Below are 144,179 nucleotides of genomic sequence, written 5' to 3' on the forward strand. Positions count from 1 at the left end.
GAGGAAAAATAAATAAAAATAAAAATAAAAGCATCAGAACCAACCGTCGCAAGTTCTCTAGCATGAATTGGCCGCCAAGAGCGAGCTGTTATAGGTTCCCCATACTCGCTGAATGTAAACCAACTATTATACTGGAAGGGGAAAATTAACAGGCATAAGCCAAAACAAATCTCAAATTTTCACCACTGATAAAGAGTGGACGCTAAATGATAATGAAACTGTATGGTCGTGGTTCTGGTCTTACTTGATCAATTGCAATGAGCACAGGAATATCTTTCACAAGTGATAACTCTTTTCTCAAACGAACTACCACCCCAACAGCAGCATGTGTGTAGGTTAGGCCTGTTTGAACCAGATCATATAATGTGGAGCCTTCAGGCATTGCCATGGAATCAACGCCTTTCATCCAACCAACACCAGCACCCTCTCCCAGTGGAATAGGATCAAAGATTTGGCAAGGTATTTGTTGTAAGCGAGATTCATTAAATTTCAAAAAATCCTGGAGACAGTTAAATCAATAAATTAAAACTTCAAGCAGCAATAGCTTACATTTAGTAGTTTCTGGGGTATCATTGTCTAAAACTTTTTTTCTTAAGTATTAAAAGTTTCGAGCATAAAAAGTAATCAACTCTTAAAATACTAATACATACAATGCTAAAATCTATTCTTTAAGGCACTTGTTCCTCTTTACAACTACTTTCACAATTTTCCTGTCAAAAACGGTGACAGAAAATTAAATAAGGTTGCCCATAACAAGAACAGATGTGTTTGTTTATACACACACATGTACACATGAACAGACATATATGTGTGCAGAGAGAGAGAGAGAGAGAAAGTTAAACATAGGACTGCAGCATTCTGACATTTCTGGACATCAATCACTAATCCAAGAATTTTCAGCTTTTGAGAAAATAAGAAAATATAGCATATTCTGAGGAGATGGGAATTTTTTTATTGGTAAAAGATTGGGGAATTTTCTGAAAAATAACTATTGCTTTCTGTAAGGAATTTATCACAATGTAAATTTAGATCAACGCACAGACAAAATAAAATAGAATGAGTATAAAATCTAGGTATGCTTCTTAAATGTGTTTTCTCATTTCAGCATGGAATAACTGATACGCTTGCAAGGGAAGACTGCAGACACTGTTGATATCTACTTCACAAAGAACTTAAAACGTCAGAATCACTATGCTTAGTTATGAGAATGGAAGCAGTGGGAAATTTAATTACACTTCATGTACCACTGATGAATCTTTTAATTTCACTTGAGCTGAGGAAAGTCCTGAAATTCATACCTGGAGGATCTTTGCAGCCTGAACAGGAGTATCCCAAAGACCAGTTTGTGGGTTTTTATAGAAGAATCCACCATGTGTCCACTCTTTACCTTTTGCGACATAAAAAACCAGCCAACCTTGCTCGCGAGCCCACTGAACAAGCATAGAAAGTGCAATACTTTTTCCACAGCTAACAGGACCATCTAAGACAATCTGCCCTTTAGGTTTTGGACCTAAACACATGGAAAGAATATCAACATTAACAGTTATAATTTACATAGACTGAAAATGTTGGAAACTTAACAGCTAATGCAAAGTCGTATAAGCTCGAATTCACAGATGATAACATATAAATCATTAGTTGGCACAACCAGATATTTGAAGAAGAGAGAATTTCAATGTATCTGCTGTACTTGAAATCTTTGACTCGTATATCCAAGAGTGGAAGAATAAAATGAAGTTGTCTTTCCAATAAGGATTTTTCTTATACAGATTGACAAATCTGTCCTGATACAAGTTCCAATGCATAACCACAAAGAGATATGTTATCCATGTTGTGTTGTATCATGGGGTGGTCCAGACCCATGAGATGGATCCAACCACTAGCGGTGAAGATGATGAGGAAGATATTTTCTCGCTTACTCTCAGTATGCATTAGCAAGTCATGAGAATCACTTTAACTTTTGGTAAGAGAATGTTCGAGGGAGGTTTCTTTTGCATCCATGAAGAGTGAAGCGTTTGCTTTTTTTTTTTACTCAAGAATGAGTTGAGAAAACAGAGATGCAAGAATTCTTGAGGTTCTTTTTTAATTATTGACGGATGTGATTTTTCCACCAGATTTTGCATTCTATCAACATTGTTGACTAAATAGTAGCCCCATGTATCAATGTATTCCGAATTTTTTTCTCTTTGGAAACTTGGAGTAGTTCTTGTTGTGGGCATTTTATTTTCTTGTGAGACATTAAAAGGGTAACCCTGTACTTTTTTCCTTTTCTATTGTAAAACCTCAACTCTTTATCAAGAACTTGATAAGACAATTATTGTACTACTTTTTTATTGTTGTGGAATATTCTCGACGTTGCCCCGTGGTTTTTTCCTTCTCCTATAAGGTTTCCACATAAATTGTAGTATTACTCATTTACTTGTTTCTTGGTTGGTATTTGCTTATTTACTTGTGTGGCTACATATCTCTCCATCATAAAGTTTGTTTTTCCAATTCTATAGCCTGACTTGATTGTGTTCTGTGCTACTTAAATAAGGAAAGGGCATTTCTTTCCCAAAATCCAGACCTAGGAATTTTTCCAAATGAGTTTTTAAGCATTAGATGCATTAAGGTCAAATTGTCCGCATTTCAAGCATATAACCAAAATGGATATAGCTCAATGCTCCCTAACACGAGCATTGATATTAATATATTATTCATAAATAATTATATAAAGAGTAAAAGAAAATACCAAGCTTGGCATCAAAAAAATAAAGGAAATACCAAGCTTACCTTTACCATCAGAAGACCGCAGTGGTGGATCAACAATGCGCCTAAAGTTATCACGAAGATCTAAGAAACTTTGTCGAACAAGCAACGCGCTCCGCATGCTTTCTTCAAACTCCTTTGTCATTCCTACTGGCAACCCCTCCGGCAAAAACGCATTTAGTTCTTCCATACTGCACCACAATCATCCATGGAAAATGGTCACAAACAAATAAACCGACAACCATAGGGAAATGAATACTAATATGAATAGTAGAATCATGAAGTATATAGCAAAGAGAAACCTGAACTTCATGTAAGTGCAAACATCCTTTCTAGTGAGCTCAGAGATGGATTTGGCAGTGGTGAAAAGAGGTCGATTGTTGGGACCGATGTCAAGAGACTTGTGTTTCTCATCCTCTACGAGACGGCGAGCGCGAGCACCTTCGTCTAATAGATCAGAGTCAAATTCGTCGCCTGCGCCTGCGGAGGCCGAAATGTCGTCGGTCTTGGACGAAGTATTTTTTGATTTCGACTTGTTTGCCTTTGACGAGGAGGAAGATTTAGAGGCCTTCGAAGAATATTGATAAGAGGAGAGAATCGTGGTTGTAGGGATAATTACATTCTGAACGTTCACAGAGTTTCGTGTCCGAGCAACAGTGGTCGTGGCGGCTCTAAGGATGGATTGCAGCATTTCTGAGTTGCGAGGGAGAGGGAGAGTGTCGCTGTGACAGGGACAGTGTTGTGAGTCGAAAAGGTTTTCAGGGGGCTTGAAAGAGAGTTCACATCATCTGCATCTAGGATGTAGAAAAACTTCTACATCTGCCAATAATATTACACCATGTCACATAATGTAACGGAGCCCAATTGTGAGCATCGGGAAAATGGCTCACTTGGGTTGGGAATGGAGTCACCACCCATCAATTGTGGAAATGGAGGTGATGGGACCTTCGAGATTTACATCAAAAAGCATTTTTGTTCATTAGTGACTCCAAAGCCCAAGGCACTGGCTATCCAATCCGAGTAAGACTCGGATAGGAGAGGGATGGGGTTAGGCACCATTCTCCCGGGTCCAATAGGTGGAACCCACATGGTGTCCCAAACAATCATAACAACAATAGAGCATATATTCAAACCATAAAATAAAACTAATTAATATCAAACAAAGAACAAAGATCATAAAAAATATTCTTTATTTTATTTTTATTTTTTCTTATTTAGTATTATTTTATTTATATTTTTTGTTTGTGACTTTTTAATATTTCTTTAATTAATTGAATTTTTATTCCTTTTATTGCTATTTTTTCTTTTTTATTAATCTTTTTATTTTTATCATCTTTTTATTCTCTTCCCTTTATTTTTATCAATCATATTATTTTCTTTACTTTTCTGATGAAATACTAATGGTTTATTTATTCACTAATTGTTCATTTCTTTTTTTTTTTTTGTTCTCTTCCTCTTTATTTCATACCATCTTTGCTATTATTATTATCTATTTACTTTGTCTATTCATATTGGTTTTTTTATTTGTTCCTAATTTATTTTGTTCTCTGTAACGGGCTTGTCTTACACTTCATTCCAACATGATCTAACGACAAATGAATTACCCTCCGTTACATTATAACTCCCTTATATAATTTTCCCTTTTTCTATTTTTTCTATTTTTTTTACTACATTATTCTTATCCAGGTAACGAGTTCCAGTGACCCGGAGTCTTCCACGGATGATCAGAGTCCATTATCTCCAAACAATTTAGTGCTTCCCCTTTTAATCTTAAGAAATCAATCGCGGTGACTACTTGATTCAAACGCAGACAAAACAGGTGACATTAAAAAGAAGACAAGAAGAACTAATCTCAGCAGATATACAAGCAACGAAACAGAGCAAATCAGATACTAATACCAGTCTTGTTCACGTCTAATGCAGCATTTAACATATGAACAAGGTAGCTGATAGGAGAATAACAATATGCAAGGGATTCGAAACCTTCAAATCTTCCTATTCGAGCTGACTTTGAACTTCAAATGAAAATAAAAATAAATGAAATGGACAGTACATTAGCAGCAGCATCGGCGATATTATTCCAGGAAACAACAATCGTCATCAAGCAAGGAAAGTAACAACCATTCATCATCCGAGTTGGAGTCGAACGTTTCACATGAGTTCATTCGACAGTGAACTGATTACCATCTCCCAGAACTTTTCCCACCCCCAAATCTTGATTTATCGAATGCAAAACGGGAAAACAAACCCAGAAATAGGATAAGATAAAGAAGTAATCACAATACTTACTCGGCTGGGATTTTGGCCTGAAACTTAACTCTGCAATAGGGAGCTTGAGCTGACTTCCATCTCGTATAGCAGTGGTTCTCAAAGGATACAAATGGGAGATTGGCGAGAGAAGGAGATCTTTCCAATGTGAATGTCACCTGAAATCTAAATGGAAATGCGATGGATGTGGCTATGGTGATGACCAGAGAACAGTGATGGAAAGCGATCCGAAAATGGACGCCGAAAGGGGAAGGAGAAGAAAGGAGGGGAAGAGGAAGTAGAGGAAAGAGAAGGAAGAAGGATAAGAAGAAAAAGAAGAAGAAGAAGAAGAAGAAGAAAAAGAGGAAGAAGATGAAGAGAGAGTGGGAGAAAGGGCGGTGGAGGGAGGAAGGATCGCCGCCGCTGCTCTGGTTCGATGTTCGAACGGGAGAGGAGAGTGAATAGTTGATCTCCCTAAACGAGAAGTTTAGGTTAATTTTATATTAGAGGGGCAGTTTTGTAAATTCAGTGAAATTAAGGGTTATTTTGGTAATTTTAAAAAATAGGCAAACCGGGTCTAAAAGGGGTCAGGCCAGGTGATTCAATGGTGAGGATTTTTGGGTCAAATATCATACGGTTGAGGTGGCCCTAATCGTGGTTTTGTGTTTGCATGTCCACAAATTTGGCCGAAATGGAACTTTTTTATGGATGGGTAAACGAGGGTATTTTTTACTGAAATTTGGAATTTTGAAGGGTGAGGTTTTTAGAAATTTTGAATTGTTTGGTGGGGTCGGATTTCGTCAAATAGGCCCAAATCGGATAGTTCTAAAAAGGGACTATTTTGACTAATCTGGAGCCTCGAATGGAATCTATGTGTGATGGAGGGATAAATAAAGGTTTTTTGAGCTGAAATTTTACAGGTAGGAATTTGGAGGTGTCTGGGATCTGATGGTGATGTCTAATTAGCCTTAGAGGGTCAAGATCGTAAGAATTTTAGGTCAATGGGATGTTTCAGAACGGAGTCTTGGTTTAATGGAAGGGCAAATAGGGGAATTTAGGGTTGAAACTTCATGGACAGGTGTTTCGGGATGTCCTTTATTTGATGGTTGTGTCTAATTCAATGGTTAAGGTGTAAGTGGGGGTCAATCAATACCATTGAATAGGTATCAGGTAGGTTTAACGATAAAGTTGAGGACTTTGGGGCTGAAAGTTGGGATTTTTTTGGTTTTTGGGTGTTTCAGAAGGATCATAAGGGTTTGATTAAGTATTTGAGGTGAATTGGAGGTTTAGGCGATGAACCAAGCAAATATCGAGTATTAACACCAGTCGAACTAATTGTTAACATGTGTTTCTAACGATGTTTTGTTCAAATTTAAACACCCGTCGAGGTTCAAATTCCTATTATGTTTGTATTCGACCTTCTTCACTCCCTTTTTTCTCTCACTCTCTCCCTGCCTCCTCCACTCTCCCATATTCCATTGTCCACCAACAACGGATGCATCGTCCATACACGTTGTCTCCTATATCTGGCAACATAGATAGAATCATTGTCGTTGGAGGGCTTGCAGTTGGTGTTGGGCTTGGTGAGTTTTATCGATGAGAATGGAATGGCCAATGGTACGTCGGAGTGGATGAGACAATTCCACTAGAGTTGATGGTAGAGCTACTAGTGGTGGAGACTCCGCCACTAGAGCCAAGTTACCTAACAGAGTTGGCAATACCCTTATGGCGAGCTTCTCAGCCTTTAAACAGGCTTTTCAGTGAATTATTGTTGAAAGAAAAGTAAGCATAGCCAATGACTAATGGGTGCCACTGAGCTAAGCAATAGGAAAGATATTATGTTGCAGAAAAACCCAAGAAAACAAACTCGAATGGTACTCAAAAAGAAAGTAAAACAGAGATAAAGAGAAACAAGCACAAAAAATACACATAGATTTACATGGTTCAACTTATAGCCTATGTCCATGGGCGAAGGAGGAACAGAAATCCACTATGAAGTTAGTAATGGAGAAGAAATATAGAGTTATGCCCTCATTGAAAACCCTAAGCCCCAAATACACTCAATGTCTCTCTCGTCTCTCACGAGACTAAGACTCAATATACAAGAGAGAAAACCCCATAAAATACATAACTCTCCATATTTGGTTGGGACCTATAAGGTGAATATAAATCGGGTCCACATTGCCTACACATCCACCAAAAAACACTATGAAAATTTGCCTTCAGGTTTTTTTCAAAATAATTCGGAGCGGATTCATGAAGTAAGTCGCCACAAAGAATTCAAGACACAAACATAACATATTAAAAATAAATTATCAAACAAAATGACATAGAATAAGAGATTCAGAAGAAGAAAACGAATTTCATCCATTGTAAAGCAAGGAACCCATATTTAAATTTCAGCGTAAAAGGAAAGAGACATGCTACCATGAAGGAGGTGGAGTTGGATTCATTTAGTTCAGTGAAGTTGCAAAGTTTGAATTCTCTTTTCTTGTGGAAAATGTAGACGTTGTGGTGGCATTCATATTTGAAAATTGTCACTAGAAGGGTCGAAGGTTAAACATTTTAGCTTCAACTACAACTAAAAAATTTAATAAATGGCCCTAACTTAACTTACCTTGGCTCTCTATTCACTAATGAGTATATGTGTGCATTGTTAGTTGAATATTTACCAATTTCATCTCCTGCGTGAACTGTTGGTTTCCTCCACTTTGCAATTTCATCTACAACAATGGTCTTGGCATGGGAGGATTAGAAGACTAGTGTGAACAAAAAAAAAGAAGTATGGGCATGGAGAAAGCCTCCATGGGTTGTTTTTGGTTTCTCAGTTTTGGAATCAGAGATATAGATAGATGGGAGGGGCTCGGTGAGTTTGTCTGCACTGTGTTTGTCTCCGTTTAGGAAGAAGGTCCATTGGATTTTGGATTTGAGTGCGTGTAGGTGTACATGTTTTCATTGCAATAAGCTTTCACCATAGAGGAGGAATTATATTCTTTTACAGAATTTTTTTATTAAAAATAAAAGAGAAAGGAAGAAGAACAAAGAAAGGGAAATGAAGAACTGAGGATGTAAAAGTAATGGTTGAAACTTGAGAAGAGAAAATTATTATTCTATAAACATTAGGCGGTTGTTAATGATTGATTAATCAAAGTCCAGATTCACGAGCAAGAATCAAAACTGGCCCGATTATAAATCCACATAATGATAGAGCCATACTTGACATAATCTGTTCAGTTCGACTAATCGGATAGACTGATCCATTGATAACTCATAAGTCCATAACATGAAATAAAACCCCTTCACCCCAAAACCCGCAATGGAAGGATTAGATCCCAAGTTTTAACTCCAACTAGGTAGAGATCTTATCAAAAAGCCATGTTCCTTCTTATTGTGTAGGCTATGGATGCAACTCAGGTTGGCCTGAGTTTAAATTTTACATTGTTTTGAGCTTAGTTTATTATTATTGTTGTTGTTTTGATTGAGCAAAACAATGGGTAGTCTATCCCATACTCATAACCCCTAACCTTGGTGAGGCGGTAGTTGGATTTGATCATAAAATATCCTCTATTTAGCTAATGACTATACCACTAACTCATCCATCACTTGATAATAATTATGTATATTAAATACAAACTGTTTAGTGACATATGCCTAAACTCTGGCCCCACCCAACCCAAGCCACAACTATAGCCTTAATATAGGTGCTAAGCCCAAATCAAATTAACTCTTGATCACCCCTAGACTAAAGATTAGAATAGAATGGGGTGCAAGTGAGGTCCACTAGATTATGCAAGTCCAAGTTCACACCTTTATTTTTAGAGGAACACCAAATGATTATTCAATTCTCAAATTATTGGATCATACACATGTGACTTCCATGTTGTAATAGGGATAGATTTTGTAGCAAAAGAAACTCATGTAGAGTTTAGGCTTGCTAGTCTTTTATGTGTAAAGTTTATGTGTCAATCTATTGAATGGCTTCACCAAGGTTAGTGGCACTGGATTATGACTTCATGTGCGCATGATCGGGGCTCGTGTGTGTGTCCTTTTTGATCCATGGAAGGTACCACTTATGTGTCAAAGGGGGACTATGCCAACGTTGATATTAGGCAACCATTAAGTATTGTGAACACACCCGTGTGCTTGGAGAACGAGGTAACTTGATTAGCTTAGACATGGGGTTGGCAAGGTAAAGAGACATGCTTAGGCCAAATCCACATGCAAAGCCTCTCATTCATTTGCATTGTGCAATGTCCATGTATTGTTCCCATGAGTGATTGCGCACTCATGAGGAACCCTAGTATCCATACTAATTGATGAGGGGTAATTTGGCCCTCCAATGACATCGTGACACATGGTTCTACAAAACCGTCAGGCGATAATTCAATGCCATGTAAGCGGGCTTCGGAAGCACTTCAGACACCTCGCACCTATTGCAACCTCCTTGGCCCCACCTCAGTAGGATGACCTGATGACAAACCAGAAGATGTCAAGTCAGAGTAAGAGGCAACTTGTCTCCGCCGACCTAGTAAAGATTCAGCTACCAGCTTGCATGGCGTGATGGGCAATATCCTCCTCAAACAAGTTATTGTCTCTAATTTCCCGGGATCATGATGCCATGTCGACGGAGCTAATTGCTGCCCCACCCATTTCGGATGCAACTGGATAAGCACTACCTGCTTACGCGGAGTCTGTATTTGGGCGTGAAACCACTTTTGAACCAGACAAACCATAGATCTTGGACGCACTTCGTGGAGCTCATGACTGTAAGGCTATATAAAGGCATCCCCTTCCTCAGAAAAAAGGTACTCGCAATTTAGTTCTCAGAATCTACTAGCTCTCTTTCTTTCTATGCTATACACCTAGTTCGTTGACTTAAGCATTGGAGTGCCCACCCCAGGCATAGCAACCCAAACACTTTGATAACTTATCTCTTGCAGATCGACCAGGCAACCTACTCAATCTGGCATCCAAGCTGTTCACCAACAAGGAGCATCAGATCGCACATCATTACTAACGATTAACCATGGCTGCATAGTAAGGGATGTTGATATTAAGAGTGCAAAGGGTAAGCACCCAAGGAGGTCAACCACATCACCTCAAAGAGAATGCTAAACTTTTAGAAGTTTGTCAATAATAAACATCACTTTTTCGAAAAATCATACTTGCAAAATTTATGATAAATGCCACTCAATATAGCTCACTAAGCATAGATAAATTAAGACAACATCTAATTATTACAATGTGGAAGGGGGAAGTCGTGGTTCATTGAAGTATTTGGGAGCCCACAATTTAGGATTGCAACTTAGGAAGACCCAATCTAAGTCATCCCAACCTAATTGGTGCTTTAAGATGGAGTGGGCATGAAAACTCAACACTAACCTAAATTTGGGGTTAAGACTTGGGTTAAAGTCTCAATCAACATTGAACCCAATTGACTCAACTTAGGCCCATGTGACATCGTATGATATATACCCATGTAAATGTGTAGATTGTGTATTTGTGATATGTACATATACAAATTAAACATATTTATATCATCATATATACTCTATAATCATGCACAAATATGTACAAATACACATGTCATGCATTTCATTTATAAAACATGTTTTTCTAATCAAATATATACATGTATATATGCGTGTGTGCACATGTGTATGCATTTGTTAATGGTAGTTGTATATATTTTCAATTAAATTTACTTCTAAGCAAAGACACAAAGCCAAAATAAAAGGCGAATCTACATAAAATATTAAAAAATATATATCTTAAACCCAACAAAAACCACTCCAGCCCAAGCATAACCCATGTTGTGTTAGATCAAACTCAAGTCTGGCTTGAGTTGGTAAATTTGGACTTGATCTTGAGTTGGGCCAGACCTGAACTTAAGGTTTTAAGTCATAGTTTTGGGCTTTGATTGATCCTTATCTAAACAAAACCTGCCCACATTGCACTCCTACCCACGACAATTCTACCCACATAACATAACATCATGGCTACACATGGGGAACATCTCATCTTCTTACATGTCATTATGCAAGGGAGATGTTCCTAATGCAAGGAATTAGTGCTTTGTGGGTAGTGTGGGTCGGGTTCTTGTGGATAGGAGATCCAGAGTCCTTTGAAAAGGTACCTTAGTCGAATTTGAAAAATGATATAGTCAAATCCGATCTCATTAATTATGAAAATTTATGATTCACTTGAATTAAGACCAATTAGATTGATGTCATGAAATTAGGTCTTAAGTTGTCAATAATTTTTAACCCAACCTTCATCCCAAAGAAATAAAAAATTTGATCCCTCTTCCAAGTGGATAAATTATGTATACATAGAGGAAGAAAATTGACCAAATTATACAGAACATAAAAGTTATGTTTCTTTTTTTTTTAAATTCATTCACTTGCCAAATTAACATTTATTTGCAAAAGAACACTAATAAATATACTTACCTAAATAACACATTTCCAAGTGATACTGCATAAATGCATTTACCCAAATAATTAAGAGCCCAATTGGCACGTCTTTTTTGTGTAGTCTTTCAATTGTTTACAAGCCGCGAAGACCGATTTTTTGTCTATTTCCATTTGGAACGCGGAAGTTCTAGCTGCCAAAAGATGAAATGTTGAAAAGATGCGAGAAGCCCATTTTGGGCTGATTTCGAGAAACTCCAAATTAATGAAGCTTCTCGTGTCTTTTGCATTTTAATCTCACATGGAAAGATGTGGAAAGGCGTGCAAAAAGATGTGCATCTGCCAAACGTGCTTCGGGCTGCTCAGATCTTCGTGCAAAAGCTCATTGCATCTTTTGCATGTTAGAGTTACCACAAGATCTTCCCAAAAAGACACACCAAACAGGCCCTAACTTATCGCCAAGCTTACAGAGCTTTCAAATAAGAAGAGGAATTAGATGATTTTCCTTGAAATAATAGGTCGAAGGCCACCAACTTGATCTCAAACCATCCCAACTATAATTATCACAAGATGCTTTTGGTTTCAATCCTCACGCTAGCCTTAGATTAGAAAATTAAAATGTGTCTTAGATCTAATCATATAAATATTGATATCATAGTTAGCTCTTAAGCTCAGTTTGGAAAGAATATAAATACAAATATGTACAATGCAAATACATAGAAAATAATACAAAATAAAAAGTTTTGTACTCTACAAATTTGTATTTGTACTCCTTCCAAACTGAGCCTTAGATTTTCATAATTTAAACAGAGATATTATGACTGGTAGGAGGGGGTGTAAACTACTAAACTCACATGGTTAGACTTTTCAGCGGCAGCCAACGAAACTCAACAACCATGTCCATGTGGTGCAGGATCAAGCTTTGTGCATACTGCACAAACTGCTGAGGGAAGTTAACTTACCACAACACAGGTAGGTTGCAGGTTTGTCAGTTCTTCTCGTTCTCAGTGTCAAGTTATTACACGTCGATCACATTCACATTCACAACAAATATAAATATATACAGTACAAATACATATAAAATAATATAAAATACAAGGATTTACACTCATATTTGTATTTGTAATCCATCCAAACTGAGCCTTAGATTTTCATAATTTAAATAGAGATATTATGACCAGTAGGAGGGGTGTAAACTATAACATAGTTAGACTTTTCAGCGGCAACCAATGGAACTCAACAACCAAGTCCATGTGGTGCAGGATCAAGCTTTGTACATACTGCACAAACTGCTGAGGGAAGTTAACTTACCACAATACAAGTAGGTTATAGGTTCGTCAGTTCTTCTTGTCCCCGATGTCAAGTTATTACAAGTCCATCACATTCACATTCACAGGGTATTCGGAAGGACGTTTGCATCCTGTATCCTGCCGTTAATTTCATTTTTTAGGGAAAATTTATGATGGGTACTATGTACTTTAGGACGAGTGCTAATTTAGTACCTGAACTTTGAAACGTGACAATTCAATACTTGAACTTTTGAAACTTGACAATCTAATACCTATCATTAATCAACCGTTAAGTGGCATGTGAAAAGACATAACTGCCCTTTAAGTGCCATCTAATTTTCTTTATCAACAATCGTTGATTGATCTTCAATTCATCCATCTAAAGTTTGCTATGAAACAAATAAAATAAATAGTAAGAGAAAAAAATAAAACAAGTTTATTTTTCTTTTACTTGGGTCCTGACATGACTCACATGAGCAAATTGAGAGGCAAGTTAAGGGATTCAAACTCGGAAATGAAGGTTCAAACGATAGAAAGAGAGCTGAGAATCTAAGATATATCAAGAGCCATGATGAAGATTTGAGACTTCAAAAACTCAGATAGAATATGAGCCTTGGCTTTCAGCTTTGAATGCAGGCAATAGGCTACTAGAAATCGAAGCTAAGTTCTTGATTTCACTCTTGGAGGCGTATGTTTGAACTAGCATAAGTGCTAGTGACCTCGTTGCACTCTCCGTCTCCGTCGACACCATTGTTGGTGGAAAATTTACAATGCTAGATTAGTGAAGCTGAAACATGAGAGAGAATATGTTAACCAAGACCTAGGTATTGACTGGTTTGAACATACTCCAAAACCAAAATATGTTAAAAATCAACCAAAACCATTGATTCAATCAGTCTAACCAAAAAAATCGATGAATCAATTCCAACCTGAATTTTCTAAGTGCAATTATAAACTTCCAAGAACATTGCACATAACTAAAGTTTAAACTATCAGCAATTAGCTAGCAATCGATCAAAACCAGATAAAGCAACAATTGTTGGTGGAAATAAGGAACCATTTGATCTTTGGTTTTGTGTGGAAGTGGAGATAATTGGGGAGTTCCGAATGCAATTTAGATACTGACGTTCATTTCTTCTTCGACGATGATTACCTTCTTCGTCTCAGGTGGTGTTAGAAGATGCATCGACAGTGATCGTTTTCTTCTCTTTTGATGGGCTTCAAACAGTAATGGTGTGGACTTGTTGGGATTGCAGGACAAGGATGAAGATGAGGGCTTGATGGGAGTTGTTTAGAGGAGGATTAATGGCGGGAGAGTGGGCATTTTAGGAGTTCAAAAACTAGGTCAGTTCTGCTTCATCAGCTTTTCAAGTTGGTTTCATCTCATGTCCTCTCGTTCATTCACTTTTTGCTTCATTCACTCATCTGTGGAAGTGGGTTCACCTGTGAACTGTGATAATAATGGTGAGGGAGTGGAGATTAGAATAGGCTCCGGTGACCTGTTCAACCGTCGACTTAGAGTTGAAGCCGCTAGGGTCCAATGAACCAAGGAGGCATTTTACTGTGTTGAGCATTTCACTATAGCATTGCTATAATAAATTGAGGAAGAGTATATAATAGGAAAACACTTGAGATGGATTGGCCTTGTAAAAGGAAAGGGTTTGCAACCAAGGTAAGCGTGTCGGGAGGAGGTTAAAAAATTAGTGTATCAGGAGACTAAAATAGCAGAGGAGTTTGGAGGACTGTCAATCATTTTACGCAAAAAGGGTTTTCTTGAGGAAGAAGATGATGAACATTGTGTTTTATTTCCAAGGGTAATTTTTACATTTTCAAAAGTTTTTAATCGCATATCACGTGATATACATAACTAATGGTCCATTAACGATAGGTACTAAATTGTATTTCGACATGGATCCAACCACCGGTGGTGAAGGTGATGAGGAATAAATTTTTTCACTTACTCTCAGTAGGCATTAGTAACTCATGAGAGACTTTAACTTTTGGTGAGAGAAAGTTCAAGGGAAGTTTCTCTTGCATATGTGAAAAGTGAATGCGTTTGCCCTTTTTTTTACTCAAGAATGAGTTGAGAAAACAGAGAAGCAAGAATTCTTGAGGTTCTTTTTTAATGATTGACGGATGTCATTTTTCCACCATATTTTGCATTAATAGTAGCCCCATGTTTCAATGTATTCCGAATTTTTTCTCTTTGGAAACTTGGAGTAGTTCTTGTTATGGGCATTTTATTTTCTTGTGAGGCATTAAAATGGTAACTTTGTACTTATTTCATGTTCTATTGTAAAACCTCAACTTTTTATCAAGAACTTGATAAAACAATTATTGTACTAATTTTTTAATTGTTGTGAAATATTCTCGACGTTGCCCCATGGTTTTTTCCTTCTCCTATAAGGTTTCCACATAAATTGTAGTATTACTCATTTACTTGTTTCTTGGTTGGCATTTGCTTATTTACTTGTGTGGCTACATATCTCTCCATCATAAAGTTTGGTTTTCCAATTCTATAGTCCGACTTGATTGTGTTTTGTGCTACTTAAATAAGGAAAGGGCATTTTTTCCCAAAAATCTAGACCTAGGAATTTTTCCAAATGAGGTTTTAAGCTTTAGATGCATTAAGGTGAAATTGTCCGCATCAAAATTCAAGCAGATAACCAAAATTGATATAGGTCACTGCTCCCCAAGGACCCCAATGCGAGTTTTGATATTTATTATTAATAAATAATTATATAAAGAGTAAAAGAAAATACCAAGCTTGGCATAAAAAAATAAAGAAAATACCAAGCTTACCTTTACCATCAGAGTAAAAGAAAATATGAAGCTCTAAGAAACTTTGTTGAACAAGCAATGCACTCTGCATGCTTTCTTCAAACTCCATTGTCATTCCTACTAGCAACCCCTCTAACAAAAACACATTCTTCCACACTGTGCCACAGTCGTTTGTATGGAAAACTACACGAATTTGTGATGAGCTTTGGATACGCGCAAACTCACAATGGGCCTGCACGGATTTGCGATGAGTTTAAAGCCATCACAGAACAACGACAAGTGCAGAATCCACATAGGCTGGGAACAAATAATAAGACATGTGCGTTATTAAATAATGCGTGTGATGGGACACCTCGTGGGCCTAATAAGGCCGTGCAAGTTAAATAGTGATGTCACCCATGCCACGTCGTTTTAAAAAGGTAATGAGAGGAAGTAGCACACTTGTATTATGAGAATCCTCAAACAAAAGGAAAGTTCATTCCTGAGATATTTCATAAGACACATGGTGAAACCCTAGCACTGTTTCCTAACAACTGACACTGAATCCAAGTTCCGCTATCCTAGTGGGAATCAAACGCTTTTGGCCCCTTCCTTTCAGGACCTCAAGATCTCTCTTATAAATAGGGGCCATCTCATAATGAAATCATTATTCTATCACCTCATTTGCCTTAGCCTTTAACCTACCTCATGCACTCAGTCATCCTTTGTCCTTTAATAAGACCCCTATATGTAGCCTAACCACCACACTCACATTAGAAGCTTTGGTTGTTCCTTGATCACAGAGGATGGCCGCATGTAGGATCAACCTTTTTCCCATTCTTGAAGAACACAACAACAACCAAGAAGATGTTAACCTGGAGATCAGTTTGGTATGGAGTTGACCGAGCAGATTGACATTGAAATACTCTCAAGCAAGGTCTACGAGTTCGAGACCCATTTCGACTACCTAAAGCATATGCAATAGGAGATGAGAGCCACTTTGCAACTCCTCCTCCAGCAATCGGCCAAGACCGAATAGTCCCCTTTCACCCTAGCTGCTCCTCCTACATCCATCCCCACCAGTCACCAATCTGCCAATCAAAACTCTATTGTGCTTGAACAACTCGCCAAGAGCAACCCTACACCTACATAGACTATTGACCCACCGTTGAACAGCCTTGGGTTACTTCTTAGACCAACCCAATGACAAAGGCACCACTCAGTTGTGATGAAATGAAAGAACACATTCAACGGATGATCGCGGAGTCTGAATTAGGCCCAAGCTTCCCTCACCTTACAAAAGCCATACTCTGACTGAATCCTTTACAAACCATACCCCACCGACTACGTCCCTCCCCAATAGTGGCCATAGTATGATGAGCAGAAGGGAAACCCGCAAGAGCATGTAAACAAGTCCGATGATGTTTTGAGGTCTTTGCACTTGACGGGGATTTGAAAGTCAAGGAGTTCTCCAAATCTTTGACCAGACTGGCTTATACCTAGTTCGTCAACATAACCGCGAGTAGCATTGACTTGTGGGCAGAACTGGTGAAGAGGCTCCTATCAAAGTGGTTTACTCTAGAGCGGAGACTAATGATGGTAGACCTACGCAACACAAAGCAGCGGGTAAGGGAAGATCTCTTGGCTTATGTGATGAGATTTTAGAAGTTGATCCACTCAATTTTCAACGAGCATGTCACTGAGAAGAGCTTCATCGAACAATGTGTGCAAGGCATTTAACCCGCCTACATGATAGGCATAAAAAAGATAGAAATTGAGACTTTTAACCAGATGTGGAAGTGTGTGGAGAGGACGACGCACACTGTTAAAAGCACTTTGCCCTAGTCCACATTAGCCTCAGGATAGTATGGGAAGAACGTGGCCTTTGTTGTTGATAGAAAGCCTCACAACACTGGAGGGCCTAGGCAAGGGCCCTATTATCACAATATTGTCCAAGGCAGGAAAAATAATGCATTGATCCCTCCTCCTTTTGCCTGCACCAAAGAGGAGGTGATCATGATCATGAACAAGCTCGTGGAAGATCGTGTCATCAATGTATCACCACCGCCGGTGGGGATTGACCCAAAGAAGGAGAGGCACTGAGGAAGGTGGTGTAATTTTCACCAATCGCTGCACCACGACCTCATGAATGTTTTTCACTAAGGTGACTGCTTGTATAAAAAGTAAAACAATGATTTCGTGAAGAGGAAGCCAGCGCAAGTAGAGACAAACCCCCTCCCCTCAAACACCCAAGGAGGAAGCATCAACCTTGTTGGAGCACGGGGCCAAGACCTCCCAGATATATTGATCCAAAGATTTGAACAGAGCCCGAAACTCTAGTAGTTTTTTAGTAAAGGAGGAGCCAATGTCTCAACAAGGGGACTCACCATCAGGGCACTAACAGAGATGTTCAGAAGGTCATTCACACCCTACCAGTCTGATAGGATGAACGTGGAGTTCACTCAAGATGACATGGTGGCCACTGACCCCCACCACAATCGACCTTTATAGATAACGACAAAGATAGGGGCTTGGAGATGAGGCGATCCATGGTTGATCCAGGCAGCTCCGTGAATATCTATCCACACCTTGAAATTGATGAGCATCCAGAATGAGACAGTCAAAGGGTTACCCATGGAAGTCACAGACTTCAATGGTAATGCATCCATTATGGAAGGATCCATTGAGCTACCGGTTGCAATAGGGCCATTCACCATCACCCAAGAATTCTAGGTGATCTCACGGAAGATTGTATACCATGCCTTGCTAGGACGTCTGTTGATACACGGGTTGGCCTTAGTCCCTTCGACATACCACCAATGCATTAAGGCAAAACATAGGGGATGTGTGGTGAAGATCTTGACGAGTTGTGTCCCTTTTGATAAATCAGAGACTCATCTGCATGCATCTTTTATTGAAATAAAGTTTGCCATATACTCATCACTTGAACTGTACATATAGTACTCATATACCTCCATCATTGTACACTTGCACTCTAAATGGAAATGGTTTTTGCACTCCCCAATATATATATATACCTGAATGCGCTCATTGCGAGTAACATTTCAACCAGAACTATTTCACCACATCATCTTTACAAACAGACATCATGATGATCTCATTGCAGAAGGACAACAAACCATCCAAACAAAGGTTACCAGAATCGAAGGTACGATACACACAATTAATAATGGAGCCAAAAGATAGTAAAATTTACCTAAAATAACATGGATAGAAGGAGGAGACCTAGAGTACTATGGCCACAGAAGAACTATTAGAAGAAATAAACATGGCCACATAAGGAGCAGAGAAAAGGCCACTATACATTTTAGCCAACTAGGGTCCGAGGAGAAACAAAAGTTACTTGACCTACTGAAAGGTAAAAGAAACCTTTTCGTAAATGTTAGGCTTTTGTTAGAAGTAAGACTGATATGTGTTTTCTTTCACAGATTTCCAAGATGTCTTCGCTTGGTCGTACGACTAGATGTCGGGCTTGGACTTGGCCCTTGTCAAACATACTTTATGCATTGATCCAAATTTCAAACCAGTGAAACAACCATAGAGGATCTTCAATCCAAAATATCTTTGAATATCAAGGAAGAGGTTGAATGACTTCTAAAAGTAAGATTCATTAAGCCCATCGCACACCCACAGTGGTTAGCTAACGTGGTTCTAGTTAAAAAGAAGAATGGACAACTCAAGTTAGTATTCAAACTCTAAGAACACAATTAGCTTATGGTTATTAGAACAAAATTAACATACTAACTTCACCTACCCCTACCTTAGGTGTTGTGTTGATTTTAGAGATATGAACAAAGCCTTCCCCAAAGATGAGTTCCCTCTATCAAACATGGATATCTTGATAGGTTCAACGGTGGGAAACAACTATTTTCCTTCTTAGACGCCTACAATGGGTACAATTAAATTTTCATGGATCCTATAGGGAATTTCTATTACAAGATGATGCCTTTTGGCTTGAAAAATGCCGGAGCTACGTATCAGAGAGTGATGACGAGCATTTTCCATGACATGAAGCATAAGGAGATAGAGTGCTATGTAGGTGACATAGTGGTCAAGACAAAGAAGAGGAAAGATCATTTTGAGGTGCTTAGGAAAGTATCTGATAGATGCAGAACATTCAACCTAATACTCAACCCTCTGAAATGTGTATTCGAAGTATAGTCCGATAAGTTCCTTGGTTACAGAGTAGATCACATTGGGATTCATCTAGATGAGGTTATGGTGAAATCAGTCCTAGACCTTCCACCTCCCAATAGTGAGTCTCAACTAAAGACCTTCCTAAGAAAAGTCTCCTACTTTAGAAGGTTTATCCCCGGCCTACCACATGTAGCGATGCCACTATTGAAATTGACCAAGAAGTCTACAGAGTATAAGTGGTTAACAAAGCACTAGGATGCCTTCAACCAGTTGAAAAAAGACTCTAGCCAAATCCCCAACAATGTCACCACCTAAGAGTGGCTGAGAGTTCAAGGTGTACATTGCATCAAACTTTTGTAGGATGCTTGTTAGCCCAGGACAATGATGAGGGTGTCGAGTGTCCGATTTATTACGCTAGCTGAACCCTAAAGCCAACTGAGAAGAATTATTCCCACATGGAGCAATAGTGTTTGCGACACAGAAGCTCAAACATTATATCCTAGTCCAAAAGATGAAGTTGATCGCAAGAAGCGATCCAATCAAGTACTTCATAGACAAACCTCTTCTCTTAGGAAGATTAGTCAAGTGGATGATGCATTCGAATGATTATACAATCGAGTACACCCAGCCAAAAGCCATTAAGTGTCAGGCAGTTGTAGATCTCTTAGCTGCCTTTACCACCAATGACAGTTTCCCTGTATCTAAAGAGGTATTCGGAGATCGCAGTAGTTAAGATGAGGAGTGGACCTTAACCTTCGACGGAAGAAACACTAGCACCTTAGCCAGAGAAAGAGTCACATTGACTTTGCATACTGGTGATACCTTGGCCTATTCCTTCAAACTGTAGTTCCCTTGTTCACATAACATAGCTGAGTATGAAGCTTTAGTACTATGACTGATGGTGGTAGTAAGGGACTCTGGAGCCAAAAAGGTTAAAGTAGTAGGAGATTCGAAATTGATGACCGGGCAAATGGACAACAACACCATAGTTAAGGAACTGACGGTCTTTCCATATAGGACCTTGATCCAAAGATTAACCAGGGACTTGGAAGTAACCTACAAACACCAGAACAGAGCCAAAAATAGGTATGCCAATGCAATAGACACTTTGGGATAAAAAATTCGGCCGAGTGAAAATCCAATCAACATTACCATCAAGATGCATTGTGAACCATCAACTGAGAGATTGGGACACTAGGTAGAGAAGAAGGATGACAAAATGACAGAGGATTGGAGATACAATGTCATACAGAAGTTGAATAACCCAACGAAGGCGATGCAAGATGGCAAGACACTAACTAGGTTCCAACTGGTGAACGGGGAGTTATTCCATAGATTGGCGGGTGCAGTTAGAACAAGATGCTTAGGGCCTAAAGATGTAGAAGTAGTCTTGAACAAAACTCACAAAACCTATTGTGGAGACATAACCATCACATTTATATAGGAGGTTGCAAATGTTGGGGTACTACTAGCTGGAGATGAAAACAGATGTAGCCAAGGTACAAAATGACAGCGAGAAGTGTATCGCGGAAGCAAACAGAAATGAATGTATTACAGTTGGTGAGGGAGACTGGAGAGCCATGTACATAGATTATATTGAGAACAACACCACACCTACTGACCCAGTTATGAAGAGAAAACTCTTAGCCAAAGCCAAAAGATTCTACCTTCATGATGGAGTGCTCTATAGAAAATCTTACACAGGAAAACCTCTACGATGCCTAACCGGGGAGGAAATTGAAGAAGCCCTAGATGCAGTCCACAATCCTGAACCAACACCACACCAGGGACAGATAGCCTTGTATAACCATATCTTGCACTTAGGCTTCTATTGGCCTACCATGCTAGAAGACACCCAAAAGCATGTGCGAAGGTGCCATAAATGCCAAATACATAACGAAATGATACATTGACCAGCCAACATACCTTCATTACACCATGGCCTTTCCACACCTGGTGGTAGATCTATTTGGAAAAATACACCCACCTTCCCGGGAATATTGTTTCATCCTAGTGGCCATAGACTACTTCACCAAATGGCCAGAGGCCAGACCCTTAAGAAGAATTTGTGTGAAGAACATTGCATACTTCCTTAAGCAGCATATAGTCCACCTGCTCAGGGTCCTAATGAGAATTTTGACAGATAATGGATTATCCATAAAGAATTAGGAAGTGCGGGACCTGTTGGGACAGTATGGGGCAAGACTAGGCACACAACCTATTACCTACAAGGGAATGGGCAAACAAAAGCAACCAAAAAAACCTTGTTAAAAATGTCGAGTAAGATGGTAGTAGAAAACAAAAAAGATTGGTTAGAAAAGTTATCTAAAACACTTTGGGCTTATCGCACAATAGTTAGGAAGAGCACATAGGCAACTGCCTACTCATTAGTATATGGCTAGGAAGTTGTTCTACTAGTAGAGATACAAACAGTGTCTACCCTACTAGCCTACGTAATGGGAAAGAAGTTTCGAACAGAGGATATAGATCATCTGCTCAGTGACAAACTAGAATGCATAGAGGAAGAAAGAGAGAAGCCCTTGTAGAAACAGATCATGGCTTCTAACTTCAATAAGTTGGTAAGCCCAGAAAATTTAAAGAATGTGACAAGGTTCTTAAAACAACACTCCATGTCAAGCAAGTTAAATCCATTGGGAAATTTGCACCTAACTGGTTCGAACCATATAGAATCCAAGAAACTCACCCAACAAGATACTATGTACTCAAGACAGTAGACACAAATGAACAAGATGAGATTGTAGACCCAAAAATAAACCAACAACCATAGGAAAATGAATACTAATATGAATAGGAGAATCAGGAATTACATACATAGCAAAGAGAAACCTAAACTTCATGTAAGTGCAAACATCCTTTCTGGTGAGCTCAAAGATAGATTTGGTAGTGGTGAAAAGAGGTCGATTGTTGGGACCGATGTCAAGAGACTTGTCTTTCTCGTCTTGTGCGAGCCGACGAGCATGAACACCTTCGCCTAATAGATTGGAGTCAAAGTCGTCACATGAACCTAAAGAAGCCGAAATGTCATCGGTCTTGGGTGAAGGTTCAAGGAGTTTTGTGTTCGAGCCATAGTGGTTGTGGTAGCTCTAACGATGGATTGCATCATTTCTTTGAGTTCCGAGGGAGAGTGTCGTTGTGACACACGGGGACAGTGTTGTGAGCCGGAAAGGTTTTCGAGGGGCTTGAAAGAAGACAAATGGGCAAGTGTCTAGTATTTTGGTGCGTTAAGAGTGGCATTTTAGTCAATATGAACATGAATGGGTGTTGTCAATGGTTCGGGTCAGCCAGTTCCAGCCCCAAACCAATTGTTTAATTGGAAGAAAACATACGAAAAAGTACGGGGAGACCCAATGTAGATTTCCGAATTCCACTATGGACCTATAAACATTCAAAATGTTAAAAACCCCCACTTAATACACCAATGCTCGCCTGTGAATTGGCATCAATTCTGAGCTGGCATCTCCCAACTGTACTTTGGGCTTAGAAACTCTAACCCTAGTCTGAACCGTCATTCTCCCTAAAACATAAGGCCGAGAACCTTCTCGAATAATAATTGGGATAATCAAGTTTGATCCGATGGTGATACATAATAGTTTTTTATGTAAATAATAATTCAAATTTGACTTTTGATAATATAACCTTAATAAAAAATTAAAGTAAATTAGCAAATTATTTATATATTAATAAATTATGTTTTTTTAACTAAATTTATATATTATCTACCAAAGTTATCCTTATTAGACATAAAAATATAATAAATATTAAAAAAATTGAAAACTTTTATATATTACTAAATCAGTTCGAGTTTGAGTCACCATTTGGAATAAGCAAGAATCAAAATTGGCCCGATTATTAAATTACACTCATTATTATTAAATCAGTTCGAATTATATAGGGGCTCACCAGTAACTATATGGAACTATATTTCTCGTACCCTTTTTCACTTTATTTGGTTCAAATGGGTATAATATTGGTATCCTTGAATTTCACGTATTCTCAAGTTCTGTTGTTTATCGACTAAATTCATCGGTCTATCTATCACAAAAAGATTCCCCAGTCTAATGTATTTTTGGATCAGAATATGAACTAGAAAGAAGTTTGAGACTTTGAATGGCTTCTTTTCTTCTCGTATTCTACCTTCTAAATTACACTTTATGGATTTCTTTTGGTACCTTATTCAATACTAGATTATTTGCTTTATTTTTGGGTTATGCTCAGAATTTAAACAAAGATTTGTACGAGTTACATTTTTATTTTGTTTATATCTTACCCTTTTCTGGCTTAAGTTTGTAGGAAAACCTGCTACTCTTGAATTTCCACCATGTTTTGACCTGATTTGGTTAAAATTTCCATTGGAGAAGTGAAAGATATTTTTACATGCATTTTCATATTATTACTAGCACATTTTGATATTCCTTGTACGTATAATGTAACAAAATCACAGTTTTGGTCTTGATTCACTAGAGGCTGAACTTTCCTTTCCCTATATCCTGGGCTTATTAGGAGTTACATTCCATTTCCTTTTATAAAGAATTTTTTGCTTCACTTCTTTGAGTTTTTATAGTTTTCTTTAGCTTTCATGATAGAAATACCAATTGAGCCTGCTATTTGGGGTTTTGGGATGTGTGCAGGAACCCTAGAAATGATTATGGGAGTAGAGGTTCAGCTTTTTGTCACAATCCAAGGAGAAAATGATGAATTGTAGCATAAGTTTTTGGTCTCATAGTTGTTCCTGGGTGTTTTGTTAAAGGACAAAAACAACAAAGGTTTATACAATTTGAAATTGAGGTTCTTTGTATCAAAGAAACTTTCTTTTCTTTTCTTTTCTTTTAGCAGCATTTGTATCAATTAAGGATCTTTGTATCAAGGGAACATGGAAAGTCCCAATTATCTCAATAATGATTTCAGCTAGTTACGAGAAAAGAAGAGAGGAAGTTCAGGAAGAACTACGCTTAAGTCCAATCCCAAATGGTTCTAAAGAAATGGCTAGAGTCCCATTTCACATGTCATTATCTCAAAGAGGATTGCTAGGCCAAGAGAACCCTCAAAAAGGGTCTCCATATGTTTCAACAGCTCTTCCTAGTAGAGTAGGGATCCTGAAATTTGGTTCAACTAGTCTTTTGGCTTCTCCATCAACTAAATTCTTGCAAATTGCTGAGGAAAGAGATGAAGTTTCATGTTCAGTTCCTTCTTCTACTAGCCAAGGTTCCCAAAATCGTTTTAATCTAGCCTTTGTTTAGAAAATTGATTGGGAATCTCTGAGGAAAATCTCTGCAAAGAGTGGATTAGAAGTCCAATGAACTTGGCCCTTCTTATTTGGATCACTTGTTTTGCTGTTTATGATGCTATCCTCTTCCTTGTCATGACTGGAATGTTGAACAATGTCTTACTAAGGAAGTCCCAAAGAGATGTCTGGTTTGAAATCAATAATTAAATCCTCAATGCCCTCTTTATACGTATGTGCCTTTACCAACATCCTAAGCGGTTCCACCACTTTGTGCTTCTTTTTTTTTCAGATGACGACCAGAGGATATCTCTAGACTCAAAGATTTACTGCAAAAATGGAACTTATAAACCCCACGAATGGACCCATATGATGGTTGTTGTTGTTCTACTCTATGTGAATTATTTTGCTCACTATGCCCTTTGCAGCCTTAACTTAGGGTATAGGAGATCTGAGTGACCTGCTATAGGAGTTGGTCTTTGCCTTTCTATTGCAATTACAACACCTACAACTGCTGGACTCTACTATTCTTAGCCCCCTTGGAAAGGAATACAAATCTAAAATGGATGAGGAAGCACATGTTCAGATTATCACCAGACCCTAAGAAACAAGTAATTAGAGAAGGGATTCTCATTTGCATCAAGAAGTGAGGAAAGAGTTGCTGAGAATAACCCTCAGTGGACAAGTGGGTTGTTTGATTTCTGGGATGACATCTCTCTAGCATATCTCTCATTTTTCTGTAGTTTTTGTGTCTTTGGGTGGAACGTGGAGAGACTTGGGTTTGGAAATATGCATATTCACATTGTGACTTTTCTTTTATTTTTTATGGCTCATTTTTTGTATTTTCAACCTAGTTGCAATCAATATTGACGATGAGGTTGTTAGGGAGGCATGACACATGGCCTGACGCTAGTCCCGTCCACCTACCACCAGTGCATAAAGGCCAAGCACAAGGGTCGCATCACTAGGAATTGAGCCACCTGTGTCCCATTCGATTGGTCGGAAGCACACATGTAGAATGCCAAAGTGGTAACCATGCGATTGTTGAACCCAGTGAATGAGCCTCTGACAATCTAAGAACCAATTCATGTGCATGCGAGTGACAGACGAAAGTGGAAAGAGTTACTACACCATCGTGGAAGAATCTAAAGAAGTTGATACCCCAGCTACAAAGAAAGTTGTCCCATAGTACTATTGTGTTAAAGGACCAACAGTGAAACCACTATGCAAAGATGCCACAATGTTTTCATCGTAAGCAGAACCTGAACGTACACAACAAAACACAATAGCACGGACCATTGTAAGGAAACAATGGAGTACTATGATGAAATGCACATGCCTCCTAAGCGCATGCAAGATTCGAATGGCACCGTGGAAGAACACTTGAATAAGTTAACATGGCCGCCGAAGGAATGGAAAGGAAGTCAATGTATGTATCGACTAAGTTAGACACCGAAGAGAAGGCAAAGCTATTAGACCTCTTAAAAGGTAGTAAAATCCGTTCTAATCACAAAACTAGGAGACTTGTCAAACGTGATTGAATAGTTTCTTCCCTCATTAATAGAATTTTAGGGTATCTTTGCCTGGTTATACGACCAAATGCCCAGATTAGACTTAGCACTGGGCAAGCATTCGCTCTACATTAACCCCAAATTCAAGCCCATGAAACAACAGTAGTGTGTCTTCAAACCAGAAATAACTTTGAAGATCAAAGAGGAAGTTGAACGACTCCTGAAACTAGGCTTCATAAATCCAATTGCTCACCCACAATGGTTAGCCAATGTTGTCCCAGTTAAGAAGAAAAATGGCTAGTTAAGGTTGGTATCCAAATCCTAACACACTATCTCATGACCATTAGTAAGGGACTAGTCCACAACTTCCTTCCGCTCTTACCCTGGGTGTTGTGTAAGACTTCAGGGAGCTAAACAAGCCTTTCCCTAAGGATGAATTCCCACTGCCGAACATGGAAATCTTCATTGATGTTATGACCGAAAACCAATTATTCTCTTTCCAGGATGCGTATAATGGCAACAATCAGATCTACATGGACCCCATAAACGCGCCTCATGCAACATTTTGATTGCCAATAGGGAACTTCTACTATAAGATGATGCCCTTCGGCTTGAAGAATGTTGGGGCCACATAATAAAGAGCAATGACAAGTGTATTCCATGATATGATGCAGAAAGAAATTAATAGAGTGCTATGTGGATGACATCATAGTAAAGGCCAAGACGAGAGATCATTCGTAGGTATTAAGAAAAGTATTTATGCAATGTCGAGCCTCCAACCTAAAGCTTAATCCACTTAAGTTTGCATTTGGAGTGCAATTAGGAAAATTTTGGGGGCATCAAGTTGACCACACTGAATTCATCCAAATGTGAGTAAAGTGAAGGCAGTCTTGGACTTGCCACTCTGGAGCTCTGGGTCACAGTTGAAAACATTGTTGAGAAAGGTCTCCTACCTTAGGAGATTCATCCCCAGTCTAGCACAAGTGGCAATGCCCTCCTTATTCTATGATTGTTGTAATCCTCATTACAAGTGTTAGGAGGGTGCGGCAACCCTAGGATAATAGTTCTAATACTACTGTTACCATAAGTGACAACCATAGTAGTCGTGTGGCAGTGTTTGTAGTGTTCTAAACCCTTTGTTGAGTAGTTTCAAGAGGGTTCTTGGTGGTTGTTTAAGTAACAATCATGGGGATTAGTTACTAGTAGTAATGTGAAAAGAATTTATTTATTTTTTCTAAAAGAATGGTTGAATGTGTCTGAATGGTAGTTTAATCAAGCTTTTTTTATTTGAATAGTAGTTTACATCAACTTTTTGATTGTGATTAGTTGACAAATTGTTACAAATGATGTGGAGATTGTTGTAGTGTTGACTGGATAGTAGTATTTGTTTGGTGGCTGATAATTCAGAATTAGAAGTAGTATTGGGGGACATAGTGGTAGCAATTGGAGATGGCGGTAGTGATCAGAAATCTGGTGTGATGATCCCCTTAGACTATCTAGGTGTGCAGATGACATTAATTAAACTTAATGGAGAAAATTATGTGTTGTGGGCCAAGTTGATGGAAGTTTTTCTCAAGGCAAAGAGGAGGTGAAACATGTGAAGGAAGATAAACCACCAACTGAATCTCCAGGGTTTGATGATTGGGAACAAGAAGATGCCAAAATCATGACATGGTTATGGAACAGTATGGAACCCAAGATAAATGTCAACTTTATGTTATTGGATACAACTAAGGACATATGAGAACATGATAAGAAACTTTATTTTGGACAAAATAATACAACGAGAGTATATCAACTCTATCAGGAGTATTTCAATCCACAACAAGGGAATCAAACCCTAGAAGAGTATTTTACTTGTATGAGAATCCTAACAAATGAACTCAATGTCTATAATCCCCTAACTCCAAATGTTAAAATTCAGCAACAATAAAGGGAGCAACTAGATTTAACTAGGTTCTTAGAGGGGCTGAAGTCAGAGTATTAACCAGTTAGAGCACAAATAATGGGATGTTTTGCTCTTACTACACTTAAGGAAGTAATTGCTCGGCTTCGCATGATTCCATTGGGACCCATAGAGAGTACCACTATGTTTGATAGATCAGTAGTTGTTGTAGCGAGAGGATGTAGACGTGGTAATAGAAGGGGAGAACATGCATTTCGAGGAGGTCGTGGTGGTGGAAGTGGTGGTTGTCATGATTCAAGGGGAGGTCATGGTAAGGGGAGAGGCAACACTTTTAGGAAGTGTACACATTGTGACAAAAAAGGACATTCGGTTAATTTCTGTTATGATCTACATGATCCACCTTCTATATGTGCTAATCATGTAGCTATCAATGGGGGTGATGTGAGTGATAACCAATACATAGATCAAACACCTTCCACATCTACATCTGCTTTCGGGAAGGAGATGATGAGTGTAGCACGAGATAAGTATGAGAGGTTCCTTCAGACTACTTTACAACATACCACTGCCACTCTTGCACACTAGATTATTGGTTTTGGTGCCTCTGATCAAATGACAAGGACTCTAGGTGTGTTTTCTTCCCTCTCCAAAGCTTATACATAACAAATTGTTACCCTCGCCAATGGTTCTTCTTTCCCCATTTGTGGTGTTGGTAATGTTAACACTGCATCTATTTCTTTATCATTAGTTCTATATATGCCTAAATGTCCGTTCAATCTCATGTCGGCTAGTAAATTAACTAAAACCCTTAATTGCTTTATTACAATTTTCCCTTGCTCTTGTGTTTTTCAAGATCTCAAGATGGGGAAGAAGATTGGTGAAGGGCATGAGGCTGATGGATTGTATTATCTTGACAGTGGTGGATCGTCAGTTGCACTACAAACTTCCTCAACTCCTCTCTAATGGCATTTTCGGCTAGGACATCCATCTCTCAAGGCACTCAAACTACTAGTTCCTTCTTTGTCATTTGTCTTCTTTGCATTGTGAGTCATGTCAGTATGGGAAACACCATTGGGTTTCCTTCAGTCCTAGTGTTGATAGTCATATGTTGAGTCATTTTTCTTTAGTCCATCCAGATGTTTGGGGTCCGATTAAAATTGAGTCCTATAATGGTTACAAGTATTTTGTCATTTTTATTGTTAATTGTTCAACGATAATATAGATTTATTTAATGAAAAAAAGTGAATTATTTTCTATTTTTAAAAAATTTCATGCTGAAATATGTACGCAATTTGGTGTTCCAATAAAAGTTTATCAATCAGATAATGGTCAAGAATACTTTCTTACTTCCTTTCAACAATATTTAGAATAACATGGCGTCATTCATCAAACTTTGTGTGCACTACCCCTCAACAAAATGGGGTGATTGAACGAAAGAACTATTATCTCCTTGAGACTGTCCAGTCTATTATTCATCATATGAACGTTCCTAAATGTTTTTGGAGTGACATTGAGCTTACTGCTTTTTTCCTTATGATGAAGAACTGTTGTCTCCTTGAGACTACCCAGTCCATTATTCATCTAATGAACGTTCCTAAAGGTTTTTGGAGTGACATTGAGCTTATTGCTTTTTTCCTTATTAACCAGATGCCCTCCTTCATCCTTTACAGTCGGTCTCCCTTCTCTATTTTGTTCCCCACCTTGTCTCCCTTTCCGTTAACTCCCTGGGTCTTTAGGTGTGTGTGCTTTGTTCACAATTTGAGTCATGGTTTAGATAAGCTAGATGCACGCTCTACTAATTGTATCTTTCCTAGCTATTCTCAGACATAGAAAGGGTATAAGTGTTACAATCCTATCACTCAGAAATATTTTGTTTGTCTTGATGTTACCTTTTTTGAGTCTATGCCGTTCTTTTCGGGGCCTGAAGTATCATCCTCTTCACCATTAGTTCCTTTTCCTCTTCCAATTGGTGACCACGTTGTGGTTGTTCCTATTATGATTAAACCGTCACCTCCTCCAATGTAAATTCCTACTGAATGATCACTGATCTAACACATGTATATTCTTCGATAGATACTGGAACCTCCTTTGGCTTCTACCTTGTCTATAGATCCTATTGTTGCTCCTGTCCTAGAACCTTCTAAACTTGATTTTTCCATTGCTTTACAAAAAGGTAAATGTAGTTGTACCCTACATTCCATTTCCAATTATGTTTCTATCTCTCACCTTTCCAATTCACATCAAAAGTTTGTTTCTCTATTTTCCTCTATATCTATACCCAAGGATGTCCAAACGGCCCTTATTTCACTCAGGTGGCATCAAGAAATGGAGGAGAAACTCTCTACTTTTCAACATACTCACATGTGGGAGCTCATTACTCTTCCTCCTGGTAAGCATGTTGTAGGTTGTAAATGAGTGTATACTGTTAAATACTTACCAAATGGTAGTATGGAGCGGTTAAAGGCCCGACTAGTTGCTAAAGGCTATTCTCACTTGTATGAGGTGGACTATATGGAGACTTTCTCCCCTGTGGCAAAAATTGGTTCAGTTCATGTCTTAATTTCCTTGGTAGTTATGTATAATTGACCTCTATTTCAGCTTGACATTTAAAATGCCTTCCTCCATTGTAACCTTGTGGAGGAGGTATATATGGAGCAACCATTAGGGTTTGTTGCTTAGGGGGAGGATGGTAAGGTGTGTAGACTGAAAATGCAATTTATGGGCTAAAATAATCCCATCGTGCTTGGTTTGGAAAGTTTAGTGAAGTGGTGAAAATTTTTAAAATGAACCAATGTCAGGTTGATCACTCAGTGTTCAACTATGATTCTAAAGCCATAAAGATTTTATTAGCAGTTTATGTGGATGATATAGTCATAACTGGTAGTGGCATATTAGGGATTGATAGATTAAATGCCTTTCTACAAGACCATTTGCAAACAAAAGATCTTGGGAAGTTAAAGTATTTATTGGTTTTAGAAGTTGTCTGGTCAAAACAAGATGAAAACTTATGCTAAAGAAAATATGTCATTGATCTGTTGGATGAAATGGGACTGTTAGGTGTGAAACCAACTAAAACACCCCTAGAATTGAATGCTAAGTTGAGCAGTGATGCAGGTGAAATCTTTAATGACACTGAAAGATATAGACAGTTAGTGGGGAGGTTGAACTACCTGACCATCACAAGATTAGACATCTCCTTTGTTGTTAGTGTGTTGAGCTAATTTATGCAGAATCCCTGGGTACCTCTCTGGGATACTATCTTTAGAATTGTAAGGTACTTGAAGGGATCTTTAGGCCCCAGGTTATTGTAGAAACTAGGAGGAAGACTTGATATAGTTGGGCATACAAATGTAGATTGGCTAGACTCAGTGTCTAATAGGAGATCTACTACAGGTTATTACACATTTGTAGGAGGAAATCTAGTGACTTGGAAGAGACCATAGGATCAACAAAGGATCGCTCCTAATCGTCCCCCAAGTCATGTATAGTAGGCACGCCCAACCGTTTGTCTCCACTGGACTTGTTCATGGACCAGGTCGGGCCAAGATTGTATATGTATCAATAGAATACACTTAGGCATGAGCCTGAGCTCGGCCCGACTATTGGGCCTAAGTCTTGAGCCTGAGCCAAACCCTCATATAAAGCCCGAAGCTCGAGCCCAGCTAGAAATTTGAAAACATAAGTTTTTTTCTTTTTTATTCAATAAAAAAATGTTTTATTTATATTAAAAAGCTTCAAAACTCAAAAATAATAAACATCTCACTATTACTTGGAAAAAAAGAACAAAGAGAAGATATTATGTATACATTTTTATTATTTAATATATAGTATCAAGTCGGGCTCGGGCTTAGGTTGAGTTTTTTTATAAAGCCCAAGCCCAAGCCCAACCTGAAAAAAGTTGGGCCTGGTGCTTTAGGCCCAAGACCGAGCTCACATACCTAAAATTATGACCAAGCCCAACTTAATATCGAGCCACCCAGCCCATGAACAGGTCTAGTCCCCACCAACAGGATCTGCATCAAAGCCCATGGGGGGCTGCTCTCTGTAACAGGGGGCCCTAGTGATCACATTAACTCTGATGGACATGTCACCACCATAAGGAGCATTATCCCCCAAATGATCATCTGTACCAACAATTAGAATACCTACTCATTGGCTTCCTCCCATGGCAATTTCTCCTCCCTAATCACTAGACGAAGAGATTTCAAATCCTCTAATAACCGCCTGATAATAGGTGTCACAAGCACATTGGCCGAGACGACAACAAACACTCCCTACAACAAGAAATAAAAGTATCACGAACACAGAAAAAGCAATAGCATAAGAAAATAAAACCCACTCAATGGAACTATACACATCTCCTCATTCATAAAACCCTCACTTGGTGCTCCCACAACATTAGGCTCAAGATGACTTCCTCTTACCCTTACCTATTTCAAAACAAACGACTGCGAATGCACATTTAGCCCAAGACAAAAACAAAAGAAGAAGAAGAAGAAGAAGAAGAAATCAAAGTTCAAATAACAAAACCAAGTCAATTATTAGTACACTTACCAATGAAGATGACTTGGTCCCCTTCCCATGGACACGAGGGACTATTTTCTTGATACGACCACCAATGATCGGAATAACTACATTAGAAATAAGGGGCAGAGAATCCCCTGTTGATTGCCCAGATACAACTTCAGCTTTGGGTGGAACGTCACCCCTGCGAGGTGCATCGATTGGAACTTAGTTTGGAACACACTCAGTGTTGGCCTCACAAACAGGGCCCTACACCCCAAGACGAGAGCCCACCACTGGAACACCCGTATCCAACGCCTCTAACGGAAAAGCAGGATGGCTTTGCCTAACTGAATGTGGCTTCTTGACAACAAGAGGTTGGTTACTCTACCTTTCATTGAGTATTGGTCACTTACCCTTAGAATCCGGGCCAGGGTGACACCGCCCTTCGACAATAGTCTAGGCTATCGATACGCCCTTAGAAGGAACTTCTCCACCCTACCCAGCTACATGAATTGGCGGAGGGGCCATCACATGTCATGAGCGGGGCTTTGTCACCATAAACATTTGCAATCCATGAAAAAGCATGCACAAGTAGCCTAGGTGAACAGAACTACACACATCCACACGCCTGAAGCCAGCCAAAGCAAAGCGAGTAACACCGAGAAACGCTAGCCCATGGTGGTTCTGCCAAAAGACATCTTCTCCATACGACCACAAAAACTATGAGCCCATGCTATCATAGCTAAACTAGTGAAGGAGACGATTAGGCTGATACGCTGTCACTTGTGCCTCCCCGACACGATCCAGATAAGTAACCACACCATGCCACAAAATTAAACGAGCAGCCCAAACGACAAGGTTATTAGCATCCACTGCACACTGCTGATCGCCACCCTTAAAAACACTAACTCCGATGTAGAAAGGCATGGCATGGCGGATAGGATGAGTACAAACCAGAAACAAAATTCTCCAGAGAAGCAAACTTCAGCTCTATCTCACCAACACCAAACTGCTTCGCTCTGTTTGCATTGAGCCACCACTTCCCATGACAAACATCTAGTGACACATCCTCATAACCCACCTTCCAATGTAGCTTTACTAATAGATAGCTGTGGTAGTCACCAGAGAGTGATGCTTAACTAGAAGCGCTTGCAAATGAACATCAACAGAAAAGGGGAAAACACATTCAATGAGCAATGCTTGCAACTAAGGTCCATGATCTGATGAATAGTATCATCCATCTGGTCGTATAAATATCCAAGAAACATAGAATTCAATGGAAGCTAATGACCACCAGTTGCCTGAACCGCAAGAGGAACCAGGACAGTACAAAGGCATTGTCATGGTTCCTAAGAAACAAAAATCACGACGTGACAGAGAATAAATACCATGATGTGACACTGGGTATCCACCTTTTTGACCATGACATCTGTTGATTCCTTTCTCTCAAACCAGAAACCAATCCAGGCTTTGAGGGGCCACTTCACCCGAGAAGTCGTCTCATCTACCTGTGCCTTGAAAATGTCAAACTCTTCTCCCAACTCCGCATATAGATCCAACAACATGTTGGGAATAGACTCAACGTATTGAAGATGGTGGGCTGAAATGGCACCGCCCAACTGTAATGCAAGTAGAGCAGCCACATCCTCAACAATGACACTGAACTCACCAAACACACCCACAAACGTATGTGTCCGACAACATCAATGAGACGGGAGTGGCCACATATAATCTATCCTTTCCCTACCTGGAAGGTCTAGGAAATAGTCAACAAAGCTCAATAACCCAACGTTGTGGATCAACCAACAATACATGGGGTTTTCTAGGATGAGAAGAGCCCATGCTATGAAACTTACAAAGAACTTAGAACCATCAATCCTCAATTTAGAACACTTGAAGGAAATGGTGCGCTTCAAATGACCATACAAACATGTAATCTCATTTCCTTCCACCACGTTGAACTCGCCATCCTTCCCCCTGGACACTGGCATGGAAGGTTAGAAACCCTTCCCACGATCAACAATCTTTTTGGACTTGTATTCAGAGAGTAGTTCCACATGCAATGTCCACATCCCTTACAAAATCAACGAAGGGACAGTCAGATTACACAACCTTCTTTCCCTTGCAGGGAGCCATTAACATCAAACACGGGCAAACCACGAAAGAAAGAAAATAAACAAGAAAATCAAAACTAAGCAGAACCACTTCAGTAGAAAAGCAAATGCAAAGACGAAGGTTGAAGAGAATGGTACCCATTATAGCAATTCCATTTGCACTGACAACTCAAATGGTGTCATATGGAGGTAAAACAAATGATTAACAGCCACTTGCCAACGTAGAGCCAAAATACCGACCGTTACATATTTACATTACTGTCCTTGAAAAAGGCAGGACGCCCATACATCAAATTTAAAACTACTGCCACAACACATAACAACCAATTTGAATGAAGAGCACGAAGCCCAACACACCCATTGAAACATGCGACCCACTAGCAATGAATACGAGCTGACGGTTATACATCCAACAGAACCGAAGAGGACGTTATCACCCACTACACACATAACCATGATAGGACAGTACCACCCACACGAATGAAAAAAGAGCTCTTCGTAAAAAATATTGCACAAGTATGCCACAAGGGAAGAGAAGCCATCCTTTAAAATTTTTGAGGAATCATCAATCAAGCATGGAAAATTCTTCATCTATTGAAATGGCCGGGGTGGTAGGCCAAAATACGCCACCAAGTCAGCCATGATCATCCTATCTGGAATTGCCGAGGGAAGAGTCACTTGATAGTTTGAAACCTAAATCATCTCCTCTGTCGGGTTAAATTTGACATTTTCTTCCTATGTACTGAAATCAAAGCAAATAAAATTCTTCATAGATTGACAGGTTTTAATTATTTTATTGTACTTGATGAATGGCAATATGGAGGACTTTGGTTAGTGTGGAATTCAGGATACTCCCTCCAAACGCCAACAAAATTGAAACAATGTAAATGTTTACTTTGTTCTTGATTAGAAGATATTAAAAACAAAGCATACCATATAAGAATTACTTCCATAAATGTGGTTGAAGCTTGGGAGACGCATGGCTTTGAATTATAGAGACTTTCCTATTCTAATTGAAGGAGACTCATCATCTCATGCCTTAAGAAGAAGCCGTACTACCTATGGAGGATGAGGACAATTTTAGAAAATTGCAAGAAGATCAACAAATATCTAAGGTGCAGATTGAATTACCATCACGTTTTCAAGGATGCCAATCAAGCAGCAGACCATACGATCAAGGAAGCTCTTTCTAATCCTAATGAAATTATCTCTCTTTGTAATGCTAATATTCCTAGGTGTTTAAATTCTATTTGCTGGGATGATTTGAGGGGTCGGGTTACCCCGTTGTGTAGCTCCTCCTATTTTTACCATAAAATAAAAAATAAAAGTAGATTCCGATCTCAAATATTAGGGTCCATTTGGTTCATCAGATTTAAAATCCCTTAATGTAAACCGTCCGAACCGTTTGACCCGAATGGTCAAACCACTAACTCAGAAACCAGTAGGTAGAATAGTTCCATTTCCGGATCAGTTTTTAAAACCTTGATTGGAATAGCCCATTCTGATTGCGATTTCGGACCCCACGGGGCCTTAGTTTTTTAATCCCAATTCCATGATTCGTTTTTAGCATTTCTCAGGGCGCGCTTCCCGAAGCCTATCAGGCATGGAGGACCATGCAGTGAACTCTTCAGATCTGCCGGATCATCTCTTACCATTGGGGAAATAGGGTGGGTTATGTAGGGAATCCCCTACTTGACCCGAGTAATTAGTCACCGTGTGGGTCGATAGGAGGTTATACCAGTCTTTCCAGAAATAAAAGTTAACTACTGAGATCTGCAGATGCGAATGGTGAGACCTGAGAACGTGATACGTACAAGTACAAAAGAGAAATACTTCGTTAAACTGAAAATGCCAAAGCCAAACCGGGGGTTTAACAATCATTTCTTGATTATTTTCTGATTCACGCAATAAGGAGAAAGAGCAGGTGGGGGAAGGTTCTATCCCTCCTTGAAATGTAATGTATTCTTTGTGCTGCTGGATTCTCATTTGGATCGGATCCCTCTGACTTCTCGTCTTCATCCTTCTCCCGACCCTGTTCGCTGACAAATTACAGTGATCCAATATGTATATGGCATACGGGTGGCCTCAGGTCATCCCTCTTCAACCAGGGGCCTGCCCGGTTTCCGAGCAGATCGTCTATCTCAAAGTCATCAATCGCTTGTTGCTCGTTGTTGCTCCCTCCCACATAGAACTCTGGAGCTCTTCCCAGGTTTGATTTCTTTTGGTTCTTATTTAAGATTTCAAATTCTGTTGTTCTTCGATCTCTCTTGGTATTGTTGCAGTTTTTCCTTTTGTATTGTATTTTCTAACATTGCCCTAGTTCCGGATCAGAATAAGGTGAGGTTAGGGAAGTACACGAGAGATTCGAATTCACTGCTAAGAGAGGGGGAGAATTTGCAGGCTGTCTGGAGTCCGGACGCCAAAATGGTTGCCGTTCTTGTAAGTTTTTTATGGGTTTATCGTGAATTTTAGTTCCCCCACCCTTCTGAGGAGTGGATTATTCAATTAATTGAATGGCGTTTGTTTCTTATTAATTATACTTTTACCTTAGCAATTTTTTTGGAAAATGCCTGATTTATGTTAATTGTACTACGTTATACTCCTTTTATCAGTGGAAGTTTTATGCATTTGTGAATGTCAAAGACCATACTTTAGGGTTTAATTGCGAAGCGTATTTGGTGATGATCTTACATGGTACAGAAAAGAAGATAATTTGCAGACTTACACGGAGGATAATTGGTCCTCCTGCACCTGGTTTAGTAATATGTTTAAAAACTGATTGTTGTTCTACTTGTATTTTTGGCTTCTATGTGCTTGTATTTCCTTATTATAAGTTCATTGTGACTGGGAAAAATAATCAGACGTATGTGACAAAAATACTTATGTGTGTCAGTACCCACTGCTGATTTGAGAGGTAATCACATGGAAACTTGCAAAATTCTGGAAGGAGTTTTGCATTGTAGACGTGGCGTAGTTTTTGAATCAGGAAAATGAAATTGTCTGACACAACAGATTTTCATAAAATGGAACTTTCTTGTTAAGTAGATATTAACCAAGATAGTCATTATATTGTTGAAGAACATGAAAAGATTCAAGTAAGGTGTGCAAGAATTGCAAGTGTTTGTTTCCTTTTCCTACTCCATCTTTTATCTCTAGTATGCAATTTATGCGCTTCTTCTTGGATAACTCTATATTATTCTTAAGATTGTAACTTTTATTTATTTATTTTTTTGATCCTCTTCATTTCCTGCAGACATCTTCATTCTTTCTTCACATTTTTAAGATCCAGATTACAGAGAAGAGATTACAAATTGGAGGGAAGCATTCATCTGCACTATTTCTTGCAACTATTTCTTTACTTCTCAGTGAGCAGGTGCCTTTTTCAGATATGAACTTGACAATGTAAGTGCTGCTTCCAAACCATTTGAGGCGTGCTTTTATAGTTGTATGTTTTAATAGTGATCTTAATAGTTATCTTGATCACTTTTTTAGGAGCAATATTGTATGTGACAACAAGCATCTACTTGTTGGACTCTCAAATGGATCTTTACATCTTATATCCTGGAAGGGGGAGGTATGCATAATGTGACTGAGAATGGAATACTTCAAACCATGATGCATATACTCAATAGAGAACCACATCTTTGTATTGTATTTTTATCATGCAACTCTTTTTAGTACAAGTGAGGCTATTGAGTGATGTTATTAATATTTTTGTTTTGATTTATGCAATTAGTTTTCTACTTTAATTACTTTTTGTCATACAGTTCTGTGAGGCACTTGAACTACGCTCACATCCACATGGCAGCAATGAAGTCACTGTAGCACAGCATTCCTTGGACAATGGGTCTTCTTCAGAAGCTTTGAGAGTTGTGACGCCCAATGATAATTCTTTCCACAGTTATTCTGTTATCCATCTGGAGCTCTCGTTACCCTTGCTGGTTGTGTTATATTCTGATGGAAAACTTGCACTGTGCTCTATAAGCAAGAAAGGTTTAAAGCATACTGAGTTTATCAAGGCTGAAAGATGGCTGGATTGTAGTGATGCTGTTTGTGCTTCTGTAGCTTCAGACCAACAAATCATTGCAATTGGTACCACTAGAGGTGTTGTTCAGTTATATGATCTGGCTGAATCTGTATCACTTCTTCGCACTGTATCTTTGTATGATTGGGGGTAAGTCTTACACGTCATTATTAAGCCAGTAAGATTCAGTATTTTGTGAAGATTCTCTTTTGCTATTTTTGTGGCAATCTATGTTCAGCTGTTATTAACTTTCCTTTTGTCTTTGAGCCACATACTCATACCCCCCCCAAAACTTGGTGAAGGCGGGATTTGATCCTAAGTCTTCGCTACAACCAGCCAAAGACCTTACCAATTGAGCCAGTTGGTGGTACCTTCAAGTATTGTATTATATTGATCTGAACAAAACAGGTACATAAGACCCTTTGCACACTAGACTGCATTTAGTAAGAGTGTAAATGCTGAACCGAAGCAAATTTGCACTCTGCTTTAGTTTCACAGGCATTTGGTATGGATATGTTTTGTTATTAGCAATGTTATTAGGACTGTTTCTGGGCTGTTAGTGGGCCTGTTTTATATGTTTTCTCTGTTAAGTTGTAATCAGGGTTATTCTTGTAATATCCCCTTTTATTTGAATACCCTAATATGTAAGTCAAGTGGAGTGCCGCCCCCAACACTTTTTTGGCAATCCTTTCTCTCTTTTCTGCTCTCTTTTTTTAGATCAATAACACAGTTCATTAATTATCACAGTGGGAATTACGAAGAGGAAGACAAACTTTCTTATCTTCCACCTTCAGCTTGAGCCCCAAGAAATGAAAAAGAGAGAAAGAGAAAAGGAAAAGGGAAAAAGGAAAAAGGAAAAAGGAAAAAGGAAAAAGGAAAGAAGAGATTTAAATTACAGCTGTGCCCAGAACATTGACTCCCTGTCCACCCCTTGCTAACCCATCAGCAAAAGAATTAGCTGATGTTTTTACCCAACTGATTTTAACTTCCATTTCCCGAGCCAGCCATCTGACTTTCCTCCTCATATTGTTCTATCTCCATAAGCCACTATCGTCTTTATTCAGCCACCCTACCACCACCTCCGAGTCCCCTTCAATTATGAGTTTTCTGAGATTCATCTCCCTAGCTTTCTGGACTCCTTCCATAACTGCATGGATCTCAACTCTGAGAGAGTCACCCACTCCAATTGGGCCTGAGAACATGGCAGAAACAACCCCATTCTCATCCCTGAAAACACCCCCAATCCCTGATTGTCCAGGGTTCCCTTTGCTACTTCCATCAAAGTTTAGTTTTATGAAACCCACAGGTGGGGGAGTCCAAGACACACTCATTACTGCTTTAGTTTGGGTACAACTAGCAATCTCACCCCACTTCCTCAGCATGTCATCCACTGTCTTTTCTGCTCTCTTCTTCTCCTTTCTTTCTTCTTTTCCTTTCCAGATGGTATCAGAGCAGGTCTGATTGCAAGAGGAGCTCGAGTATATCTTATTTTCTCTCTTTTCTCTTTCTCAGGTTTCTCTGGAAAGACTGTGACTACTCAACTATGAGAAGGACCTGATTGGGTAAGGGTTTTTGTGTTTTTTCCCTTTTCTGGTCGTGGGACCAATAAGGTAATTGTTTGGGCGTTTTACTCGTCTCCTGTGATTGATTGCTGAGTGTTTAGAGAGGTGTCATTGTGCTCTGAGATCCAACCAGCTGTGGTGTAAGCCTTGTTTTTAGATCTCTAGTGACTAGACCTGTTGTTGTTTATTGTACTGGTTTGTTTGTGGTGGAAGTGCCTTCCTTTTCTTGCAAGGTTCAAGATTGTTACAGTCTGTTTTTTCTGTGAAGTTTGGCTGTAAGGTTCTTCTTCAATGTTTGTTTTTTATTTTTTTTTTGGCTTGGTAGTGTTGGGAGGGGTCCTACACTCTATTAATTTCTTATGAAGGTGCTCAGTGTAGAGTGCTTGATTTCTTGAAGAGGACTGTTAATCTCTAAAAAGAAAAAAGAAAAAAGAAAAAAAAAACAGACCTGGTCATTCTCTTGTTGGCACTGTTAGTTGTTTGTTGAAAGTATTGTGGGATCGTTGCTTGCTGCACTTGAACAATGTTGACTGATGATTCAGCCATGCTTGAAGTTTTTGGAGGTCAGAATATGGTTAGCCCAAAGGCTGAAAACTGGGGCTTCCTTATTGCCATTACAGTCCTTGATGGACTGAACTATTTGGAGTGGTCCAAAAGTGTCAAGCTGTATGTTGGGTCTAGAGGAAAGCTTGAATATTTGTTTGGTGATATTCCTCAACCCAAAGAGGCTGGTGCAGCCCATGATAAGTGGGTTCAAGAGAATTATCTAATCATGTTTTGGCTTGTTGCATCTATTCATCCAAGTCTGAGAAATAACTTTATGTGGGCTGAAACCGTGAAGGAGATGTGGGACCAGGCTAAGGCAACTTTCTTTGAGCAGAGGCACTATGCTTGTATTTATCAACTACAGGTTGAGTCCTCCAATTGTAAATAGTGGGAGAAAAGTCTGTCAGGTTACTACTCAGCTCTAACCTCCATGTAGAGGGAACTTGATCATTATCAATGTATTGATTGGAAGAATGAATCAGATGCAAAAGAGTACAAAGGAATAATATTCAAAATTTCTCTCTGGCATCTGGTTTGCTGCCGTCGCTTCCCACCAATCGCACTCTTAACCACTACACCAGTATTCATTTTATGATAATAAATGGAATGCATTAAATTTTACTCACTTTAACGTTCACAATTAATTCAAATAAATAATATATATTATATTCAACAACTCCAACTACAAATTAAAAGGAATAATATTCAAAATTAGTATTTTATAAACTAATAGAACAAATAATTGATACACCCACTATAGTTTATGTGTCCAACAGAGGATCAAGATTGCTCTATGGTTTAGTCATTAGCCTACAGGTATGATAACTGCACATTGCACTACCATTTCCTTTAAAATCAAATTTTTGAGATCATAAGTTTTCTGACTTGATTGATGGTACTAACCAGAGTTGAAAACTTTTATTCTGCATGTGCCAAATGTCCAGACATTCTGCATGTGCTTGTGCTCATGAACATCTGACTCAACATTCAGTTCTAGGTTCCCCTCTCCTAAATTTAACTAGCAAATCTAGAATCAATTTTCCATGTGAAGAATGATTTCTATTTAGTGAGCTCTAATCCATCCGTGTGATAGATGTGATGGTAATCCAAACCATCATCAGATCTACAACAATTTTCTAGATGGTGGGCCGACAAGTTAAAAATCTGATCAACCATGGCTTTTTTTGGTAATCATCCAAAGAATTTTGGCTCATCACTAGTGGAAGATATTGGTCACCTCTTAACAGGTTGGGCAGGTTGGTTTGGGTTTTACCCATTTAGTATCTAATTGAATAGGTCAATAATGGGTTGGTGGGTTAGACAGATGGATTGAAGCTCAGATAAAACCTACCCAAATCTGCCTAAACACCATTACTGGTGATAGACTGCTAAATGTGTTTACTTAGATAAAGGGGAGTTTTAATTAACTCAACCAAAATGTTGACCATCCTCAAGATGATGCTTCTATAGAACATTTGTGGGTTGAAAAGCATATAGGGGAGACTTGCATATGTTTGAAGATTTATATCCAACCCTGCAGGGCAGCTATTCATTCTCTAGTAGTACCAAATTGGTAGTACCAGTTTTTAGAAAACCGGTAACTGAAGCTGGTCAGTTAACCAGTTGATTGGTTTGGTTAACCACCGGTTCAGTTCATCGGTTTTTGGGTTTTTTATTTGTACTATGTATTATAAATAAATGTATAAATATATAATAAAAACTAGAAAAAATATAATATAATATTATAAATAATAAATTATATATTATAAATATATTTATATATATAATGCATAAATATTCAATTATAATATATACATAATATAAACAAGGTGCCAACCAGCTGGTTGGTAAGGCCTCCTGCTGGTCTTATCGGAGACTTGGGATCGAATCCCGCCTGCACCTGGGTTGGGGGATGGGCTACCCCCGCTGTGTAGCCCTTCAAAAGGAAATAATTTTTTTTTTTTTTTTATATTGGTTAACCGGTTGGTTCGGTTAGCTGCCAGTTTTTTATATTGGTTAACTGAAACTGAACTGGTACCTTTGGTTTTTCAGAAATACTGAACTGAAACCAAACCGATCGGTTTGGTTAACTGGAACTTTCAATTTGGTCTCATCGGTTTGGTTCAGTTTTTTGGTTTTTCATGATCACCCCTATTATTCTCTAATTCGTCCATAGATTCTGTTGTAGTTTACAATTATATCTTCATAAACCTGTTCATTGAGGATAATCTCCTGGAGGCTAGACAAAGAAACAAAGAATAATTCAAATAATTTAAATTAGAGAATCAAATTGAATTGAAAGATACTAGAGCAATGTAGATGTAGGTCCTTGTGGGTGACTGCTTGTTACCTTTCTTTTGTAAAGCCTTTTCCTTTCTTAATAAAATTTTATTATAAAAAAGGACTGCCTACTCTGATACTCATTGATGTAGGATTGATTCAAAGCTGGGCTGGTGACTAATTTGATGGAAGCTGAAAAGTAAATGATGATGATAAGGGGTTAGGTCCATGGTTTGAGGTTGAGGGGCCAGGGTGTAGGTCTAGCGAAGGGGATGAGGGGTTTGTCTAGGGTTATGACTGTATGATGTTATCGAGAAGCTAGTTTAGTGCTGAAAATTGAAGCAAATTAAGATGATACTTACCTGGTATCAAATTTAGTTATTTAGTTGATAGGTAATGGTTCCTTATCACTTTTTCTCAGGTCTTTGATGGCTCTGGGTGGCTGAGTTCAACATCTTAAAGGGGAAGATGGGAGAAGAGAGATAAAGAAGAGAAACCTAGGAATCACTTCTAAGGTTCCTAGAATCGCTCTAGGGCCTTGGGCATTTCTAACCACAAGTCATACGAGCAGAAAAGTATGCTCTGAAGTTCATTGGCCACATTTTTGAAACTTTATACATATACAGAGATGTCTAGCTGTCTAGCATCAGCCAAACTCATTTCTCAAGTCTCAACTAGGAAAACTCAAAATTACAGATATGCCACTCATAAACCAGCTTAAAGAAAACTAAATAACTCTTAAAGTACTTAACAAATAACTAAAAATTTGAACATGAATAAACTATTATTAGACTGATCAAACTAACATGCTTGGTCCACATACAACGGTGAAAATGATGAAAATACCCCTATGACCACAATCAGCCAAATTCCTTAGAATGATCATCTTGCCAAAAGCACTTGTGGTTGGGTCTTTTCCCTTCTAGGTAATGTCCTTAAAGGCTTTATAATCTTCCTCAAATGTTGTATCAAACTAATCTATTGGTCCAGGGTTGGGTATTTTCTTTTCTTCTTTTTACATGTCTTGTATTTCCTTCTTTCGATTGATCCTTAATTGAATTTCTCTGTTATCAGTAGAAAAGTTAATTGTATGCTGGTTGGAGCTTAGTATTGACCTTGGTATGTAACATGATATGGTGAATCCATCGGGGTCGTCGCTCATGTGCTCAAGAGGCCAGTTTTGGGGCTAGTGGGGATAGTTACTTGCTACTAGAATGACAATGATTGGATAGCAATGATAATATAGGTAACAGGAAATCATTTGATGAAATAAACTTTGATGTAGTTCTAAATAGAGTGGACTGGAGGCATCATAATTCTTGTTGCCAACTCCAAACAATGAGAAGGCTCCTTGGTAGGTTTTTTGATTTACTGGTGTGTTGTCTGCTGCTGCTTTTAATTTCTGTGTTATTGCATTCTTGCATTTGTAGAAATCAGATATATTGTTCTCAATTATTAATTTTCTTAATTGTTTTAAATACATGTGACTCAGTATTGCAGAATAATATGAAGAAATTCGGCCACGTGTTTACCATGGAGTTATATTTATTTATTTTATACCATAAATGCCTTTCATTACAAATTATTATACACTGACGTTAAAATTTCATCATGCATGTTTCTATGACATGCTGATGACCCGTGCAGATATTCTATGGAAGATACTGGTTCTGTCAGTTGTATAGCATGGACACCTGACAATTCTGCTTTCGCAGTTGGATGGAAATTGAGAGGACTTACCGTTTGGTCAGTTTCTGGTTGTCGTTTGATGTCTACAATACGCCAAATTGGTATAAGTTCTGTCTCTTCTCCAATGGTGAAGCCGCACCAGGATCTTAAATATGAACCATTGATGGGAGGCACCTCACTTATGCAGTGGGATGAATATGGATATAGACTTTATGTAATTGAGGAAGGATCTTCAGAGAGAATTCTTTCATTTTCTTTTGGGAAATGTTGCCTTAATAGAGGAGTTTCAGGGACAACATATGTTCGCCAAGTGATTTATAGTGATGACAGATTGCTTATTGTGCAGTCTGAAGATACTGATGAACTTAAGCTTCTACATCTTAATCTACCAGTTATGTGTTTAAGTTACATGCCTGTTCTTACTTTTCATTTTTGTACGTTTATGTAGATATTCCTAATATAATTGTTCTTTTTTCTCAGGTATCTTATATCTCCCAAAACTGGCCACTTTTGCATGTTGTGGCCAGTAAGGATGGAATGTACCTGGCAGTTGCTGGTGTTCATGGGTTGATCTTATATGACTTACGCTACAAGAAGTGGCGTTTGTTTGGAGATGTTTCCCAAGAACAGAAAATCCAGTGCAAAGGATTGTTATGGTTGGGGAAAATTGTTGTTGTTTGCAACTACATTGATTCTTCCAATTTGTAAGAACTTTATTCTTCATGCTATTTTTTTTGTTCACCTCTTGCTTCGAAGTGCTTAGGGTTGAACTTTATTCTTCGTGCTATTCTTCCAAGTGCTTATTGATTGTAAAATGTTATGTTTATGCTGAACATATTCCCAATTTATTTGTTATTTTTTTCCACATTGCATTCTTGATCTTCTAGATCCAAGTTCCTGGAAGAATTTTGCACATGTGATGTTTGTATGGGTCTATAGAACATTCCTTAAGTCCAAGGAAATGTGCATTTTCTCACTTAAGAAGTACAGTTCTGAGTAAATCGCGAGATAATTATTTAGATCCTAAATATGTTTAGATGGATAGGTGTTAGATAAGAAAGACAAATTTGAAATAAACCCGTTGGGGGAGGGGAACCTAGGGTTCCACTAGGTGGGAAATAGAAAGGATGATAGATTGAAGAAAGGAGGGGACATTGCTTGGTGCAATGGTAAAATCTTGTGCTGGCTAAAAACAGAGATGAAACAGTGATGGAACTCCAACAAAAGAGAAGAAATAGAAAAGTGAAGGGGAGAGAGAGAGAGAGAGAGATTTTGAGTTTTGTAATCTTTCCAACAATATTGTAATTAGGAATTTATTTATCTAATTGCTTGGTTAGCAAAGTTGGTTAAAAAAGTAGAATTTTACAAGTTCTTTGGAGTTCTATAGGAATTAAAGTTAAAATTTGAGTGCCAATATGGTATTTATAGACTTTCCTGAATTCTAGGTGTAGTAGGATTTGCTTATTTACTGTTATAGGTCTAAGTAAGGGTCCATAAGAGGAGTTATGGTACTTTTTTCCATCGGTAAATAACAGTTGTACTAAAGGCTATTATTGTAATTTCATTGATAGTATTGACCAATAATTTTAGTACTTTAATATAATTATTGATGATTATATTAAACTATTAAAGTACTTTTTTTTCGATAAATGAGTAAGATTTTATTAAACCAGCAAATAAGAGTTACATGCAGCCCAAGGAAAGGCACGAGGTGCAACCTTTCCTTTAAAACTAGTTACTGAATTATAAGTTCAAAAGAAATTACACAGAATCCCAAAATAAAGTAGCCTGAGAAACGCCCCTGTTTTGCAAGTGAATCAGCCATTGAGTTTGCTGATCTGCTACCCACTGAACTCTGATTGTCATATTCCTTGTTGGCCATTTAACCCTTTTGAGAAGATCTCTAAATCCCCAGATCACAGAGTCCGGATCCTCCAATTAACCCACTATCACTTAGGAGTCCCCTTCAATAATCAGATGCTCTATTCCTAGCTGGTTTGTGATCTGGATTCCTTGCACAACAGCAAGTAATTCGGCCCTTTTAGAGTCTCCCACACTCACAGGACCTGAATACAAAGATATAATGCTACTGTCTTTATTTCTCAGCACTCCTCCTATACCAGGGTTACCTCGGCTACTCCCATCAAAGTTCAGCTTATTAAACACCTCCCTAGGTGGCATCCATTAAACCACATATCTGTCATTTCTGGTAGAAGTATTAGCCACTGCTAACCAGCTTCTCCTTAGTCATCGAAAGAGTATGCATCAAAGAGATTTAGAGTTTTCAGCCACTGAATTGCCCTTGTCAAAATACATTCTTTAACTTCTGCAAATCTCCTTTCCTTTTCACAAAAAATTCTGGTGTTCCTTTTTTCCCAAATAGTCCACAACAAAATTCTGGTGTTCCTTTTTTCCCTCTCTTTGTATGCCATACAAAGGTAGATGGACTAAACGACAAGCTAGTATCAAATGATAGGTTCCACCTACACTCAAACAACATAAAAATCCAATTCCATAAAGCTGCAGTAAAGGAGCAAGAGATTAGTAAGTGGTGACAGCCCTCATTCTGAGTTTTACATAGAACACACCAATTAGGGGACCTGGTTCAAGCAAGGTAGCTGCCTCCATATAATTTGGTTGATCAACCTCAGAACTACCAAAACAGGCCAGTTTTTATTGAAGTGAACTGGTTGATCAAATATTTCAGCCTGTCAAGAACAGACCAGTTTTCACCTTTTTTGTGAAAACACCAAATATCATATTCACCAGATCAGTCTTGTTTCAGAACATTGGTTTAATCTGTATATCAAACTTTGGATATATTATAATGCCATAAATATAACAACTTCTGCATGAATCATTTCCCCCATCAATTGGCCAATCCTCCCAAATTCTAGTATTTTCATATTCCCTTTAGGCTATACCTACTGTTATGGGCCCGGGAATAGGATCGCGTCACGGGTCGGTCCACGGGGAAAAGCTCCTGTTTTCCCTTGTTCCTCCCCTTCCTAGCTGAACCTATCTTGGCGTCCTAGAGGGTGATTTGTCCAAGAGATCACCTAACTCTCCTTTTACTCTCTTTCTTGACTGGAAATTTGATATCTTCATTCAATAATGGGGTCTCCTTAAATAGGAGATTACAAGAGTCCTAATCAAAGGGAGTCTCCTTGCTGAATAGGGAGACTTCCAGTTCTATCTTGCTAAGGATAAGATTAGCTAATCCTAATCTGATAAGCTATTAACAAGATAAGATAAGAGCAATAGAATAAGATAAGAACAATTAGATAAGAACAAGCAAGATGATCTAATCTAATCTAGATAAGGCTGCTGTTGCCGAACTGGGTAGGATTGAATCACTGTTGCTGCTGGTGGTGGGTCAGGTGCCTGTTGCTGCCGGTGGCGACGGTATGTCTTCCCGAGGAATGCGTTCATAACACCTACATACATCATGGAGTTCAACAATCTGAAGACATCTCTCTGGAGTATAATTTTTAGAGAAAAATACATTAAAAATAAGTTAACAATCTGAAAGGTGGGCTTTTCATCATGGAGTTCAACAATCTCACCAACTAAAGTTCAAAGGCACTAGCAATATTTTTTGACTTATCAAAGCTTATCAAAGATCAGATCCTAAATTAATGTATTTTGGTAGATTTGAACAACAAAATCACAAGTTCCAAGAGTGTTACCTTATAGGGTATGCTTTGACAATTCCTGCAGTTAGCATAAATCTACAAAAAGAGATGTTAAAAAAAAGTTTAGGTTTACAGACCAATGTGAAATTTGGTAGATTTCAACAAGAAAATCATAAGGTATAGGGGTGTTGCCTCGCCATTAGCAGTTTTCTTCCCATTGCCAATTCCTAAGATCCATGCACCACAAAAAATATACAAAAGAATGTGCACGGGTAACACAATGTGTTATAGTCTATTAATCAAAACTTTTGTGCATCAGAAACAAAATACAAAAAAGAGGTGCAGAAATAATCTTTACAGCTCAAAACACTTTGTAAAAACTAAGGCCCTGTTTGGATAGACTTTAAAGTACTTTCAAACTTTTGAAAGTACAGAAGTACGATATAGTGTTTGTATTGTATACTTTGTGCTTCTGCTTTTATACTTTTTAAAAGTACAAATACCCCAAAAGCACGAAGTCGGATTTTTATACTTCATGCTTTTGGCAAAATAGTACTTCCGCTTTTGTGTGAATGGGTGGTTACGTGTGACCACCTTCTGATACAACTCTCGGCCCTACCTCCGTTCGCCGCTATTAGAGTTACACTGTCATCGCCGGTCTCAGCCACCAAACCACCGGAAACTGTCACCGGAAGTATGGACAAACGTGCTTTAACCAAACAAGAAATAGTTCTTTTGTTCCGGAAAGCATACTTTACAAAATGTTTTACCCAAACGTTTTTCAAAGCAAAAACCCCAAAGTAAAAACATTTTTTGTACTTTATACTTTGGTACTGCTAAAAGTACAAAAGTAGAAGTCTACCCAAACAGCACCAATAGCCAAGATCCAAATTTAAAAATAAACAAAAATACTAGTCATCTATGTTCAACCATCAAAAGTCTTCAAAGCTGCTATAGGACGGGCTCTTGTTAATGCCTACAGTCATGTGAATCCACTCCTTCCTAAGTTCTAAAAGTAGAAGTCTACCCAAACAGCACCAATAGCCAAGATCCAAATTTAAAAATAAACAATAATACTAGTCATCTATGTTCAACCATCAAAAGTCTTCAAAGCTGCTATAGGATGGGCTCTTGTTAATGCCTACAGTCATGTGAATCCACTCCTTCCTAAGTCCTTTCGGTACTTCATAAAATGTCATAGCTTGTTTTTCATCCTTAGAAAGGATGCTATATGCTTTTAGTATTAAATCATTTGGCAGCCTACTAAGGCACAAAGTAGCATCCTTAAACAAATCTTCTCTGTTGCCAAAGACTCTAAAACCATGTTTGACAACCCTTTTTAACTTCCCAAGATTAGTAGCCACTTCCTCAATCTTGTCTGCAACCATCTCCAAAGCCTTTCACTTCCCTATGCACTTAGGGACATTGGTTGATTTTTCCTACAAAGAACGGTCTCCTATAATGTCAATATCATCAATGTTATCCTCTGTGTTGTCCAGTATCTCAACTGTTATAAGTAGTTGAATTTGACTATTGTCTAAGAATCTCTCTTGTAGTTTCTGCACCGGTTTTTGTCACTTGGTCATTTCCACAGAACCAATTGATCATAGTTTGTTATTGACTTCCTTCGAAATTGTTGGGCTTCTGGGTGACCCTAATGATCAAAACACATTTAGTACACAATTTCCAAAGTTTCAAGTTATGCAATATAAATCATAAGTAAGCAAAATTACACTCACCTCTATGTAGGTTGCCCATACTTTTGGCTCTGCTTCCACTATCTTTCTTTGGTCATTCCATGAGAAGCCACTTTGGTTCAGAAGAGCTTTGAGCACAACACATTTTTTCTTAATAGTTTTTAGTCACTTTCTAATATTATATTTTTTGCAATCTATTCCAAACCTAGAGATAATAGCTCCACTTGCAGCTGTATAAGCGACACCTTTATAGCTTTTGTCAACTTTATTTCCAAAGTTGACTTGCTCATCCAAAACACCAATTAGGTGATTGTCCATTTCTACAGTCCAAGTCACGTTGGTTTTATTGATTTTAGCATCACTCCCATTGCCTTGTCCTTCCATTCCTGTAAAATACTATTAATTATGTAACAAGCAAAAATTTATCATCTATGCAATAAATTCAGGCATCTGTATTAAATCTTACAAAGGAATTTAAATAAAAAAGTAATTTTACTTAAACTAATAATAGAAACACCTAATGTTTTCATATGTGCATATATGAAGCTGTCCATTATAAAGTAATACAAAAATTACTTCCAAAAACATATACGATGAACAACTAATTCATCTACGTCTATTGCGGGACCGAGCCAAGTGATGGTCATTCCACATCATATTTGCAATGGATTCACGTAGAAGAACTCCATCTCTACAATCTACATACTTGCACGCTGAGAAGGCATAGAGCTTTGTGGTGCTTCTTGTTCATCATCACACTCATCATCATCATCATCTACTCCTTGTTTAGATACTATGATGGGAAAACGTTTCTTGAGCACTCCGAAAATCTTTTCAATTATATTTCTTATAGAAAAATGACAAAAATTGAGGAGTTGCTTTACATTTTTTGGTGTGTCCTCCATTCTTTCAAATGATATCAAGTGCTCCTATATGGTATGAGAAAGTCTGTTTTTAGTGGGAAACCCACAAAGGCTAGGTAGTATTTACCTAATTACAAAAGCATGAAATTAATATAATTGTAACCTAGCAAAATTAAATGTATATTTGCATTTTTTGTGATTTTTATTGTACCTTCTGGCACATAAAGTCTATGTTCTCTTGGGAGGGCAAAACTCAACACCCTAGAATTTGATGCTGCACCTTTCCATCCTGGCAAGACATATGTAAATCTTAGATTGAACGAGCATGCAACTAAGATGTTTTGGATAGGGTATGACTTATGACCTCTAAACCTAGTAACCTCTGTATTTGGAACTTTTACAGGGAGATGTGAGCCATCAATTGCTCCTACACAGTCCTGCTAGTTACAAGTTTCACCACTTTAGGTATTATTATTTCGTTATGAATTATAAGATTAAATAAAAAGTATTAATGAGGAAGTAGTGAATACCTTGAAATAAGGCTAGAGATCGGACCTGTATCTAATTTCTGGAGGTACCTCTATTCCAGTTGGCTGTACTAAGTATCTATCCTCTAAAATTAAGATTGCATCTAAGACTCTATTGAATTGTTGACTTACTGTCTCACCTAATCGGTCAAAATGAAAGCTCATTGTGCGATTCTTGACATTGTGTGCAACTATATGGAGAAGCTTGGAAACACTGTATCACTTACTCTACCGGTCTCTCAAAGTATTTTGCATAACCATGCAAATGCCTCCTTCCCCATTCTTAATTGATTATAACAATCAATCTCTCTTTTCTTATAAAGTTGATCAAACAAATCAACCCTTTGTACATCTCATTAGTAGAGGGCTTTCTGTCTATATGATTTTGGTATTCTTCTAAGATTGGTAGCACAACATATATTGAAGAAATTGCAACACCAACAATAGATGCTAGTATGAGATGCCTTTCCCTTTCCATCTGCGTTGGAAAATTATGAAGTATAAGAAAAATTTATAGTAGATAGAGAAGAAAAGAGGATGCTAAGATTAAGCTTATTTCTTTCTTCTAGTTGTATTCAACCTTCATTATTCTCTAATCTAATAAATTAAATGACTGAAAAGTTTACCAAATTTTGTTAATTTAATTTCCTACAAAATTCAGTGGAAAGCCTATCAATTCTCAAAAACAAAAAAGAAGGATCTTGGTGAAACTTGTATATAACATGCATTCTGTACACATCAACCACCTAGTTATTATATAAAAATACTAAATAAATAAATTTTCCCAACAAAATTAATGGAAAACAAAAAATTATAATTATAAAAACTGAAACGAATAATTTAAGATTTAATTTTTCCAAAAAAATTAACAAAACTGAAAATTAAATATTATTTATTTTATCTACCTTAAATGATTTATTTGTTTTATTTTACAATTATGTGTAAAATAAAAACATCATATGTTAAAAATGAAAACATATTTATTATTTAAAAATAGTTGTTATTTAAATAAATACTAAATTAATAAATATTCCCAAAATTAATAAAAATTGAAAGAGTGATAATTATTGTATAATGTTTGAATGTTCTAGTGTTCCGATATTGTTTATTGTAATATTTCTCTTCATATAGCCTATTGAATTATGCATTTCTCATGTGTTTATATCTTATTCATAGATAATTCAGCTTTTGGTTTAGTATGATTAATGTATTTATGTGGTTTGTACGCATTTCACTAGTGTATCCAAGCGTTTCTATATCTTTCATTCGTATCCATGCGTTTCCAAAGCGTATCTGTATCCGTATCCGAGTTATCTGATATGATACCTGATACTGATACTTTGATAATTGGTTTTGTCATACATGTTAATCACCTAAGCGGCCCAGTTGTGAATCCAACAGTAGTATCTTGATGACATCCATCATCTTCCATCCAAAAGAGATGACACACAAATATAATTTTTGAATGAAAGTTGAGTATTAAGATTTGAACAGTGTCAAAATTTCATTTAATGTAGCTATATGAATTAACTAGCAAGGTGTCCTTGAAAAAAAAAGAACTAGCAAGGTGTCTATAGTCACAAACAACAGTAGGTAAACAAAGTGAACACAAAGGCAGTAATCCTAGCCTCCTAGAATTGTTTTACATATGGTTATTGGTAACAAGTTCACAATAAAGATGACTGTTGGTGAAAAGAGCAAGCCAGCAACCAAAACAAGTCATCTTGTCACCAGAAAATTTGCTACTCAATGAAGGAATGGCATACATGATGTTTATAAGCCAAGGTATGAGTTTGGACTAAAAGTTTAGCAGCAAGATGTATGTGGAATAAAAAATGGACTAAAAGAAAACCAGTACGCATTTCAGAATGCAATCAAATCACTTCAGAAGAATAAAAAACGGAAACTTAGCTGCATAAAAGAGGCCAAAACACATCCACAATGTGCTCAATCCTAAACCCCCTTTGTCATGGTCCATTAAAAAATATCATTATTGAAAGAAAGATTGAATACCCATTGTAGAAATCTGATGATAGACAAAATGGAAATAAGAAAATTACTGAGAAATCCCCACCCACAGAATACCCATCAATTGAACTCAGGAGCCTACCATCAAACTCAAACACTCTTCACTCTGCAATGGGAACACAGTCAAAAACTCCAAGCCACTAAAAGGCTCTGGTTTTGATGATCGGTGACGAAAAGACTGTTTTACCCTTTGGAGGCAAACATAAGAAAAGGTTTTTATTTTCAAAATTATAATTTTACCCGTCCACCATTCATCTTCACCACCACTACTTGAGCGACCACTGCAACCAACAGTATCAGAGATCTACTACCAGCGATGGACAGGAAACACACCAGAGAACTCTCTCTCTAAAACAGATTTTTTACACACTCATCAAAGAAATTGGAGTGTCATTTAAAAGCAGAGTTGCAGCAGTTATCTCCTCTCTCAAAAATTAGGTACCAGCAGAAATACATAAGGTATTTCTATCACAGAAATGCACCGCATCAAGAACCCCACTGTTTTCTCTCCTTTGGTATTATTTGGAACAAGAAAAAAAGCCAGAGGATGCCTACACCTAAGTAGAGAGGCAAGAAGACAACTGCTTGCGTAAAACTAGGGTGGAATTAAAAAAAAAAGGCATGAAGTTTCCCAAAGATAATTTCAGAATGTGGACTATGGCTCCCCCATCATTCTTTGGAATATCAATTTCTTCTATAGAAGCACTTATACAACAGCCATACCTTCTTTTCTTTGTAGTGTGATTTGGATTGGGTGGAGAGGAAGGGTCTGATAACCCAACAAGCAAGGCTGCCAGTTGCTCTCTGCTATTTTGCACCATCAACAGAGCCAGATTTAATAGAGGATTCATTTAAATAATTAGTTCAATATTTAGAGAAACTAGTTGAGTAACAGTCGGTAGCTTGTTTTTTTGAATTAACATTGGAGCATGCTTTGTCAAAGCAATGGGGTGAAATTTTTGTTGGTACATAATATTTTTATGGTAGAGCCATTACCAATTTGTAGAAAATTATCAAAACCAGCTCTATTCCTTATTAGCTTCTTCGTATTTCAAAAACAACCATTAAATAAAAATCCATAACTGAAATCACTGCTTCTCCTCCTTTTCCCTGTTCCACTGCTTAATCCATGCCCTCTGCTCATCACATTCTTCTCTTACTGGACTCTTGTTCTGCCTTAGGTTTCCATATCACCTACTTCCCCCATCACTATCATACCCCCTTAATTCTAGCAACTAGATCTTCAATTTTCGTTTTGAAAAACAAAGGGGCCATTTGGCAAGTCTTTTTAGAAAGATCTTCCAGCAGCCCAGGTGGCCAAAAGACATACTGAGCTTTTGGGCTCTTGTCTTTAAAGATAAAGACCGTTTGGCAAGCGTCTCAGTCTATCAGGCTTTTAAATATGTGTTTAGAGGCTATCCATCAGACCATCACGCAAAAGACCAGAAAGCATCATTTGAAGCTTCCTGAAATTTGGAGTGTTTGGTCTTTTTGGGTCTTTCCACACATGCGTTTTCTCATCTTTCCAGCTTTTGATTACCATATGGAAAAAGACTGATTTTTGGTCTTTTGAGCTTGCTGAAGCCCAGAAGACACACGGAAAGACTTGCCAAACATCGCCTTTAAACCAGCCCTTCAATTTGGAATTCTATACACTAGAATATTATTCCATCATGGAAACAGAAGAATCGGCATCGTATCTGTACAAGAAAGTCTTTGCTGTGACATTGCAGGCATTACAGGCGAGATTCTAATGGGGGAGGCACTAGGGTTTGATTTACAGAGAACTAAACAACCCCAAACAAAAACCTGAGAGCACTTAATGAGATGAGAAAGTGACAAAACCTTAGTGCAAGTGAAGACGAAGGCCACCGGGATGTCACAGGTAAATGGAAGCATGGGGGATGTTTCATTGATAATTAGGATTTGTCGCTCTAGTTGCTGCCTGTGGTTTGGGTTGAAAATGGCACTAGTAATTCAAGCTGAGAGCATCTTATTCCTTGGGAACAGTTACAGACCTGTAGGTCTTACCAGGAAAATGATTATAGATTCAGTGCTTGTGTTGACCACACTTGCGACCGTAGAAGGGTCTGTTTGATCTCAAAGGGGTTGGATTGGATTTGACCAATAAAGGGTAAAATCGGAATTATGAAATAAATTAACCATCATGTGACATCACATGTAAATGGCATATGATGGATAGTTATCAGAAGGGTACCCCGTGTTCAGTGACTTTGTCAAGCAGGGGATTTCAGTCTTTTCAGAAACCAGAAGGTATGTTCTAGTATTTAATTTAGATATTTTGTGGGGGGTATATTGTCTTTTTACTTATTTTATATGTTTTCCCTATATATAATGATGAAATGAGGCTGCTACCCTAACTATTCTATTGGTTCCAGCTCCTTTTTCTCTTGTCTCTTCTTTTCTTTTCTCCCAAAATTCTTACACAGAAAACATGGTATCAGAGCCCAAGATCTGATCATATGAATAGGCTCTTTCATTCCTTTTCAGTTTTATCTTCTTCCAGACTGATAACAGATAGAGGAAGGTTAAGAAAGGAGGTTGAGTAAGATACAGAAGATACAACACCTTTACTGGCTAGTGGAGAAGAGATGGAGGAAGGAGGCTCTGTGGAGACAACAAGGTGGAGGCCAAAGATTTCTTGTTCGAGGAAATGAGGATTAAGGGATGACCAAGTCTGAAAGCAATGTTTTAAAATGCAGCGGTGTGATGTTAGGCATTCCACTACCTAGAGGTGTGAAGCATAGTTCAGAACATGAGAGGCGTAAGCCTCCTTAAGAGGAGGGGGAGAGGAGGAAGGAGGGGGAGGAGGAATAAGAGAAAGGAGGGTCTCATTCTTTTCTTTCTTTTCTTCTCTTTCTTTTTCTTTCCATTCCCTTTCTTTTCATTTCCATAACTTTCTTTTTTCTTTCATTTTCTGTCTTTTTATATGAGGTGTGAGGTGCATGAGGTGTACGCCTCTAGCACGCCTCATGAAAAAGACGTATAAGGTGTATGTGGTGCAGTACGGAAACAAATCATGTTCAGAGAAGCTTCAAAGAAAAGAACTAAATCCAAAATAAATAGGAAGAATAACTCTTCACCGAATACTTAAGAGAAAATCAACATAAACTACCCTAGCTTTTCCCTAACTACTCTTTATATAGATTTTTTTACACCCTTATGCCTCCTACAAAGAAGGTTTCCTAATCTAATAAAACACTCCTTATTATAATCCTACTAAATATCTTCAAAAAAGAAAGTCTTGATTGAATATAAATTTGGAAATCTCCCTATAATGCTAACTTGGTAAATACGAACTAAGATAGAAATCCTGTGGTGGCGCTAACTTGGTAAAAACGAACTAAGATAGAAATTCCGCGATGATGCTATCTCGGTAAATATTTACTAAGTGGGTCGGTGTCGTCACCTTTGCTTCTTGCATGTCTTGTAGTGGTCCCCACTTGCATAGAACTTATTAGCTTCTTTCTGTACTGCATCATCCTCCCCCTATACGTACTAAGATGGGTTTTCGAAAACCAACTTTGTAAACGTTTACTTGGTGCAAATCCCGTACTGTATTAGTATTGCCTCTTGCGCCTGAGGCATATGCCTCATAGGTGTCAATGCCTTTGGCATATGTTTCAGGGCGTTTTGATGGTCAAATTTATTAATCCAAATGTATGATAAATTAGATTACATGATATTTTCATAATTCATAAGCATTTTTGTATATAATGAGGAGTCTATTTATATGTAGAAAATCCATCTTATTGTAATGTGCCTATTCTCTACTTGTGCTTTTGAATTTTTTTTTTTTTTATATATTTCTAGATATTTATTTTCTTTCAAATTGAATTGTACAATTCATGCTAGTTGAATCCCAATTCAATTTGTCCAGACCCCAAAGCTTTGGTTACGGTTCTGTCAATATACTGTTTCTCTGTGTTTCATTTCTCTAGTGCATAATCCTTCATAAAAGTAATATTGATTGAGGTCTTGCAGGTACGAGTTGCTCTTTTATCCAAGATATCATCTTGATCAGAGTTCTTTGCTTTGCCGGAAACCATTGCTTGGGAAGCCAATTGTCATGGACGTATTTCAAGATTATATACTTGTCACATATCGTCCATTTGATGTTCATATTTTCCATGTGAATATCATTGGTGAATTGTCTCCTTCTAACACTCCAACTTTGCAGGTAGGGGACTTACTCCTAGTTAACTTTCTTTATGTTCTTGTTTCTCTGGGAGTTGCAGTACTCTAGCTTGAACATCAGCCATGCATACATTTGTAAGTAATAAAATGACGAACAGCTTTCTACAGTACGAGAACTTTCGATAATGACTGCAAAGAGCCATCCTGCAGCAATGCGTTTCATTCCAGAACAGCCTTCAAGTGAGTTTGTCTCAAGAAACCATCTTTCATCTTCATCAGATCGCTTTGTCAGACAGCCTGCTAGGTGCGCTTAGCTGTGTTTATATATCCAAATGGTAAGTTACTCAAATAGCATTATCAGAAGCTAAATTGTATCATATTTGTCAGATGCTTAATACTGAGAACAAATGGGGAACTTTCACTACTTGATTTGGATGATGGGCGTGAACGAGAGCTCACGGATTCAGTTGAATTGTTTTGGGTTACTTGTGGTCAGACTGAGGAGAAAGCAAATCTTATTGAGGATGTTTCTTGGTTAGATTATGGCCACCGAGGAATGCAGGTAATGGAATGTATGAATCTATAGCATTTATAGTCTATTAACATTTTTCTATAATCTGTGCATTCTTCACCTCTACTATTATATCTCCTTTACTTGTCTGATACAGATTATGCTTGGAAGCTAATCATTGCAGGTTTGGTATCCATCTCCTGGTGTTGACTCCTTTAAGCAGGAGGATTTTTTGCAGGTATGAGTGTTTCCATGCTTATATCACTTTATAGTTTAGATATTGTCTTGATCTTAGTTGTACTATATTATCTGAGAGTGTTAGTCTTTTATCTTTAGAATAGAACCTCTTTAGAATATTTTCTCTATATGAATTGATAAATTATTAAAGATGTTTGTTGTCTTAAAGAACCATTCAACCTAAAAGCTTAAGCTGTTAACTGAGGTCCTTGAATAGGTTTTATTCTCTAACATGCCCACAAAAGCCCATTGGGCTTGAAGCATGGACAGCCCAGGCCCACCCAAACCTTGTACTGAAACTTAATTAATTATAATGGGGGCGACAGGAATTGAACACTAGACCACTTGATCAAACTGGCTCTGATACCATCTTAAAGAACTATTCAACCTAAAAGCTTAAGCTGTCAAGTGAAGTCCTTGAATAGGTTTTATTCTCTAACATGTTGAACATAAAATTGGGCAGAGAAGATAATTGTTACCCTTTTCTGAATCTTTTAGATGGGCACTCCACAGAACTGTTTGGGTTAAGTTGAGTAGCTATTCAATCCCATTTTCATGTTTTAGTGCAGCATGGATTGATGCCTATTTATTCATAATATTTTTAACTGCTACGTGTGTGTGATCTCATTTTCTCAAAAAAAAAAAAAACATTAATTTTTGCATTGAGTTGATGAAGATGTGGATAAATGCATCATCCCCTACCCTGTCACATGTGCTTTCTCAACTGATGTGGACAAGTGAAACTGTCCCAAACTGCTTTTGAAAATTAATCCCTACATTTTGTTTTGTTTTGTTTTTTTTTTTTCTGTTTTTCTCTTCCATTTTTTTAATCTAAAGCTGATATTTTGAAGAGTGGTTATTTCAGTCGTGTTATTCATTAAGGTGGCTGAATGATTTTGACTCCTTGTTATTGCCATAGTTGGATCCTGAGCTGGAATTTGATCGTGAGGTTTACCCTCTGGGGCTTCTTCCATATGCTGGTGTTGTAGTTGGTATTTCCCAGAGAATGTCATTTTCATCATGCACAGAGTTTCCTTGTTTTGAGCCTACTCCTCAAGCACAAACAATATTACACTGTTTATTGCGTCACCTTCTTCAGGTAATTGATGCGCAGTTTCCTATCAGCCATCAGCAACTTTTGAGTTTTGAGCTTCAATTTTGTGTAAACTATGCTCTGTTCAACTAGTGCAACGTTTGGAGGCATTTATTAGTAGTTTTTTTGGGTAAATTATTAGTAGATTTGGTTTTTTGTTATTCTGCCTCTCATCGGTACCCATGAATTGCAAAGATCTTTCTTTTATCAAGTCAGTGCTTTAGAAAAACATTGTTCTTGATAGGGTGAAATAAGAGAACAAGATTGATAGTTGGATTCATCTCTTGTTGGTCCAGCAAAGGGCCATTTGTTAATGAAATTGTAAAACCTTATGTTGACAAGCATGAGAACATGGGTTTGAGTCAGAGAGCAGCCAACTTGTACAAAGAAAATGCGAAAGTGTATGTCCATATCCACTCGACCCTGCTGGGACCAACATTTGGGTAATGGCCTTTATCCCTTGTTGGGTTAACAAGGATCTCTTGGTCTCTAGTTAGTAAATGTCATCCAAGATTGGTGACACTGTTACTGGTGAAATGTTTTTTGTATTAAAAAATTCTGTAATGAAGTTTGTCTGATGAGATCACATTTCACAACTAGCTCCTTCTAGCAAAGTTTCTCAGGAGCTGGATGTATGAGTGCCTGAAATATTTGTTAAGAAATATTAAAAATATGTCCCCCTTACCAGATTTCCTTGCACCCCTATGCTTTGGAAAGTTTTCTTCTTTTGTGATTTACATGGTAAAGTGTATGAAAATATCTATTTCTATTTTAGGATCCTGTATTCTGTCTATTTGTGACATTGTAATTCTGCTTCTGTTTTATTGTTCACTAGAGGGATAAAATTGAGGAAGCTCTAAGGTTGGCACGCTTATCTGCAGAAAAGCCTCATTTTTCACATTGTCTGGAGTGGCTCCTTTTTACTGTATTTGATGCTGAAATATCCAGGTACTACACGTTCAAAAACTTTGAATGCTGAAAACCCCTTATCGACAAAAAGAAAAGGAAAATAGAAAAGAAAAGCATAAATAGAATTCTGATAAAGTTATTAGGATTACGATGTAAGAAAGCTGTTATTACTAGTTACCTGATATATTTTTTTTTGATAATTGTTACTAGTTATCTGATATTCATATCAACTAAAAGAAAAACTCATGGTCTTATATAACTTCTGTCTGTAAGTGGTATTATTGCAATTACTTGGAACTTATTGAAGAACTGAAAGAAAATAACAGTAATATTTGTCCTTTTATCAAAATCTCAAGTAATATTAGTCCTTTTGTCAAAATCAACAAGAGGAAGGTCATCAAGTTTTGGGACAAAGTTGAGGATTGGAAAGAAATCCTGGAAGTAGTTATTGGGGAGGATTCAAACAAAGGAAAAGGCCTGTCTTTTTCCATTTGCTGAAATGAAAGTCTTACCAGAATTCATAGTTTTCGACGTGCCAAGGCAAAGCTAGGCGACCATGGGGCGCCCAGGTTCCTAGGTGCCTAGGCCTCGCCTAGGTGATGGAATAAAAAAATAGGAAGCCTACATGTTTGTACCTCTTGTGAGCTAGTTACTTGGTTTTATACATTAACCTACAATCCTCTAAACTAAATTTTGTGCGTATGATTCTTGCAGTTGTGCTTAAAGTATGCAACACAGAATATTAAAAAGAGAAATTTGGACTTCGAAGAAGAACTGAAGAGGGCGTAGCCCTGTGTTTGAATAAGAAAAGAAAAAGAACTTGAGGAGAAAACAGGGAGGTGGAGCCCCTGTTTTAGACCAAAAAAAGAAAAAGAACAAGGGGCTCCACTACTGTTTCAGACCAAGGAAAACCGTAGAAACACTAAAACAAAAGAAGAAAATGAAAAGAAGGGGGCAGAGCTCCTGTTGCAGACTACCAATGAAGAGGAAAAAAATTATGAAACAACTCAGAGAATTGAAGAAGAAAAGGGGTGGAACCCCTGTTCCAGATTTTCGAGGAGGATAAAAAGGTGCAGGTTAATGAATAAGACCAAAAGGGTGAAAAGATTGAAGGAAATTGAAGAAGAAAAGAAGGGGGCAGAGCCCCTGTTTTATTTCAAAAAAATCATGCAAAAAAAATGTAGGGAAAAGACAGAAAAAAAAGAAGAGGAAAAAACCAACAGAAAAGAAGAAAAAACAGGCTGAAAACAAAGAAGGTAAGAAGAAGAATAAGTGGTCCAAAGCAGACTGAAAATTGAGAAGTTGTTTAGATTTTCTGGCATATTCATTTGGCATACCTGGCATATTTGAAGTTGTTTAGATTTCCTTTCTGGTTATGCAGCATTGCAGCAACAGGACTGTGTGTGAAACAAACCTGACTGGACAGCTTTCCCTCTTCTATTCAGTTCTGCCATGAAAATAAAACCCTAAGAAGACAAAAGGTTTGCTAATATTTTTCTAATAGAAAGATTGATAATGTGCAATAGGTTCTATTTGCCGCAAAAAAAAGTAAAAAACAATGTAAAAAATATTAAATGATCAATGTATTAATGTTTCTTGCACCTAGGCGCCCACCTAGTCACCTAGTCTCCTAGGCGTGTGCTTAATACAAAATCTACATGGCGCTTGGGTGAGGCAGAGTTTGAAAACTGCCTAGTGGCCTAGGCGTCGCCTTGACAACTATGCTAGAATTGGGAGAGGTTTATACTGAATTACTTACTATCATAACAGAGCAGGGCAGGATAACAGTAGAAAACTGGTCACCTTGTAATGAATAAGAATGCTCAGAAGTAAACTAGATCATTGAAGTCCTTGGGCTGCCATTTTTTTTTTGAAACAAAGGTAACTTTTATTGAAGACAGAATAAGAAGAAGTACATGAGAGGATGTACTGAAGCCTAGAGCGGCTTGGCAGAATTACAAAGGCAAACAGTTCTCATTAAACAAGAAATCTCTAAAAACCCTTGATTTTGTTAGAGTCAGTTCTTCTTCTTTTCTAATAGAATGTCTCATAGTCCATCAAATATTCCCCTTTTCCCCGTGGATTGCACCTCCAATTCCTGCTTGACCTGTGGAGCCTTGGGCACTACCATCAAAGTTTAGAGTCAGTTCTTTTCTAATAGAATGTCTCATAGTCATAGTTCACACATCTTTTTTTTTTTTGATAAGAAACAGTAACTTTCATTAAAGATAAAAAGGAGAATACAGATATCACCACCCAAAGGGTGGGTGGAGAATCAGAATAAGTCTTACAAACAAGCCCAAAACAGTCTCCTTAAAGAAAAAATGTACATAGGAGATGTACACAGAAATACAACTCAGAAAGTAGGGAGGGAACTATCACTAAATAAGACATCCCTGTGAACACCAGCTTTTGCTAGGCCATCCGCTTCTGTGTTTAGCTCCCTGGGGATCCACCCCAGCTATGCATTTAGGTTGAGAAGGATATCCCTTGCTTCAGTCAAAAAATGTGCTAACGCCCATGGCCCACTGCCATGATCAGCTAGCCACCTAATAGTATTTGCTGAATCTCCTTTTATGGTGATGTTCTGAAAACCCAGATCTCTTGCTATCCTGATTCCAGTTAGAGCTTCCATTTGAAGAGGCTATCCCTATTGGTCCACTGAAAGCCCAAATAACTGTACCATTCATTCTTCTAAAAATTCCACCGATTCCTGCTGCACCTGGGTTTCCAAATGTGCTTCCATCAAAGTACAAGGTTATCTCCCCTTCCGTCACAGAAGAGTGTGGGGTAGGGAGGATTAAGGATTGATGTTTTGAGAACAGAAATTCTGCAGCATTTCTTTGAAGGCCAGAAAAAGGAACCCCTTTAAAGTACTCTGAGCTGGCGGTCCAAACGGAGATTCTATGGGAGATGATAGACAAAAGCTCCTCGAAGTTCCTTTCTCTATTGTTGAAGATTCGGTTGTCTCTTTCTTCCCAAATGCTCCATAGGATGGCATGTACTATGGAAATTTAAAGGATCCTTCCTTTTTTGCTTAAACTTCTTGCTGCCCATTGTCTGAAACAGTCTATCATATTTTCAGGGAAAGCCCAACTAAAATTAAAAAGGTTGAGGAAGAAACTCCAGAATTTTCTGGTTTCCTCACAGTAGATCAGAATGTGATTGGTTGATTCCCCGGCTTTTAAACACAAACAGCAAGCATGAGGGGAAGTTCAGGACCTTCCTTGGTTCTTTTTTTGGAGAAGATCCATAGTGTTGATCTTCTTCAGACTGGCTTACCATGCAAAAAAGCCAACTCTGGAGGGGATGTGTGTGCACCAAATTGTCTTAAATGGGAAAAGTTCAGATACCTGATTTTCCTTGATTAGAGCCCTGAAGAAAGATTTGGTTGAGAACTTACCTGCTGGGTGTAGGGTCCAGACTCGAGTGTCAGGGGTGTTTTGGGAAAGGTACACTGCTTTGAGAGTGTAAAGGAATTTAGATATTTCCTCAAGCTCATTTTCTCTCAGAGGTCTTCTAAAGTCTAGGCTCCAGTTGAACTGGGAGAGATGAGAGGATAGGACAAGGGAGATGGGAGCTTCTTTGTTTCGGGTAAGGCTATAGAGACGAGGAAAAGATTCAGCCAAAGTAGAGTCATCCCACCAGACATCTGTCCAGAATTTTATTTTATCCCCATTTCCCACTTTGTACCTGATAAAGGAAATGAAATTTTGGTAGGTTGAGAGTATACCTTTCCAAGGGTTTATGTCCTTGATCCGATTCAAGTGCAGCCTGCAATCCCAACCGTTTGCATGTTTCCCGTACTTGCTGCTGATGATCTCAGTCCAAAGGGCGTCCGGTTCCTGAGGGAATCTCCACAACCATTTACTTAGAAGAGTTGTGTTTCTTTCTCTCAAATGACCTATTCCCAAACCACCTTCCTCCTTAGAGTTGCACACCTGGGAGCAATTCACAAGATGGGATCCCTATTCCCCACTTCCCTCCCACAAAAAATTTCTTTGAAGTCTTTCCGGCTGATTGACAAATTTGGTTGGCATTCGAAAGGAGAGATAGTATGTGGGTAAATTTGCCAAAGAGGCTTTGATTAGGGTGGGTCTCCCGCCTTTGGATTGGTAGTCTCTTTCCACGTGGCCAGTTTTTTTTTTTCACATTTTTCTATTACAGGATCCCAAAAGCTTTGTGTCTTCACGTTTCCTCCAAGAGGCATTCCAATATAATAGAAAGGGAGGCATCCCTCCATCCACTGAATCCATCTTCTTCCAAACCCCATTAGCCTTAGAGTTTCTAATAGACATTCCCAATCCACTTTGTCGTATGCTTTTTCCAAGTCTAGTTTCACAATCACCCATGGCTTGCCATTCATTTTCCTCTCTTCCACACATTCGTTTGCTATCAGAATGCTATTTACAATATGTCGTCCTTTTACAAATGCAAATTGATTAGGCGAGATGATCTCACCTAGAACTTTCTTCAATCTCCTAGCCAGCACTTTTGCTAGAATTTTATAAACACTTCCCACTAAACTGATCGGTCTGAAATCTTTCACTTCAGAAGTGCCTTGCTTTTTTGTGATCAGACATATGAAGTTGGAATTTTTTCCCTTATTTACTATAGCCGAGTGGTAAAAATCTTTAAACACCTCTAGCAGATCTTGTTTTATGGTATTCTAGCAAATCTGATAGAAGAAAAGAGGGAATCCGTCTGGCCCTGGTGCCCTGTCTCCGTCCATATTAAAGACTGCTTCCTTCACTTCTTATTCTTGAAATTCCCTTTCTAACCAGATTTTACTTCTCTAAAATTTTTGAGCCTTCCTAAGAGCTTTGACGAGAGTTTCTACTTTCAGTCTTTGTATATAGGTCTTTGAAAAAACTTACAAAAGCTTCAGGGATTTCTTCGGGATCCTCTATCTCTCTTTGCTCGATTTTTATTTTTGAGATGTGGTTCTTTTCCTCCTTCCAGAAGGATATGCATGAAAGAATCTGGAGTTTTTATCTCCTTCTTTTAGCCATTTGATCCTTGATCTTTGTCTCCAATACACTTCTTCGTGCCTTACTGCCTTTTCCCATTCTTGCCTTAAAGTGGTTCTCCTTCGTCTTCCACTCTCCTTTAACTGGCCAGTTTGCTCCTTTTGGTCCAGGTCTTCTTATTCTGATAACAAGAGAGATTTCTCTTCCTTTAGCGCTTTGAATTCCTCTTTCCCCCACCTTTTTAGATTCCTTTTCACATACTTCAGCTTTTCCAGAAATCTGTAACTTGGCCAGCCTTCCACTTTGCATTCCTCCCACTAGGTTTCTACCTTCTTGGAAAAATCTTTGTGCTCAATCCAGAATTTTTCCAATCTGAAAGGGGTTTTTCCTCGAAGCTTCAGATTTGTGGTGAGAGCAATTGGCCAATAGTTAGAGATGCATCGGGGCCTGATCTCTTGACAGGTCAAAGGGTATAGATCTTCCCGTTCTAGGGAGATTAAAAATCTGTCTAGTCTGCACCTTAAATCATTCTCCTGCATGTTGGACCATGTGAACATACCATTTCTTAGGGGGAGGTCATGTAGCCTGTGTCTAGAAATAAAATGAGATAAGTCCCTCATACTTCTGTTTACTCTTTTCCCATTTGAGTGCTCATAACTGAATCTAGTGACGTTGAAATCCCCACCCACAACCAGGGGATGTCTGCCTATTCATGAAGGGAATCTAACTCCTCCCAAAACTGGTTCCTCTTTGAGAGGGTGTTTGAACCATAAACCGCATTTAGGATCCGAGTAAAATCTTCTTCCTTGTTATTGAACATGACTGAAATTGTGAAATCACCTTTGTCTATTTCTACTCCGGATACTCCGTCTTCTCTTCACATTATGATAATCTCTCTTGCGGTGCCTGTGCTCGGGAGGGCTGCCCAATTTCTACCTCTTGTTCCCCAAATTGATTTTACCAATCTCCTATCCACGGATTCTTTTTTTGTTTCTTGCAAAAGGATTATGTCGGGATTCTCTCTTCTCAACATGTCTTTCACTATGCTTCTCTTTACATCACCACCCAACCCCCTTACGTTCCAGCTCAATATCTTCATTTGTTAACTCTAGCTGGCTTTCCCTTACTTAATCTTCTACTCTCTTCCCCTTTGCTATCTGCATTCTGGCCCCTTATCCCCCATTGCAAACGCTTTAATTCCCTATTGGTTCCCTTTCTTTTTCCTTTCTTTATACCGATTACTTCCTTGGACTCACCATCTTCCTTTGTGTTCTTTCTTTCCAAGCTCAGAATCCCACTGGTTCCTCTACAGTGAATTCCTAGTTTCCCTGCCATCTCTATGACTTTAGATATTTTTTGTTTCTCCTTTTCTTGGCTTGTTGTAGCTTTGGCCCCTGCTATAACCAGCGAAGTTTCCTTTGGACCCGAACTATGATCATGAAATGTGGGATTGCCCAATGGTTGGGATTGCTGGTCACCTGAACCTGGATCACAAGTAGACAAATGGCTACAGTGAGATGAAGGAAAGCTACAATGAAGAAAAGAACAAGAAGAATCGAGGTTTGGATAAGAACAAGGAAAGCTAGGGTTTGAATAAGAGCGAGGTCTGGATGAGGTTGTGTTCAAAGAGATCGATGAGTTTCTTCCTTGTTCGTCCTTAGGGCTTCTGTAAGTAGGTAACTGAATCCTGTATTCTGGATTGACTAAGCAGACTTCTTCCAACAAGTCGACGCACCCCCACTCCTTTCCCCCGTTTAGGAGAGCTTTGGCTCTGGATAGCGCCACTTCTTGCGGATCAACCTCTGTCTCTGTCTTGTAGGTGCTCAAAGCTTCATCTAAGTCCAACTCTTCTACTTCTTTCGACCAGCTTGATGATGGGTACTCGACTGTTAGTGACCGTAGCACATCTTTCTAGCGAGATTTTGTGCTTGGGGGGGGGGTTCAGGGAAGTCCCATCCAGTGTATGTGAGAGTCGAAGAAAGGCTATGCGTGTGAGTATCTTGGCGCGTGCGAAGTACTTGAGATGGTTGTGCTCGGCTTGATGCGCGATTATGATTCTTAGCCAGATCAATATTATGCTGATGTGGCTCATCTGAACCCGAAAGAGAATCCACTTTCTCTGATCTAAGCCTCCAAGCCGAGACTCCTTTTGAAATTTGAGCAGGCTTCCTATTTCTGCTCTTTAAATTAAACTTTCCTGCTTCCTCTCTCTTTCTATTTCTGGGTAGAGTAAAAGCCTGCCTATTCCTGACTCCGCCCATCCCTTAAGGTCCCGCCACAGGTTTAACTTCCTTTGCACGTAACCGGCCTGCCCCATCTCTTGGTTGGTCGGTGGCCTTAGAACTCACACAAGTTTGCGTACCGTTGCTCTGAGATGACTCAACGAGTTTGGTATTTGACTCGGTTGTCTTCTCCACTACAACCAAAGCAAAAAACCAGACGTTCTTTTCGAGGATTGGAGTGTATTCCTCAGTTTTTCACCTTCAGACGAGCCTCCCTCAAATCAGTCAAGTTTTTTGTTTTTGGATCAACTTCTTCTAGTCCTCCGCACATACTTCCTATCAGCTCGAAGTCTTCCTCCTTCCACAAGTGAAACGGGAGTGCATGAATGGTGATCCATCCATCAAATAGTAAATCTGTGGGTACTGCATTTACAGTTGGCCACCAACGGTTTAGCTTCACCCAACTTCCGTACATGTAGAGACTCCCCATTCTAGCCCAAGCCAAAGCTAGATCTTTAGAAGGAGTGAACCCCACAGCTTTCTTGTTGGAGAATGGGTAAAGACGGATGAGGGTTGGAGAGTGAAAGTTTGCTGAGAGGCCAAGTTCGATTTTGTTCTAGCCTAGTTAGTCAGTTCTGGTTCACACAAATGCATTTTCCCAAGAACCAAAAGGTCTTTCTTGGGTGGCAATAGAGATATGGGCCGAACCTCCAGCCTTCACAACTCTGCTCCGCCCAATCGTCAGTGACAAGAAAGCAGCTGGGGTTTCAGAGGCTGAAGGTCCAAGCTTAGGGATGAAAGAGTCTAGCACCTCGCAAAAAACTTCCAACCTGACTCCTTTTCTTCTTCCGGGATGCAGATTAACCTTTGTTTTTTGTCGAGTTCCCAAATGCTTAAACGGATGAATCTATCCCACTGATTTTCACTTTGTTGAATTAATAACACCTTCCCCCTATGAGCATGTTTACACTCTTTAACAATCCCGTTTGCATGGAGATTACCTCTTGGAGAAAATCTCTCGCCCACGCCGTCTCCTCTGCTTTCAGGGATATTCTCGTCCAACCTCCCTTACCTCTCTCTGTAATCATTAAAGAAATCATCTTGTTTGAAAGGTTTTGTGTTGAGTTCGGTTGATTTTGAACCAATTGCTATTGACTTTCTCATTGTTGTAGTATTTAGGACTTGCCGCAGGTTTCCGGAGTTGACAGTCTCTGACGATCACATCTTCCCCAACTAGAAGGGAGCTTTTAGTTACCAATTGAGAGGTGTGCAGGATTTCTGGAAGGTTGCTCTGGAGATCATTTAAGGAGAGACCTTTGAAAACTTCAGAATCAATTGCCCAAAGGTTGCAGAGAAAAGTGATGTAGGAAGTTAGATCTTCAGCATTTCTAGCTTTATTTTCAAAAATCCTATTGTTCCTTTCTCCCCAAATGCCCCACAAGGACTGCATGGGTCACTGTATTCCAGTATAACCATCCTCTTTTTCCTAGACCTCTGCCTTGTCATTGCCACAAGATGTCTACCACTTTCTCCGGGAACACCCAACTGTAAACAACAGTTTAGGAAGAAACACCAAACCTTCCTTGTGACAGGGCAATGGAGAAGGATGTGATCAGTTGTCTTTCCATCGCTGAGGCAAAGAGGACAAACATGGGGGGAGATACATAATCTGCCTTTAAACTTTTTCTTAATCAAATCACAGGTGTTTATTCTCTTTAAACAGGCTTTCCACACAAAGAAGGAGACTCTAAGGGGGACATGTGATCTCCAAACTTTCTTAACCAGAACGGGAGAACCCTGATCTTATGACACTAGAGCCTTGAAAAAGGAGTTAGGGGTGAACTTGCCGGTAGGATTAAGTTTCCAAATTCTCTGGTGAGGGGTAGCAAGTGAGATGCATGCCTCATTAAGAGAGTTTAGCAAACTAGCTATATTAGCAATTTCTATTTCTCTTAAAATTCTTTTGAGGTTTAGATTCCAAGTGGTTCCCGAAGATGCGGGGTTAAGGCTATAGGCTACCATGGCTTCTTTGGATTGGGACAGGTTAAAGATTCTAGGATAAGAGTTAGTAAGGGTATCCTCTACCCACCACAAATCAGTCCAAAGTTTGATTCTATTTCAGTTTCTCACCCGATATCTAACAGAATAAAAAAAGAGGTCATAGATAGAAGAAATACCTTTTCAAGGATTAGAAGCTTTGACCCGGTTCAAGTGGACCTTGCTATCCCAACTGTTTGCATGTCTCCTGTACTTGCTCTTGATGATTTTTGTCCACAATGCTTCCATCTCCAAGCGATACCTCCACAACCATTTTCCAAGAAGGGCCAAGTTCCTTTCTTTGATATGACCTAGCCCCAAACAACTGGCTTCCTTTGGCTTGCAAACCTGATTGCAACAAACTAAATGACACTTCTTTTCACCAGCCCCTTCCCATAGAAAATCCTGCTATAGCTTTTCAATCTTGCTTTTTTACTTTGCTTGGGACTCGGAAAACTGACAAGAAATAGATTGGCAGGTTGGCAAGGGATGCCTTAATTAGTGTGAGTCTTCCTCCTTTTGAAAGGTAGCTTTTCTGCCATGTGGCCAATCTTTTCTCACATTTTTCCACTACTGGGTCCCAAAAGCTTTACTTCTTGGTTTCCCACCAAGAGGCATTCCCAAATAGGCAATGAGAAGCCTCTCCTACTTACACCCTAACAGCTCCTTAAACCTATCCAAGAGAGAGTCCACTAACATTTAGGTCCACAATACTACTTTTAGTGAAATCGGTTCTAAGTGTAGTCACCATCTCAAAAATATTTAGCACTCTTTTTAGGTTGGAAATATTCTCTCAATCCATCTCTAAGAAAAAGATGATGTCATCTACAAACATCAAGTGATAAAGGCCGAAAGGTAGAAATCTGCAAACACCTCCACCACATCAGACTTGATTGTGTCCCAACATAGTTGGTAGAAAAGAATAGAGAACCATTCCGGTCCCGGAGCTCTATCACCATCCATCTTAAATACTGCTTCCTTAATCTCTTTTTCTTCAAAGATTCTTTCTAGCCACAACCTTTTGTCTTTAGACAGCTTTGGCCCTCCCAACTATTCCGAGGAGTTCTACTAGTACCATCCTTTGAGTCCTTTGAAATATTGCACAATGACTTCTGAAATTTCTCCCTTGTCCTCTAACTCTCTCTGCCCCACCCTCAACTTTGAGATATAATTCTTCCTTCTTCTCCTTGAAGCACAACTATGAAGGAACTTTGAGTTATTGTCTCTCTCCTTCAGCCATCTCACTCGAGACCTTTGTCTCCAATAGGTTTCTTCCCTTCTTATAAGTTTCTCCCATTCCTTTCTAATAGTTTCTCTTCGGCTTTCACCCTCTGCATCCCAATTCCACATTTGCTCTCTCTGGTCCAAATTATCAAGCTCTTGAATTAGCTTATTCTTCCACAAAACTTTTGAACTCCTCTTTACCCCAAGCTTTTAGCTTTCTCTTCAAGTATCTTAACTTCTGCTGAAAGCGGAAACTTGCCCAACCATCCACTCTACATTCCTCCTTCCAAGAAGCTACTCTTTTCTGAAAGTCCTTATGGGTAGTCCATACCTTCTCCAACCTGATATGTGCCTTTCCTTTTCTAAAGATTTCATTCTGGAGCACCACCGGCCAGTGATTGGAGATCCAGAGAGGCTTAATTGACTGCAAGAATTTGAGTAAGTGTTCCTCCCAGTCATTGGTCATGAGGAATCTATCCAATCTGCTGCTTACTGTGCATTCCCTCATGTTTGACCATGTAAAAGAACCATTGCTGGGGGGGGATCTCTATGATTGTGCCTAGCAATGAAATCAGAGAAGTCCTTCATACTTCTTGTCACTCTCCTACTATTTGAGCTCTCACTGTGAAATCTTGTGACATTGAAGTCACCACCAACAAACCAAGATAGGTCATCGAACTCATGCAAGGAGTCCAATTCCTCCCATAACCTTCATCTCTGAGATGGAGAATTTGTCCCATACATTCGTGTCAGAATCCAATTGAACCCATCAGAAGTGTTTGTGAAAAGGATTGAAATGGTGAACTCTCCTTTGTCCACTTCTATTCTAGTCAATGTTGTCAAAATCTTACGATTAATGATACGATTCACGATTTGAATCATGAGTCCCAAGGTTTTCGATTTGAATCTTATGTCAGTTCTTTTCTGCAAAAATCTTATGATTTTTGTTTAAATGCTACAATTTGATTCACCATGATTCAAATAAATTCAATTAAGAATTAGTTCGCTACTTTGTTTTGTTTTGTTTTTTCTTTTTTTTTTATGTTTAGTTTTGCCATGGGAGACTTTTTTTAAAGCCCTTACTAGAAAATGACTTATTTACATTATTCAAGACTAGAAATTGATTTCAATTTCTATCATATGTAAGTTAAGTGGTAAATTCTATTGTTTGAAGTGCATATATGGTAGATATAGATTAAAACTAGGGTAAAACCACTTTCCTATATATATTTAGCCTTTTAATGTATCTATATTTAATTTTCTGACAAGTTTGAATAAAATAGAAATAATCATACAATTTACAATACGATTACGATTTTCAAAACATTGATTCCAGTAACCATCTCTTCTTTCCACATAATAAGAATTCCTCCTGCTGTTCCCATCGCTGGGAGATCTACCCATTTCTTCCTTTGATTCCCCAAATTGCTTTAATCGGATTTCTGTTGATTACTTCTTTCTTTGTTTCTTGTAAAATTACTATGTCTTGGTCTTCTCTCCTTAGAGTATCTTTAACCAACCTTCGAGGTAGAAAGAAAAATCTGATCGCTAGCATTGAGGTAGGGGACCGAGTGATAAATAGGGAGGAGATTGTCAAGACATTTTTGGGTCATTTTAAATCTATCTTTGCTACCTTAGGGATGGGCTGCAAATAAGTCAGATCAGATCTGATTTGAATCCGAATTTGATCTGATAAGAGCCGGATTTGGATGCCTCCTTTGATCCTAACAAATTGGATCAGATCGGAGAAGTTGATCTGCTTAGTTAACGGATTGAATTTGGATATACCCTGACCTGATCTGCTACGACCGATCCAATATACTAGTTATGAATTATTATATATTATATATGTATATTCTATATATTTTATATATTAGTTATATATTATATATTATAAAATATTATTATAATATATAATTAATATAATATATTATATTATATAAATAATGTAATATATTATATAAATAATATAGTATATTATGTAAATAATATGATATATTATATAAATAATATAGTATATTATGTAAATAATATGATATATTATATAAATAATATAATTTATTATTTATATTATATCATATTTTTTTATTACAATTCTAATCGAATCAGATTCGAATTCGATATTTGATAAGATATTATTATATCCTTTTTTTTTATACTCTTAAAAAAAAGATATTCGAATTCGAATTCAGTTCATACTCTTGAAAATTTGATGGATTCTTATCGGATTTGGATCAGTCAAATTTCATATTGGATTGGATTGGATATACCCTTTACCGAACCCAATCCCATCTGTGTGGAGGAGATGAGGAGATCGGGTCATAAAGGTTATGTTTGTAAACTAGATCTTGAAAAGGCTTACAACCTAGTGGATTGGGGGTTTCTATTACTCGTGCTAAGGAAGTGTGGGTTTGGGGATAGATGGTGCAAATGGATGAATGGTTGCCTTTCCTCTTGCCATTACTCCATCCTAGTCAATGGGGTAGTTAACGGTTTCTTCCCAGCTAGTAGGGGTTTGAGACAAGGTGACCCCATGTCACCTTTCCTATTCACTTTAGTTGCTCATGCTTTTAGTAGACTTCTCTCAAAAGCGGATAGGGCCGGATCCTTAAGAGAGTGGAGAATAGGTAGAGATTGAGTTTTAGTAATCCATCTTCAATTTGCAGACAACATTAATAATCTTTTGTGAAGGTTATGGTCTTATGGAGGTAAGAAATCTGAAGGATTTGATAATTCACTTTGAGAAGGCCTCAAATTTGAAGATAAATTTTGAGAAAAGCTGTGTTGTTGGAATAAATTTGATTAGAGAGGAAATGGACTCTATAGCAGCCTCGTTAGAATGCACATGGTCTCAGTGGCCTCTATCCTACCGAGGACTTCCCTTAGGCGCAAATTTAAGGGAAAGTAGGTTCTAGAACCTGGTGGTGGAAAGGTTCAAAAAAAAAGTTGACAGCTTGGAGGAGAAACTATATTTCCCTAGGGGGTAGAGTTACTTCGATTAAAGCAACTTTAGCCAACTTGCCTTTATACTTCCTGTCGGTCTTTAGAATTCCTAAAAGGGAGGCAAAGAGGTTGGAAAAACTGATGAGGGACTTCTTATGGAAACCTGGGGAAGAGGAAAAAGATCACTTGATTAGGTGGGAGGTGGTGAGTAGAAGCAAAAATGAAGGAGGCCTAGGCTTAGGGAATGTGGTGAGTAAGAATGAAGCTCTTTTAGGTAAGTGGCTTTGGAGGTGGCCCTTGGAGAGGGATAGGTTGTGGCATGAAGTAATGAAGAGTATCCATGGCTGTTCTGAATTAGGTTGGGATGCAGGGGTATCCCGAAGGGCTTTGCTCGCAATACCTTGGAAGGCTATTTATGGCATTCTCCCAAAGTTCCTCAGATTTGTAAGGTATGATACTTGTTCTGGAACTCCATTCTGTTTTGGGAAGATATTTGGGTGAGCACTCAACCCCTAAAAGACCGCTTTCCTTCTCTCTATTCCATCTCCCTCTTTAAAAAGAAACCAATTTCATGGTTTCTTTCCCCCCGCTTCGCCCTTTGGATTTAAACTGGAAATTTGGGTTAAGGGATGAAGAACTTCTTTGTGTTTTAGAGCTCTTGTTGCTTCTAGACTCAGTGTGCCTGGACCCCCCTAACCCGGATAAAAGGGTTTGGTCTCTAACCCCGGTTGACTCCTTCACTTGTGCTTCTTTCTTTAAAGCCCTCTGCTCCAGCCCCTCCTCTCAGGTTTTCCCTATTAAAGAGGTCTGGTCAAGGCCAATTCCTCCTAAAATAGCAGTGTTTTGTTGGGAAGCCTACTTGGGTAAGATCAATACGGTGGAAAACTTGCAAAAGAATAAACCTTACTTGTGTTTGTCCCCAAATTGGTGTTTCTTGTGTAAAGTGAAGGGTGAGGGCTGTAACCATTTTCTGATATCGTGCTCTTTAGCTACCAATATTTGGAACTGGGTTGTTTCACTATTTGGGTGCAGGTGGAACTTGCCCTCCGAAGTAAAGCTCCTGTTCATTCCAGCTACCTTTGGGAGATTGACAAAAAGAGGGAGGCTAATGTGGAAATGTATTAGAGCCGCTACCTTGTGGACTTTATGGGAGGAGAGAAATGCTAGAATATTTCAAGAAAAGGAAAGAAGTCTTGCTGAAATCAAGGAATGCATAATGACAAGGACAGTCTCGTGGTTGAAATCTTCACACTTGTTAGCAGATTACTCCTTTGATGACTTGAGGAGAAACTGGGCAGCAGTGGCTTCTACAGTCTTGACAAAGAACAAATCACAAGCTGAATGGGAATCCCCACTGGATGGAGTGGTAAAACTGAATTTTGATGGTAGCTGCCAAGGTAACCCAGGGCCATCTGGAATAGGAGGGATTCTGAGAGACAAAGATGACAACATGTTGTCTTTATTTTCAGGACCAGTGGGTGTTGGTGGTTCTGTAAGGGCAGAGATACTAGCAGCGGTACAAGGTATACAGATGGTCAGTCAACTTGGAGTGAATAATTTGATAGTAGAAGGGGATTCCAAGGTAGTAGTGGGCTGGTTGACAAGTCCAGAGATAGCTTGTTGGGGCTACAGGGATCTGTTAAAGAAAGTTAAATGGCCGACAAGGAATATGTCAGTCTGGTTTCAGTGGGTCAGCAGATCAGCAAATGCAATGGCTGATTCTTTGGCCAAGCAAGGGGTGTCAAGGGGAGATCTGTTTTGGGCCACTTTGTAACTGTTCTTCAGGCTTGTGTTTGTTTAGTGTTTATGACTCAGTCCTAGGGGGAGGTAACACCTCATGCCTCTTCCTAGGCTGAATGTACTGCTATTTTTTGAATTAATAAAACTACTCTCATTTATCAAAAAAAAAAAAAAAAACCCAATCCCATCTGTTTGCAGCCCTACCTTAGGGGAGAGGAACATTGATCTGGAGAATTTGAATTGGGACACAATTTCTATTCCCCAAGCTGCCTTGTTAGAGAGACATTTTAGTGTAGAAGTTCATGATGTTGTTTTCTCAATAGAGAGAGTTAAAGCTCCAGGCCCTGAGGTTTTTGTAAAATTTCATTTTGAAGGGGAAATTTCACTAGGGGCAAATGCCACGTTCCTAGCCCTAGTGCCTAAAAAGAAAGAGGCTAAAACCATCCTGCCTTTTGTAATCTCTCAGAATCAAGTAACTTTTGTTGAAGGGAGACAAATAGTAGACCGTATTTTTGTGGCCATTGAGTGTGTGGTAGAGAAAAAGAAGTGCAGAGAGGAAGGTCTAATCTGTAAATTAGATTTGAAAAGGCCTACGACATGGTGGGTTGGTCCTTCTTACTTGGTTTGTTGAAAAAGATAGGGTTGGGAGAAAGATGGAGGAATTGGATATATGGGTGTATCAGTTCAGTTCACTTTTCGATTCTAATAAACGGTGTTTCTAGAGATTTCTTCCCTACTAAGAGAGGCTTGAGGCAAGGTGGATCCATCTTCCCTTTTCTTTTCACATTTATTGCTGAATTGCTTAGCAAACTGATCATTAGAGCTGAATCAAATTGCTCGATTAGAGGTTGGAGGATTGGAGGGGATGAGATCATTGCAACTCATTTCAGTTTGTAGATGATATAATCATTTTCTTAGAGGAGTGTGATGAAACTAGTATGAGGAATCTAATGGATGTTGTCGAGGAATTACAGAAGGAATCAAGTTTGAAAATGAATTGGGGGAAAAGTTCTGTGGTGGGAGTCAATATCGGAGGGGGATGCCATTTGGGTAGTGGTAGAGATTCTTGGATGTGAAGTCCAAGGTTAGCCCTTAGAGTATCTTAGTGCCTTTTGGGGTAATCTAAGAACATGCTTCTAGAAACCTGTTCTGGAATGATTTGTTAAAAGTTAGCTATGTGGAAGATGGACTACATCTCTTTGGGGGGGGGTAGAATAACTCTGATCAAATCCACCTTAGCTAACTTGCTTATTTACTTGCTCTCTAATTTTAGGATTCTAATGAAAGTGACCAGGCAATTACAAAAATATTATGAGAGACTTTTTGTGGGAACCAGGCGATGAGTAAAGAGAACACTTGGTAAAATGGGAACAATGCAAGCCTAAGGTTTAGGGGAGCTTGGGCATTGGGAATCAAGAGAAACACAACTCTACTAGGAAAGTGGCTTTGGACATCTCCCTTAGAGGGTGACAAGCTATAACACATGATCATTGAAAGCATTCATGGTGTGGTGGAAAATGGTTGGGTTGCAAAATGGCGATTCAGACTTCATTGAGCTCCCTGTAGAAAGCAATTTGAGGCTATTTTGGGAAGGTCTTTGGATTGATGAGCTGCCTCTTAAGCTACAATTCCTTGTATTTTATTCTCTATCCAATTACAAAATGGAACTTGTTTCCAAATTTGGTGTAACCACTGCTTTAGGGTTAAATTGGGATTTTGGTTTCAGGAGGGGCTTGAGGAATACTGAATGCAATTCCCTAATTCTTTTGCTATCAAAGTTAGAAAATGCATTTTTTGGGCCCAAATTGTTTTGATGCAAGAGTTTGGTCTCCTTCTAAGGGCCTTTTCTCTTGTGCCTCCTTCAACCTATTGGTTCATTTAGATTCATGTGGGGTAAACATTCCGGTTTAATAGATTTGGTGTAAACCTATCCCTCCTTATGTTGTGAAGCCATGGTAGGAGCTTCATGCGTTGGGCTTTCCTTTTTTTTACATTTTTAATATCTAATAAAAAGATTTTTTTTTGCAACAAATAATCCAATAAATGAACTTCTAACATGATATTTGAAATTATAGTTAAAATAATATATAAAAATCCACCCTTTTTTTTGTTTCAACATTACAAGTTGGTATTGTCAGAGCCAAGTCTTGAAGTAGAGGGAATATAAGTCCACCTTGTATTTGATTAAAAATAAAAAAATCCTAGTTTAGAACTGCATAAGTTCAAGTTTCAAGTTTCAATTGATATTTGTTTTAAACACATACTTGCAATTTATGTCAGGTTAATTCCCTACTTAGTATACTTGCAATAGTTGTCAATTCAATGTATTTCAAAAGTGGATATGGATTTGAAGGGTCTGACACATATGTGGAACCGATGCCCATGTCCTAATCTGTCTGACATGGTTGCTATGGGAAAATTGAATTCCACTAAATTGGTCCCAATCCTAGTTGGATGGTCTTTTATATTCCCTTTGCTTCAAGACTTGGCTCTGACAATACCGAATTGTAATGTTGCAACAAATAAAAGAGATAAGAAATATTCATTTTATAGTTTAAAAGGAAACTAGGGATATGTCTTGGGTGCAAGTCGGGCGGGTTGGGCCTGGTGTTAGCTTAACCTAGGCCCAACCTTAAGAATTGGGCCTAAAGCCCGATTTTGACCTGAGCCCAAGGTCAAACCCAAACTGTCCAACCGGATTCTCGCTTGCACTAAAATTTGATGCACTTGGATTGGGCCCAGGCCCGGGATTGATTCAGGTTGGTCAATCAACCTACACTAACATTGACATACATGTATGTGTATATGTATGCATGTATGCATACATGAGTTTTTTATTAAAAAAATATGTATATATGCATGTTTATTTAAATGTGTCTATATATGCATATTATAGAGATATAACTATTTAGTTTGTGATGCCACTACTTGTTACTTATTTGTTACTGTTTTATTATTATTATTATTATAATTTGTTTCTTTCCTCTCTTTTATATAGGTAGCAGGGGTATTCTTGTCTCTGTACCTCTTCTATTTGTTTAATATAAATTGCATTTCATTGGGGCAGCGGAACCATTAGAATCTATACCCCTTTTTCTTCATTCTCTTTCAGGTCTGGTTACCATTGGTTACAGCTAACTCATATATACATTTATATTATTGGGCTAGGTTTGGGTTGGGATGGTTGGGCTGGGTTTGGGCTACCTAAGGGCTAGGCCCAAGCCCAGCCTGAAAAATTATAAAACCTTAACTTTTGGACCCCGACTCAGCCCAAGGATCAAAATCCAAACCTAACCCATGTAATATTACAACCTAGGTTGGTCTGGGCTTGGGTTGGGTCCACCCAAGTTGCACCTAAAAGAAAAACAATCCCAAAAGAAATAAGAAATCAGGTTAAAAAGGAGAAGAAACAAAAGAAGAAAACAAGATGAGAAGAGGAAGGGAATGATTGAGAAGAAAGGTTGAAAGAGAAGAGTTGTTCGTACTTCTCCTCCTTTCCCTAATCCTTTTCATGAAAGAATAATCACTAGTAATCAGAAATTACAAGTAAATCCTTGGTAATTATAAGTAAGTACTTAGTGGGGCGGCTAGCTAATTAGACATAAGACAAACTAAAGTTAACAGGCCCATAGGAAACAGGCCCATTAACATAAAATTTAAAACACAACTATGGGCTATGGGCTATTCGGCCCATACTCTACACTCCCCCTCAATTTGTGCATAGATGTCAATCATGCCTAGCTTGCCTATATCATGTTGTAGGTTGGCCTTGGAGACTCCCTTGGTAAGAATATCAACTAATTGTTCTTCAGATGTAATGGAGGGTAGACAAATTTCTCTAGAAGCCACTCTTTTTCTGATGAAATGCCTATCAACTTCAATGTGCTTTGTTTTATCGTGTTGTATAGGATTGTGGGCAATGTTAATGGCGGTTTGATTGTCACAATACAACATCAATGGTCTATCATACTCAACACCCAATTCCTTCATCAGGGATTGAAGCCAAAGTAGCTCAGAAACTCCATGAGCCATAACTTTATACTCTACCTCAGCTGAAGATCTAGCAACCACAGAGTGCTATGATCGTTGCTTGCCCAGTCAACATCTGTATAGGCTTCTGGTTTCATATGACCATGTTTAGCAAAAAGAATACCTTTCCCTAGAGTACTCAAGTAACATAAAATCCTCTCCGCTGCTGCCATATGTGTATCTATGGGGGCATGCATGAACTGGCTAATGCAATTAACAACATATGCAATGTCAAGGCGAGTCATACATATATATAGCAGTTTCCCTAACAACCTTTGAAACACTCCCCTATCCTTGAATAGTTCTCCATCTGAAGCAGAAAGCTTGTGATTAGTATCAATAGGGGTAGCCACCAGTCTTGCATCCATTATACTTGTTTCAATGAGCAAGTCTAGCACATACTTGCGTTGGGATATGAAGATTCCATCTTTAGACCGAGCCACTTTAATACCTAAGAAATACCTCAATTCCTCTAGATCTTTGATTTCAAACTGTACACAAAGAAAGGCTTTAAGGTCATCAATCCCTGTCACATCATTGGCAGTCATCACAATGTCATCCACATAGACTATAAGATTACCACCAATTAATATCTCTTCACAAAGAGGGTATGATCAAACTGGGTCTGTGTGTAACTAAAGTTAACAAGAGTAGCCCTAAACCTCTCAAACTAGGCTAGGTGACTGTTTGAGTCCATAGAGACTTCTTCATCTTGCACACCTTACCCTCCATGTCTGAGCCATGCATCCCTGGTGGGAGAGGCATATACACTTCCTCATGTACCTCTCCATTCAAGAAGGCATTTTTCACATCTAGCTAATAAAGGGGCCAATCTGAATGAGCTGCCAAAAGTAGTACGACCCTCGTAGAGGTCATCTTCGCAACAGGGGCAAAGGTATCCAGGTAGTCAATCCCATATGTCTGTCTATGTATAGCCTTTTGCAACTAATCAGGCTTTGTACCTCTTATTAGAGCCATTAGCATGATATTTAATGGTATACGCCCACTTGTAGCCTAGTGGCTCATTCCCTTCAAGCAAATCGACCACTTCCCATGTGTCATTCTTGTGTAGTTCCTCTATCTTGGTTCTCATAGCATCCCTCCATTTTGGAGTAGAGAGTGCTGTTACAGACCTGGGTATAGGGTGAGAAGAAACAAAGGAAAGAAAGGAATAATATGAAGGAGAAATAAGACCATAAGAAAGATGTTTATAAATGCAATGTGTAGTACATTTTTGTTTACCTTTACTTATGGCAATAGGGACATCAAGGTCTGGAAGGGAGGATGCAAGGGTGTGACCTCAACACCTGTTGTCTCTTCAATAACTGGTAGTGTAGGAGGCTCATGTGATATAGGAGAAACAATCTGCTCACTCTTGGTTTTTTGCCACTGGTACCACTTGTGAATAGGAGGAGGGCGAGGAGGCAATGGTGGAGAAACAGGAGTAGTTGAGGAACTAGGAGATGATTGTTGCCTTTTGGACTCAACAAAAGAAGACTTAACAGGAACCAGAAGGGGAAGTGCAAACAACTGTGACAAACACTCCCCTTGTGAATGATGCTACCCCTTAGAAGAACCATAGAAAAGAGTAGACTCATCAAAAATGATATGCATTGAGACATAACGAGTCCCACTACTAGGATCAGAACAACAATAACCCTTCTATGTGGAGGCATAACCAAGGAAAATGCACTTATGGGCCTTTGGTTTAAACTTATGTCTTTGGGTACTAAAAATGTGTATATAACAGGTGCAACCAAAGACCCAAAGGGAAGAGAAAAAAACTTCTTATTTGGATAAAGAAGATTAAAAGAAGATTTAATGCCCAAAGCTCTAGATGACATACGATTGATTAAGTATGTTGTTGTGAGAACAACATCCCCCCAAAACTTTGTAGGAACATGTGAAGCAAATAAAATGCTCCTTGCAACTTAAACTATGTGACGATTCTTCCTCTCGGCTATTCCATTTTGTTTCGGTGTACGAACACAAGAGCTCTGGTGGATAACCCCAAAGTTAGTGAGATAAGAAGTAAGGTTTTTCTCAAAGTATTATTTTGCATTGCGGACCAAAATATCTTGATTTTTGTATCAAACTGGATAAGAACAAATTCATGGAATTGTCTCACAAGTTTGGGAACTTTATCACGCGATCTCATAAAAAATAACCGACTATACCGAGAAAAATCGTCAATGAACAAGATAAAATATTGATAGCCACCAATAGAAGGCAAGTAGTACGACCCCCACATATCAGAGTGCACAATATGAAGAGGAAAAGTGGATCTCTTATTACTCAAAGGATAAGTGCTTCTACATTGTTTTGATAACTCACATGACTCACAATGAAGATTAGACAAGTTAATTCCCTTAAACAACTCTGGGAATAAATGGCTCAAAGAAGAAAATGATAAATGACCCAAACGAAAATGACATAACATGACACGACTAAAAAACTCTGAAGAAGTATACCCAAAAGCAACACTCTCAGGCTGTCCTAGGCTTTGTCCAGGAGTATCCAGCAGAAATATTTCATTTGCCTCATGCCCACTCCCAATCACTTTTTGAAACTTCAAGTCCTGAGAAACACAATAAGACGGAAAAAAGATTATACCACAGTTTAAGGATTTAGTTAGGTTGCTCACAGACATCAAGTTAATGTGTAGCCTAGGGGCATTAAGGATATAAGTAAGGGAAAGGGAGTCAGTGGCCTTGATGACTCCCTTGCTAGAGATGGGAGCAAGAGAGCCATTGGCTAGGGTAATCTTATCACGACTAGAAAGTAAGTAATAAGAACTAAATAGGGTAGAAATGTTGGTCATATGATCAGAAGTACCAAAATCTATAATCCAAGGGATCCTACGATTACCTAAAATGGCTGCATGGTTGGCAGTAGCACGTATACTTGAATGAGCAAATATAGTAGTTGGATTGCCTGAAGAGTTAGAGGAGGTGGTGGCTGCACTCTCAAGATGACTGATTATCCTTCCATATTTCTCATACTTCGCCTTCATAACAACCAACTCCTCACTATAGTGATTTAAAAGGCGTGCCTAGCCACATAGGCGAGGCACATTTTAGGGTATGCACCTTGCCTAGGTCATAGGCGCAACCCTTTCAAAAGGCGCATGCTTGGTGTGCCTGATGCGCCTTGCGCCTCGGCTCCGAGAATCTCCAATTTGGTAATGTTGTTCATTCATTCATCCTAATAAAATGTCTTGTTAAAAAGCAATTAAAACTATAAAATCATTATTTTTTGTGTGAAAACTAAGAATTTCAGACCTAACGTGGACTTGTTTGGGCTTGCCTCGAGGGGCATGGACAAAGGCAGCTTGTAGAATCAGGAATGTAATATGTTTTACATTACGTTAGTTACTTGAAGTAATGCAATTGAGTGAAAATAGGTTTTTAAAACATTTATTTAAAAAAAACATTTGAATATGCTTTACATCTTATGTTTATGCATTTTAATTTTAGATAATAGGTTTTTAATTTTAAAAAACATGTAATATGTAATATTCATTCTCATTTGAATATGCTTTACATCTTATGTTTATGTCTTTTAATTTTAGATAATAGGTTTTTTAAAACATTTATTTTAAAATTTAAGTTTATATTTTTTTATTAATATTATGTTAAATATTGTTTTTTGATTTTTTTTGAATTTTTTGGCATTTTTTTTGAATTTTCTGACATTTGTTTTTTGATATTTTAGCTTTTTTTTTGGTATTTTTGCGCCTTGCTTCAAAAAGGTGTGCGCCTTGCCTTGTGCCTCAGGCGCAAATTGACCCCTGCGCCTTTTTTGTGCCTTGCGCTCTTAAAACACTGGCTCACTAACGACTTTCTCATAAGTTTCACTCCTGTCATTATTTGAAACTATGGTTGCATTGGCGTTCCCAATCTTCCCATTTTCGGCCTTCTTTTTAAAACGAGATTGAAGAAGGTCTAGATGTAGCTTCCAACATGTATCCTTGGTATGTCTTGGTTTCTTGCAATATTCACATATAACCTCCTTCCCTACAACCACCTTAGGTTCCATCCCCATATTAGCAAAATGGTCAACTGGAATAGCCCCTTAAACTTGAACCAACCTCCTACTCTCCTCATTACTCACCATGGCATAAGCCTGAGACAAAGATACATTGTCTTTAGCTAGGATATTCTGCATGGTAATGTCAAATTCCGGGCTCAACCCTGTCAGGAATTCAAAGACTCCATTCCTCTCAATTAATTTCTTGTATGTTTCTGCATTGTTTATACTTTCCCAGATAACAATTTCCATGAGATCTATCTTTTGCCCCAAGGATTTCAGCATTGAGAAATAGACTGCTAAAGGTCTCTCCCCCTACCTCAGATTGTTCACATCACTTATTAACTTATATGCCCTAGTCACATTCAATTTCTATGAATAGGTTTCAGCAACACTGTCCCATATTTCCTTAGCAGAATTCATCCATAGATAGTGTTGACTAATTTGGGGTTGTATCGAATTCACTATCCTCCCAATAACAGTGTAGTTCTCTTGCAACCATTTCTCATAAGAAGAGTCATCTTCCTTTGGTGCTTTCTTGCTACTGGAAATATATCCCCACTTGCTTCTACTACAAACATGTATCTTTACTGATTGTGGCCATGCTAGATAGTTAGTCCCATCAATCTTGACTGTGGTCATAGCTAATAAAAAGTCTACAGGTGCTCCCGGAACCTGTCCGGACTCTGAGCCCAACTTATTTTCAACTCCAGAAATATCCATCTTCCTTAAAAAATCCCAAAGCAATTTTCAGATGACAAATAAGGAAGACAGAAAATACAAACACCAAGTACCAACCTTCACAGTTCCCTATCAGCACAACTGCGCCTTACCTGATACCCGAGAGAAATAGAGAAATAGTAGCCACTCCTTGTCGGCTTCACAGAACTGAGCTTTGCTTGGGTGATCTTCAAGGTAAGCAACAAGGACTCCAACCACTGAGTGCCAAGGTGAAACCTCCTGTGGGACTCACAATCATAAATCTCTAGTTGATTAGGGATTTTGTGCAAAATTCCAAAAACTATTTGAAAGGTGAACAGAGTATCTTCTTTTGTCCCAAAAACCATTACCAGCTGGGTTGAATATCTTCTTCAATCAATTATTGATTCAGTTCTCTAATGAAGAAAAAAGAAAAGAGGGGCCTACTCTGATACCAAGAAGAAAAACAGTCCCAAAAGAAATAAGAAATCAGATTAAAAAGGAGAAGAAACAAAAGAAGACAGCGAGAAGCGAAGAAGAGGAATGGAACGATTGAGAAGAAAGGATGAAAGAGGAGTTGTCTGTACTTCTCCTCCTTTCTCTAATCCTTTTCAATAAAGAGTAGTCACTAATAATCAGAAATTACAATTAAATCCTTAGTAATTACAAGTCCTTAGTGGGGTGGCTAACTAATTAAACATGAAGAGAAACTAAAGTTGACAGGCCCATTAACAAAACAGAACATAAACATAAAATTAAAAACACAACTGTGGGCTATGGGCCATTGGGCCCATCTTCTCTACACCCCCCTAATATGTCTACCTCTCTCTTGCTATATACCCTCATCAAAAGCTGAATGCCCTAGATCCTAGCTTCTACATGCTAAAATATTTTACTGGAAAATAGCGACTGTAGCTGGTCTTCCAGTGATGGGCAACTTCCTTGTCAGGTATAACGAGTATCTAGTTAAGCTGTGCTAAAAGGGCTATCAAGTGGTAAGCCTTGCAATCATTCATATTGTGGATATGATTTATTATTTGACCTATCAAAACATTAGCTGGGATATTATGTCCAACTAGTTTTCCGTGGAGACAAATCTTTCTAGGAAGCATTGTTATTTATTTAGTTATTAATTATTATCATCATCATCATTTTCATCGAAGCCTTTGTTCCAACTATACGAGGTTGCCTACATGAATCCCGAATTCTGTTTGACCATATTGTTCTGTTTAGTGCCATATCTAGTATTAGTTCAATTGGTTTGGTTGTGTGCATTGGACTTTTCAACAAGGTTATCTTATGTTGGGAATTTTTGTTACTATTATGTCTGTGTCTGCTGTTAAATTTTGGGAGCGTAAATTGGTGTTTCTTCCTCTTCTTTCTTTCTTTCTTTATTTATTTGCGGTGGGTGATTGGTTGGTATTCATGATAATATTTGCAGTAAATGCTCCTCTCCTCTTCTTTTTGTAGTCACAATTGTAGCTTATGCTATGGTAACTACTTTACAGGCAAAATGCGAACAAGAACCAAATATCAGTCCCTAAAAGTGCTACCAGCTTCTTACTTTTGGAGAAAACCTGTGATTTAATCAAGACTTTTCCTGAATACTTTGACGTTGTTGTAAGTGTGGCAAGAAAAACTGATGGACGACATTGGGCAGATTTATTTTCTGCTGCAGGAAGATCGACAGAGTATGTTTTGTTGACTTCTTAGTTTGCCTTCATTTTACAGCTTAGGTGAATCATAATGTGAAAATGTTCTATTGGCTGTAGTTGTTTCTCTCCTTCTGACTTCCTTTTCTTGATTCTTTATTTCTTGTTCATGTATATCATGTTTTCTCTTTGGCACTTTGGTTTCTCAGTGCTGTAATTATCTATTAACTCTTTCTTATTTTTGATTGTTTCTCCTCTTTTCTGTTGGTGTATTTCGAAATTGGTTTAACTCCTGAGAAGTTCTATTTTTTTACTTGTTTTTCCCATTGGGGCAGGGGCATTGATTGGAAGTTGGCTAACCAACTAATGGCAAGGTTCAAAGTATCATCATTGATATGCTAAATGTTAAGAACTTCAGAGATTTTGATGTGTTAAAGTGATAATAGATGATGTGATAGGTTCCCCTGTCATTTTGTCAGTCAAAAAAGGTTCAAAGTATCATCATTGATATGCTAAATGTTAAGAACTTAAGAGATTTTGATGTGTTAAAGTGATAATAGATGATGTGATAGGTTCCCCTGTCATTTTGTCAGTCAAAAAAATATACTTTTGATTAAACAAAACTCTTGATATGCAAATCTTGTGTAACAAGAGTATCGATACTTTGAATGGTGACTGGTGGCTCAGTTGGTAAGTTCTCTCACTGGTTATAGTTGAGACTTGGGATGAAATCCTGCTGTCATCAGGGATGGGGGGTTGAATATGGGGGATGGGTTACCCCTGTTCTGTAGCCCCATGAAGCAGAGAGAGAGAGAGAGAGAGTGAGAGGGGGGGGGGGAGTTGGCTGGTTTCAATAAAGATGTAATCAATTTTCTCACACATTCTTTGGGAAGAAAGTTCAGTTTGTAGGGGGGGGGGAGAGTTGGCTGGTTTCAATAAAGATGTAATCAATTTTCTCACACATTCTTCGGGAAGAAAGTTCAGTTTGTAGAATAATAAATACTCATCATCATCATCATCCATGCCTTATCCCAACTATATGGGGTTGGCTACATGAATCCTGTTTTTGTAGAATAATGAGTAGTATCAATTTATTTTTATTTTATTTTATTTCATCATTGTTTATCAGAAACACTTTTGTGATCATTATTTTAGGTTGTTTGAAGAATGCTTTCAACGGAGATGGTACAGGACTGCAGCTTGCTACATACTAGTATGTAATTTTAAACCTGTTTTAATAATGATTTTGAGAGTTCTTGGCATATAATGAAGGACTTAAGTTTCCTGCGACCACCATTTCAGGGCAAACCTGAGACCCTCCTCTGATTTTTGAACATGCCAGTGTTTTAATCAGATACCGACTTGATGTGATATTTTGTCTCTTTCACTAAATACTGGCGTGTTTAAAAATCATTGGGCGTCTCTGGTTGTCCTGTGGCTGTGGTTGTGGGAAGTGTGTTCTCTATAATGAATATACCATGGATTCTGGATTATTATGTCTTTCCCTTCCAACATGGCTTTCAATGGATAATTCATGCCAAAGGTTTGTTGAGGTGCTTGCACCAAATACAGGGCATGGTGTTACTGAGGTATTTATAGCATATCTATGACAGAGCTCTAAGCCTTGGTTATGTGATATAAACTAACATGGGCAGAATGTTCTTGATCTTACCTGCACTATTTTATTAGATTATCCAGCTACTTCCAAATGGGGAATGCACTCTAGGGTGAAAATTGTAGTGATACAGTGGACCAGACTTGATACTTCTCTTTGTGGTTCCACTCATTGAGTTGTTCTGTTACCTATTTTGTTATTTTCATGTTTTCTCTTCTACTTTTGCTTCATGTTATGCTAGCACATGTAAATGATATTGTTTAGGACAGCAGTAATACAACATAGAGCCCCCTTTTTCTTCTATTCCTTCGTTTCTTCTTCTTCCTCTCTTCTCTTCTTTTCTTGGATTATTTCTTTCTTTCTAAACCTGTTCTGCTAACAATTGTAAATCCAAGTTGGTATCAGAGCAGGTTTAGGTCTGTTTCTAAATCTCATGTAGGCTTCTCCCAGCCGGCTGCATGAGAGTTTCTTAGGTCTGGACTTCTAGTTCTTCTTGTGGCCTGATTCTTGGAGATTGGTGGAGATTGAAGCTTGCCCAAGACTGTTCTGTACTTGGAGATTTTCCAACAGTCAGGAAGAATCAGAGATATTGAGTTCGGTTGAGATTTAGGGTTTAAATCTCAGATTGAAGGTGGTTCTCAGAAATTTCTGGGTAGTTTTTCAACTCTTGAAGGCTTGCAGCAGAAGGTAGGGTTCTTGGAACTTAGTGTTTTTCTTTCTGGGTAGTTTTTCTTCCTAAACTCTATTCTTAGTGTTTAGGGGATTTTATTTTATTTTTTTAATTCAAAAGGGTGTTGATGGAGTTTCTTTTCTTCTCTTTATTGAGTCCAGCATAGAGGTTTTTGGAAATGAACAAAAATCTGCCGGAGGTGTTGGAGGGGCTGGTAGTATGACTGGTAACAACCCCTTTCAAATTACTACAATTACATTTGGGGGTTATGTGATTGTTGACATTAAGAAGCCGGCCAAGGAAGAAACCTCTTATGCAAAATGGGTTCAGGAAAATTATCTTGTGATGACATGGTTGTGCAACTCGATGCAGCCTCATATTAGCAGAACTTATCTTTGGGCAAAGACAACCAAGGATATTTAGGATAATATGAAAGAAGCTTACAGCCACTTGATGCATGGTTAGGGGGCTTTTGAGCTGAAAACTGAAGTGAACAATCCTTATGACATGAGATAGATCATCTTGAAACAATTGAGTGGGAAAGCAATAAGGATGCAACAACTTATAACAAGTTGGTGGAAAGGAACAAGGCTTTTGAATTTCATGCAGGTCTGAATTAAGATTTTGACAGTGAAGAGAGTAGGAGGAAAGTTATGCTGCAGAATTCTCAAATGGAGGTAGCATTAGAAGCTGCAAGATAAAAAGCATGGTGGTGATGGGGAGTAAGATATGCAGAACATAGTTGTCAAGGTGATGCCTAGGTGGGTGCCTAGGCGACAAGGCGCCCTTGAAGGCTCGCCTCGCCTAATCGCCAAGCAGTTTTCTATAGTGTGTTAGACAAAAGTTTTATATTCTTAATTTTTTGAGGTTATAATTTTAAAATAGACATTTATAAACCAAAATATTCATTTTGTGTTTATATACTAATTTCTTTTTATTATTTTCTTATTTGTTAGGGTTTAATCAACACAAACATTGCTAAATGCTGTGTTGAACCCTAAAAGACTTCAAAACCTGAACCAATAAGTAAGGAAGAACTTAAAATGTTGTCTAATCAACACATTTGCTTCTTTTTCTTTACTAATTTTGTGTGTCTATACTATATACCAATTTTCTTCTTCCACCTTTTCTTTTTCTTCTTTTCCTATAACAGAAATAAGGGTTCAGCCCTTATATTTTTCGAAAATTCTTTTCTTTCTTTTTTTCTCATGAATATGTTGGAATATGTTGATTTTCTATTCTTTAACATGAATTTTATACTTTTCTCATGAAAGTTGTGGATAATTATTAAGGAAATATGGTTATGGAACCTTGGGAACTACCCTTGGATACATATTTTTACTTGAAAAAATCCATCACCTAGGCGACACCTAGCGCTCACTTAGGTGACAAGGCACCCCCCTGTTGCTTAGCCTCGCCTTGGCACCTTGAAAACTATGATGCAGAATGAAGGAAAAAAAGTAGTGTTTTGTGAGTATTATAAGAAACCTAGACATACTAAAGACATTGGAAGCTTCATCTTAATTATTTGCCAGAAATACTTAAGAATGAGAAGGGAATGCAAATGCAACTATTACAACAGATTGTTCTTCCCTTTCTAGACCTAGATCTACCTCTCTGGAGGCCTTACCTGTAGTTAGGGCAGTTTTGACACAGTTGGAGAATGAAGCTGAAATTACAGGATCATCTCAGCCTACCTCTACTACCATCCTCCATCCTCTACTTCAGCTTTTACCCACTTAGATACAAGAGCTACTGCTTATCATGCCTTATTTCCAGGTAACACTAATCCTACTTGGATTATAGACTTTGGTGCATTATATCATATGACAAGCCTGTCTTCATTATTCACTTCATATCATTTCTCTTTAGGAGAGATAGAGTATCTATAGCTGATGGCTCTCTTGTTCCAGTTTTGGGCAAGGGAAATATTAGAGTATTTGATGTACCTAAACTTAGCACTAATTTCTTTCACTCAATAGCATTACTAGAAATTAGAGTTGCTCAATAACTTTCTTTCCTAACTTTTGTATTTTCTAGGATCTTGTGGCAAGGTGATTGGGACTGGCCATGAGACGAATGGAATCTACTTGCTTGAGCACCCACCTTGAGATGATAAAAGAGCTGTGAAGTCCTATGTTTCTTAGTTCGTGAGTTAGATTATGCTTTTGCATAATCGTTTGGGTCTTTGAAAAGTTTGTTACCTACTTTGTTTAATTTAGTTCACATGTCTTATTTAAGGTGTGAGAGTTGTGATCTTGCAAAGCATTGTGGATCACCTTATTATTTGAGTGATATACTGATGTGTGGGGTCTATATCATATTTCTGCTATGGGGGGATATAAGTACTTACTGTTTGCTGATGATTACTCCCGTTTCTCATGGGTTTACCTTATGCGCTCTCAGGATGATGTTTCCACTTTGACCCATGCTTTTCATCAGATGGTTCTAACTCAATTTGGAGTTTGAATCAAAATTTTCAGATCTGATAATGCCAAAGAATACTTCACTAAACACTTGAATTCATATTTCCTTGAGTATGGGGTTATTGACCAGTACCTATCCTCATAAACCTCAGCAAAATGGAGTGGTTGAGAGAAAAAATAAACATATATTGAAAGTTGCAAGAACCTTTATGCTGAATTCTAATGTCCTTATTCATTTCTGGGGGGATGTTATTTATATAGTTGTATATCTCATCAATCGAGTTCCTTCTCATGTTCTGGATATGAAAGCTCCTTTTACATTATTGCATCCTGATAAAGATTTGTTCACCATCCCTCTTGTTTTTTTTTTTTTTTTTTTTTTTTTAAATTTTGGGACCTTATCGTTCTAAGTTTGACTCTAAGTACTAAATGTATATTTCTCAGTTATACATAAAACCAAAAGGGACATTGCTATTATGATATTCGTTTTGGATCTCGGTTTGTGCCCATGAATGTTACTTTCTTTGAGGATGTACCTTATTACCTAGGAGTTTCTTCTCGGAGGGAGAGTAATGAGGGGGATGCAGTGTTTTAAAAGCACAAGGTGCAAAAAAGGTGCAGAGGACAATTTGCGCCTGAGGTGCAAAGCGAAGTGCGCACCTTTTTGAAGCAAGGCGCAAAAATACAAAACAAATGCTAAAAAGTAAAAAAATGTAAAAAAATTCCAAAAAATTCAAAAAAATAAAAAATTATTAAACATAATATTAATAAAAATTATAGACTTAAATTTTAAAATAAATGTTTTAAAAAACCTATTATCTAAAATTAAAATACGTAAACATAAGGTGAAAAGCATATTCAAATGAGAATTTAAAAATAAAATCAAACATATAAAACATTTTCAAGCATGCAAAACCTCTAATCACTTTTTTTCACTCAATTGCATTACTTCAAGTAGCTAATGTAATGTAAAACATCTTACTTTCTTGATTCTACGAGCCGCCTTTGTGCCACACCCCTCGAGGCAATCCCAAACAAGTCCATGTTAGGTGTTAAATTCTTAATTCTCGCACAAATTAATGAATTTATAATTTTAATTGCTTTTTAAGAAAATATTTTATTCGGATGAATGAATGAACAACATTAGCAATTAACATTATAAATTGATTATTTGGGCTTGCCTCGAGGGGTGTGGTACGGTGGTCCGGGGATGTCCCGACCCAACCGCTATGCTCAAAAAAAGCAAAATAGCGTAAAATTTTCAAAAGGTGCATGCCTAGGCTGAGGCGCAAGGCGCATCATGCGCACACCTAGGCACCCAGGCATGCGCCTAGGACCTAGGCGCCTAGGCATGCGCCTCGGACCTAGGCGCCCAGGCATGCGCCTAGGACCTAGGTGAGGCGCATACCCTTAAATGCACCTCGCCTGTGTGCCTAGGCGTGCCTTTTAAATCACTGGGGGATGTTCCTAGTCTTGAAGTTTCTTAGCATCTTTCTATTCTTGATGGAGAGTTGTGTATGAGGGTGCTTGTTAGAGGTGTAAGGAGTTGAAGGTCTTTCATAGGAGGTGGAGGTAGGTTGATTTTGGTGCTCATGATCAGTCAGGCCAGTGCCTGTCACTTGTACAATTCCAGATTCAGGTACTTCTACCTAGCCTATTGATACATCACTCTTACTTTTTGATTCCTTACCTCCTCCAGATGACCTTGATCTTCCCATTGCAGTTCGCAAAGGGAAGCACCAATGCACTTCATCTAATGCCATTGCATTTCTCACCATCCTATAAATCTTATTTGGCATCTATTTCTGCTTTACCTATTCCTAGAATTGTCCAAGAAGCTCTTGTGGTACCTGAGTGGAAGAATGCAATGGAGAAAGAGATGGATGCCCTCATTAAGAATGAGACCTGGGATCTAATAGAGAAGCCATGAGGGAAGAATCCAATTGAGTGTAGATGGGTGTTCACTGTGAAGCATAATCCAGATGGTTCAATTAAAAGGTATAAAGCCCAACTGGTTGCAAAGGTGTATACCCAAACTTATGGCATTGACTATCTAGGAACCTTTTCACTTGTAGCCAAGATGAATACTATTAAGATTTTGTTATCCCTTGCAGCAAATTTATCATGGCCTTTGTTCCAATTGGACGTCAAGAATGCTTTCCTTAATGGTGATTTGCAAGATGAGGTGTATATGGAGTTACTTCCTGGATTCTATAATGAAGATGTAGGGAAGAAAGTTTGCAAATTACAGAAAGCTTTATATGGTTTAAAGAATCTCCAAGAGCCTAGTTTGACAAATTTAGATTGGCTCTAGAAAGCTTTGGTTATGTACATGCCCACTCCTGTCATACTCTCTTCATTAAGAAAAATGGAACTTCCTTGACTCTTCTTGCAGTGTAACAGATAGTGATATTGATGAGATTGATTCACTTAAGCAATTTCTTAGTAAGGAATTTGAAGTGAAAGACTTGGGTGACCTGTGGTATTTCTTCGTAATTGAGGTGGCTCATTCTAGACATGGTATCTTCATTCTCCAGAGGAAATATGTCCTTGATCTCTTTAAGTACAGTTGGAAACTGGGAGTTAAACCAGAAAAACACACCCATTGAGTTGAATCATAAGATAAGTGCAGAAGGGAGTGAGCCTCTTGAAGACAAAGCCATGTACCAATGGCTGGTAGGAATGCTCCTTTACGTATGTCTCACATGTCTTGACATCACTTATGTTAGTATTGTCAGCCATTACATGTATTCTCCTAAAATCACTCATTTGCTTGCCGTGGAAAGAATCGTTGCTTACTTGAAGCGAAGTCTAGGTCGTGGCATACTCTTTAAGAATAATGGTCATATGAAGATAGAGGTGTATACTAATGCTGATTGGGCCGGATGTGTTGATGATAGGAGATCAACTTCAAGGTACTATCCTTTTGTTAGAGGTAACTTAGTGTCATGGTGAAGCAAGAAACAAAATGTTGTTGCTCGCTAAAGTGTTGAGGTAGAATATAGGTCTATGGCTAATGGTGTAGCTGAAGTTATATGGCTGAGATCTCTCCTTGAGCAACTTGGAATTAAGTATGATAATCCATTTAGGTTGTATTGTGATAATCAAGCTGCCATTAGTATTGCCCATAACCCAATCCAGCATGACAGAACTAAGCATATTGAGGTTCACCGTCCCTTCATATTGAGGTTCACCGTCCCTTCATTTGAGAGAAAGTTGCCTCCCAAGATGTATGGTTGTCATATGTTGCCTCTGATATGCAGCTTGCTGATCTATTCACTAAAGTAGTCACCAAAGTCAAATTGGAATCAGATTTGTGCAAGTTGAGAATGATCAACATCTATTCCCAGCTTGAGGGGGGGGGTAGTGATACAGGGGACTAGACTTGACAATTCTACTTGTGGGCTAGACTTGTTACCTATTTTGTTATTTTCTTGTTTTCTTTTCTAGTTGTTATGTACCTATTTTGTTATCTTCTACTTGTTCTGTTACCTATAAATGATATTGTTTAAGGCGGTAGTAACACAACATACAGCCCCCTTTTCTTCTATTCCTTCTCTTTGTCTTCTTCTTCCTCTCTTCTCTTTTCTCTTCTCTGTTTTTCTTTTCTTGGATTATTTTTCTTTCTAAATCTGTTCTGCTAACAACAGTAAATCCAAGTAAAATCTACATGTAATGATTAACTCTCTATGGAGTAGGGGTACAAAACTCTGGGCTATGGTATAAATTTAGTGATACTCCTTGTATATCTAGGACTCATGACACTGAAAAGGATTATTCATTTAATGTGACAGGTTATTGCAAAACTTGAAGGGCCTGCTGTGAGTCAGTACTGTGCTTTGCGTTTATTACAGGTAAGGACATAGTAGGTTGTAAAGTTTCAACTTTGTTCTTTATCCTTTTTTTCTTTAACAATTACCAAGTTAGATGTTTGACTATCTTCAACAATACACAGGCAACACTTGATGAATCTTTATATGAACTTGCTGGGGAGCTGGTATGTCCTGCAATGTAACATATGAATTTTCAAGGGTTTTGTTATATCTTCAATGAATTGCTGCATTTCCAAATTAACTGATGGAACATATGTTTGGGTGTAGGTAAGATTCTTGTTGAGATCTGGAAGGGAATATGACCAAGCAACTGGAGAGTCTGAGAAACTATCTCCAAGATTTTTGGGTTATTTTCTTTTCCATTCCAATTCCAGAAAGCAGCTCTTTGACTCAAAAAGGTTAGTCGCTTCTTTAGAAGGCTTTTATGATTGATGGTTGTGATGAAACTAATTTTTCTTTTGATCAGCAGAATAAATCAAAATTTTATTAAACGGTAGATGAAATTAATACATTAAGGGAAAAAGGCTGCATTCCCAAAAGTACTAACTAAGCTACATAGAAGCCCATAACAATTGTTGCCTCAATACCCCTTCTTTGGCAAGGGAATCAGCCATCCCATTTGCAGTCCTTCTTACCCACTTAAGAGTTCCGTCCTGTATGTACGTAGAAAATAAAATATTACTAGGCTTGCGAGCCTGATGAGATAAGCTTCATTGGGCTCAAGCTCTACTCGATTAGCAAATTAGCCTATATATTGGGCTTGAGCTCGGCTCGAAGCTCGGTTTAAACGAGCTGAATTGGGCTTTTCATGAGCCGAGCTCAAAAAGCTTGTGAAAAGCTTGATTATTTTCCACCCCTATTTCTCACAGAGAGAAGTCTGGATCCCTACATCCTGTCCAAGGTAGCTTTCTTGCTATGGATTGCATTGAAAGGTAATGTCTCACTAGAGACGGTTTTCAATGAGTTGTGTATTATGTGAGGAGAAAGGGGATCTGCAGATCACTTATTTCTTCAATGTCCAACTTCTTGTGAAGTGTAGGGCTATTTTTACAGGCTCATAAACCTAAGCTGGTACCAATCCAACTCACTAACAAACCACTTGAAGGATCGTAAGGTGAAAAGGTTGGAAACCATGGAGCACGATTCTAGCAGTTGCAACTTGGTGTTTGTGGAAGGAGAGGACCTCCGAATATTTGGAAATAAAAGTTGCACAATAGAACTAATTGGAAGGATGACAGTGGTATCATGGGTGTCAACTCAAGAGTGCTTCAAAGACCTACCTCTCCAACACTTTGTTTCTGAACTGCTGTTCTTGAGTCTTGACTAGTAGTGTAGGCAAAGTCTTTTGTAGCTTGCCTCCTTTTTATATAGGAATCCAATGTACATGTTCACACTCCACACTGATGATACTTCACCTATAAATTAATACGACACTTGGACTTTTCCTGAAGAAAATAACCAATGGAAGATTAGCGAGGCAGTTCTCAAAATGAAATCTCTAAATACATTATATTGCATTTAAGGCATCTGATAAGGGAAGCAAGGCACTTTAGTTAGATTCTTGGAAGTGGTGCCCAACTGTTATCCTAGGTCTGCTAATCTCTTGCTAACTCTCTAGCCTGACAAGGAGTCAATGTGCAGACTCTGATTTGGGGTGAATACCCTTTAAAGTCCCCTTGTAAGTTTGAACTTCGAAGCTCCTAGAGCTATGTGGGAGCAGAAAGGGGTTGGCTTTTCATGTAATGATTCTGTAAATTCTGCGTAGAAAATGTAATTTCACACTGTTCATTTCTCTCCATTAATAAAGTTTGTCAGTTAACAAATAAAAACAAATCATGTAGCCAACCTATAGTAACCATCTTATCATTAAGCACTGCATCACTATGTGAATACCCTTTAAAGTCCCCTTGTAAGTTGGAACTTTGAAGCTCCTAGAGCTATGTGGGAGCAGCAAGGGGTTGGCTTTTCATGTAATGATTCTGTAAATTCTGGGTACAAAATGTAACTTCACACTGTTCATTTCTCTCCAGTAATAAAGCTTGTCAGTTACTAATAAAAAAATCATATAGCCAGCCTATAGTAATCATCTTATCATTAAACACTGCATCACTATCTGTAAGGTGTTTTATTTATTAATTGACAGCATTTTCCTTTCTGCTGGTTAAGTTATTAATTGACAGCTTTTTTCATTATTTACAAAGGGATTGCTTTCTGCCCTCATCAGATCTGCCTTTTTGGCTGTTTGAAGTGTCGGTGTTCTTATTATGCATTTCTGTCTGTTGTAACAGTGCCTCATTCAAAGAACAGAATGCACATATTGCATCTGTTAGGAACATCCTAGAAAGTCATGCCAGCTACTTAATGTCAGGAAAGGAACTTACCAAACTTGTTGCATTTGTAAAGGGCACTCAGTTTGATCTGGTGGTGAGAGGATCTTCTGTTTTTCTATATCTCAAGTTTCTGTTCAAACACATTTTAGATTTTGAGGTTGATTTTTTTTTTTTTTTTTTTTTTTTACTTGTTGCAGGAATTTCTCCAGCGAGAGAGGTATGGATGTGCTCGCTTGGAGAATTTTGCTTCGGGGCTTGAATTAATTGGGCAAAAGGTATACACACTAAGAAAATGCTTTTTCATACATTAGAGTTAGTGTTTTAAAAGCGCAAGGCACAAAAAAGGCGCAAGGGCCAATTTGCACCCAAGGCGAGAGGTGCAACGCGAGGTGTGCACCCTTTTGAAGCAAGGCACAAAAATACAAAAAATTGCTAAAAATAAAAAAAAAAAGTCAGAAAATTCAAAAAAATGTAAAAGAAATATTAAACATACTATTAATAAGAAACATAAACTTAATTTTTAAAACTAATGATTTTAAAAAACCTATTATCTAACATTAAAATGCATAAACATAACATGCAAAGCATATTCAAATGAAAATTTAAAAATTAAATCAGACATATAAAATATTTTCAAGCATGTAAAGCCCACAATCTCTTTTTTTCTTCAATTGCATTACCTTTAAGTAGCTAATGTGATGTAAAACATATTACATTCCTAATTCTACGAGTCACCTTTGTGCCACACCCCTCAAGGCAAGCCCAAATGAGTCCATGTTAGGGTCCAAAATTCTTAGTTCTCACACAAAAAATAATGATTAGTTTTTTGTTTGAGAACTAAGAATTTAGGACCCTAACATGGACTTATTTGGGCTTGCCTCGAGGGGTGTGGTCGGGGTCAAGGGGCAGAGCTCCTGGCCCAACTGTTGGGTTAAAAAAAAAGCAAAAAAGCCTACAATTTTCAAAAGGTGCACAATTGGGCCAAGGTGCATCGCACCAGGCGTGCGCCTTTCGAAAGTGCTGCATCTAGGACTTGGGCAAGGCTCCTACCCTAAAATGCGCCTTGCCTGTGTGCCTAGGCACGCCTTTTAAATCACTGCTCAAGAGTATCATGTAAAGACAAGAAAGATATTATCTCCTCGTGCCCTAATTCTCTGCATCTTGTTCTTCTCCCCCTACTATTCCATTTCAGAGGAAGAGCTCCCTCGAAGAAGCTTAATCACTTGAATGAGTTTGGTCCTATCATATTTGCCTAGCTTGCCGATCCCAATTTTTACATTCTCTTATATTCATCCGACAGATACCAGGGGGATGTTTCCCCAATACAGCTGTTCCATTTTGCTCCTTGTTTGTCTAGCCAAGTTTCTTAATTCTCTTATAATGTGTCTGTACTCCAAGGCCCTAAAGGTTGCTTATTTGTCTTTTAATGTCATTGCCTCTTGGATTGAAATGGGAAAAAAGTCATCATCACAGTTTGCTTGTTTTTCTTGGTTGTCATTTCCATTTGTTATTGATAGTTCTAAATAGGTCTAGACCATCACTAAACTAGAAATTTTGTTTCAAAAATTAGGTTTCACGTTCTTGAAAACAAGTTTTGATGGTCATGCTTGGTATTGACTCTTGTCAAGACATTACAATGTGCAGTTGTTTCTATAACCCCATTAATTCCCATTGCATTAAAATTTAGGTATTTTCTAGGGTAAATAATAGTTATTTTAGCTCTGGGTCTTTCACTTTTTTTGTCATTTCTGTGAATTCATGCTGAAAATCTTGCTGGTAGTTTCAGTTCCTCGTTATAAAATGGAAAGTCCTCAAAAGCTTAATAAGAAGCTTAAGGGAGACGCTGATTTTTTGTAGCATGTTCAGTGCACAAGCCTCTTCAAATACTGACACATCATATATTCATATCATAGTGAGGTCACTTCTAAAGCTTTTTTTTTTGGCAATTGTTCTAATCATTTGTAATTTTTATGTAACAAGGTCCTCCTTCAACTCCATTCATCAACAGTATAATCATGGATATGGAATATGGACAATCATATATCATTCCAAAAAGGAAAAGGTCACAAAAAATAGCCAGCCCCTTGGATTCGCACTCCATATTTCTTTGTAATTGGAGCCTCTACAAGACTTTTACTGAATTGGGGTGGGTGGGGGGGGGGGACTGGATACAGAGCTAACCTTTGCCATTTATTTGTTGCTCAAAATGGTTTCTATCAGACTCAATCCCTTGTCTTCATGCTTGTCTGCCTGAGATTTTACCATTACACCAAGCAATGGTCCCATTCTGCTAACCTAGGGTATGATCCCCAATATATATCCTGTTTGTATTAGGTTAATGTGCCATAAAAACATTAACTGTCATTTATACAGTAACTGCATGACAGGTCTGATAGATTAGGTTGATTGAGTTGATAAGCTTTGACTTAAAATATTTGTCCAGTAACCAACATTCCTCTGTATTGCAATCAGAATTAAGGCCATTATCCAATGTTACTTTTACTCTTTAGTGAGATTAAGCACTTAAATTCCATGAAAAAGAACATTAAAAGCCAGAAGGATAGATATTATAAAATCTAACTCAATATGTAATCATGCTTGTTTCCAAATGGGGCACCTGAAACATGGATAATATTTCTGAATTTTATATTAGATTTTTTACAATGGAAGTTCTCTGCATTCTGTGTTTAATTGTCTTATTTTTCTTCTTCTTTGTAGCTTCAAATGAATAATTTGCAGAGCCGGTTGGATGCTGAATTTCTTTTAGCACATATGTGTTCTGTGAAGTTTAAAGAGTGGATAGTCATCTTGGCTACACTTCTAAGACGTTCAGAGGTATGACTGGTTCATATTGGCTTCACTTATCATTTCATTAAATTCTTCTATAGGTCTTATCTCACATTACAGGCACGGGTAAATCTATGATGGCAAAAAGGTATATGATGCCAGAAGGGTCTTGACCAATTAACCTCCCACCCCCACCCCACCCCCTGGTATTTTAAAGAAATACCTATTTCATGGTATTCTGAACAAACTTTTTTTTTAATAATTGAAACTTTTTTTTAATAAACCCAAACTCAATTTATGTCAGGTTGACTACCTCAAAACCTGAAAACTCTTCTGTTATGTGATTGTAATCTAATGTGAGATGTTATGGGATTTTAAGCAGGTTCTTTTTGATCTTTTTCGACATGATATGCAGTTATGGACTGCATACATGATGACTCTTCAGGTATATTTCCTCAGCTTCCATGCCAAAAGCAGTAGTAGTACTTTCGTGTCATTCTCCTATCATCACCAATCTTCCTAAAATGCTTCTGTTTAATTTCCAGTCACAACCAGCATTTACCGAATACTATGATCTACTTAAAGACTTAGAAGAGCAGATCTCATCCATCCCAAACTCAGAGGAGAAGTAAACCGATAATTAGATATCCGTTTCTTCCAATGTGCATGGTGTTAGCTGATACAAGTCCTTGAGACGGATTATCTTCTCCATCACTGGATGAATGAAACCATCGACAATGCTGGTTCCCATGTGATTTTGTAGGAGAGAGCATATTGTGTATTTCAACCATGTAAATATCAGCGTAAGGACCAAATGTGTGGGGTATAAGGTGGAAAGATGGGCTCTGCCATTGTTGGTTCTCTGTATTTGTTTATTTCCGCTTTATTTTATTTTCTTCCTTCTATTATTGAATTATATTGTTAGCTGATGCGGATAAAATACCTAGTGTAGGAATTCACTTGTCTGGTCATATTCATGTTTGGCCTAAATTGCCATCCACGTGTGTGCGTGCATACTTGCATGTGTGAGTGAACCAACTCAACTAAATATCGCTTTTTCCTGGTGCACACAGTCCTGATTGTCATAGATGGAATTGATGAGCAGTTTGGCAAGAATAGGCATTGTTAAGAGAAACTGAGGGAAATGTAACCATATAATAGATAGATTAATTGAGAAACTAAAAAAGTACTTTTAAATTGAATTCAAATTGATGTCAATTTCATTAATAGTTTCATTTTTATTAATTATTATTTCCAATGCATGGGTTTTGTTAGTGTTTTACAATCCTTAAAAGTTGTAAGAGTTATTACTTTTTAAGATAAGTAATGAAATTATTACATTAGTAATAATTAATTATAAAGCTAATATTTTTTTTGTATATTAATATTTTTATTAATTATTAGTAGTTTTTATTAGTGGTTTATCAATTTTACTTAAAATTTGCTTTTAGTAATTACAATTTTCAAAAAATATTAAATATTCAATAATTATTAGGAAATGCCCATACTCGAGGTTCAAAATTTTGCAATGGGTCGCGGCATATCAAGGCTCAAAATACTCGTACTCATCTGTATCATGTTTTTTTGTTGTGTTGACCGTGTATCGGGGCATGTCGGACCTGTATTGCGACGTATCGAAGTATCGTAACCATATCAAGGTGTGTCGACCAATATAGTATGATTTCCTGAATGCAAAAAATGAATTATAATTTTTTTGAAAAAGGCTTTTCACGTTCTAAAAGCCTTTTTTCTCTCCCAAACTAATCAAATCATCCCTACGGAATTTTTAGATTGTAAAATCTTTAAAAAAATGTAAACACAACCACCAAAATTCAAGATTTTTAAGGTTTTTTTCAACTTTTAAGAAAATTACAAAAATAAATACTTTATTCAATTTATTCGATAGTATGTTACAATATTTTATGTTTCATTTTTTAATGCTTGCAAATGCTTATACATACATACATACATACATATACATATATATACTCTCTCCTTATGTTAAAAATCCTTTACTTTTTGTGCTTTTAATAGATGCATTTATTTCTTTAAGAAAGTTTAGAAAAAATAAAAAATAAAAGAATTTATTTTTTTGGTGTAATTTGCCCATGAAGGATAATTGTGTCATAAATCAATTTTAGTATAAAAAGTTATTTATTTGTTAAACAGTTTTGCAATTTTAAAATATATATTTTTTTAATTTTTAATTCACAGATCTATTAGCATTTATTATCAAATATTTATTTTTTATTTTTGTATTTTTTATTATTATTTTTTTAATTTTTGGTGTGACCTAACCATAATATTTACCATGTTGTAAATCTATGGATGATTTACCACATCCATAAAATTATTTTTTTATTACATTTTATTTTTAATTTTTGTTATATTTTTTTGTAATAAAAAATAATATAATTGTTTGAATAAGAAATAAAGAATTGTTTAAACAATTATTGAAATGTTTCATTAAATAATTATTAAACTTATATTTTGTAGTTATAACCTTATTAGAGAATACACTTATATTTTCATATGTTGATTATGATGTATTTTTTTTCATAAAAATCATGAAGGACATGATTTTTGTGTATATATAGCTCATTTAGGCCCTATATTTAATTTTATTAATGTATATTTTTGATTTATTGGAGTTTCTATATTTTTTTCATGTGTTTTCATGCATATCTTAATTTTTTATCTATATCCATGCATTTCCATGCATATCTTAATTTCTAATATTCTTAGTGTTTTCAGCATTTTTAACCTTGCCCATACTCATGGTACATGGCTTGTGAAGAATATTGGGCAATTCTGAAGAGCTACACAATGGGTGGGGGGGAGCCAGGGTAGCCCATCCACCAACCCACAACCTCCCAACCCAGGAACAGGTGGGATTTGATCCCAAGTCTCTACTATGACCAACAGGAGACCATACCAACTAGTTGGTTGGCAGCTTGCTAGACCAGCCTGATTTAATTGATGGTGTTGATAATATTATAAATACTGAGATACTTGATAATAATAGTTTTATGTACGATACATGGACCATGTGCAAAATACAATCCAAATAGTCCATGAATGATTGATGAAAAATGTTCAAAAGGTTATCTAAAACCCTTTTGTAGTGAGACACCAATAAATAACTATGAATTTGTTATTTATCGATATATAAATGATGGAAGAAAGGTTATAGTGAATGAAATTGAAATTGATAATTGGTCGGAAATTCCATATAACCCTTGTTTGCTAATACATTGTGATGCACATATAAATGTTGAGCGGTGTGCACAAACAAAAGTGATCAAGAACTTATACAAGTTCATACATAAAGGCTCAAACCGTGCAATTTTCATTATTGTAGATAACACAAAACCGACTGTAACTGGTGGTATGCAACAATACAAATTTGTACATGAAACTAAGCAATATTGTGATTATCAATATATATTATCAGTTGAATCATATTGGGGGATATTTAAATTTGAAATTCAATAGCACTTTTTTTTTTTTTATTCTGATAACATTGATTTGGTTCTTAATTAGTTGGGTGTCAAAGATACCATTTTAACAAAATGGTTTGAGACAAATAAAAAATATGAAGATGTGAGAAGCTTAACATATGTAGAATTTTCATCAAAGTGGGTATGGAACAAGGATACAAAGAAGTGAACAAGGAGAAAGAAAAAATGTCAATTGGAAGATTATATTATGCACATCCAAATTCATGTGAGAGGTATTATTTGCGACTAATGTTTTATTAAATAAGAGGTGTCATGTGCTTTGAGGATTTAAGAATTGTGGTGAGATCTATATCCAACATTTAAGGAGGCATGTTCAATACTTGGCTTACTTGATGATGATGATGTTGAATGGCATCAAGTGTTACCCGAAACCTCATTGTGGGCATTAGGATTACAACTTAGACATTTATTTTATGAAATTTTAATGTTTAGTGATGTCACAAAATCTTTGGACATTTGGAAACAACATTGAGAAGATCTTGCAGACGATCTTCAAATGACAATGAGAAGACATACTAGAAATCTTTCATTGGAAGTAGATGTAGAATCATTAAAAGACATGACACTTTATGGGATTGAAAACATTTTGAACTAAGATGAAAGAATAAGACATCATTTTCAACTATTACAAAATAGATTAATTTTTGTGAAGAATTAAGTTATGACAGTGCAATAGAATCTTAATTTTTTTCTATGTAGCTTTCAGGCTTGAATAATGATAAAAAATCAGTTTTCAATAAAAATATAAGGTAGATCATAATAATAAGGGTGGCTTGTTCTTTGTTTATGGAAGTGATGGAACAGGAAAAACATTCCTATGGAAACCAAAAATTGCAAAATTTAGAGTTGATGATAAAATTGTTTGTTCTATTAGTTGCTTCTTTAGAGATTGTTGCTTTTTTATTACCAGGAGGAAAAACTGCTCATTTAAAATTCAAGATTCTTTTGGATTTGCACGACTCATCATATAGTATGATCAACCTTGCAAACAGATTTGGCTAGATTAATTCAATAGGTTGACTTAGTTATTTGGGATGAAGTTCCTATGACAAATAGACTTGCTTTTGAAGTAGTTTATAGAATGTTCAGAGATATCATGAAGACAACATTAACTATTGCATAAAATACTATTTTTGGGAAAAAGTTGGTTAATTTTGGAGGAGATTAATTTTCATAAAATACTATTTTACTATAAACTTTTTCTACTTTTTCTATAGCTTTTAGTATTTCTATCTATTTTTCATTTTTTATTATTTAATTATGACATCATGGATTAACCTAGACTATTGAATTCTTAAAGCATTCCCCTAATAGAAAATATTTTTCTTTCTAAGACAATTTTAAAATTTATTATTTTTATATAAAATTAGTACTCTTGGAAACCTAATGATTTTTTTTTAAATTTTTATAAAATAAAATATTACTTTTTTGATTATAACACCGAAAAATCCAAGGCCCATCTAACATCCGATCCGATTATCTTGGATTTAGATGATGTATTTATGTAATCAAATTGGATTCAAATTTGATCCCATCCAAATATGATTATATTATAATATTTATTAATTTTAATATATAAATTTTATATAATTATATTTAAAATTATAAAATTATATTCTATATATTATGTTATATTTGAATATATATATATATATATATATATATATATATATATATATAGTATGTTATATTTGCATTAATTTATTATATATAAAAGTCAAAAAAATTAATTTTTTATTTTTTGGTATTTTAAAAAATTTAAAGCATAGCCAAGTTAAATTTGAACCTGATCCAAGTTTGTTATGATTCAAATTCGAATCGGAGACTTTAAATCCAATTTGATTTAGATGTAGGTTTTTGGTAGTTGGATCAGATGCATCCAACCCAAGTTCGATCCGATTATATCCCTACATATTGTAGTTGAGATGCTTGGAATCAAAACACAGGGTGTGGATTGAAATGCACCACACCTTGTAGAACGCCTATGGGGTGTAGTGTGGTTCAATCTACACTTCTTTGTCCATGGTTCAGAACAACTACCCTATTGGGGTGTGGTGTATTCTCATCACACCATCCAATTTCTCATCTATGTTATAGAACACACCCTTAATTAGTGAAATTTAATGATGATAGATAAAAACACCTTAAATATATAATTCAATGAGAAAGAATCGGCGTTAAAGTTTTAAATATGGGACTTAATGAGGGAATGAAATGCACTAAAAAGTAATATCAAAATTACAATTTCTACCCTCACAACAAAGAGTGGCTAAATTCAAAAGAAGGGGCATTTTAATATAAAAAATTTCAAAAACCATGGAGAGATTTTCATACTTTTTATAGAAGCACTAGTAAATGTGCATGTGTGTTGCACATGATAATTTCAATAATAGCTCAAGCATCTTTATCTAAACCCATTATAAAAAGATAAGTAATCAAAGCATAGCATTCTTGTGGAATTAATTTTCATTTCCTTTATTAACAAAAATACTTATTTATCATGTCTATTTTTATTTCTATATATTTTAATAGTTATTATTCAATTGTGACAGTACCGGTTAACCCATTAATTTTACCAAAATGGTTGAATCATTAGGGATGCAAGTTGGGTGGGTTGGGCTAGGTTTAAGCTCAACCTAGGCCCAAACCCTAAGAATTGGGTATAAGGCCTGAGCCCAAGCCCAATTTGTCCACTCTAGGCCCAACTGGACTAGAATTGGAAGCACTCGGGTTGGGCTTAGGCTAAGGCCAGGATCATGTTGCTAAATCAGCCCATACTATAATTTGGCATAAAAGTATGTGTTTATGTATGAGGGAATTGAATGATGTGAAAAGTGACAGTTCAAATTATATTTTTATGCCCTAACAATCAAAGAGGGATCAAGCTCAAAAGTAGGGGTGTTTTAGTCAAGAAAAAGTATACAAAGCTTCTTTCTTTAATGTACCTTGATTAGAATGAACTAATAAAAGTAATGGATCAAATTACATTTATTACTCTCATAATAAAGTGTGACCAGATTCAAAAATAGGGACCTTTTAGTAGAAAAACAAATCCTTAATATGAACATATTTCCCTCTTGGAAAGACACAATACTGAAACAACTTATAATCAATCAAAACATCATTAAAGTGGTAACCAATCAAGTGGATTTTCATCAAAATTCACAATGGGGTTTTGATTGGTCAAAGCCTTTCCATATCATGGATTTCTCATTTCCACTTTTAAAAGTAGTATAGATGGGAGGTGAAAGAGATATAGTGAACAAAAACTTTGTTTTTGATATTTCAAAAAAGAAATAAATAAATAAATAAATAAATAAATAAATTCTCTTCTCATGATTTTCGTTAGAGAGACATCTGGTTAAAGGTCTGGAAGTACTTTTGAATTGCATTGGATTGGAAGTACTTTTGAATAGCATTTGTTTTGATCATTAGAGGCAATTTAGAAAAGGATATCATGTTTCAATAAAATTTCTAAAAAATTCTATAAATGTTATATAACTAATCAAATTGGGATTTTGTTCCTTTAATTATTATTTCCCATTATAAATTTATAATTAATTTTTCTATTTGTAAATTTTGTCCCCATCACATTTTTCTATTTGAAAATCAACCGGATCATAATTTGATTCGAATTTGAATCCAATACTATTTTTGTTGGATTTAAATATCCCCTATTGGATTTTGAAATTAGATTTTTATATTATTTATACTATTTAAAAAATGGTTGAAAAAATGCTTGTGTTTTTTATTTTTCTTTGTATAGGCTGTTTTATTTCTTCTTTTTCTATTAATAATTTGTTAAATTTTACAAAATTATGGGTAATCAAATTAGATCGAATTAGATTTGTGTCTTTGACATCCTTAGCAGATTCGAATTCGCATTGATCTTTATGAGAACCATTGGATCATCTAATCACATCAGATATAGGATTTACATTATTGAATCGGATTCGAATACATCCCTATCAAGAGCTTTTATTGACAACGTTGTGTTTGTTTGTTATGATTCATACCTCTTTTTATAGGGAGAGATCCCAAGGTCCTGAAATAAAGGAGCCAAAAGAATTTGGTTCCTATTTGGAAAAGGGATCTTTGATTCGGTGTTAGTTGTCAGGGGGACACTGCTCGGGGTTGGCTATGTGTCTTATGTGATCTCTCCAGGGTAAGGTTTCATTTCGTCTGAGGATTCTAATAATACACATGTGCTACTTCCTTTTGTGGGTCACTCATACTAACATGCCGTGGATGATGCCAGTACTAGTCAGACATGTCTTTCTTAATCCTACTTGATGTCCTGCCATGAGTGATATCGGCTAGTCGTATTTTCTTTCATTGTCAATTTGCGATGGCTCTAAGCTCATCGCAGGCATGCGATGGTTTTATGTTTATCGCAGGCCCATGGTGACCTCGAATTCATCATGAGTACCGTGGCTTTGAGCTCATCATAGGCCTATGGTGGCTTTGAGCTGATTGCAGGTTTGTATTGGCTTTGAGCTCATCGCAAGTTCGTGTCGAGCTGTGATCTTGTCACGGGTGTCTCTGTAACATTGGTTTAGTAGCCTCTGTGCCATTGCAGTCATGGTGAATAACATGCCTACAAATAGGATTCGAATATACCCCTATCCGGATTTGTTCCAATCCATTTGCATCCTTACAAGGCACTTCTAGATCCTTAGGAGCATGCAAATATCAAAAAATTACCCAAAATACAAAAAAGGACCACCCCAATTAAACATTTGATTGTAAAGTTATGAAATCTGAAAGTTTGCATTTATGTTTAAAAAATAAAAAAATAGTTGGTTTCCTAAAGTTGGACCAGTTCACTAGTTTTCCTATTTGACAGGCCAATTGGACAATTTTGAGGTTTTTTTTTTTTTTTTGTGACTTCAGGTTTTAGGGATTAACTAAACCACCCAGGTGCCTATAAATAGATAGATTGAAGCCAAGTGTATATTAGTAGAATATGAGTTAGGATAAAATAGGGAGAGCCAAATATAAATATTATAATAGGAAACTAATCAGCTAATTAAACCAAACATTATATGAAAGATTTTATGTCAATAAAGAAGCTCTCTAGCATCATCATAATTTAGTCTAGCTAAAATCCCCACTTCCATCTTGTTTTACTATTAATAGAAAATCAATCCTTAATTGATTGTTTCTGACTCTTTAATGAAAACAAGAGAACTACAATTCACAAATTGTGCAAGTGTTATACCCATTCACCAAGTTAAACTCACTTGCCTATCAGTTAAATATATAATCCCTGCATAAGGGATTTGTTATGAGTGTTTTCACTGAGCAAATTGGGAATTTGCAGAAGAAATCAGAGTAGTGTCATTTGTTTGGTTACTTTCACCAATGCATCCACGAAAATGAACATCGATCAAGAATCATTTGTATGGAACACTGTACTTCGATTATTGGTTCTGTAGGCCGTTGTACATGCTTTCGTTTGTAACTCAATTCGATATTTTCATACATCACAATCCCTTACCATTTATCTTCATTTTTTTGAAAACATTATTTATTTTCTACGACCACTTCACATGCGATCAAACATTGCAAAATAACAGTTTTTAGGGTTTTTTTTTTTGAACCATTGGGCTGTATTTTCTTTTAATAAAACAAGCAAAAGTTTAAGGGAAAAATCTAATTTTCTGTTCCTCCCTTATTTCCTATTTCAAAACAAACACAACCTTAATTCTTTGCCCCCCAGAGTAAATAAAAATTTAATGTGACAGTAACTGCCAAGGGATGATCGGCATCATTGGAATTCACACTGCCAAAGTGCCAAGCGATCGAATGTAAGACTTTAAAAGTGAAAGATATTTCATTCAATAATTGAATGCAAACACAGTAATTAAGGAAGAGAAAATTAAAATGCAAATCACATGTCAGAGTAATAACACATGAGTTAGTTCGGCTACAATAATTGATTTCACTCGTAAAGCAAGAATCATCAATTTGACATTTAAATTATATATAAATATAATGATCAGTCTCAAACATACAATTTTTTAGGTAGCCTGTCTCAAAATAGCTTTAAATAACATTTATATTGTAGTGATCAACAGTACTAAACACAAGAAGTGTGAAAGGAAAACAGAAGAATTAAGAGAAAAATACAATAATAAAGATGAAACTTGGGTGGATTGGACCCAACCTAAGCTCAACCCAAAGCATCTCGTGTTGGGTCCAGGCTTGTGCGAGGTCTGGGTGGATTGGTTGGGTTTGAAGGCATTTTTGAATATAATTCATCTTTTGTTGGGCTCATAGACCAATTTTTGAACATATAGATTGATGATATGCAAAAGGTGTCATTATATCTAAGTGTGTGCATGAGTGTAAGTTTAAATTAATTGTATACATATTGAAACTAATTAAATAAGGTGATAGATAGTTTAAATATGTAATATACATACATATATGTGTTATAAATATATACATACATGCCTAAATATATATGTATAGGCAAAATCTATGGTGCATTCTATGAAAATTGTTGCCCCGTAACTTAAAAGGTAAATTAAAAATCATGGTTACATCTTAATATAGTTTGATGCATGATTGTGATGTGAAGAGACCCAAATGCCAAAATGCAATGAGAAAAAGAATAGTAGTGATGTGATAAAAATTCAAGGCCGCAATGCGATAAAAATGAGACCCAATTGTGATACGAGTAATAAGCATTGAGTCAGAATTCATCCCATGAAGTTGAAAAATCGAATTGATATGCAATCACAAGAACAATTCTTTCTTAGGTTGTGATAGAATAAAATCCTTCATTGCATTAACTTTGCGATGCGATGGCCAAACCGAAACTCATCACAAAATACAACAAGCCCCAATTTATTAGTCATCACAGCTACCTACCAACCGCTAAGAGTTTTGAAGTTAACTCCTAGTACTTGATCGTAGTTAAATTGACCCACAAATGGATATCCCATTGAATAGTTCCTTGTCACCCAGAACGTGTGTATTAAGCACCACCGAAAGCTAGTTTCCTTTTTAAGCTTATATTTATTGATTTATTTTAACCTCTCTTTTGTTTATCTATTTTGATATAATGTATTGGGCACCAAAGTTGTAATTCATTTTCCTTCTCTCAGTATTATATACGACTAGACAAGCTTTGTAAGAGACATACTTGATTTTTGGAATAATACAATGCTATTGAGTTTTGCCTTTCGGCATTATCTTCTTCTTCTCATCTCTTGTTGGATTTGTTCTAGAGTCATAGAGACCACAAACGCTTACTACCTTCTACTTGTGGGAGACATAAGAACAAGTTTCTCTTGCCTTTGTTATACTTGTATATGTACGTAGCTAGCTAGTTACAACCCTCTATGTATAGGAGACTAAACATGTTTCTCAAAAGGTAAATAAGTAATTGAAAATTTTCAAATAATTTTCCAAGTTTCCTAGAGATCTATACTATTATTAAAAGTGCGGCCCGTAGTGTAAAACTTTTGTTTGGCTAAAATAACCCAATTTTTAAATTTGATTTATCTCTAATTATAAGGTCAGAAATGTAATTTGAACAACCACTTTCCTATTCATTCAAATCCTTGTCATTAATCTTATATTTAAGGTATTAGTTCCTATTAACATGCATTGAATCATATTCTTGACTAGAATACCCCTATTTATGAAATTGGTCCCTCTCTAATTGTGAGGACATAAAATGTAATTTAAATTATTACACTTATCCTTATGCAATTTCCTATCATTAAGTCTCATATTTAGGGTATTAATTCTCATTATTTCATTTAATCCTATATCAATTAACCATATTAAAAAAATAAGTCTGACAAATAATAGTAATTTTTATAGACATAGAAATATAAAAAGAAAATATAGACAATATTGGAAACATATTATTTACTATGCACACTTAGGGTCCGTTTGGTTTGCAGTCAGAATCGGAATCAAAATCCTCCGAAATCGGAATCGGAATGGTCCATTCCCATAATCTGTTTGATTCAGCATGAATGGGAATGGAAATTAAAATCAGCAGGAATGAGATTTCATTCCCAAGGGAGGGGCAGGGAATGGCCATTCCCTCAAATGGGAGAATGCCATTCCAACAGGAATGGGAATGAGATTCTGATTCCGCCCAAACAAACAGTTGGAACCGGAATAGCACATTCCAAATCCGATTCCAAACCCCTATTCCCACGAACCAAATTGGGCCTTATTAGTTCTTAAAGATAATTCATTAATTATATACAATGTGGAGAAAAACCAATAGAATCCTCTCCAAGGAATTCCAACAAGGCCATACATACTAATAACTCATTAATTGCATCCTTAAGTAACTGTTTAAGATTAATCAATTATGAAGTTGATTACAAACCTAGATTTACTTAATGCAATTAATAAACAAGGCTTCTTTTTCTTTTGATTTGTTGATGAGGTTTAAAATTTCTATCAGTGTTTTCTTTGGATTATGACAAAAAATCAAATTTGCATTGTTAGTTAGAGTTCTGAACAACTATATATATTAATCTTTGATTTTGGCTTACATCTAATAGCATCGATCTCGGTTTCTATTACAAATGGTGGCTCTCTCCAACTATGTTACAATCAATTAAGCCATCAAGAAATCTATTGCATGTGAGAATTTACATCTTAGTTCTTACTGTACATGAAAGCTATTAAATAGGATACCTTACTGATAAAGGGTGATTTGGCCCGATCTAGTAAAAAGAGGACACATGGACACGACTTGATCAAGAGATGACAACTCAGCGTGACAAGTCTAGTTCACAACAATTGAGCTCGAGTATTCAGTCACCTCATCTTAAGGCTCATCTCGGTGGAGGGCCATCTCGGCGCAAGTCTCGCCTCGGCATCGAGGCACCTCGGTATTCAAGCCAGTTCGGAACCAACAACTCGAATTGCCACGTAACTGACTCCTGCGTAACCAACTCCAGAGGTCTCTCCAACGGATCCCGAATCCCTCGAGATCACGATGAGTTAACAGATCCTGACTATTTCGGGATCACGATAAGGACTTATCCTGACTCTGTTGGAATCGGAAGTGGAATGAGATAAGCCTTACCTATATACTGCTCCTTCAGAAGCGGAGTGAACTCTATATCCACACCCCGGATATCCCGAAGCTCTTTCGTGTGCCCCACGACTACTTCAGTATATAAAGGCACCAACCCCAATGGCTCAAGGTACGCATGATTTTTCTGCTCTCTAGCTCTCTAGCTTTCTAGCTCTCTAGCTCTCTAGCTCTCTAAGCTCTCAAAGCTATTCAACTTGCATTAGATTACTAACTTAAGCATTGGAGCGACTTCGCTGGGCTAGCCACCCCGAGTTCTTAGATCTTGTCTTGCAGATTCACCTAGCTCGCTGTCCGACTGGAAGCCGGATCATCCTCTAGCAGGGAGCAGTCAGATTGTGTTACATCAATTGGCATCGTCTGTGAGAAGATCGATCATAAAGCCTTCTTCACAATCAACAGCTTTCCACTGAAATCAATGGCATCTTCCAGTCATGTCGGACAGAGCAGTGAGATGAATGTCTCTAGGGGGCAACCTCAGCTTCCTTGGGTGTGCATTGGTTAGTTCAACATACCGCTTACTACGGCTGGGGTCCTGACATTGACCATGCCGCAAAACACTACACAGGTGAATGCCCCACTCCCTCCAGTGGTAGGCGCAACCTTCGCTGAGCTGTCAGTGGTTCCCCCGGAGTCGGAAAATCCCAGTTTGATGACCTGGTGCACTGCGTGTGGGCCATCCAGGTCCAAATGCAGCAGGTCCAACAGTTTTAGCAGTACTAGTAGTATATGTTCTACTAGCACTACTAGCAATAGTTCCCTCCATTGCCACAAAGCCAGCAGCTGGTTCCGCCCCGGCACCCTGCAACTCAGCAGAACCAGAACCGACCTCGCCCAAACCAGGACATCACTCGATCTCCCCACTGAGGCGAGGAGACTTCCCAGGCCCCAGTTCCTCTTAGGGGCCAAGTCTCACCTCACGGGAGGAAAGATGGATAGATCACTCCGTCTGCTTCACAAGGCAACCTCAGAAACAGGTCTGGGGACACTCAGCCCAACAGGGCCATTCTTCCTTGGCGTTTGCATCAAGAAGGTGGATCGCTCATAGGTAATCGGTTCGGGGTCCTGGCCGCGAGCTCAAGGCAAGGCCTTTTCGTCCACGACAACCAACCTCAAAATTCCACAAGGAACCGGGAGCTACCTCGCGCCAGAACAGTACCAAAGCATATCGAGGTTAGCAACACCAATGCAGAGCCTTTAAAGAAGTAGCAACGGAGGCGTCGCAAGACATGCCGAACTTCGCTTCAGAATAGCCAGCTCGCGAGACCGAACCAACAGGAACAGGTGAAAGGTAAAGAGGAGGCGAGCTCGGTAGCCACAAAGTCCGCTCCTCTACTCTTCGGGTTGTCCCCTCTGTCTTCCAAACTCTTGGCGACCTCGATGCCTAAGGCTCCTCTACTCTCTGGGTCGTCCCCTCTGTCTTCCGAACTCTTGGCGACCCCGATACCTAAGGAATGTGTGGACTCCTTCCAGTCTCATATGCATCTAGCTGGGGCTGATGAGTCCTATATGTGCGTAGCCTTCTCCACCACCTTCAAGGGAGTAGCTCGGACTTGGTACTGGAACCTCGCGCCATAATCAATCAAGAGTTGGGCGCAGTTTGTGGAATTATTTACCTCGCACTTCATCACTAGCAAGAAGTGCATGAGGTCGCAAGAGAGTCTTCTTAATGTAGTTCAAAGAGAAGGGGAGTCCATCAGAAGCTACATCAAGCGCTTCAACGACACCTACCTGCAGATCCCCGACCTAGACTCAATGGTGAGACTCACAGCAGCCAAAAAGGGCATAACTCACAGGGAATTTAAATGGCATGTGGTGGCCAATAAACCGAAAGACATCACAGAATTCCTCAAGCTCGCTAACCAGTTCATCGGAATCGAGGAAGAGATAATCAGAAGATAGACAATCCAATAGAGAAAAGGAAAAGAGATGGTGACAACACAAGTAATGATGGGAATAAAAGAAGAAAGACTAAGTCCCCGACCAGAGGAGGAAACAAGTCTGGGAGCCGATCTCCTTTGCAATCTCGCAAGTCAGGTCTGCGCTCCAAAACCCCACCTGTTGAAAGGACGAACTACGCACCCCTCAATGCTAAGTGAAGAGAAATCCCAATGGCCATCAAAGACTCCTCCTTTGTTAAGTGGCCTCCTAGGTTGAGGGGAGATCCCGCCACTAGAAATAGGAATGTCTACTATCACTTTCACAAAGACCATGAGCATAGTACGAAGAACTGTAGGAACCTCCGCTACGAGATCGAGGAGCTCATCCGTCGCGAGTATCTAAAAAATTTCATACAGAGAGAAGAAAGAAGCCAGACAGATCGGAAAATAGACAAACTAGAGAACTAGAGAAGGAATGCTCCCGAGTCTAGTAATAGGAAGAACGAGCAGCTACCACGGCAGTTGCCCGAAGAGAGATCGATTCGTGGGGTAATCAATATGATTACTGGCGGTTCCATCATCGCGGGATGTACTTCGGCAACAAGACGAACCTCAACCCGCGAACTAGAAAGTGAGGAGCAGAACTTGCTGAAATGACCTCGACTTGAAGATCCTATTTACTTCACGGAGGATGATGTGTGTGGGATCTAGTATCCTCATGACGACGCCCTGGTCATAAAGCTGAGGCTAAACGACTTCGAAGTCAAGCGCGTCCTAGTGGACTTGGGTAGCTCGACCGACATATTGTTCAAAGATGCCTTCGACAAGCTGCAGCTCTAGGAAAGCGACCTAAAGCCGATAGATACTCCCCTGGTAGGCTTTAGCGGCGAGTTTTAGTACTTGTGGAGATCGGCATGTGGCCGAACATAGTGAGGCTCGAGCATATGTTTCTGGTGGTCACAACCCCCTCTCCTTACAATGCCATAGTAGGTCGACCCATTACGCACGCCCTACGTGCGGTGGTATCCACCTACTACTTGGCAATGAAGTTCCCTACGGACTATGGAGTTGGAGTTGTGTGAGGTGATCAACTCGAATATCACAAATGGTACGTAGCTGCCCTCAAGGGGAAAGCCAAACTAGCGGTTGGCATCGAGCTCGAACGACCCATGGAGTATGCCGATGAGCGAGTTGCACCAATAGAGGAGATGGTCCACATCCCGGTCTCAACCGATGGCCCAGCTAAGACTCTCCAGATCTGCGCTTCGATCGAGGACCCACTTCGCTCTCAGCTGGTAAGATTTTTACTTCAAAATTTAGATATATTTGCTTGGTCTGCGGCAGAAATTCCCGGGATAGACTCTAAAATTTTAACTCACAAGCTAAATACCGATCCCTTAGTCAGGCTAGTTAGACAGAAAAAAGTGCAACCTCACCCCAGAACGCTGGAGGATAGTCGATGAAGAGGTCGGGAAGCTCTTAGCGGCAGACTTCATCAAGGAAGTCTATTACCCGAGCTGGGTAGCTAACCTAGTTCTGGTAAAAAAAGGCCAACAGTAAATGGTGCATGTGCGTCGATTATACCGACCTGAATAGAGCCTGCCCAAAAGACTGTTTCCCGCTGCCCAAGATCGACCGCCTAGTGGACGTGGCCTCAGGGCATGAGTTGATGAGTTTCCTGGATGCATACTCTAGTTATAACCAGATCAGGATGGACCCCGCTGATGAAGAAAAGGCGGCCTTTATAATTGAACTCGGGTTGTATTGGTACAATGTTATGCCCTTTGGACTAAAAAATGTCGGGGCAACCTTTCAAAGACTTGTAAACAAGATTTTTGAGCCGTTAATCACCAATAAAGTTGAGTGTTATGTAGATGATGACATGGTCGTTAAGACCCAATTTTCAAAATTCTTATTAAACGATTTGCAAAGTGTTTTCAAAATTTTACGAAAGTATAATATGAAATTGAATCCCAACAAGTGTGTTTTCGGGGTCACCTTGGGTAAATTTTTAGGCTACATAGTCAACCGACATGGCATCGAAGCCAAACCAGAAAAAATAAAGGCCATCTTAGATATGAAACCACCTCGCAAACTAAAAGAGGTTCAGAGGCTAAATGGCCGGAAAGAAGCTTTGAGTCATTTTATGTCTAAGTTGGCAGATCGCTGCCTATCTTTCTTTAAGGCTATAAAAAAGAGTAAGGACTTTGAGTGGACTGTGGAGTGTCAGCTCGCCTTCGACGAGCTTAAAAGATACTTAGCTAGTACCCCGATTCTGACCCGACCCGAGGAATGGGATATTTTAAAGTTGTATCTCTCCGCGAGTGATGAGGTGGTCAGCTCGGTACTGATCAAAGAGGTAGATCAGGCCCAACGACCCATCTACTATGTTAGCAAAGTTTTATAGGATGTAGAAACAAGATACCTAGAGGTCAAAAAGTTAGCGTACATGCTAATTGTAACAGCTCAGAAACTTTGTCCATACTTCCAAGCCCACACCATCGTCGTCCTCACCAACAAGCCTCTGAGACAGATCCTGCTCAAGCCCGAGGTGTCTTGCAGATTGATGAAGTGGGCTATCAAACTTAGCGAGTATGACATCTGGTACGAACCTCTGAGACAGAATGTACGTTCAGCACCGCAACTCCTGAGCTAGCCGAGCTTGAGCACACGGTGGAAGCTTCAACCAGTGCGTCACCAATCCCAGTTAGAGATGGTCTGACCTGGGATGAGGAGCCCTGGATCCTCCACGTTGACGGCTCATCCAATCAACAAGGAAGCAGTGTGGGAATAATTCCATATGGTCCAAGTGGGGTTAAGCTGGAATACGCACTCCGGTTCGGGTTCGTAGCGTCGAACAACGAAGCAAAGTACGAAGCATTGGTTGCTGGGGTCACTCTAGCAAAGGAAGTGAAATCTAAGCACCTCGTCATATGCAGCGACTCTCAGCTCGTGGTTAACCAAGTCAGCGGCGAGTATGAAGCCCGCGACCCCACCATGGCTGCTTATTTGGCCAAAGGTAGGGAGATTCTACGTGGTTTCAACTCTTATTTCATCAGGCAGATCTCGAGATCCAATAACGCTAAGGCAGACGCTTTGTCCCGAACACAAGCAGCAACACCATGCGGACCGTGTACATAGAAGACTTACCTCGGCCTAGCATTCTCGGGGGGGGGGGGGGAGGGGGGTAGGAGAGGTCGCTCCTGTAGCACAAGCAGAGCCAAGCTGGCTTGACCCACTCGTGAGTTATTTACTTCACGGGACCCTCCCTACAGAACACGATGCAGTCTGAAGGGTAGAGCGCCAGTCGGCTAAGTACGTCATTATAGACGGATAGCTGTACTGGAGATCTTTCACGCTCCCCTACTTGTGTTGCTTGCGAGCTTTAGAGGCCGTGCTCGTTCTCCATGACACCCATGAAGGATTATGCGGAGGACACTTGGGGGGCAGGGCTCTCGCCCAAAAAGCGTTACGACAATGTTACTATTGGCCCACAATGAAGGTAGACGCACTTGAGCTCATAAAAAATTGCGACAAGTGTTAGAGGCATGCCAACATCCACCATCGACCTACCACCGATCTCAAATACCTCACCCGCCCATGGCCCTTCACATAGTGGGGAATCGACATACTTGGCCCATTCCCTCCAGTGACAGGATAGAGGAGGTTTCTGGTCGTAGCAGTGGACTATTTTACAAAGTGGGTGGAAGCGGAACCTCTAACAACAATTACAACCCTTAACATACAAAACTTCTTTTGGAGGAACATAGTGTGTCGCTTCGGACTACCTCGGGTACTCATCTCTGACAACGGAAAGCAATTCAACGATATCATGTTTCAGAATTGGTGTGCCAAGATGGAAATTCGGCAAAACTTTACCTCGATGGCACACCCTCAGGAAAATGGGTAAGCGAAAGTCACCAACAGAGCCATACTCCGTGGACTGAAAGCTCGCTTAGCTCGAGCCAAAGGATTGTGGGTAGACGAATTGCCCAGTGTACTCTGGGCCTATCGGACCACCATCAAGACTACCATAGGTGAGACTCCCTTCAACCTCACTTACGGCACAGAAGCGGTGATCCCTATAGAAATCGAGGTGCCTACACTACGCTTGGAGACCTATGACGAGGAGACAAATGATGAAGAGCTCCATACTAACCTAGACTTGGTGGAAGAAGTACGAGACATGGCATACATCCAGACTGTAGCTTACCAATAGAGAGTATCTTGGTACTATAATTCCTGGTTCAAAAAGCAACACTTCCGTATCGGCGACCTAGTTCTTCGGAAGGTTATGGTACCTAAGCCCTGTGTTGGTAAGCTCGGACCGAACTGGGAAGGTCCGTACCAAGTAAGACGGGTATTAGGGGAAGGTACGTATGAGCTTGAGACCTTGGAAGGGAAGCATGTACCTCGAGTGTGGAACGTCATCAACCTGAGAAGATACTACTTGTGATCGCTGAACTAGATAGAGGACTGTGAGTCACTCCCAAAAGTCCACGAGCCATGATGCCGGGCTGATATAAGACCTCGGTACTATGATAAGTCCCAGTTGTCTCTTCGACATAGGCGGGATAAGTCCCAGTTGCCTCTTCGGCATGGGTGGACAAGTCCTAGTTGCCTCTTCGGCATAGGCAGATAAGTCCTAGTCGTCTCTTTAGCACAGGCAAATCAGCACTCATGTAAGGCATAGACAGTTCGGGTATAAATCCTATGATGTCTAGCCCACCTCGGCACATAACAACAGGTTGATCCCACTTGAGGTGAGGCCCGACGACTTGGCTCTAAGTGACAACCGACACCTAAGTGAGTAGCCCGTGCACAAGTAGGTCAGGTATATACCCTACAATGTCTGCCTACCTCGGCGTACAATATGCGAAGTTATCCCTACTTGTAGTCCAACTCATTAGCTTGACAGTTCAGGGTAACCTACACATTTTTACTCCTATTTGGTAGTTCAGGAGTTGTTCACACTAAGAAAATTTTGCACAGAGATAGTCAAAATGCTTATATTCCATTGATGTGAAGTTTGAGTAAAAAAAAAAAAACTTCCACTTTGAGCCGAGCTTGGAGGCCCGGGGTATATAGTATAGAGGATCAGGAGGTTTCTAGTCATCTCGGGGCTCCTCGCCCTTGTTCAAGGCTTCAACAGGAGGGTCCGTCTTCATGCAGCTCTCACTAGCACCGGTCTCCTCAACGTCATCGAGCAGGTCGTTGTCGCTTTCTGGTTTAGAGTCCGGATCTTCAGCAGCTTCGGCGGCCATTTCCTTCATGATCCTCGAGGTAGTAATGGTACTGAGATCGAGTTGAGGGAACTCACACTGGGTCAACCACCTATTGAGCTTGAAGCCTTTGTGGTAGCTCGTTGTCCCCACCTCGATCATCTCTTTCCGGTACTCCTCTGAAGCCTTGTATTCCTCGATGGTCATGACCTTGGCCTCTTCCACTGCTTGAAGGAGTATCTCAGTCCGCTCCTTTACGTGAGCCTCGAGGTTCTCCACCTCCCTCTTCAGCGCTGCCTTCTGCTCCGCGAGCTCCTTCTTCTCGGACATCAACAGCGTGATCAACTCCTTTTCAGCTTGCGCATCCTTCTTCAGTTGGTTAACTTCATTGCGGGCCAAGTTTAGCTCGGTGTGGGCCTCGTGAGAGGATTTCTTGGCTGCGAGAGCCCGCTTCATGTGCACCTCGGACTGGTAAGCCAAGGCATGGATGGTGGAGTTCACCTACCAAAAGAAAACAAGCATTAGCACAAGAAAAGCTAAGTACAAGATCGAAGAAGTTAAGTTAGAAAACCTACCACCATGCAATGGGTAGCCGCTCATGCTCCAAGCTGAGCGACCAATAGTTCGGTCCAGCCAGCAACCTCCTCAGTGTACACTTCGCTTTTGCTCTTGAGAAGGTTGTATTTCAGAGTCAGAATGCTCCGAGCTGCTTCATCGCTGCCTGAAGAAGCGGCAGCTGCAGGAGTGGGCTCCAAAGACATCGCCTCCTCGGGTGCACGGGGCAGGGAGAGCTTCTCGGATTCCTCCTTGACCAAGTCAATAATGGGAGGTTGCTTGGTGGACGCTGGCTGCTCGGGCTATGGAGCGACAGCCGACGGAGACTCAACGAGAGCTCTTTTCGAAGCTCGCTTCTTCTTCCCCTTCTTCTTGCTACGGAAAAGTTCAGTCGCGGGGATGTCCATTATAGCTGCAACCAAAGAAAACCATTAGAAACAGTACCAAAATAAAACAAAGGAAATACAACAAATGGTGACCTACCAGGACTCAGACCGGCTTGCACGAGCTTCTTCTTGGTCACGTAGTCCACGAACTTCAAGCCGAGCTCCACCCAAGATCGGAGTGCTTCCTTGTCTTCAGGTCCAACCTGACACCGGGGTCTTGGATGGCCGCCCTCCAGTGGGTCGGGAAAGGCCACCCCTCAGTGTTGCGGACCACAAAGTAATGCCTTTCCCAGGCCGGGACCTTGTTCGGGAGCTCGTGCAAGAGTTTGTAGCCCGGACGTGGTGACAGATAGTAAGTTCGCCTATGTTCGGGCAGAACACAGGACAAGTTCTTTTTTATAGAAAGAATGGAGGAGAAGATGTCAAGGTCGAGAGGAAGGTTGTAATTGTGGAAAAGGGAGATGGTTCCTACTATGTTACGAATGGAGTTCGGGTGCAGCTAGTCAATGATATTGTTGAAAAGTTTTATGACCTCGACTATTAAGGGGTGAAGTGGAAGATGAAGACCAACTACGAGCTGTTCCTCAAAGATCATGATCTCGTCGTGACCGTGCTCCCAGGGGAAGTTACTTATGGGAATACTGTAGACTAAGTCGTTCGGAAGCCTATACTGGGCTACTTGGGATAGGAGCCTGTCTGCCGTCATTGTCAACGGGCCAAAGTTATCTGGTTGTCGACCTCGATGTGAGGTGGAAGTCAGATCGCCTAAGGCCTCTCGCTCCCCCTGGGGTAACTCCACCTCAGGAGGATCGTGGACCGCATCCTGACCCGAAGTAATTTCTTTGGTAGGGCAATCTACGGCCTAAGCCGGGGTACCACCTTGACTCCAGCGGATCCACTACTCCCATCTAAGAGACTATCAAAACTGAAACTAGACATAATGGAAGACGCAAAATCAAAAAAAGGGAGCTAGGGAAAACTCACCAATGGAAAGACTGAGGAGAGGAGGATGATCTCAAAAAGACATCGAACTAAAGAACTTGAGCGCGACCTCAGACCGAAGACTAGCGGATTTTTGGCAAAGAAAATGAGTCTCGGGCCCCCTATTTATAGCCGTTGTATATGAGAATCAACAATCAAGATTATAGTGATCCAACAGCTCCTAGGAAAACTGGCTGCACGACCCCCGAGGTTGAAATCAGTTTAGCGCGTGTTTGACGTCCACGGAGTTTATAGATGACGTGACGTCCGCGTGTAGACTAGACATGACCTGTGTTGTTCTTGGTTGAGCCGGGCAGCCAAACAGGTCCGACCAACGATTCACCCGACAAGCCGCTTGGACCTCGTGCCAAATCCACCTGGACTCGTCATGAACTCTCCGCACCGGGTCTAGACCCCTGGCTCGGGGAGTGGGGGCAATTGATAAAGGGTGATTTAGCCCGACCTAGTAAAAAGGGGACACGTGGACATGACCTGACCAAGAGATGACAACTCAGCCTGACAAGTTTAGTTCACAAGAATTGAGCTTGGGTATTCAGTCACCTCGACACAAAGGCCGCCTCGACTTAAGGCTCACCTTGGCACAAGTCTCGCCTCGGCATCAGGGCACCTCGATATTCAAGCCAGTTCGGAACTAAAAGACTGAAGTACCTGTTCAGAACCAACAACTCGAATCGCCACGTAACTGACTCCCGTGTAACCAACTCCGGAGATCTCTCCAATGGATCCCGAATCCCTCAAGATCACGATGAGTTAACATATCCCGACTTTTCCGGGATCACGATAAGGACTTATCCTGACTTCGCCAGAATCGGAAGTGGAACGAGATAAGCCTTACCTGTATACTGCTCCTTCGGAAGCGAAGCGAACTCTATCTCCACACCCCGGATATCCTGGATCTCTTTTGTATGCCCCATGACTACTTCAGTATATAAAGGCACCAACCCCAATGGCTCAAGGTACGCGTGATTTTTCTGCTCTCTAGCTCTCTAACTCTCTAAGCTCTCTAAGCTATTCAGCTCGCATCAGATTACTAACTTAAGCATCGGAGCGACCTCGCCGGATTAGCCACCCTGGGTTCTCTGATCTTGTCTTGCAGATTCACCTAACTCACCGTCCGACTAGAAGCTAGATCATCCTTTAGCAGGGAACAATCAGATCGCATTACATCACTTACCATTTTAATTAGAGAACTTTTGAGGTAAAAAGTTTGAAAAACCCTATAGGAAATTCATTGTATCATATCATCCAACAATACGGGCCTTAGAAAATGAGGAATGGACCAAGTGGTGGTCCTAGGCTCCTAGCAACATTACAAGCAAATTTAGCAATAACGTGTGATGCTTTGTTATCTTACGTGGAGTGTAGGAGACATAAGAATGAGTACTTCTTTGCAAAAGATCCTTTCAATGGTGTGTGAAGTTGCAATTGAACCTTGATATGAGGATCCAATAGGAGATCGATTATACAATCTTTTGCACATCTTTAATATAGAAATGAGAAAATTGAAATCCATGCATGTTGTGTCAGCGAAATTGTATTGTTTTTGCTGATGTGGCAGTTAGTTGTTTTTATTTAAAAAAAAAAAACCAACCATGTTGTAGAACATTCCCATAATAACGAACTTAGATTTCCTTCTCACTTTCTCCACCCACGCCCTACTCACATGCACTGTAGCCACATATCTCACAATACAAGAGGACAATGTGTGGTTGCAATTCATGGTGGGTAGAGAATAGTGGGCAGGAAATCCGGTTTGCATAATAACATATTGTAATTATGAAGAGTATCATAAAATAGAGTTGTTCATACTTATGATTTTTAAGTCAATAATACTGGTTGTTGCTTTGTTAAACGTTTTCAATTATTTGTCAAACGTTCTCTCTTTGGTGAGAACCTTATGAAACCCTAGCCACTGCCTTCCCATGGAGATTGGCACAAGTGATCCCCCTCCCAAACCCACATTTTCCTAGATTCATAGTAAACTATCCCCTCTATCTCCTCTATCCCTCCTGGTACCTGTGATTGCACCAAGCTTGAGACAAGGGGAACCTAGGATTATTTTCCAAGATGATCTTCAAAAATCCTATGATCTATTATGATGGGAATTCATGGGAAAGTGCATGTACGGATGTCCAGCATTGCTTGAAATCAAAGACTTTGTGGTAAGATGCCGAGCATAGGATTACTTGAAGGTATGGCTGCATGAAAGTTTTTATAATCAATAGTTTATTGTATCATTTATTCAAATGGGTTCCATATTTCAAATCCACCACCCTCAATTTGTCTATCTGGACTTTCCTTACCTTGCAGTCAATTTTTACATTGAAAGCCTTCTTTGGTCAATTGCTCTAGCAGTTAGTCCTGTATTGAAATTCGATTCTTCTAAAATCTCCAAGAACTCATGCAACAACAATTTGCTTCAAATTAGACAAGCTAATGCAGACAATACACTTGACACACCCAATCCACCCATTTTAATAGTGGGTCAATATGAGTCGAATGACTGACGCATAAGGGTTAGAGGAAAAGGGTCAAGGTCAATTGCGTCAAGAGTTACCCATTGCCTTTCTCTTTAGGGTTGGATTAATTCTCCCAAAACACTCTCTCTCTCTCTCTCTCTCATATGTTGTCGATCACCCCTCTCTTCCTCTCTCGCTCAAATCTTTGTTTGAAGTCAGTCGCTGCACCATCTCTCTCTCTCTCTCACTTCACTCAGATCTATAGAAGGTGGACCCCACATCACCCCTCTCTCTCTCTCTTGCTTAGATATTGAAGTTGACCTCCACACCACCACCACTGCCCTCCTCTCTCTCTCTCTCTCTCTAGCTTGCTTGCTCCGATATCTGACTTTTTAAGTGGTCCATTGCATCACTGCTCTTCCTCTTTCGCTCAAATCTTTCATTTAAATCTACTTGTCCCACCATCACTTTCTCTTATTCAGATCGATTATTTGAAGCTCGATGCCGCCCCACCACTCTCTATGGCCACTGCTCTCTCTCGCTCGGTCGCTCGCTCAGACCTCCAGTTTGAAGATTTGAATGAATGAAGACTATGATCAGAAATTTAGCGATTTATTGTGTTTTGAAATATTTGCAATGTCTTGTAAATCTATGCAATTTGAACCTCGAATGTATATTTTACAGCCCCATCGGGGGCTCTACAATTTATGAAAACAATATTTTGTAAATTTTTATTTGATTGTTTGAGGTTTTTTTTTTTTTTTGAAAGTTTGTTGGAATCTTTCATTGGATACGATGTTTGATTTTTTTTTGAGAAATTTTATCATTTTATTAGTTTGATTGCAATTTTGATTCTTTCCTAAAATATATAATTTTTAAAAAATTATATAGTTTCAAATTTGTAGTTTCTACTTTTGTTTGAAATACATTTTTTGAAAATTTTATCACTTTCTTGTTTTTCCGCAAGTTTTTAGTTTTTGCTATAATAGATAACTTTTTTTTTTTAATTTTTTTATCATTTTATGCATTTTTACAAATTTTATCCAATTTTTATATTTTCCCAAATATTTAGTGTTTTCCAATTTTCTTGTTTTTTATTTTTAGTTTTTTTTTTCTGTAATTTCTAGTGTTTTTAATATTGTTTTTGTTGCAGCTTTTTATTTTCTAAAATTTATACATTTTCCTGTATTGTTTGTTATTTATTTGCAATATCTGTGTTTTTCTATAACTTTTGGTGTTTTTGTAATTTTTGTTGTTTTTCTAAAATTTATAATTTTCTAAAAATTTCTATTTTTTTTTTCAATTTTAGCATTTTTCTATATTTTTACAATTTATGTGCATCTGAATTGTATATTTTCATTTGAATTTTTATTATTTTTTTTTTCCAATTTCTGATGTATGTGTGTGTGTGTGTCTATTTTACATTTTTCTGCAAATTTTTGCAAATTTTTGCATTTTCTGAAATTTTCTGTATTTTTATACAATTTCTGATGTTTCACATGAAACATATATTTTTACCATTTTTGTGTTTTTATGCCTTTTTTTATTTTTATTTGAAAAAAATTGCAATTTCTTATTTTTTTAGTTGAAATATATAGTTATATGTTTTTATACAATTAGAATAAAGAAAAATAAAAAGTAAAAACAAAAAGAGTAATTTGAATTAGAGGGTCAAATAGGTGGATTAGGGCCAGAGAGGGTCGTGACCTACTTTGAGTTAGTGGGTAAATATGGGTGGGTTGGTATTCAACCCACCCATTAGCCACCGCAAATCCTTATCACATTTGGATTGGGAATGGTATGGAAGGTTTTTGGTAGAAAGTTGTTTATGAACAAATGTTCACCTATTGCAACAACTGCAATAAGGTCGGTCATGATGAGAATGCTTTTAAGCACAAATTCAAAAGGAGGATGGAGGGATATAACAAGCAAAAGGATAATAGAATGGATAACAAAAATAACAAGTAGGAATCTTCACATCTGTATATGGAAAAAATTGATGGTTTGGGAGGATTTGGCAATGAACAAACTTTGGAGATGCTTGAACTTGGTACGTCTTCACATAATCCAAAGGTTTTACACGAGGAAAGAACAAATATTCAATGACAAGTGTCTAAGATGGAAGAAACAAATATTGAAGTGGCACAAATGCCTGGGGCGGAGACAGGATTCTATGTTAAGGGGCCAAAAGCTAATGAACATGGATTAGGAGGCCAAAAGTTAATAAACATATATAAATTAGAGGTCAAAATATAAGTGGAATATCAAAAGGGATTGTGGGGATTTTCAAGGTATGGAAGGGGGCATGGCTCCCCTCCACCATCCGGTTCCCTTGATCCGCCCCTGTTAGAGAGGCGTTTGTCAAAGTACTTCTATGCAAAGTACAAGTTATAGATACATCTTGTGTATTGGCATAGGTGTATCAGTACTTTGAACGATACTCTTATTTTTTTAGTTTTTCTTTTTTTTGTAAGTTTTAGTTTTAAACATACATACATACATACATACATATATACATATATATATATATATACTACTTTAAATAGCACCAATAGCCACCAAAATATTTTTGGAATTTTCTCAAGAAAAAATTTATCCCTCCATATTTTAATTTATTGACAAAGCATGGGGGTAAATAAGATAACCAGTTATTGATATTAAATAAGTTGAAAATAGGTAATATTAAGATAATCAATATATCGAATTCCCTCTCATTAAATACAACACTTAAGGTATTAACTTGCATTTACTTTCATTGGATAATATATTTAAGGCATTTTTGTTTCTTTTCATAATTAAATTCTATTAATTAAATCCATACATATTAAATTAATAATTCCAATAGCATAAAAACTGATACTTTAAAAACATACCTGAAAAAATAGTGTTTTCATCTAGGTGGTGGTAAGAAATTAAATCATTTTGAGTCAAATGGGCCAATCCATATTACCACAATTACATAATAAAATTCAAAAATAGATAAAATACAAAAAGATATAGAGATTAAAAAAAATGAGCAACCGAGAAGGTTCAGATGACTGGTGAGGAACAATGAAATCAGAACCATCAATAATACTGTACATGAACTGAAACCCAACAAAATTAAAGCTAGTAGACCAGCTCCATTAGATGTTCTTAACCATGTAAACATAAACAACACACTCGAGACCCCGCGCTCCAGCATAAAAGGCTTCCTCAAGGTTTCCAAAAACATAGATTAAATTGACTTCCAATAAATAAAAAGAATCAGAAGAAAATTGAACAACAACTGAAATGAGCGTTTGTCGAATTCTATCAGAAGATTCGGCTTCTGAAATGCTACAGGTAGCGAATACTAGATGGATATACGATATATAATTCCATTAAGTGTTTTCCTCTTACCTTCTAACCATACTGATGATCATCATTTTTAATGAATGAACTAGCTTTATGAATCTCTTGGAATTCTCCAAGGGACACTTCTAATAAAATATATTCAACATATTAAACTATAATAAGTATGATAAATCAGAAATATTTTAATTAAAGATGGAAATGAAATATAAAATTTAAAACCAATTGGAAATAAAAATATTTTTCCTATTGTCTCTCATTAAATCTCATATTTAAAGTATATTCTCTCATTAAATCATATATTTAATATATACTTTTCTCATCATTAGATTTTACTAATTAAATCTACAACATTAATTTTAATAGCATAAAAGTAAATATTTTGAAAAGTAATTTGAAGACAAAACCATTTTCTTCCCTCTTGGTTGTGGATGAGCAATTTAACCATTTGGGTAAAATGGGTTAACCAATATTGTCATAATTAAATAATCAATTAAAAAAAAATAAAATATCAAAATACAAGGAAAAAGAAAAAAGAATTGGGCATATCTCTAATATTATATATTCATTATACTAAACAAAAGTAAGTATTATATGTAAGAAGTAATTTTATTAATGATGAAAATGGAATGCCAAATCTAAAATCAACCTAAAAAATGAAATGATGTCATAATTAAATAAGAAAACTTTTAGAAATAACAAATACAAAGAATCACAAAAAATATAAAAAATATAAAAATTGGGGCACTTATTTGTTGTTATATATTTATAAAAAAATAAAAATATTGGATTCATTTATACTATTATACAATCATTATATTGGACAAAAATAAGTATTATACATAAGAAATAATTTTGTCACTAATGGAAATGTAATACAAAATTTAATGTAAAAAAGAACGGGCCATTCATTTTGGACAATTCCATTTTACCTAAAACTTGGTTTTGGTAAAAAATTGTTGAAAAAGTAAAAAAACCATTGACCCGAGCAGTCAAAATGTTGACCCATTCAATGGTTTTGACTATTTTTTTAAATTTTATTTATTTATTTAGTTGTTTTAATTTGTTTGTCAGAATGGGTTGTACATTTAAACCGAATGGTCAGACCGTCGACCCAAAAACCGGTGGCCAGAATGGTTATGTTTTCGGGCCATTTTTTAAAATGTTGGTATTCAGTGCTATGCACCATTAATAACTTCTCCTTGACCCCTTTTTCCCCAAAGTGCTAGTTGCAAGATTTGATTCCACGTCAACATTGGAACAAACCAGCTAACACACCAACAAGCCAGCCCTCGGTTGGTAGTTTGAGTCAAATGGATTAATTGATGATATGATAGTTAAACAATAAATCATTAAATATAAAAAACTGCAAGTAATCAAACAAAAATTAAGTGTGATATGTAAAAATTATTAATATAATGTAGATGAAATATATAATTAAAAATTGATTCAAAAGCAAAGCTATTTTCTTATCTAGATGGTGGGCCAATGGTCAAACTTTTCAAAGACACTCATGATGTCATAATTGAATAAGAAATATTTAAAAAAAGATAGAAAAAAATGAAAATGTACAGAAATTTGTCAAAAAAATTTGGGAACATTTCTAATGTTCTATATTCATCATATTAAATAAAAATATTTGTTAAAATAAAAATTCCTATTGCCACAATTAAATAATAAAATTCAAAAGTAGATAAAATGAAATATATATATATATATATATATATATATATATATAGAGAGAGAGAGAGAGAGAGAGAGAGAGAGAGAGAGAGAGAGAGAGAGAGAGAGAGAGAGAAATTAAAAAATAGGAACATTTTTAACATCATATATTCAACATATTAAACAATAATAAGTATTATAAATAAGAAATGTTTTCATTAATGATAGAAATGGAATGTAAAATTTAAAACCAATTGGAAATAAAACTAATTTCCTGTTCTCTCTCATTTGATTTCATATCTAAGAAATATTCTCTCATTAAATCATATATTTAAGATATATTTTTTTATCATTAAATTATACTAATTAAGTCCACAACATTAATTTTAATAGTATAAAAATAAATTCATGGTGGTGGGTAAGAAATTCAACCATTTGGGGTCAAATGGGTTATTAAATAATGTTATAATTAAATAACAAAAAATTAAAATAAATAAAATATATAATACAAAATATAATAAGAATTGGACATATATCTAATATTGTATATTCATTATACTAAACAAAAATAAGTACAAATTGTAAGAAGTATTTGTATTAGTGATGAAAATGGAATGCCAAATTTACAATCAACTTAGAGATGAAATGATGTCATCGTCAAATAATAAAATTTTTAAATATAGAAAGTACAAAGAATCACAAAATAATAGAGAATATTTGGGCACATATCCAATGTTATATGTTTATAAAAATAAAATATTGAGTACATCTCTAATATTATACATTCAATATATTGAAAAAAAATAAGTAGTTTTTGATAAAATAACAAAAATAAGTATTAAACATAAGAAATAATTTTATCAATGATGGAAATGTAATACAAAATTTTATGTTAGCCTAGATTAAACTATTTTCTTTTTTGGGTGGTTGGATCAATTGATGATATGATAGTTAAATAGTAACTTTTAAAAAGATAAAAAGAGTACAAGTAATCAAATAAAAAGTAATATATTTTTGTCAAACACAAATTAAGTGTGATAAGTAAAAATTATTTTTATGATGTTGATGAAATATATAATTTAAAATTGATCTGAAAGCAAAGCTATTTTCTTATCTAGGTGGTGGGTCAATGATCCAACTTTTCAAGGAAATTATGATGTTATATTTGAATAATCATTAAAAAAAGATAGAACATAAAAATAAAAAAAAAACAGAACTTTGTCAAAAACATTTAAGAATATTTCTAATGTTATATATTTTTTTATTAAATAAAATAAATTTTAAAATACAAATTATTTTTATTTATGATAGAAATGGAATAAAAAATTTAATAATAATAACAATAACTTTTATTGTAATTTAATATTTCCACGTGCAAATGCGCGTGCACATTGCTACAAGCATTTAATTTTATTTTTAATCATATTATTACTTTTGTTAACTTTCAATATCTTTCTGTAAAATTTAAGTAATTAATAGGAAGAAAAATATCTCACGTGCAACACACGTGCTTAACTACTAGTATACTATAAAAGTGCGAATAGCTTCTATAGCTTTTAAATTTATTTACTAAAATACCCCTATTCCCTAATTAAGTTACATATTTAAGCCATTAACTCCCACTCTCTCTCATTAAATCTTATATTTAAGGTACTTTTTTCTCATTAATTTCCACTAATTAAATCAAGGGTAAAAGACTTGGGCCATGTTTGGGAGTCCTTAAGTTAAAAATAAGTTCTTAAATAAGCACTTATTTGCATTTGGCACATTTGGTAGTCTTTTTCTCCTATAAGCACTTAAATAAGTATTTGTGACTATTTTTGTCCTTCATTTTCTTTCAAATTTTCAAATATACCCTTAAGAAAGTACTTTTATTAAAATATTTAAAAAACACTTTTGTGAAAGTACTTTTGTAAAAACACTTTTATGAAGGTAGTTTTATAAAAATGCTTTTATGAATGTACTTTTACAATAGTATTTTTATCAAAGTACTTTTAGAAAATCACTTTTATGAAAGTACTTTTATAAAATTCAACAAGGCATAATTTTATGAGTGGCATTTTAAAATTCAACTAGGGATAATTTTGGAAGAAAAAAATTGAACAAGTGCTTATTACAATAAGCACGTAAAAAAAGCTGGAAATTTGGGCTTAAAAAATAAACCCTTATTTTTAAAATAAGCACTCATTTTGGGTTTATTTCCTAAATACCAATAAGTGCTTAATAGCCCAAATAAACACTTAATTTGAATAAGCACTTAATTTTAAGCATTCCCAAACATAGCCTTAAACCTCCCTAATTTTTGTGTTAATTAAATAGTGATCTTTACATTCTCTTTTCAAAATGCAATAATATACCTCCCTTATCAAATGCTTTAGCATTATATCTAATCAAAAAATTTAAAAGACAAATATAACCTTATAGGTTACAAAATCAACACTAGGGTTATGTTTAATGGACTAATACTTCCATTCTCTCTCTTTTGGCCGATTGAGTGTTGGATATATTATGAAAATTAATTACTGACCTAAATCCTCCCTCTATCTTCTCTACATCAACCCCTTTTCCTTTCTCTCCTCTTTGACCAAATCAACATTTGTTGCAGGTAGAAACATAGTAAAGAAGATTCTTTTGTTTGATTTTTTGAAGGTAAGCGACGCACATGACCATGAGATATAAACTATGGAGTATTCCAAGAAAGTTGAAGGTGGAAGAACGGCACACTCCCTCAGTCACACATGAACAAGAATAGCTAGGCCAGAATAAAATGGAATAAAACTAGAGAGAGAGAGGGAGAGAGAGATAAATGGTATAAAGAATGTTGATCCATCAATAAAATAATATCAACAAATGCTTTTCCTTTTTCTATTGTTGTATTTTATTATCTACTCTTCTCAATGCCCATACTAGTCAAAAGAACAAATGAAGAAAAGAAAAATAGAGCAATGTAAAGAGGGGAAAAATAAGAAAATGGAAAGGCATATACATTCATCAGATCTTGTTGGAGTGTTCTAGCGACACCTTAGATGATTTCATCAAATCAATCTTAATCTGAAAATGAAGACAAAGAACACCATCTGATTAAGAACCCCATTGTTGTCCACATCTCCTTCCCTCAACATGATCTGTAGCATGTCATCTATCGATCCTTGCAACCCCAAAAGGGAAGAGTTCCTCTTCAAACTATCAAATGTGATGAATCCCTTATCAAGGTCTATGAGAAGATAAAACCCATTTCAAAGCTCCTCAATCAATCTCTACCTGTGCAACTTCTTAGCAATTATGGGTAAGGAAGTAGAATTCCTTATTATGAGAACAAAAGGGATAATCTCCAGCCACCTCTTTAATCTAAAAACCATTAATAACCATTTTGGACTAGATTAAAGCTATAGTTGGAAAGCTTCAACAATTCAATTTGGAAGTTGGATAAGATGAGGAAAAGTTATTGATGGTTAGTGGGCTAGTGAGACAAAGAGAGGAAGATCCAGGTGTTAATGGCTTATAAAAACCAAAAACTAAGGCTGAACGAAAGATAAGGAGTTTCCATTAACTTGAATAGCATTGGGGTCTGATTGGGTATTTGTTTCTAGCAGCCCTGGTTTACCATTGTGATCTACCAACAATGACTAAATGTTGGTGAGTCTAGTTACTTAAATGGGGATAGCCTCAGGTTGGGTATTACTATGTACTTAGTTTAATATAAAATTTTGTAATGGTCAAATAGAATCTTAATGCGAACGAGTCTTTACTACTTGCAAAAAGGTGAATTTCTTTGATGGTAGGTCTTTGTTTAATGAAATTGATACAAGTATCTGAAGGGGTAAAATTGGGTTTTGAAAATATTTAATTATATTAGTGTTATATTCAGATAAATGTTAAGGGAGGTTACCAATATTAATAATATACTATATTTTAAAATCAACTAAATGAAATCGGTTTTTTCTAGGTGTTAGATAAGTAGTTATACTACCATTTGGATCAAACAAGTGAGTCCAAGATACGCGTCTAGATTTTCTACCCACGACAATTCTACCTACACTACCCACATAAGCAACGCAGCCAGACATGGGGAACATCTCATCCTCTTACATGTTATTATGCACAGGGAGATGTTCTCAATGTACGGAGGTAGTGCTTTGTGGGTACATGTGGGTAGAGTTGTGGGTAGGAGATCCATAGTCCCAAAATACAATTATTAAGTACTAAAAATTTGAAAATAAATAAAAATATGTAAATAAAAAATTAGAAATTTTAGTCAAATCTTTAAAACAATATATTTGCCATATTAAAAAAAATAGATATGATAAAATAAAAAGTATTTTTATTAATGATATAGATAGAATGCAATGTTTAAAACTAATCAATAAATGAGACCATTTTCCTCCCCAAGTGGTGGGTCAATGGTTCAACTATTCAGATCAATGGATTAACACATGATGTCATAGTAAAATAATATTTTTTTCTAAAAGTAGAAAATAATAAAAAATACACAAAATAAAAAAAATGTAGCCACATATTTAACATTATATATTAATTCATATTATAAAAGATAAGTGTGATAAACAAGAAATACTTTATTAATGATGTAATGATATACAAGATTTAAAACCAAATGGGTCAATTGTCTATGTCAAATGGGTCAACCCATGATGTTATAATTGAATAATAAGATCTAAAGGATATATAAATATAAAAAAATATTAGTAGAAAATTTGGTACATCTCTAATATTATATAGCCATCATATTAAAGAAAATAAGTGTGGTAAATAAGAATTGCTATAATCAATGGTGAAAATGGAATACAAAAACTAAATTGTCTTAAAAAGGAAAAACTTTCTATTCACGGAATGGTTCAAAAATTCAATAGCCTAGGTTAAACCATGATATCATAACTAAATAATAAAAAATAAAAAATACACAAAAATACTAAAAGCTATGAAAAATAGAAAAAAAGTTTATATGAAGAAACATCCTTGGCATTATACATTCATCACATTATATAAAAAAGAATTGTTTTTATCAATAATGGAAATGGATTAAAAATTTTAAATTTTACACAAAAAAAAGATCATTTTTTGTGTTTATGTTAAATTAGAAAGCTCATGAATCATAGTTAAACAATAAAATTGTAAAAATAGATAAAAATATAAAATATTATAGAATAAATTTAAATATAGGCCTTCTTGAATGCTTGGCTTGGTTTATATAGTTGAATAATTCTTCAGTACGAACTTGGCTTATGTAGTGGTCTTATAGCAATCCCAACCCATAACACAAAATTGTTAGAGAGAGAGAGAGAGAGAGAGAGAGAGAGAGAGAGAGAGAGAGAGATTGAAATTATTTATCCTCTAATAAATGGTGTTTGCTATGTAGTTTCTATGGTCTTAGGGCTTCCCCATGTTATTGTCATGGCATAGGTCCCTTTTTCTTTTATACAACTTCTCAATCGGAAAATGACATTTATTAGTGTGTGTGTGTGTGTATGTATGTATAAGTGCGGATTTAGAGTGGAAGTTTTTTGAACTAAAATCACCCTCTATTTCCTTGTTTGAGAAAGGGTATAAAAGTCATTTTATTATAACTTTAATGCCAGCCTTAATGGCTACTAAACAGTCCATATTTGTCTATTAAGCCCATTTTTAGTTGTAAGGGTTGAAAATGTAACTTCAATTATTAGTTTTCACCTCATTTAATTCCCTCCCTTTAAGTCTTATAATTAAGGTATTAACTACTATTTCTCTTATTAAATCCTATATTTAAGTTATTTTCACTAACAAATGCTTCTGATTAGATCTATGTCAACATTTTAACAATAAAAACCCATATATTTTAAAATTGACTAAAAAACAAAACCATTTTTTATCCAAATGTTGGCTAAGCAATTCAACCATCTGAATTAAATAGATCAACCTATGAAGTCATAGTTAGGTAATAAAAATTTTAAAATAGAAATAAATATAGAAAATTATAAAATGTAGAAAAAATAGACAATGTCAAAATACAGCTTTGTTCTAGGGTTATTTTAGTCTTTTCTCTTCTTTAAATCAGTGTTTTTTGTTTATATTCTCAAGTCTTTTTATATAGGGGCAGTATTGTAATTTTACTTTTCATTATGAATTAAACATACAGGGCGACAATTCTCTCTCTTGATAGAGACTATGAAGCCCTATTTTGTTCAACTACTTCTTTTCTTCTTTTCTCCATCTCTTCTCCCCCATAGGCTCGTATAAGAAGTTTCTTTTTATTTACTTAATTAAATACAAGCCCGATAACATGGTATCAGAGCCTAGTTGTTTGGTTTTCTCGACTGCATCAGTTAAGGATGCTTGGAATTGGTTCTACTAATACAATAAGAGAGGAAAGGGAATAACCCAAAAGAGGGACTGTGAATGTGAAGATCGATTGATTGATGTATGTGGGTGATGTGTTTGGTGGGTAGTTCTCTGTGAACTGTGAGGTTAGTTGACTTGTAGAAGGAGTTCTTTTGCGCTAATGTTCTAGGTTTAGAAATTTCAGCTATGCTATTGAAGTTTTGGAACCATTAGCTAAGTCGGTTGGGTGTTGTTGTTGAGTCAGGAAGGTCTTTGTCTTGGGAGAGTGGTGTAGAAATAATTGATGGCAGCTTTTGGTAGTGAATACAAAACAAGTGTGATGGTACAACCTGATTTCATGGCTATTCAAATGACATCAGTTAAACTTAATGGTACCAATTACGTACCATGGGCAAAGTCGGTGGAGGTAAATTTGATGGCAAGTGGAAAGTTAAAATATATTAAAGAAAATAAACCAGACCCAGTAGCTTCAAGGTATAATGATTGGATCCAAGAGAATGCTCAGATTATGACATGTCTTTGGAATAGTAAGAAAACCTCATATTAGTATGAACTTAATGTTCTTTGATACTGCGAAAGAAATTTGCGAACATGCTGAGCAGTTGTATTCTAGACAAGACATTGCAACTAGAATCTATCAATTGTATTAGGAGTATTTTCAACTACAGCAAGGCAATATGAGTGTGGAAGAGTACTATGCTTGCTTGAAGAGTCTGTGGAATGAGTTGGATTCATATCAGCCTCTTTTGATTGATCTCAAAGTGCAAAGACAATAGAGAGATCGGTTGGATGTGGCACATTTTCTTTTCGGATTGAGGTATGAATTTGAACAGGTTCATGCCTAGATTTTAGGTAGCAGTTACATACCTATACTATCAAAAGTTTTCTCCAAAGTAGGAAGAGTTATGAGTCCACATATAGATAGCTCTCCAGTATTAGAGAAGTCTACCCTAGCTACAACCAAAGGTGGTAGAGGTGGCTTATGTGGTAGAAGCAGCTATCCTAGAGGGGGTAATCGTGGTGTGAGAGGTCATAGTGGTGGTAGAGATGGGAATTTTAGAGGTCGTGGTGTCAGTGTTGTTGGTTAAGGAATGATCAAAGAATGCAACTATTGTGGACAGGAAGGACATACTGTGAACTACTATTATGATTTGCATGGTCCACCATCTACTTGGGCCAATCAAGCTACTATAGAAGGAGATGGTGGTACTACCAAAGATGACTCCAGTACTTCAAGTATCGGAAAGGAGAAGGAAATGGTTTTCATCACTCGAGAAGAGTATAAAAAACTTCGTCTGTCTTCTTCTTCCAGCAATACTACAACTCTTGCAAAGTATAAAAAGCTACTATATTATTGATTCAGGGGCTTCAGATCACATGACTAGGTCCTCAAACCTATTTGAATCTTTATCCCCTCCCTTTACCGTCCAATTGGTTACTCTGGATGATGGTACTACCTCTCATACTTTTGGTACTAGTGATGTTTCTTTACATTTTGATTTCACTTTACCGTTAGTCCTATATGTTCCTAAATTTCCTTTTAGTTTTATGTTTGTTAGTAAGTTGACAAAATCTTTGAATATCTCCGTCTCATTCTTTCCATCTTATTGCCTTTTTTAGGATCTCGAGACGGGGAAGATGATTGGTGGTGGGCATGGAGTTGGAGGATTGTATTATCTTGACGGTGGTGGATCACAGACATTCATTCCTCTATTACACCATTGTAGTGCCACTGTCGGATGGGTCACCCTTCTCTTCCAGCTCTCAAGAGTCTTGTTCTAGAGATTGTCTGTTCATGAGTTATAGTATGAAGTTTGTTAGCTTAGTAAACATCATGTCTCTTTTGTTCCAAGGGAATCTTACAATAGTTTTAAGTATTTTATTTCATTTGTTGATGATTTTTTAAGAATGACTTGGATTTATTTAATGAAATCTTATACAAAGGTGTTTGATATATTTCTCTCTTTTATGCTGAAATTAAGAATCAATTTGGTATCTTCATTAAATACTTTTGATCTGGCAATGCAAAAGAATATTTCCAATGTCCATTCCGCATATTCTTTACTCATGGCATAATATATCAATCATCCTGCTCCTCCACTCCACAAAAAATGGAGTAGTTGAGTAGAAGAATAGAAATTTACTTGACACTGCTCGAGTACTTATGATTCAAATGTCAGTTCCAAAAAAATATTAGAGTGATGTGGTTCTTACTTCTTGCTTTCTCATTAATTGTATTCCATCTTCTATGTTAAGTGGCTCCTTTCCTTTTTCTATTATCTTTCCTTCTCAATCTCCATTCCCTTTGCCTCTGCATGTCTTTGGTTGTATTTGTTTTGTTCATCACTTGGGCCAGTGTTGGATAAGTTGGACACTTGTGCTCTTAAATGTGTCTTTTTAGGGTACTCTCGGACCTAGAAATGATGTAAGTGCTACAGTCCTCCCTTTCGGTTCTCCTTTGTTATTCATGATGTCACATTCTTTGAAAATGTTTACTTCTTTTCCTCAACTAAGCCTACTCTTGATACTCTATCCCCACCTCCTCTTCCATTACCAATGGTGGAGGTGTCTGTGCCTGCTCTTATTGTTCAAGAGTCAATGCGACCACCGATCCATTGGGTGTATGCTCATAGCCCTCGTGGTATTGTGTTTCATCCTTCTCTAGCTCCATCTCAACCTGTTAGAGGAGTTATGATTCATCATATGGATGGACGAACCATGCTAGATGGATGTGCGAAATTTCAAATTTTTTTTAACCCTTGCAGGAACCAATTTCTCGGTAATTCAAAAACTAAATTTTCCGAATCAATCTTGCATTGAACCGGACCAGATTTTAAACCAAAAAAAGTGGGAGATGTATACTAGATATGGATTCCATATATGCAAATCCCAAGGTGAAAGTTCACACTCAAATCATTCCTAAAACCAGCCTTCACTGAACATGGCATAGTGTGTAGGTGAAGCCGGTTCAACAACATAGTTTTCACCAAAACTGCAATCCAACTTGCTTGAATTGAATGAGGTAAGTGAGCTTGATTTTCTTCTGAGTTTTTCTTGACAAAGAAAAAAAGAAAACTGATCTAAATCAGTTATTGAAATCCTAGGAGCACTCTCCTAATCTGGTTTGCCCTCTTCTTCTTTCATCTCCTTATGGAGCACTCTTCTAATCAAATTAGGAGATTATCCAAATCTAATTTGGATCTGGGCTCTATTAAGAGATAAGCCTTATCCTCTTAAGAGAATGGGTGCTCTATACCTATTTCCAAACCCAGATTCGACCCAAAACACATGACAATTTGTGACAACTTACTTAATCTTATTAATTATGGGCCTTAGGCCCATTTACTTCAAAGGCTCATGACCCAAAATGTTGTATAGCCACTTTAGGTTTAATATTATATGGCGTGGAACCCCACAATGATCTCACATAAGCCCACATGGGTTCAACCCAACTTTTGAAAAAGGTTAGGCCGAATTCACTATTTAGGGTAGTGAACCCTTGACCCAATCAACACTGGTCTAGTTTGGGCCCAACATTTACACCTAAATGATCCTTGGAATTATTTACCTTATGAAGACCCAAGGATAATGGACTTATGCAAGACAAAGCCCATCGGGTAATCAACCCTATCATGGTCTTTTATAAACATTTTTTGTAAAACATTAATATTATATATATATATATATAAATACATTTTGCAAAATGCAAAGTTAGAGTTCAAATACATGTGAAATTCATTGCCAATAGTTTAAGTTTCCATTAGAGAAAGTATACCTATCATTCACTTTGCCTGATAAAGGGGTTGATCGTATCACTATGATCACCCACTTAGGTGAAATCTCAAACTACCCCAACATACCCAGGTATTTAATCATTAATGGATCTTATTTATTGGCATATCAAAGATAGCCCAGTCCATCACCTAGTTTAGTACTATAATTAAGTCTGTGGTTATGTACAATTTTCCAATTTTGTCCATCTATCTCCAAGGTGCAAGGCATAATGGAAATTGGTATAGGTTTAGTGCTTCTAATAAGCACCCACTAGCTGTGCTTGGGGTCTAACCCTAACAACTAAGACAAGTTGTTCAATCTCCTTAGTATCACACTAGTGTCAACCTTGTCAAGATAAACTCCCCCAAGTCTATCCAATGGGTAAGAACATTCTAAAATAACATGAGTCTCTCAAGTGTCAAATTTAAGGGGTAATATAGATAAACATACCAATATTAACATGAAATAATAATGTACTTTATTCATTTACAAATAAATGTTTATGTATATCATTTTGATTGGAGTTAAGGGCATACACTGTCTAACAACTCCCACTTGCACTTAGGTCCAATCAAGTATAAGCCTTAACCTTATGCTATCCACGTGTTTTTCAAACACTTTTTGTGTTAATGGCTTAGTTAATGGATTTGTCACATTTTTCACTGATGCTACCTTATGAATATAGACATCTCCTCTACCAACAATCTCCCATAGAATCAGTCTTGTTACATAATAGTGGAATGGGTGGTGTGGTACGACTCCAAATTCCTAGATCAATCATTTATAGTACTTATTTGACAACCTCACTTACGACAATGCACTTGGCCTCAGTCGTGGATTGGTTTTCTAACTCACTATATAGGATACCAAATGTAGACATTTTATCATTTGGATTAGACTACAAGCCGATATCTGTATACCCGACCATTTATAGTGAACTATCATCGAAGATAAGACAATAGTCTTTGGTTTTTTGTAGGTAGTTTAGTATGTTCTTTATGACAATCCAATACTCTTGTCTTAGGTTGAATTGATATCTACTCACAACACTTATGACCTGAGCAATGTCTAGCCAAGTATGCAACATAGCATACATGATGCTCCTTATAGTTGAGGCATATGGAATCTCTTTCACGTCCTCTATCTCGTATGGGGTCTTAGGTGACATTCCTTTGAAGAGAGTGACTATATGCTTAAAAGGAATGAAACTCTTCTTGGGGTTTTGCATGTTGTATCTTTTGATGATCTTTTCAATGTATTATATTGGAATAATCTAATTATCCTTTTTTATCTATCTCTATAGAGTTGAAGTCCCAAGATATAAGAGGCTTCTCCAAGATCTTTCATGGAGAATTGCTGTTAAAGTCATACTTTCGTCGTAGTCAACATTCCTAAATCATTTTCAGTGAGTAAAACATCGTCTATATACAAAATCATAAATGTAACCTTATCTCCCACTGTCTTTCTGTAAACACAGGGTTCATCTAGATTTTTCTCAAAATCAAACTATTTGATTGTTGAGTCAAATAAGATGTTCCAGCTTTTGGAGGCTTGCTTCAACTTACACACCATGTCTTCTTGACCCTTAACAACAAAGCCTTGCAGTTGCTACATATACATATCTTTAGTAAGATCTCCATTATCTATTTAGGAATGCAGTTTTCACATCCATATGCCAAATATCATAATCATAGTGTACATCTATAGCTAATGGTATCCTTATGGATTTGAGCATGGTCATCGACGAAAAGGTCTCCTCATAATCGACTCCTTATTTTTGAGTGTACCCTTTCTTTACAAACTAAGCTTTATAGGTCTCAACTTTTCCATTAGGGCCCTCCTTCCTTTTTTAGATCCATTTGCAACCGATTGCTTTCACCTAAAGGGGAGGGTCTACGAGAGTTTTGACTCTATTGGTTTTTATCGAGTCCATCTTGACTTTCATGGCATCTACCCACTTTAGGGAGTCTATGTCTAATATAGTTTCCATATAAGTCACGAGATCATCCTCATTACAAGGTTTAAAATTTCGTATCGTATCTTTGAAAAACAAATACAGGGTATGCATGGAAATCAGACATCTCATATTTTTCATGCAAATTGGACTGGTATCGGACTGTATCATAGGTGTATCAGGGCATATCGACGAAAAAGATACTACCAAAAACTGAAAAAAAAATAAAGGGGGCAACCAAACTTCTTTAACCTGAAATAAGCCTTTTTTCACCCCCAAATGCCTCTAAAACTCCAAGCTTCATCCCTAAAGTGCTAGATTTGCAAAAAATTGCAAGAAACAAGTGTGAATCATTAATTTTTTTTTAAAATTTTTCAAATTTTGAAAAAATATGACAAAAATAGGTAAGTTTTTTCAATTTTTTATATTAACTTGTGATTTATTTTTTTCTTGAATGTTTTAATTTATGTTGATCTACATTTCTTACATTCAAAATCACATTTTTTTTGTGTGATCAATATATTTATGGAAATTTCATGAAGACATTTGGGGAAAATATAAATTAACAAAAAAATTGATAATGTAATTTTTCTTGCCTATAAAGGCTAAACATGTTTTAGATCTATGGATTTATCTATCATATCAATAGAGCAATTGAAACTTATTATTTAATATTTTTTGATTTTTTATATTTTTAGAATTAAAAAAAATAATTAATTATTTTTTATCATTTGATCACAATAATTGAATATATTATAATTCTATGGATGATCTATCATATCCATAGACCAATTGAAATATCTTCTTTAATAATTATTTTTTATTTTTATATTTTAGAATTAAAAAATAATTAATTATATTTTATCATTTGATGGCAATGATTGAATATATTATAATTCTGTGGATGATCAATCATATCCATAAAGAAATTGAATTTCTTATTTAATAACTATTTTTTGAATATATTATATGATGCTTATTTATTTTTTATAATTTTTGGAAATAAATAATAAATAATCATTAATTATATTTTCACTTAGAAGTTGTGTCAATGCATGTTTTATGGTAGGATATGAGAGTTGGATTTTTTCCATCCCATAAAACATTAAAACTTAAGAATTATAATTTATAAATTATAATTAAGCATAGGATTTTTAATGAAATTATAATTAACTACAATATATTTCTTCATAAAACCAATAATATATATTAAAATTAATGTATATACACCTCATTAAGGTCTTATATTTAGTGTTATTGATGTATTTTTATGATTTACTAAAGTATTTATAGTGTTTCCAAGCGTATCTATGCGTATCTTAGTTTTTCTTCGATACTCGTGCGTATCCCGATACGTCTTTTAAAATTGCCTTTCCGATACACTTGGCGTTTCTGATACTTTGAACCTTGCCTCACTGTTCGTAGTTTCCATAAAGTAATTCTTTTATCATAGTTGTAATGTATTGGAGGTCTAGAAACCCGAGTAGTCTTCTAAGTTGGATATTATTATTTGGAATATATGGATTATTTCCCATTATTCCTTAGCTCTCTTCACCAAGAACAACTTCCTGAAGATGATTGTTCAGGATGCAGTCCTCCTCCAAGTAGGCATTTCGACTAATAAACAAATTTTGTTCAATAGAGATGCTACCTCTCGGAAGATTGTGTTGGAAGTTTATGTTGATCACACTATTATCATAGGAAGTGATGAGAATGGCATTGAAAAATTTATGTTGATCAAACCATTCTTACAAAGACAATTCTAGACTAAGGACTTGGGGCACTTGAAATATTTCTTGGGCATAGAAGTAGTAAGGTCAAAGTGGGAAATCTCTTTCTCACAAAGGAAGTATGTGCTTGACTTGTTGGAAGAAACTAGCCTTTTAGGGGAAAAGCTAGTGGATAACTCTATAGATCTAAACGTGAAGATGTTTGATAGTGAGGGGGAGCCCCTAGCTGATCTTGGATGGTGCAGGAGAAAACTAATTTATTTTACCATTACAAGACTAGACATTTCCTTTAGTATTGGATTATTGAGCCAATTCATGTAAAACTCAAGGACAATCCATTAGGAAGGTATTGTTAGAGTTATACACTATTTGAATGGTGCTCTAATTTAAGGGTTGTTGTATAAGAAAGAAAGAGAACTTTCCTTGGAAGGGGTACACAAGTGCTAATTAGGTAGGGTCGGTTACTGATAGAAAATAAATAACTGGTTACTGCACATTTTTGGTAGGAAATTGATTACTTGGAAAAGCAAGAACAGAATGTGGTGGCCATGAATATTGTTGAGGCCAAGTATAGAGCCATGGCCCACAATACATGTGAGTTGGTGTGGTTGAAACAATTATTACAAGAGTCATAACCCCCATGAAGTTATTTTGTGACAACCAAGCAGCCATTCATATTTCTTCCAATCCAATGTATAATGAGATGACCAAACACATAAAGGTGGATTATCACATTGTTAGAGAAAATGTGGTTAGTGGAGAAATCATTACCCCATACGTAAAGTCTAAAGATCAACTAGCTGATTTGTTTACCAAAGGCTTGAGTGGTGCTCAAATGAAATACATTTTTCAACAAATTGGAGTTGTATGATATATATGCTTCGACTCGAGGGGGAGTTTTAAAATACAACTTTTTTCTAGGGTTATTTTAGTCTTTTCTCTTCTTTAAATCAATGTTTTTTATCTCTATTCTCAAGTCTCTATATATAGGGGTAGTATTGTAATTTTAGTTTTCATTATGAATTAAACATAAAGGGCGACAATTCTCTCACTTGATAAAGAATATGAAACCCTATTCTATTCGATTTGTTCTTCTCCTCTTCTTCTTCTCCATCTCTTCCCCTTTTAGGCTCATATCAGAAGTTTCTTTTTATTTATTTAATTAAATATAAGCTTGATAATAGACACATTTATGATATTTTAATTAATCAAATTAAAAAAGATAAGTGTAATAAACAAGAATTATTTTTATTGATAATGAAAATGAAATACATAATTTAGAATTGACAAAAAATGAAATTATTTTACTGTTTGGCAAAGATCAATAGTTCAACTTTTGGGTCAAACGTATTAACATTTAATTTCATAAATAAATAATAAATGATTAATAAAATATAAAAATACAAAAATGAAAAAATGCATAAATGCTG

At 37.4% G+C, this 144,179-nt stretch overlaps 2 protein-coding genes and 1 pseudogene across 3 annotated transcripts in view; 2 read left to right on the forward strand and 1 right to left on the reverse strand.

Annotated features, from left to right (window-relative positions):
- Nucleotides 1-5,465, reverse strand: part of LOC148848750 (mitochondrial 28S ribosomal protein S29-like protein) — a 16,208-nt gene extending 10,743 nt beyond the window's left edge. The window contains exons 1-7 of one of the 2 annotated variants that reach the window (XM_088949980.1): nt 5,038-5,465; nt 3,368-3,470; nt 3,051-3,289; nt 2,773-2,939; nt 1,299-1,510; nt 245-499; nt 45-131 (exon numbers count right to left, since the gene is read on the reverse strand). In XM_088949980.1, coding sequence (XP_088806106.1) covers nt 45-131; nt 245-499; nt 1,299-1,510; nt 2,773-2,939; nt 3,051-3,289; nt 3,368-3,439 — 1,032 coding nt within the window. In that variant the 5' untranslated portion in view covers nt 3,440-3,470; nt 5,038-5,465. Of the gene's footprint in view, nt 1-44; nt 132-244; nt 500-1,298; nt 1,511-2,772; nt 2,940-3,050; nt 3,471-5,037 lie in introns of both variants that reach the window. The other variant, XM_088949981.1, reaches the window with a different exon arrangement.
- A 19,066-nt stretch (nt 5,466-24,531) lies between these two features.
- On the forward strand, nt 24,532-25,752 carry LOC148848751 (uncharacterized; annotated as a pseudogene).
- Nucleotides 25,753-36,467: 10,715 nt separating this feature from the next.
- On the forward strand, nt 36,468-100,849 carry LOC148848752 (uncharacterized). The gene is made up of 23 exons (XM_088951138.1): nt 36,468-37,103; nt 37,226-37,333; nt 38,148-38,296; nt 38,387-38,468; nt 38,662-39,068; nt 44,954-45,386; nt 45,476-45,699; nt 57,751-57,946; nt 58,062-58,207; nt 58,291-58,465; nt 58,599-58,652; nt 59,571-59,750; nt 60,580-60,692; nt 86,055-86,237; nt 87,354-87,411; nt 94,704-94,763; nt 94,865-94,906; nt 95,010-95,140; nt 97,031-97,166; nt 97,270-97,347; nt 99,791-99,907; nt 100,242-100,304; nt 100,405-100,849. Exons 1-23 carry the CDS (start codon nt 36,957-36,959, stop codon nt 100,489-100,491), a joined length of 3,369 nt encoding a protein of 1,122 aa, XP_088807264.1. The 5' UTR covers nt 36,468-36,956; the 3' UTR covers nt 100,492-100,849.
- Nucleotides 100,850-144,179: the final 43,330 nt, after the last annotated feature.

The sequence above is a fragment of the Nelumbo lutea genome, chromosome 6, assembly GCF_056320005.1.
Source record: "Nelumbo lutea isolate HS-2025 chromosome 6, American lotus-T2T, whole genome shotgun sequence".
Taxonomy (NCBI): domain Eukaryota; kingdom Viridiplantae; phylum Streptophyta; class Magnoliopsida; order Proteales; family Nelumbonaceae; genus Nelumbo; species Nelumbo lutea.

What these genes read in the sequence shown, in the direction of transcription:
- LOC148848752 (XM_088951138.1), top strand. Translation starts at nt 36,957, where the DNA reads ATGTATATGGCATACGGGTGGCCTCAGGTCATCCCTCTTCAACCAGGG. An exon ending in CTGCAGCTTGCTACATACTA is followed by an intron (nt 87,412 to 94,703) that starts GTATGTAATTTT and finishes TTAATGTGACAG; the next exon opens with GTTATTGCAAAACTTGAAGG. An exon ending in GCACTCAGTTTGATCTGGTG is followed by an intron (nt 97,167 to 97,269) that starts GTGAGAGGATCT and finishes TACTTGTTGCAG; the next exon opens with GAATTTCTCCAGCGAGAGAG.